The sequence below is a fragment of the Mesoplodon mirus genome, assembly GCF_964341445.2.
Source record: "Mesoplodon mirus genome assembly, chromosome: 2".
Taxonomy (NCBI): Eukaryota; Metazoa; Chordata; class Mammalia; order Artiodactyla; family Ziphiidae; genus Mesoplodon; species Mesoplodon mirus.
The window spans coordinates 176,072,162-176,216,340 of record NC_138977.1 but is presented as its reverse complement, the minus strand read 5'-3'; the positions used below and the strand labels follow the sequence as shown (position 1 = coordinate 176,216,340).

Genomic DNA, 144,179 nt, shown 5'->3' with positions numbered 1-144,179 from the left:
ATGTTAAAGTCTGTTACATGGTTCATGGTCTGGTGACCTATTGCTGTATAACAAACCATTGAGAGGCTTAAAATTGTAACTCTTTTATTTGTTCAGGACTCTGAGGGTCACCAGTTTGTGCTGGGCTCAATGAGGAGGTCATCTGGAGTCCCTGAGGCAGCTTCCGTCACCCGGCAGCACGACTGCGTTCAGGCTGCTGTAACAAAAATGTCATAGACTTTGTGGCTTAAACAACAGAAGTGTGTTCCTCACCATTCTGAAGTCTAGGAAGTCCAAGATTAAGGTACCAGATGATTCAGTTCCTGGTGAGGACTCTCTAACTGGTTTGCAGGGGATGTCATCTCCCTGTGTCCTCTCATGTTAGAGACAGAGACCATCTCTCTCATGTATCTTCTTATACGGTTATTAATCCCATTCATGAGGGCTCCACCCTCATGACCTAATTACCTTCCAAAGGTCACACCTTCAAATACCATCACATTGGGGATTATGGCTTCAACATGTGAATTTGGAGGGACACAACTCCATAGCACTGGGACTAGATGGTCCAAGATGACCTCACTCACACGTCTGACAATTGGTACTGGCTGTTGGCTGTACAATCGAAGTTCTCATCTTCAAGATGGCTAGCTGGGTCTTCCTTACCTGGTGGTCCTGGGCTCTAAGAAGGTGAGAGCAGAAGCTGCAAAGCCCTTTAAGGCCTAGGCTCAGGAGTCACCAAAACATCATTTCCATCGTATTCCTTTGGTCAAAGCAAGTTACAAAGCCTTCCTACGTTCAGGGCAAGGAGGAATAGACCCCACCATTCAATAGGAGATGGTTCAAAGTGACATTGCAAAGGGATGTGCATGCACTGATGTGAGGATTTATTGCAACCAATTTTGCAAACAATCTACAATGTTCACTGAGCAAATTAAGCTAGTGAATGTAAAGGGCAAGTTCTTTCTGGAGGTGACAGCATGATACTGATCAGAGCCAGGGATCAGAGGGCCATCTCGGACATGCGAGGGCATGGCTGTTTATTATGCCATTTGATTGAGAACCCGGCAGGGAAGGTTTCTGGACTCTGCCTGATTCAAAGTCTAGTCTATAAATTTTTTTCCTGTGAAATTAGATATTTGCCTCATCTCTGTTACAGCACAGCCAGAGGCATCTGGTTGGGTCAGCTAATGTATGTTCTTAGATTTTCCTTGGCAGAAATTAATTTTTTTTCTTAAGAATTTTTTTTTCTTTCTCCAAGGCTGAGTCTTTGGGTTAATACCAGGGAGCCACAAATTTGCTCCTCGTGGTTCATTGTTTCAAAATGAGACTTTTAATAGATTCCAAAGACTTAATAAGAGTGCTGCCTAGTCACATAATGAAGTTATGGTGCACATGGCTGACAGGTAGTAATTTATTATTATCCTTGTCCCTGATAAGAGTCGTGCCATGCACAGTGAGTACCTAATAAATATTAGCTATAACAACGTAAGCAATGAAAAAAGTTTGTCCCTTTGTGTTTCAACCAACCATTCACAATGCATTCTTCCATTACCATGGTGTCTATTTTCCGTTAATTTTATCAGTTATATGTAGAGAGGAACCAGAGCTGTGCGTCTTTATTACTGTTAGCTTAAATGTCCTAATTTACCCTGTCGCCGTGTTTCACTTAGCATAACAAGTCACAATATTTTTCTGTCCCTGCAGTGAAAGACTGCAGTAAGTTGATCTTGCTAACAAGAGATAATTATTAGCTTCCTCAGGAATGTTACTGTATATGCATTGCTAAGCATTCCAAGACGATTAATATTTCTGTGCATTTTGGACAAGACGAGGTGGCAGCACAGAGCACTAGGGCTGTCTGAATATTCTTCCTTTCTCCATTTGCCTCTCCATCACTGGTAATTTGTTAATGCTGCTTGTGTTTCGTCTGCGGTCATGCCGAGAATTAATGCACCCCTACTGACTAATACACCCAGTTCCAAAGAGAGAATGAGGCACGTCAGAACCTTGGACAATCCTGGCAGTCACAAGGTTTGCATTCAAGAGCAACTTCTTCGCAGGGTGTTGCTTTTCTGAAAAGTCGGCCGTGAAATGGCAGTTTAAAATCATGGTTCATTGATGTTCAAGGGTTTCTTCCTCAGATGAGCAGAGCTATTCTGGCACTTGGAATTGCACACTTTTTTGGCTTTCTTTTCTTATTTGTTTGTTTTTGTTGTTGTTGGGGGCAGACAGGGAAGGCAAGAGGATTTAAAATTCAGCAGAAGACCACTGAGAGTTAGAGACCGGTGGGACTGGGAAATCTTTGATTGTCAAGCTCAGGGTCCAAAAGAAATGGAAACCTTCTGAAATATCTGGGCCTAGTCATCCCTTGATTATATTAGACACCCTAACCAGACTGCATATGTGTGTGTGCATTGAAGACATTGCATCCTTTTAATACATTTCCAGTGAATTCTTCTATCTAGGAAAACTTTAGGTAAACCACAAGTAGGCAATGTTGACATATCAACTTGAAATGGGAATTTGGCTCTCACTAGTAAACTTTTATGAACTATCTAGTTCAATCATGCATCGGTTCATTTAGTCAATCAACAAATAGTTATTGAAAGTCTCATGTGGGCCAGATGCATGGTGGGCTCTGGGAATACTGGAGGGGTTTGCGTTCTAGAGGAGGAGAAAGACAAGCAGGCAAGCAGTTCCAGTATGAGGGGATTTATGGGAGGGGTCAGCCCAGAGGGCTGTGTAGACACACACAGATGTCTCAGGCCCGATAGAGGTGGGTCTGGGTGGGTCCATCTGGAGGAAGTGACCTCTCAGGTGAGGCAGAAGGTGTGATGAGAAGTGAGGCAGGAGGGATCAACAGCACCAGGTCTGTGGGATTTAGACCCAAGCAACGGAGTTTGGCCAATGGGAGGCATGGACAGTTTTTTTTTGTTGTTGTTGTTGGGTTTTTTTTTTTTTTTGCGGTACGCGGGCCTCTCACTGTTGTGGCCTCTCCCGTTGTGGAGCACAGGCTCCGGACGCGCAGGCTCAGTGGCCATGGCTCACGGGCCCAGCCACTCCGCGGCATGTGGGATCTTCCTGGACCGGGGCACGAACCCGTGTCCCCTGCATCGGTAGGCAGACTCTCAACCACTGCGCCACCAGGGAAGCCCGGCATGGACAGTTCTAAGAAAAGAAGTGACGAGATCAGGCTGAGGTTCTGAAGACTAGTCTGCTTGCAGTGGGGAGGGTGGCATAGAGAGATGTCCTAGGTTGGGATGCCAAAGAGCTGAGCCTGACACTGGCTTTCTGGGCAAGCAGCTTCTTGGGGGGAGTGCTTTCAGGTGAAACACGACAAGATGTGCGGGAAGCACGAATAGGGCAGGTGGAGATGTGGTCTAGCCCCAGCCTGATCCCATGGGGAGCTCTGGGACGTTAAGGCCTTGTGCTCCGTTATCAGGCCGTCCTGGCTGTGGGCTGTCCCCAGAGGGGAGACAAAACCTCCCAGGCATTTCCAGGTGAAAATGCCTGGTGCTTTTCTCCCAGGGCAAGTCTCAGGAGAAGGGAGCAGCTGTGAGCTATTAGCAGCTCCCGGTCGGGGGACAGGGGTCGGGTACCAAGAGCATCTACTCCAGAGGGAAGGAAGAGCCAGAGAGGGGGTCTTGACTTCTTCCAAGGGGGTAGATTTCAGCTTGTCGTTGCTGGAAAGGAAAGGGCAAATTGGTTCCTCTAATGGAAAATGCATTAGGCTTTCTAGAAGGAGCTGCTAAGCGAGGGGTGAGAACAGTGAGAGATTACCAGTGTTTTGTCTAAGAGCAAGACCAAAGAAGTGTATCATCAACCAGGAAGAAAAGAGACCCACAGTCCAGAATTAATCAGAGGTAAGTGGAGTGGGATTTGAGTAGCATTGCAGTACGTGTAGGGCAAGGCAGTGATGGGGCTATGCCAACATTCTAAAAATAATTAATTCTCTCCCGTTTCTATCCGAGGTGCTCAAGGTAATTTGCAAACATTTACAGGCAAGTTTTCAACAGGCTGAACCTAAAGCAAAGCTCCCGTTGACTTCACAGGGAGCTCCCGGGGGGGACAGGCAGCAAGGTGAGGCTTCGGTTCTGGGTAATTAAGACTTACAGCACCCTTGTTAACGATGAAATCCCTGTGCGCGTCATTGAAATGCAGTAGGCTCCGAAGCCCTATGACCCCTCGCCGGCTGTGGCCATCAGAAGCCCACTGGAGCCATCATTAATTTTGCTCTCCTTCACTTTCTGAAATCAAAGGAGGACATCACTTTGATTAAGAGGAACAGTCACGTTACAGACAATCAGTGGAGTCAGCCTGCGTTGGTCAGTGTCCTTAGAGCCACTTACTGATGGTGGGGTTGGTGCTCCCAAGGGGAGTGTGAGTTCTGTGAGATAAGCTGAGAGCCCACTGTCACCTTCTGAGCAGGCAAAATTCTCCCCAGACCCCATCTGCACTCCTTCCTTAGTTTATTATTTTCTGTTTCCCTTCCTATCGCCATCTCTGAGACACAAAGGTGCTCATTGGTGGTCAAGCCTGGATAAGAGGAAATGTCTCTAGAACACTTCAGCACCCTCCTCTGGATCAGGGTGGAGGAGGGATGGGTAAATGAATGAGCAGGTGTCTATGGAGCTTCACCTCATGCAGGGTGCTGTGCTGGTAGCTAGGAAAGATACAAAGAATTCTGGAACACAATCCTGACCCTCAAAGAGCCTACAGTTTTGCAGAAGGTGTACATCTCTACCAGCCAGGGTTAGCAGCACAGCTTTGGAGGCACACAACTTGGTTTTGAATCCTGGCTCTGCCACATGGGCTGTGTGACCTTAGGCAAGTTATACAACCTCTAAAGCCTCAGTTTTCTCATCTGTAAGATGGGGATAACAATAATACCTACCTCGCAGGGTCCTTGTGAGGAATAAACATATTAACAAAAGGACTTAAACCATGATCATTACTCAATAAATGTGAGCAAAGCAACAGACATTTGTAGAGTATTCAGTGTGCTGAGCTTTTTATGCTCTATCTCATCTAATCTGCAAACAGCATGTGAGATGAGTACCATTGTTATCCCCGTTTTACCAACAAGGAAGTGGAGGCTCAGAGAAGTTAAGTGACTTGTACAAAGCTACAAAGCTAGGAAGTGATGGAGGTGGGATTTGTACCCAGAGCCAAGGGTCCCTATAAGAAAATCCATGAGGGCTTTAGGTATGCAGAGAACGAAGAGCTCCCTGGGAACTGGGGCAGTCAAGGAAGGTTTCTACTGAGTCCCGCATTTGCATGGAAGAGGTTCATTTATTTATTCAGCCAATATTTGTTGAACACATAATATGACTGGGCCCAGAGCTGGGGATCTCTTGAGTAATGCATGGTTTCTATTCACAGTTTAAATAGGAGGAAGTACACCATCAAGTGCTACAACGGCAAGGAGGGGGATCTGTAAAGGGTGCCTCTGAGCAGGACCTTGACGGGGGAGAGGGATGGAAAGACATGGAAGCAGGGAGAGGAACAGGAAAGGATTCCTAAGGAGGTGAAGGCTTATGGCACAGTATGAGCAAAGGCTCAGAGGGATGAAACAGCTCAAGGAACCCCAAGTATTTACATGGCTGAAGCCAAGGGTGAATGTGGATAGGAAGATAAGAAGTAATTACAATAGCCGACATCCTTTGAATACTCATAGTGTGTTAAGTACTTTGCACTATCTCTTATTCTTTCCCTGAAGTATTTAGAACTATGGGCCAAATCTAGTCCACCACCTGTTTTTTTTTTTAGCCCACGAGCTAAGCATGCGTTTTCACAGATGAACATTTGCAAAAGATTTTGATGACAGGGAACCCTAACTCTGAACCTAATTAAGCAAAATACTATCTTTCCCCCCCAATAGAATTCCATTGTTCTCCGTATTATTAAAATAGCAGATCTATATTATTTTAAAAAGTCCTCAATTATTATTATATTTTGAATTTTGTCAGTAGAATATGTTGTGGAAATTTATTCTCTCTCTAGTTATATAAGTACCTATATTGTAGCCTTAATTTTGCATCTTCACCTACAAAACCGGAAATACTACCTGAGCCCTTTATGGGAAAAGCCTGCCAACCCCTGTCTTTCCAAATGCCCACGGGGCATCATTCTAACTTAAGGAGGTCTGGGGAAGAAGCAAAGGACCCGAGCCAGAGCAAGGGGAGAAGGAATGGAGAGGCTAAAACTGCCTGGATGCGGAGACAAGCAGGAAGGAGGAGACTCCCCTGGCTATCCTGATGCATATGGACCTGGGCTCAGGGCTGGGACACAATAGGAGTAAGGCTTGTTTACCAGAAAAGAATTCCTGGCCAGGGGCATCGCATTTCCTGCTTGGATGACTGGGCATACTCCCAACGCTGCAGGAAATGCCAGAGGAAGTGCAGGTCTGGTGGGCTGATGGTGGGACACACAGGTGGAGCTGGAGATGGCTGGGGATAAATATGTGGAGATGTCCAGGAGGAGGGTGGGTCTCAGGAGCCAAAGGTAGAGTTGGGAGTCACTAGCAATGGAGGCTGAAGCCTCGGAGAGTCAGAATCCGTGCATTAAGGGAAGAAATTATTTCTTCTGTCAAAAGGAGTTAAAAGGTTCTCAGAATGGGAGCGGGGAGAGAGCATTTACGCATCTTTGAAGCTCTGGGGTGGAGGGGGGTGTGGCCAAGTTCCTGGGTTCAGGGGATCTGGGAAAAGGAATCAAGGCTTTTTTTTTTTTTTTTTTTTTTAAAGAAGATGTTGTGGGTAGGAGTTTATTAATTTATTTATTTACTTTTGCTGTGTTGGGTCTTCGTTTCTGTGCGAAGGCTTTCTCTAGTTGTGGCAAGCGGGGGCCACTCTTCATCGAGGTGCGCGGGCCTCTGACTATCGCGGCCTCTCTTGCTGCAGAGCACAGGCTCCAGAAGCGCAGGCTCAGTAGTTGTGGCTCACGGGCCTAGTTGCTCCGTGCCATGTGGGATCCTCCCAGACCAGGGCTCGAACCCGTGTCCCCTGCATTAGCAGGCAGATTCTCAACCACTGCACCACCAGGGAAGTCCAAGGCTATTTTTGAAATGGGTTATCCATGTCGGTATATGATATCTCTTCTCTCTCTCTCTCTCTCTCACACACACACACACACACACACACTCCAAAGGATCATAAAGGATATATTTTTAAAACTCCAGTATGTGCATTAATTTACACAGAATTATCTGATTGCTTCAGAGGCTGTTGACTTGAAGATGTCCAAGTAAAAGCAGAGGGGAAATGCCCAGTGTGATTGAGAACGCAAGGGGAATTTCCTTCCAGTGAAGTTTCAGAAAAACAAAAAGAGTAGCAGCCTCTGATTACATAATTCCAACTTGGGAAAGTAAAAATTTTGATCATCTATTTATGCTCTGCCAAACTCAGGGCCCAGAGGAAATCAGGCAAGCCGAAAAGAAACTGATTTCCACCACTTTTCCTTTTCCTCTCTCTCGTTTCGTGGCCTCTCTAACCTTGCAGAGCTCGCCTGCGCGGGCTTCAGGCTGCCGTGGCGCTCCAGGCAGGGTGGATTCTTCACTGCAGCCAGAGCGGCTGGTGAGGGAGAGACTGGGATGAAGGGAGAGAGGTGAGGATGCCATCGCCTAACTGGGGGCAGGACCAAGTCAACCTGGTCAGGTGCGGGGATTCTCATAGACCTACTGTTTCCCTAAGAATTTTTGGGGCAAATAAGGGGAAAAATGTGAGGCTGTCTGAAGTTTTACAGGAAGTGAGGGTTTATTGAGGTGTGGGGTGTGCTCAGTCTTCCGAATTTTTGCCTTGGTTTTCCTTGGGGCCAGTCCTGGTCCATAAGGTGCCTGTGTGTAAGTTATGAAAAGATGACCCCCTGCCCCTGGCCCCCCACCCTGGGCAGCCCAAGGCTAGGACTAATGTCAGGGCAGCGTGAATAGCCTCCCACTTGCCCTCTTGGATGAGCCTGGGGGCAGAACACACCTGTACAACTGCCCTACCTGCACCCCCAGTCCTGTGTGCCCTATTCATTAATTTGCAGAAAAAGCAGCATCTGGAAAGTGGGTGCTGCAGAAAACCTGATGACATGGCAGGGTTCAACTAAGTACTTAATGCGTGTCCATCTCAAATACCGATTTGTCTTTCCCTTGGAAAAATAATGTAACAGTAGGCCTGGGGACACCTGGCATTTTATGGGCTCTCTTCTCCCCTGGATTTAACCCTATGAGGGATCATCCAGGAGGCACTTTGAGAAATTGCAGCCACACTTTGAGCTGCTAGGATTCCCCTGAATAAATGATCATTTTAGTGTTCTAAATGGAACTGGAGAGCAAATCAACAAGATCTAGCAAATCAACAAGATAAACAAATCAACAAAATCCATTAAAAGAAGAAAAAATGGGGGCTTCCCTGGTGGCGCAGTGGTTGAGAGTCCGCCTGCCGATGTAAGGGACACGGGTTCGTGCCCCGGTCCGGGAGGATCCCACATGCCGCGGAGCGTCTGGGCCCGTGAGCTGTGGCCGCTGAGCCTGCGCGTCCGGAGCCTGTGCTCCGCGACGGGAGAGGCCACAACAGTGAGAGCCCCGCGTACCGCAAAAAAATAAATAAATAAAAATTAAAAAAAGAAGAAAAAATGCAACATGGTCCCATATCTAATACGAGAATGAGATTTTCATGAGATGTCTTTCAAAGAGAAAAATGCCTGTGCAGAAACACACAACAGCTGTATAAACTCAAACAATCATCTTTCCTGATTTGAAGGGAGTGTATAATGTAGGTGGAGGAGAGATTCGTATATTTACCTCCGAACCTGACTTGATTTTCATGTCATTCTGTCATTTATGAACAGTTCCCAAGTGCCTTGTCAAAAAGAGTTGCTTATTAAGCCACTGAAAGTATAAAAATACAGACAATCTAAACTGTGAATCATTTCACGAACCCCTGGTGGGCCAGACTGGATTCTGCACTGAGTTAAACAGTTGTGCAAACATGAACTCATCCTTTGCATGGCAGATCCACTCCTAACTCCAGGTGAAGGAAGTTTCACAAGGCAACACCGTGTCTGAAAGTGTTCACAACCGAGTGGGGAAGAAGCAAACAGATTTTAAAAATACTATACAAGACAGGGTTAAACCATTAGAAATCAATTAGAAGGGATCACTCTGAAGTTGCACTGAAGAATAGATTATGTATAGAGTGTGCTGGGAACATAGAAGTGGTGGAAATTAACCCAACCTAGGGGAACTGGGGAAATGTCAAGACAGAGACATTTGAACGGTGTCTTGAAGGATGAATAAGAGTTTGCAAATGGCACGGGGAGTCTTCTCCGCAGAGTAACAGCATGGGCAAAGGTTGGGGGATGTGACTCTGCCCAGCTAATGAGGGATCAGGAAAAAGGTCTGCATGGCTGGACAGTGTGGTGTATGTGAAAATGATGAAGGATGAAGCTGGAAAAGAAGGCAGGGTGGCTGGGCCAGGCTCCATGTGAATATGAGCCCTGAAGATTTTCAGGCTGAGAAAGGCACAGATGGGTGTTTTAGATGGTTTCTTCTGATGGCCTTTGATCTGCAGAGCAGAGCCTCTCAGTGAGATCCGCCTTAAGGTGATATACGGTGTTGTTTTATTCACTGATTCAGAAAATTAATCCACTTCCTAAAGTTCTTTGTTTATTCCCAGGGGGGTGTTTATACCCTAGAACAGGGGTCTACAAACTATGGCCCACCAGCCATATCTGGCCCACCACCTGTTTTTGTAAATAAAGTTTTATTAGAACACAGCCTCGTCATTTCATTCAGTGCTCTCTATGGCTGTTTTCCCACTATGGTTGATTTCAAAGCAGAGTTGAGTAGTTGCAACAGAGACTGTATGATTTGCAAGGTCTGAAATATTCATGATTTGGTGCTTTACAGAAAAAGTGTGCTGACCCCTGTCCTTTGGTTCTCCAAAGACTTTGCCAAATTTCCCATCAGACCAGAAACTTCAGAGATCACCATGAAGGTTTGCCTCATTACCTTGTGTACTGCTTACCTCCGCCTTTATCAAGTGGCCAAGTTTGACTGTGCTCTTCAAGTCAGTAGCAGGAAACAGAGTGGAGAGTCACATACAAAAGAGGCAGCAAAACACTGAGCACCAGGAGCCAGGCAAGTCTGGTCAAACCACTCCATGTCTTCTCATCAGGAGTCCCTGAGTATGAGTCAGCAGCCTGCTAAGTATATTGTTTGAATCAGAGTTCAAAAACCTCCCACCACGTCCTTATAGATAGGGCAGAACTGATTAGGTGGTTATGTTGATGGTCAAACAATGGCCCAAAACACACAGATGAAAAGGCTAACATCAATCGTGGAGATCTCTAACAAGTACACACAAGACTTCGGACCCAACTCCTGTCCTGCTTAGCATTTTTACTGGCACGAATAAATCAGAAGCCATGTTATCAATGTGAAGCTTGCCCATAGCTGGGGGATGGGGAACAGCTAATAACTGGCATCGATATGTTGGCATCACTGTTCCAAAAAATTCTTGATAAGCTAGAGCAGTGACCAAAATGTGCTTCCCTAAGGGAGAAATGTGAGGCTCCTAAGGGTCCACCCCTAACATTCCAGGGCCCTGGGGTGAGAGTACAAATGAAGACCAGCATACCATATATCCAAATATTTAGAAGTTATAAATCAGTCTAACAAGCTTCTAGACAAAATATGTTCTATCTTCCTACCTTAACACCACCTAGAAGCCTAGATTCAAATTCAGATTCTCTGAGTCCTCAGAGTCTTAATGCTGGAATCATGGCAGCATGGGAGAGCCAGCCCTAGTCCCCCAGGTCCCAGCTCTTAACCCACCTTTCTATTTTCTGATCTCACTTAAACTCCTCAGCAACTTCTCTCCAGTTGTTTCCTCTTTACTGTCTCGTTTGTTATAGCTGTCATTTGGTGCCATTTATCTGGCTCTACCCTCTGACTTCTATACTTAAACCCAATTCTTCTTGCGTTGTGGATTAATCTGTTTCCAGTCTCTTCAGGTAACCCTGGTCTAGTGCTTACATTTGGCAGTCCCCAGGTGACAGTGTCCCTGATGGACTTCCCCCTAAGTCTAGGAAACAGAACTGGCCAACTCCCACCTACCTTCCAGCTCCCAGGTCTTCTACGATAACCCCTCTCCCTTGCCAATACCTCTTGAACTTAATCACAAAGGATGAACACATACTTCAGCAAATTGGAGGCCCTGGGGATGGGAGGTAGTCCCACCCACAAGCAATATATTTCTCTGAAAGCTAGTGTTTTTATTTTCAAAGGGTCACATGTTTTAAGAAAAAAGTCTTAATCGTGGGAATATGATTAAATTAAATATGTATAACATACATTTCAGAAAGTACACAAAACATAAATAGACAGCTTAATGAGTTATCACAAGGGGTATGACCACCAGGTAAACAAATGCCCCCAGAAGACCCCCTACCCCTTTGTGCCTCACTATCTTCACCCTAAAGGAAACCAACTACTATTGTTGGTTTTGCCTATTTGGGGATTTTATGTAAATGGAATCGAACACTATTTATTCCTTTGTATGTGGCTTTTTCACTCAACGTGAGATTCATCTACGATGCTTTGTGTAGTTCTAGTTCACGCACTTTCATTGCCATGTGTACATTATGTGGGTATTCCACAATGTATTTGTATATGTCATCATTGATAGGTTGGTTATTATGACTAATATTTCCGTGAATATTCTTGTAAATATCTGTTGGTGCACCTGAGCACGAATTTGGGATTGCATATATCTAGAAATGGACTTCTGGATGGTGAGTTTTGCATATTTCAACTTAGTCAATACTCCCAAACAGTTTTCCAGAGTGACTGAACCCATCTGTACGCCCACCTTCAGTCTGTGAGAGTTCTTGTGACTCCACATTTTCATAGGTTTTTAAAAAAAAATTATTCCTCATGATATAGCCATGTTTGTTTCCATGTTGAAAAATGTTATACCTTTTTTGCCAAAAAGGGAAGATGACCCTTCCGGAAGATGTACCAAGTTAATTCTGTGGCTTCACCTGTCCCAAAGTGAAGAAGCTCAACCAAACTGACCTCTTGGAGATTCTTTATCCAGAGTCATGATCTTCTAGCCTTTCACCAAACTGTTTCATATTCAGGGACGAGCTTCCCTCCTTTGTCAGTGAAGAGGATCCACTGCTGATCTTTAGTTTATTTTTCCAAGACAGTACTTATCTGAATAATCTTATTTTGATCACACGTTCATCTATTTGTCACTTAGATTCGCCTCTAAGTCCTTTCAAGGAAACGGACCATATACTTCCTTAATATATACCTCCATTACCTGCAAGAATTCTTGGGACCCCATGGGGAGCAGTCAGGATTTGCTAATGGACTGCCTGGCTCAGTGTAGCTTAAATAAGGTAGTTTAAGTGATTTAATGAGTGGCTGTCACTGACAAGGCATTTGGGGACTGTGCATAAAATGACACAATAATTTAAAAATAAAGCTTTGCTCAGAGACTAATACACAGAACTGCCTTCCACGTACACCTCACTCTTTATCCTAGAGGAAACAATTCTTTCTTTGGTCAAGTGCCGTTTGTTTTCATTGATAAAAATAAGTAAATCCACATTCCCTTCTCCTGCCTTGTTTGAATGCTTACAAAATCAGGAATCATATATAATATTCATTTCAGCAATGAATATGCAGAAAGTTCTGCATCTCTTTATTTAGGGATTTTAAACATTGCAGTCATGTTCATCATGGTGACTGTAGGCTTTTATATCTAAGACAGGCTCATTTCTCAAAGTTGTATTTAAATATCTCACATGGTACTGTTGGCCTCTTGGGTATTGCACAACATACAACTGAAGAAGGAAGGTTAACAAAGCAAAAAAAAAAAGAAAAAAGTAAAGGAATGGTGCAGCTATGGATATTTCACTTTTAGGAAGCAGCAGGATCAGGGAAGAGAAGAGGAGAATTCTAGGGGAGCCAACTTTGCAATGAGAATCTGGATGTTGGCTTCATTTTAAAGCACAGTGTGGGAGTTGTTCTCTAACTCAATGACGCTCTAAGTGAGGTATACAATTTTTTCTCAGTTGTTTTGTAGGCAAGTTTTCTCTTCTGCTCCTTGCAATAATCTAAATACCAAATACTGACAATCCAGATGGTTACCTGGACCTAAGCACACACACAGTTTCACACCTATGGCTTTGCTGCTGATTGTACATTTTAGGATAGTTTCATTCATTCATTCATTTGTTGTTTCATTCATTTGTCCATTTGTTTAATTAAATAGTCAAGCAACAAATACTTCCCCAGTATCTATGATATGCCAAGTGTTGTGCTTGGTGCTCAGAGTACAATGATGTGTCCTAGCCAGACATTAGTCAAATAATTACACAAAGAGCTGTAAAACTGCAACAGTGAGCGCTCTGAAGGAAGAGCAAGGTACAGTGGAAATGTGTGTTAGAGGGATTTGACTTACGGAGGTCTGGGAAGAGTTCTTACAGAAGTGATAGGTTGAGCTGATGTTGGTTAAATGAGCAAGTAAATTAACTAAGTAAAGAGGGGGGAGTGGAGGGGAGCTTGAGGAAATGAGAACACCTTGTGCAAAGGCCCTGTGGTGGGACAGTATGCCTTACGTGAGGATTAGAATGAAGGCCAGTGTGGCAGGAGTGGAGAGAGCAAACGGAGTGGGTAGGACCTTGTGGGCTCTAAAGGAGTTTTGTCCTTATCTTTTAAAAAAAATTAGTTAATTAATTAATTAATTAATTTTTGTCTGCGTTGGGTCTTCGTTGCTGTGCGCGGGCTTTCTCTAGTTGCGGCAAGCAGGGGCTATTCTTTGTTGCGGTGCACAGAGTTCTCATGGCGGTGGTTTCTCTTGTTGCGGAGCACCGGCTCTAGGCGCATGGGCTTCAGTAGTTGTGCCATGCGGGCTCAGTAGTTGTGGCTCGCGGGCTTTGTTGCTCCACAGCATGTGGGATCTTCCCGGACCAGGGCTCGAACCCATGTCCCCTGCATTGGCAGGAGGATTCTTAACCACTGCGCTAACAGGGAAGTCCCCTTTGTCCTTATCTTAAGAGCAAAGTTGACACATGGAGAAGAATAGGCGGAAGACAGGAAGAGATTCGATTTCACAGTGTGAGTTGTGGGACTCAGAGGCATGTGAGGAAGAGGGTTTTTGAACTTCTTGTTCTTGCCTTACACAGTCCTTGGGCATCAACTTGACTCAATTGCAGGTGTCCCCTGACAGCTGTTAGCTGTCAGGCAGCCTGGTCTCCCAGGTCTGAGCGGATAATAGGGAGGATGATCAGGGGTGGTGGAGGGACATGCTCCAGTGGTCCGGATCTGCTCCCTCTACACACAAGGAGCCATTTGGGCAGGAAGCGTGTGCTTACTGCTGGAAGATCGGAACCCGTTGAGCTGTAACAGTCTGACAGGGAAGCCCAGTTTCAACTTGAATAGAACACAAGGCACCCAACCAACTGACATAATCTCTCCCCTGAAAGGTAATGTGTGGCCTTTGTGTGCTGAAGCTTCCATTTACAACTGAGATTAAATGTAGACAAATTCAAAATATAACCGTTCTTGACCCCATTTATAATGCTAATCATAATTTACATCATAAATGGCATTTTCAGACTCCAGTATTCAACATTTGGAGATGCAAAGGATCTGGAAAAGTATTCTAAAGCAGAGCATGCTAAGACACAATAATAACAATAAGAATTCAGGCAGAATTCTGGGCGGGGGAAGAAAGGGGAGGGGCACCTACTTCCTGAGTGTTGACTGTGATTGTCAAAAAGCAGAGTTTCTCAACCTCGGCGCTGTTGACATTTGGGGCTGGATCACACTTTGCTGTGGGGCTGTCCTGTGCACTGTCACATGTTTGCTAGCATCCCTGGCCTCCACCCACTAGATGCCAACAGCAAAACATCCCCCGTTCCGGGTTGTGATAAGCTAAGCTGTCTCCAGACACTGCCATATGTCCCCTGGGGGGTAAAGTCCACCCACCGTCCCCACTTTTTTTTTTTTTTTTTTGCGGTACGCGGGCCTCTCACTGTTGTGGCCTCTCCCGTTGCGGAGCACAGGCTCCGGACGCGCAGGCCCAGCGGCCATGGCTCACGGACCCAGCCACTCCACGGCATGTGGGATCTTCCCAGACCGGGGCACGAACCCGTGTCCCCTGCATCGGCAGGAGGACTCTCAACCACTGCGCCACCAGGGAAGCCCCGTCCCCACTTCTGAACCACTCTACTAGAGGACCCATAATTAATACATTGGTATAGAGGCTTTTGTGAGATAAGAATACTCATTGCCAATAATCTGAAGATTTTTTCATCTAACAATGTTTACACTTTTCTATAGACTGTGCCCAAAAGATTTTCAATGTGAAATCAGTTTTACTTCTCAAACAATTTAGACATATAGCATGTATATGAAAATGACTGTACTTGAAACTCCCAGCTAAGGGGCAAACGCCTTTCCATTCATTGAGGGAAGTTGAGCTTTTGATTCTGTAAGTCCACTTTTTAATTTTAAGTCGGGAGTACAAAAACACCTGTGCCATTTCTTCCTTTGTAGAGGAAAAACAGCAACAAAAAAGAACCAGTTGTTCACTTTCTGTGCTCTTGAAACTTTAAATATTTCTCCCCATCTCAGTTTTGGTGGGAGATGGGAGAATATTAAAAGCTGTGATACCATCATTTGGATGCTTACCCATAGTCTGGAGGAACTGGAAAAGCGTTGTAAAATTTCCCAAGAGAGTGAAGTGCCCTGACAGGGGTCCAGTGCTCCCTGTCCTTTGCTGGAACAGACATCACTGTCCAGATGGGACTGCCTCAACCAGGAAGATTGAAGATGTTTGGCTTTCAGCCTCTTTACTGTGCTGTACGTGAGTGACCTTGAAAATTGGTTAAATCTCCTTGGATCTCCACTGTCCTTTTTCCGAGAATAAAAATAAAAGCAGTGACTGAATTTCTCATCCCAGTGTTGTGAGCTTTAATATTACAGTTGGGGGATCTGGCATTATCATTTAAGGAATGTTACTTCCCACCTTGATGCTGCCGGGGCTTTCCCCTTATTTTGCCTATTTTTGTTAAATTGGTTAGGTAGGCAGATGTTTCTTTTATATAACTGGAGATGCAGGATTTAGAAATGTCATGGAAGTACCTGTCAACCACCCTAAATTTAAATCTGGTGAGTTGAGATTAGATATAGACAAATATAAACTTGTTTCATGTATTTATAAAATACATAGATTATATAAACATATATACAAAAGAAGTTTAAATTTGTCTCTAATATATAGTTGTTTGCTTTCTATATGTAATATACAAAATAGATTCAAACTGTATTATGTATATAGCAAATATCCTTGAATAGATTCTTAGTGTAAATGATAATAAAATATTACCTAAAATATTAATAATGCCTTAATAATACCTTAATGGCTTACATGATTTGAAAAGGCTTTTGGTACTTTAGATTAGAAGTTATAAGCTATATCTACTGAAAATGTGACTAGAGTTAGTAAAATTTAGCTGGTCTGAATATCAGAAAGCCCTAGACAAAAGTCACCCCAGGCAGGCTTCATGTTTATCTTGGGGAAGAAGAATTTATCTACAGCTCCTGAAAGAATACAGAGACAGGGCTTGTTTGGTTTGGTTCTGTGGTCTGTGCTTCTGGAAGGAGGAGGGTTAGGCAGGAAGATGTTGGTCCATTTATGTAAAGGCTGAAGACTGCTCCCTGAGGTTGAAATTCACCACATAAACTAGGGTGAGTCCAGGGGGAAAGCAAGTAATAAAAGTGAGACCAACATTGGGACTTCTCTGGTGGCACAGTGGTTAAGAATCCGCCTGCCAACGCAGGGCACACGGGTTCGAGCCCTGGTCCGGGAAGATCCCACATACCGTGGAGCAACTAAGCCCGTGCTCCACAGCTACTGAGCCTGCGCTCTAAAGCCCGCGAGCCACAACTATTGAGCCCATGTGCCACAACCACTGAAGCCCGTGTGCCTAGGGCTGGTGCTCCACAACAAGAGAAGCCACTGCAGTGAGAAGGCCGCGTACCGCAACAAAGAGTAGCCCCTGCTCGCCGCAACTAGAGAAAGCCCATGCGCAGCAATGAAGTCCCAACGTAGCCAAAAATAAGTAAATAAATAATAAAATAAAATTCTTAAAAACAAAAACAGTGAGACCAACATCTTTGCAACCGGAGCATGATGTTGGAACATGCCAGGGGCAGCAGCATGGGATGTTTGTCTAAGGAAGAGGGTGGGAGGGAGAGACCTGTGAGGTGTTTATTCCTGACGCTCAGAAGTGTGTGCCCTGAACAGTAGACTTCATCTCTGTCCAAAATGATACAAATGACCCCACATTTGTGTAGTTTGCAAAGCACTTCTCAGCCACCATTTCATTTACCCCTCAGAACAATCCTGAGAGCGCCTGGCATCATTTTCAATGGATAAAGCCTGCTCAGAAGGGCGAAGGGACTTGCTCAAATGTCCTTGACCGGGAATTGGTGGAGAACAAATTCTATCCCACACACCAAGGAAAACAAATCCCCTTTTTAAAAAAGGTAAAATAAAATAAAAATTGAAAGCAGTCAGGATTCCAGGTGGGGTTGGGGATCAAGAGGATGGTTGTCCTTGTTGTTGTTGTTTTTTTTTTTTTTTGCAGTACACGGGCCTCTCACTGTTGTGGTCTCTCCCGTTGCGGAGCACAGGCTCCAGACACGCAGGCTCAGCAGCCATGGCTCACTGGGCCCAGCCGCTCCACGGCATGTGGGATCTTCCCGGACCGGGGCACGAACCCGTGTCCCCTGCATCGGCAGGAGGACTCTCAACCACTGCACCACCAGGGAAGCCCTAGAGGTATATTTTTTAATGTGTGTCCAGTCAACAGTAGAGTGAGGATACAATTTTAGGAACTCAAACTATGCTTAAACACAACCTAGTAAATGTTATGGCTCATCATTTGGTGTTTGGCCTTTGCAGTTTCATTTTATTTAATGCCATATTCGATGTTCTTGATTTGAAATATTTACTTTTATTTTCGTTTTGAAAGCAGTATTTTTTTTAATGTTCTCCATTTGACTTTCTTCTAATAACAGCCTCTCCCCAAATATACAGGATTTCTATAGTAATTTATGTCTATTTATGTGTCTGCCTGTCTGTCTGCCCTTCTAGCATCATTGATCTACATAAACAAAAACTGCTTAATCTGGAAGGTGCTAGGACAGACCACCGGAGTATCAGCCCCCAGAAGAAGTCTTGTGCTCTGTGGCCTCTGCTGAGTACCACGTGGATTTGCCTTTTCAAAGCGAGACATCTGGCCATCACTCACCAACCCGCTTGGCCTTTCCTGGAGTAATTTTATTGTCTCTCCACTTCACTCAGATTTGAGAGAGTTAATTATTTAATGTGTTTGCAAAGCACTTTGGGTTCCCTAGAGAAAGTGTGCCACATAAATATATATAAATGAATAATTAACTAAAGTTTAAGCAGATTACTTGGTGAGTTCTTCCTTACCTGCCCCATTTTTCTAATGAGGTATTTTGAATTTCCAGTCTGGGTTTGGTTTCTTGACCCTCCTCCTTCACGGCACCTTCTCTTTCTCCTCTTCTTAATTTCCTTCTGTTTAATTCTTTTTCCCTTCTGCCAGTTCTATCAGTGCCTACCAGATTTTGCGGCCACTCAGTCAATCACAATGATTTAGCGCCTGATCTATAGGTAAAAGCCTTCATTAACTTCAACGGGAGTCATAAGCTCCTCAGAACTCTAGGGTGAGATTAATAATTAGATAATGATTCTAAGGCACTGTGAAAATGAGAAACCAGCCTCCTGAGGTGCTGTGCACGGCGTGGCGATCAGTAGTCGAGAAAACCTTGTTTACTGACCCCCTTTCCCTGATCCGTTTCAAGTAAAACGAGATCCCTGATACTCTAAAAATTAATAGAAATCAAATCAAATCCCTCCTACAGCCTCTGCTCCTCTCAGGGACTAAAACAAAACGAGGAGATTGCAATTTAAGAGCACAGTTTGGCGGTTCGTTGGATTCTCTTTGAGGGAACAATGGACTAATTTAGATGGGGTCTGAAGGGGCGACATCATTGCTTATTGAATGTTGACGTCTAAATCCTAGTTATTCTTTTACCAGAGATTAAAAGGAATTAGGGAAGAGTTCACGTGCATTCTGCTAAACCTGACCCAGTTTATTTACACTGTAATCTTACTTCAGAGCACGAGAGGTAAAATGAGATCTCTTATCAATTAATAGCTGAAGAAAAATTTAGATTTCAAGTTCAATGTAAGAGCTATTTATTCCAAAGCACTACAGAAATGAAGAGGCACTCTCTGTTATGCTGCGGGGAGGTGGGAGAGGAAGTGCTGAAGAGAATTTTTTTCTATCCCTCTCGACAGTTTGAATTACTGTGCAATCTTGGATTTTCTAGTAACCTGTGTTAAAGCCCTGGGGCTAAAACAGACCCATAATGGATCTATTTCTGAATTGTTCAGCAGTACTGGAGTTTAAAACAGCAGTCTTGGTACATGCGTGTAATGAGGCCGGTGCTTCCTTCTGCATCCAGGAGGGCACTGGTCACAGCGCTGCACGACCTCTCAAAGTACGGAGGAGACCCAGCTCTTCCTCAGCCCACTTCCAGAACTCTCCAAGGCAGCCAGCCTTATCCTGAGCAGACACAGAAGTTGCTTTAGGGATATAAGATAAAGGATCGGGAAAAGATTGTCCTTGGACTCTGCCCTTGCCTTCAGATCTCCCTGCCCTGCTTGGCCTACACCGCCCCCATCCCACATTTCACGCTCAGAAATTCCCTTCTCTGGGTGAAGGCATTGCTCCACATTCAAATACCTCTGGGAAGTATAATGCATTCTCTTTACCAGTCATTAATAATTTAGTGTTCATTCGACAAACAGTTGTTTGTTGAAGTTATTCATAACATGAATTAGTCAGAGTCAGGGAGTGCAAAGATGCGGTGGAGTCCAAGGCTGCCTTTCTGCTGGTGGCAAGACCCCTCTGAACCTTAGTGGGCACAGCTGGAAAACCAGGAAGATGGATCAGGAGATCTCCCAAGTCACTTCCAGTGCCAGCACTGTCTACCTCTCAGCCAGCTGTGGGAACAGGCACACACCAGGTGGGTGGGGGGTGGCTGAGAGAGCATGAGACACATGGGAACGCGCATGGGAATTCATCAGACGTCTTGAGGGCTCTGATTGGCTCTGTATTAACCTATAGCCTTGTGTCTGGGTTCCAGAGCTCAGCACAGAGCCTGGTACACAGTAGGGACCCAATGACATTGGATTAAAAAAATAAGAAAAATGATAACACCTGTATGTTAGTTTTCTAGGGCTGCTGGAACGTGTCACAAACTGGGTGGCTTGAAACAACAGATATTTATTTATTTATTTATTTATTTTTAAATTTAATTTTATTTTTTTGCTTTATAACAAATATAATCAGTTATACATATACATATGTTTCCATATCCCCTCCCTTTTGCGTCTCCCTCCCACCCTCCCTATCCCACCCCTCCAGGCGGTCACAAAGCACCGAGCTGATCTCCCTGTGCTATGCGGCTGCTTCCCACTAGCTATCTACCTCACGTTTGGTAGTGTATATATGTCCATGCCGCTCTTTCACTTTGTCACAGCTTACCCTTCCCCCTCCCCACATCCTCAAGTCCATTCTCTAGTAGGTCTGTGTCTTTATTCCTGTCTTACCCCTATGTTCTTCATGACATTTTTTTTTCTTAAATTCCATATATATGTGTTAGCATACAGTATTTGTCTTTCTCTTTCTGACTTACTTCACTCTGTATGACAGACTCTAGGTCTATCCACCTCATTACAAATAGCTCAATTTCATTTCTTTTTATGGCTGAGTAATATTCCATTGTATATATGTGCCACATCTTCTTTATCCATTCATCCGATGATGGACACTTAGGTTGTTTCCATCTCCGGGCTATTGTAAATAGGGCTGCTATGAACATTTTGGTACATGTCTCTTTTTGAATTATGGTTTTCTCAGGGTATATGCCCAGTAGTGGGATTGCTGGGTCATATGGTAGGTCTATTTGTAGTTTTTTAAGGAACCTCCATACCGTTCTCCATAGCGGCTGTACCAATTCACATTCCCACCAGCAGTGCAAGAGTGTTCCCTTTTTTCCACACCCTCTCCAGCATTTATTGTTTCTAGATTTTTTGATGATGGCCATTCTGACTGGTGTGAGATGATATCTCATTGTAGTTTTGATTTGCATTTCTCTAATGTGTAAAGATGTTGAGCATCCTTTCATGTGTTTGTTGGCAGTCTGTATATCTTCTGTGGAGAAATGTCTATTTAGGTCTTCTGCCCATTTTTGGATTGGGTTGTTTGTTTTTTTGTTATTGAGCTGCATGAGCTGCTTATAAATTTTGGAGATTAATCCTTTGTCAGTTGCTTCATTTGCAAATATTTTCTCCCATTCTGAGGGTTGTCTTTTGGTCTTGTTTATGGTTTCCTTTGCTGTGCAAAAGCTTTGAAGTTTCATTAGGTCCCATGTGTTTATTTTTGTCTTTATTTCCATTTCTCTAGGAGGTGGGTCAAAAAGGATCTTGCTGTGATTTATGTCATAGAGTGTTCTGCCTATGTTTTCCTCTAAGAGTTTGATAGTGTCTGGCCTTACATTTAGGTCTTTAATCCATTTTGAGCTTATTTTTGTGTATGGTGTTAGGGAATGATCTAATCTCATACTTTTACATGTCCCTATCCAGTTTTCCCAGCACCACTTATTGAAGAGACTGTCCTTTCTCCACTGTACATTCCTGCCTCCTTTATCAAAGATAAGCTGACCATATGTCCGTGGGTTTAACTCTGGGCTTTCAACAACAGATATTTATTGTCTTACTGTTCCAGAAGGTAGAAGTCCAAAATCAGCGTACTGGCAAAGCCATGCTCCCTCTGAAGCCTCTAGACAAGGGTCTTTCCTTGCCTCTTCCAGTTTCTGGTAGTCCCAGTCCTTCCTTGGCTCATGGCAGAAAAACTCCAATCTCTACCTCTGTCTTCACATGGCCATCTTCCCTCTGTGTCTTCACGTTGCCATCCCTCTGTGCATGCCTACGTCCAAATTTCCATCTTCTTATAAAGACAGCTGTCATGTTGGATTAGGGCCCATCCTATGATCTCACCTTAACTTGATTATATCTGCAAAGACCTTATTTTCAAATAAAGTCATATCGGCAAGTACCAGGGATTAGGACTCCAGCCTATCTTTTCAGAGGACACAGTTCAACCCATAACCACTTACTCCACAGGACTGTTGACACAATGAACTGAAACACATGTATGAAATGTATTAATGATTAGAAAGTGTTTATGCAAATGTAGGATAAGGAACTCAGCTGTGATTTGAGTCTGGCGCCTTCTCCCAACCATTAGGCTATCCACAAAGAGTTTCAGCATAAGGACACTGAAATCCAACTGTGAAGACAAACGAAGGGGAAGAGTATAGAAGACGAGGTCAAGGGCCCAAAAGACAAGATTCGCTACCTTACAGGGCTGCCTGGGCCTAGTTCAGGTCCCAAGTGAGTGAGGTCACTTCAAATACCCCACCTGCTAACCCAGACTTCCCAGAATGTTCCGGGCGTTGATTGCCTGCTGGTCCCATTTGTCAAGTCCACACTGGAGAGAATGGAAATCACTGATTCACACTCATCTCAAGTCTTTTATTATCATAGACTTGGAAGGTCACTTAATGAAGAAAAGCTTTAATAAGCACGAGTAAGGCATTAAACATTGCACTATTCAGAAGATAGATATGGTTCCTGACCTTCCAGAGCACAGGTTCTAAAGGACACAAGGCACAAGCACATGTATATATTTTACGGTTTTTTTTTTCCTTCCCTTTTTGGAGGGTTAGCACCAGGGAAGCACTGCATTCTAGCTGATTAGGAACCACAAGTCTAAATTTCAATTCTGGGCTGAATAGTAATTTTTCCTGAAGGTCTGAATAAATCATCTAATCTTCTTCAGTTTCAACTATTTTCAGCATTTCTATTTTAATCATTAATTTTGGCTGCTTAGGACCCCGGAGTCACCGAGCCCGTTTGTGACTGAATTTGGGATGGGGATGAGGCAGGAGGCAGTAGATGAACTGAGAATCAAACAGGAGAAAATGGGTTTGAGTTCCATTCTGAAAGATTTGGGCCAGATGCAAGGGACATTTTTTCGTTAATGACAACTGCAATTCTTCTGTCTGCTCTAGCAAGGCAGATCATAGAATTTGCGCAACTGTAATTTTGGTACAGGTAGGAGAGATTCTCATGTAAGGAAGATAGTTTAATTTTCATTATGATTTGACTGCAAGGAGATGGGTCAGATGAACTATCCATTCAAGTAAATCATAGTACCTCAAGACAATAAGAAGTGCGTATAATCCACCCTGCTCCCTTTTTGCTTTGAATGCCAGGAAGCTCAAAGCCAACTATACTGTTCAGTTAAAACATTAAAATTAGCCTAGGGCACTGTTTTAGTTATCTATTGCTGTGAACAAACAACCCCCAAACTTAGTGACTCAAAACTATTTTTATCTTTCATGGTTCAGTGAGTTGACAGGACTCAGCTGGGCAGCTCTTGCTTGGAGATGCTTATGCAGTTTCAGCCTGATGGTGGCTGGAGTTGGAGTTATCTAAAAGCTCAACTGGGGTAAGCATGCAAGACAGTTTGCTCATTCACAGGTGTGTCACTTGGGCTGAGGGGGCCGGAATGACTGGAGGCTGGCTGTCTCTCTCCCTCCAGATGGCTAGCTTGGGCTTTCTCACATCATGCCAGTGGTCGCAGTTCACACATGGCCACTGGCTTCCCCCAGAGGTCATACTGGGGGGATTTATTCCTCCCCTGCAAGGTTATAATGGGAGATGTGGTCCCTGGGTGGGGTCATCTTTGGAGACATGTTACCACAGCTATTTATTAACCTTTTATTATTTTTCATGGTCTTATCAGGGATGTACCTTTCTTTGTGAGCTTTTTTTTTTTTTTTTTGAAGTAGGCAAGCATGAATAATATCTATATGATGCTTTACTCTGGTCTAGGGCTTGATAATTGACAATGCACCCACCTGTGCTACATTACCTGGCCTTCATGACACCATGTAAATGGGCAGATCCAGTGACTTTATCCTTATTTTTACAGACGTGGAGATGGTTTCAAAAAGGATTAGTGATTTGCCCAACATCACACAGCTGGAAGTGGTGGGACAGCACAGTTGGACAGTGGTGTCTGAGATGTCAATCTATGTCCTCAAGCACTGGGTGAAGCCAAGACAGAGCCCTAAGCCTAAAACTCAGGTGTGACTCCCCAACACGCTGCACAACACCTGCTTGCCTCTCTGTCACCCATTCCCAGCAGGAATTTAGTGCAGTGGTGCGAGCATGAGTCCCTGAGCAAAACTGAATCCAAACTGGCTCTGCTGCTTCCTAGCTGTGGAGCTGGGATCTTTCAGACGACTCAGCTTCTTCATCTGTAAAATGAGGTTGTTGATGATGCTGGTGCTTATTCCCTCTCAGGGCTGTCATGAGGATTAAATGAATTAATGCATCAAAGTCATACTTGATAAGAACTTTAAAAAGAAATCTCTCAGTGAAAAACTGTAGAGATAAGTAGCTATTAAGAAGACTCTGGTCTAGTTTTCTCTTCTTTATGCTTTTCTTGATTTTATATGGACCATACTAAGCGCCCCAGCTGATATTGACATTTTACTTTGCTGGATATCGCATATTATCAGATAGACTAAAAGCCCTAAGTCAATGTTATTGCCTGACTGAGTGTCACGATTTCAGCTGCAAGATGTAGTTATAAAATATTGTCAGGACTTGTCGACACAAGCTGTTTTCCCCAAGCATTAGTGTGCACTCACTTTCCCTCTGCAGTTATTTACACTGACATTCTCTCCTTTGGTGCCCAGTGGCTCTCTCCTCTCACTCTCCACCCCAAGCAGATCTGCACATTCACACCCAGCTTCTCTCCACTCTGCTGCTTTCCACACACATGTTCTTCTCAACACACTCAGCCAAAGACATCCTTGCACCTATGGACCTTCTGCATCCCAGGGCACCTTCCTTCCTCAGACCCCCAGTGTACAAATATTTCTGTGCTCACTGAGCCTGAAATGTCCCCTCCATCCCAGGTCCCCCCAGGGATATGCTGGAGAGGATTTGCAGCCATGCCACGCAGGGCAGGATGCAGACCTATGTATGAGCGAGGAAGCTCTGGACACTTGGCTGCACCTGTCCAGGGATGTTTGGCCCACACAGCTCTTCATCAGTGGCCAGAGAGTGGATTTCCCTACTGCCCACCTGGACACTGCACAGACATCCTGGGCGCAGTCCAGCGAGTAGACGACAGCTGCTGCTTAAGGGGACAAGTGTTCCCGACCCAGGAGGGAGGAGGCTTGGCTAAGGGAAGCTGCCTGTTTTTCCTAGCTCAGGGTTGGGGGAACATTGAGCTGAATATGCACCTATTCAGAAGGGCAAAGAGCCAAAAATAACTAGGAGCAACAGCATTTCATCTGACAGGCCCAGAAATAGAGCTCATTTCAGAGCTACAGACCGAGTGATTCCAAGACCTTCACCATCCCCATAGAAATACACCTTCAAATTCCCACAGAAAAATTCTGAGGTGACACACAAAATACCATCCCCTCTTCACTACAGCTTCTCAGAGTGAGGGCTCCGGGGCCCATAGGAAGAGAATCTGCGGAGTCAAAGACCTGAGGCTCGAAAGACAAGGTCTGGAGACCAAGACGTGAGGATGCTATCTGGTGGAATGTTCTAAGGTAGGAAGTAATTGATCAATATGGAGATTGCAAAACAGGAAGAACAGAGATAGAAAAGGGATGTAGGGAAGGTAAAGAATAGGTGTTATGAGAAAAACAGTAGTACTGAACATTAAGAACAGTGTGCAGTGGACTTCCCCGGCAGTCCAGTGGTTAAGACTCCACCTTCCAATGCAGGGGGTGCGGGTTCAACTCCTGGTTGAGGAATTAAGATCCCACGTGTCTTGCGGTGAGTATGTCGCCTTCTATTTTCTTCTCTTCTATCTTGATGTAAAAGGCAAATGTCACAGTTCAGTCTATATTCTGAATATCAGAAATTGCAGGAAGGAAGTTGGGGATGGAAGAGAGGAGAGGCTGCAGGATTCCAGAGACCCCTGATTGTGGGGAAAAACTGTGTTCTATTGGAAGAAGATCGGGGGAAGAGTAATGAATAAGAAAGGAAAAGGAGGAAGGAAGATAAAAAGGGACAGGAGAGGGAGGATGGAAGAAAAATTGAAAAAGGAAGATGAGGGGTTCAATTTTATTTAGCGAATTTGTCTAGGAACTTTCTATACAAGGCATGAAGGCATTACACAGAGCTGACTAAGAAACAATCCCTGTTTGTAAGGAGCTTATAGTCTATCTGAGGAGGAGAACTGGCCAGCAAACCAGCTACAAAATAAATAAAGCAGGATTAGATGGCTACAGGCAATGCTTGGTGGGGCAGAGAGAAATGACCAATTGAGTTTTTCTTTTTCATATGTATATAGTTTTATTTAGTGGCTTTTTAAAATTGAAGTATAGTTGATTTACAGTATTGTGTTCGTTTCAGGTATACAGCAAAGTGATTCCATTGTATATATATATATTTTTTCAGATTATTTTTCATTAAAGATTATTACAAGATATTGAAGTTTGTAATTGAGGTCATGAGGGGAGCTCCCTGGAGCTGGGGGCCCTAGGTTTGTGCAAGGCCTCCTGCAGGGCCTCTCCGCCAGCTCTGTAACCCCTAGGTCAGCTCTCTCTGTAAGAGCAGATCTCTTGACCCGACACATCCTTAATATTTAGAAATGTGGTTTCCAAGTGCCCAGCAACGGGCAGCACTGATCTGAAGGTAAGTTGCTACTCGTCCACAGCAAAATAAGACCAAGACAAGTTAGGAGTTTTTCACAAGCAAATGATATTCAATTTAAAGGACTGTCTTTTATTATGATGTTAGGTCTTTCCTAACTTTTTGCTGGTAAAAATGCCCTTTTTAATGAAATAATGTTGATAGAAGATTGTGTATTGGGGGGTTGTTTTTTGTTGGTTGGTTTGGCTTAAATATTTTTACTTGGCAAGTTAATAGTTGGCCAACTGCATTGGTCCCTGAGATTTTTCTCATCTCCAACCATTTCAGAGTCTGAGAACTCCTGGCCTCGGATGTTATTCAGTGCCCAGCCAGGCAAGCAGCTTCTCCTCAGCCCCTTTCCCTCCAGGTCCCTGGGTGCTCCTCCACGGAGCTTAGATAAGCGAGGCTGCCATCCTCCTTCCAGACTCCATTGCCTTTGTCCTTTCCCGTGTTCAGGTGTGGCATCATTTACCTTTCACTGTCTCTTTAGAGGGGACGTGATGAACTGACTTATACTTCAGCAGTAATGAGCAATATACTCTCCCCAGGGGCCTTCACATTTCAGTGGAGTATTAAAGCTTAATTCAAACCAATGAATTGTAACAGTGGAATTTTAAGCCCTTCCACAGGACAATGGAAAAGGGGGCTGTTTTTAAATAAAGGCCCTCTGAAATCAGACCACACCCTTCAAATTACCGACACAAACATCTAGAGAGAAGGCAAGGGCGATAACGGATTCTGTCTTCTGGATCAAAATTTCACACTCCACTGTGAGTAGAAATTCTGACCTTCTTTTCCTCTACCCTTCTGCAATACAGAATTAGTCAATCCCATCACCCCCTGCCCTGGGCCACAGAGCAAGGTGAAAGTAACTTTTAAAGGATGGAATTGTGTTTTGGTGAGTTTTCTGCATGACTGATGCTCCTCAGGATTCTCAGGGTCTGGGGTGGTGCCAGATGCACAGTAGGAACACAGTAGAAGACGAATAAGTGAGACATTGGCTATACCAGGTTAAAAATAGCCCAAGCCCCTAGTGGGTACCTCCACATTGACTATAGTTAGGTGAATTCAAACCCTTAAAGCTCACAGGCTTGAAAACTCCAATTCCGTAAATCCTGAATACAAACAACCTGAGGGACTCAGTTCTCTGAAGACCAGCCCAAACCGGGTGCAGTGAAGGAGGAGAGAAAATCCAGAGGAAGGCCCAGGAAGACAGGTGGAAACCCCAGAAACACTGTGAAGTCCTGTTCTCTCTGGAACAGTTTTCCTTCCACACACATTAAAAAGTATAGTCTACCATACTGATAGAAAAAATATGGACATGATCTAGGACAAAGCCACCAAATCTTTTATCCCCTTGGACACTCAGTAAAATAAATGGAATGGTTTTCTACATCACACAGGAGAATTTTAAGAGCTTTGGGTCTGTGGAAGTGGGACAAGGCATTGTCAAAGAAACCCTCAAATTCTTTAATGTGGTGGCCTGTGGATGAGAGAGGAGCAGAGTGACCCTTTCTTATCAGCCAGTGGTTCTGGAAATGGGGTCTCTGGACTGGCAGCAGCATCACCTCCCAGCTTGTTAGCAAGGCAGATTCTCAAGCCCCACCCAGGACCAACTGAAGCTGCAATTCTAGCCCAGCAATGTGTGTTTTAACAAGCCCTCCTGGTGACTGGGATGCACGCTGAAGTTTGAGAACAGTTGACATAAGTCATGAATTTGCAGCCAGGAGCCTGACCCAGGGCCACAGTCCTTAGGTGACCTAGAAAAAGTAAGGGATGACTCAGCTGAGGTGCTGAGTGTAGCCAGGGCTGTACTGAGATGGCTGAGGGCATATCCAGGCACAGGCGATTCCAAAGCTGTTCTAACCCCACCCTGGGCATCCTATCTTCACCACCAGCCTCTCCTGACGCCTGTCGGGACTTGACCTGCTATGGTGGCACCTCCACTGGGAAAGGGCTGTATCCTCTCAGACTCCCAATCTTTTATTAGTTCCAATCCGCACAAATCCACCAGTGCCAAAGGGAAGCTTCTGAGAACTTTCGAAGGTGGGTTAACTGTTTCAGAGCAGCCGCGGGCCCAAGCAATTATCTGAGTCGCTAGACACAGCTACTCTCTTTCCAGAGTGCCAGGGCTGGCACGAGCTGGGAATCCCTCTGTCCAGCCGGGCCACTCGGCCTGGCGGCAGAATCCGGGTCGCCGAGCAGCCAGTCCCAACCTGTGCCTGAATTTTCTTTTCTTTCTTTCTTTTTTTTTTTAAAGCTGTTTGTACACTTCAAGAGCCTCGCCCCTTTCACTTGGGGCTTGAGCACAACTGGATTGGCCTAATTAATTCATTTTCTTTTCGGTCCAAAGTGGAAGCCAGGACACAGGGATGCAAATCAAATACAAACGCGATTTGGGCGCCGATACTCTGGACAATTAAAACAAAGAGCTCGGCGGCAGTGGCGCCGGCCCGGCACAAAACCCTTGGGAAGCATCCAGAACGTGCCGCGAACCAGCCGGCAGGGTGCAGCGCACCTCGGGCTAAAACGGTGCCCGCAGGAAGGAGGCCCCGCGCCTGCAGGTGGACAGGTGGAGGTCGGTAGGGGTCAAAATCCACCCTTAAAGACTGGAAGCTGGGCCACTGCGTAGCGCGACTCCACGGGGGCACACTCGCACTGCGCCCGACGGGAATGGCGCCCTCGCCAAAAAAGCAACCAAACAAAAACCCATTGCACGGGCGGGAACTAGGCTGTAGGACCCGCCAAAGGAGTGGGTGGGAGAGAGAGGATGCGCAAGAGAGGAATAGAATGAGAAGAGGAGGGAGTGGAGAGAGGAAACGGATTGAGAGAGAAGGAAGCAAGTGAAAAAAGAAAAAAGAGGGGGTTAGGAAGAGAGAGGTGAGAGTGAGAATTGTAGAGAAGGAAAAAAGGGAAGCGGAGGGCGGGGAGAGGGATCGCGGAGAGAAAGAGCGCGGAAGGGGGGTGGGGAAGGAAGAGGAAAGGAAAGAAAGGGAAAAGGGGTCTGTCCGGGAGCGGGGGTGGGGGGCGGCGGCCAGGGGGCGGGGCCCGGGTCAGTCCCCACCTGCGTGGGCGCCTGCTGCCCGCCGGGGTGGAAGCCTGGAGGCCGGAGGGAGCGGCCGGGAGGCGGGCTGGGCCGGGAGCGGAGGGGAGGGAGGGGACGGGGACTGGGAGGCTGGGAGGAGCTGGCGCTCGGCTGGGGCTGCGGGGGCGGCGACGGCGGGAGCGGCAGTGGAGGCGGCGGCGGCTGCAGGTGGCCCCGCGCGCAGCGGCCGGCCCGGCCGGGGGCGGGCGGGAAGGTGGCGCCTTGGGCGGGGGCCGGTCTCTGCACCAGGTGACCTGTTCCGGCCCGGATCCGGGCGGCCTCGCCATGCAGCGGCGAGGCGCCGGGCTCGGGTGTCCACGGCGGCAGCAGCAGCAACAACCCCTGCCGCTCGCGGCCGGCCCCCGGGCCGCAGCCATGGCCCCCCCGAGCGGCGGCGTCCCCCCGGGCCTCGGCGGGCGCCCTGCCTGCGCGCTGCTCCTGCTCTGCTACCTGGTGAGCGCCGGACCCTGCCCGGGTCCTCCCCTCCGCGCGGGGCCCCGGGGACGCGGGTGGGGGCGGCCGGGGACCTCCACCTTGCGGGCAGGTGCGGCACGGCTAGTTTTGTCTCTTCCTCGCCGCCGCACCCTGGGCGCTCCCGGCACCTGGGACGGGTACCCGGGGCGCGGAGAGCGGTGCGTGGACCGGAGTTGCGGCGCTGCGCTCTCGCCGGGGTCCCTTCCTCTCCCTCCGAGACCCGCTCCAGACCCGGGTCAGGTTCCCCTCGACACCCAGTCCTGTTCCCCACTCCACCTGGGAGCCTCGCCACCCCGCGTTTTCTCCCTCCCCGCTGCGCACAGCTCTCCAGCTCCCTCCCTGCCGGTCCTGGGCGTCCCTCACAATCTTCTCGAGGTTCCTTTCCTTCCCGTGCCCAACTTCGCCTCTTTCTCTCTGCGAATGCCACCCGCCTCGCCCCTCCTCTTAGTTTCCACCCGGTCCTCATGGCCCGGACCGTTTTGTGCGGACGCACCCGGCGATGAACCTCGTATTTGCAGCGCTCTTCAACTCCTCCATGGTCCCTCCAGCCAAGTTGCGGCTGCCAGAAAGAAATCTAGTTCTTTGTAACACGCTTACCGCCGGAGTGGGGACTTTAGCTGCGTCTTGAACATTGTCATTTCAGAGAACGCGTTTGGCTCATGCGTGTCCGTTTACAATTTGCACACTTCCTGGCTTTTGTTTTAGTCATCAACTAAATGGCAGTAACCTATTTTTCAAAACCAACTCATTTAAAATACCAGACTAATTTAGACCCTCGGAACAAGGTGGGGGAATATTCCCCAGTTCCTTTGCTGGCTTGCTCTCTTCTGCTTTGAATTCTCCTAAACAACAGTAAATTTACAGGAGTTGACACCCTTTCTGTCCAGCCTACCTTATGTTCCAGGATCCTGAAGAAACCTTGGGTTATCTCGCCATATATTACTGTAAATAAATGAAATGGAAAATGCTGAATCATGAAACTGATGTAATAGGAAATTCACAGAATGCTGAAAAAAAGAAAAGAAAAAAATTGAGTAGTGTCATTGTCCAGAATTCTTTTCATTTATGTGGCATTGCCATTATTTGGAGACTTTCTTCTTGGAGGCAAATAACTGCTTAGGAGACACTGGCAGGATTTAGAATTTGATTCCAAAGAAAGTTGCCACTCAGCCCAAGTTTCTTTTGATACCCTTTACTTGTTGAATGTTTCATTTCTTGAAGCAAGAGGATGTAAAAATGCAAATTGTAATTCTGCCTTTTCATCTACCTGTTGAGCAATCCGTGCTTTTCCTCATATTGTAAAATAAGCCAGTATCAGATTTTGTGGTTGGCTTTAGTTCATATTTTTGTAAGAAGTTGTCAGTTAACATGAATGGTTTTTTTCACCCAGGAGATATTATTATTTAATATTTATGCCACAGGGTTACAGCACACAGGCTCATAAATAAAACTGCCATAACAGATGACAGGGTTGCAGTTTAAACAGATGATTCCCATCCACAAGGCACTGGTTACCCACAGAGGCAGAAATGATGTAGTAGAGCAGTGTATGAAACATTAATGTGCAAGTGGTCAGGAAAGTTCCACGTGGAAATACCAAGACCTGGCAAGCAGAGACTGCTTCTTGACAGTTACAAGAAATCAGAGAAACAAGAGCAATAAAGGCCTAAGTGGTCCACAGGAGCAAAGACAGATGATGGAGAAAGTATGAAAGTGCTGTATGGGGTTTCCCTGGTGGTGCAGTGGTTAAGAATCCGCCTGCCATTTGAGCCCTAGTCTGGGAGGATCCCACATGCCGCGGAGCAACTGGGCCGGTGAGCCACAGCTGCTGAGCCTGCGCTCTAGAGCCCACGTGCCACAACTACTGAAGCCCGCGCACCTAGAGCCCATGCTCCGCAACAAGAGAAGCCACCGCAATGAGAAGCCCGTGCACTGCAGCGAAAAGTAGCTCCCGCTCACCGCAACTGGAGAGAGCCTGCGTGCAGCAATGAGGACCCAACACAGTCAAAAGTAAAATAAATAAAATTTAAAAAAAATAAATTTATAAAATTTCTGTATGGACCAAGGGGGATTTGAGACAACAGATCACAGAGAGGAGAAAAATGATGCTATGGACAGACTACGGTGAGTTAGTGGTGAGGTAGGGCTCCAAAAAGAAAGATTATAGAAAATACTGTAATGTGGAAAATAACTAGAGCATGGATGAATGTCTTGGCAGACAAGGAAGGGGTGGATTTTGGAACTACCATGGAGAGGGAAATGTCAGTGCTTCCTGAGTATGTGTGTTTCCTTCAGATGGGCTTCGGATATGTTACTGTTAAAAAAACAAAAAACAAAAAACAACAATTTGAATAAACAAGAAAACCATTTTTCAACTGAATGAGAAAGTTTTGCAAAACCGAGGGAAGCAAAACTGTGACTTGGAAGGTGGGCTTCACCTTTTGTTCTAAAGGTCTAGCCATTGGTAGGGATTTTGCTTGAGAGGTATGTGCTACCAGAGAAACTGCTGAAAGGTAAGCCTTCTTGACCTTGGAGAAATTCAGTTGCAAATTGGGGAAAATGTAAAACAGCTGCATGAACACATGAAAAACATAAACTACTGAGAAAAATGCATAAGTGTGTGTCTTGTACATCAAGGAATACTTCCTAGAGAAAGTGCTTGGTCAGGGCAGGGGGGTGGACAGATGGAGGGTAGAAGTCGAGCAGAATAGCTAAGCAGGACCTCAGGAACAGGTAGACACTAGAGGAAGAAAGCTATCCCATAATTTGGAAACCTAAATAATAGTAGTAGTAGTAATAATACTTTGCATTGTGCTAGGTTATTTATATGCATTATCCTATATATATATATATATATATATATATTTTTTTTTTTTTTTTTTTTTTTTTTTTTGCGGTAGGCGGGCCTCTCACTGTTGCGGCTCCTCCTGCTGCGGAGCACAGGCTCCGGACGCGCAGGCTCAGCGACCATGGCTCACGGGCCCAGCCGCTCCACGGCATGTGGGATCTTCCCGGACCGGGGCACGAGCCCGTGTCCCCTGCATCGGCAGGCGGACTCTCAACCACTGCGCCACCAGGGAAGCCCCCAATATTAATCTTAACCATAACCTTGTGAGGTAGGAGCTAGTATGATCCCCATTCACATGAATTAACTGAGGCTCAGAGAGGTTAAGTTAGTTGTACTAGGCCACACAGGTAGTCCAGGTTTGAAACCCAATTCTGTCTCCTTCCAGAGCCCCAGTTCTAGCCATTCATTGCCTTCTGGATTTTGCTGCTTGTAACCCATTCCCCTTATTCATAGATGTATGGGCCATTAGCAAAGTTCTCAAAATTAGCAGCTTCTGTGAAATTGACCAGGATGTGAGGTCATGTCTAAAGTAGCCTAAAATATACAGAGCAGGAAGCCCAGGCCACAGAGTAGAAGCAGGATGTTAAAGAGGGGGAAAAAAAAAATAAGTAAAGCCAGAAGATATTTGCCATCACAATGGAGAGGTAAAGGATGGGGTCCTTGTATAATCCAGAGGCAGCTGGCAGAGTTTAGCACTTGAGTTTGTGTGAGCATGTGTCCAAGAGTATAGCCAAGTGTGCCTTGGAATGTATTACAAAGACAAATTGTCTGTGATTTGGGGATTGACTCCTGTTTTGTGTTATCCCTACCTATTTGCTGGTTCACAAGGGCTGGAGGTTGAGAGAGGCCTTCTAGACAGACGCCTTTAAGCCCCTGCCACCCTGATGGAGAACAGGGTCCTTAGGTGATGGCACATTCCTGCTCCATTGGCTGGGACAGAATAACCTTCAGTAGCAGCCCAAGAACAGCTCTGTGACTGTAGCTAGGATACTGCCAAAGCATGAATAATTGTGACGAGGCCTGAAAGATAAGTCACGGAACGATGCCAAGCAGATTTCTGAAAAGATGATCCCTGGTTCCAGCAGCTGCCCCCCAAATTCTGAAGTCACCAAAGGTCAAGATGCAGAGAGCCTCCTCAGAGAGGATGGGGCCTTGAAAGCAAAAGGTCACGGAAACCGCTTCCACTGAAGTTATGGGTGCTGAGTGGTGGGGTCCATGCTGGTCTTTCTCTGCTTCAGAGACCCCCTAGCCATTCTCGTCCATCGTTAACTCTTACCTTCCACCAGACTTGGCTAGAACAGCCTGAGACTGCCCAGCCCCATTTGTGACAATGGCACTTGGAGAAGGCAATTCTGTCTCTTCCGAACTCTGGTCTTGAAGTATAATTTTTTCCTAAAATGAGAAAATAAATCTCACAATGGCTGGTATTGGTGTCAGCTGTAGAGCTGAAATATTCCGAGTGGACATTTGCACTTGTGAGACAACCAGAAGACAAAGAAACAAGAGGGCATTAGCGGCACAGATGTGTGTGGGGCTCATTGGCAGACAGTGGCTGTGACAGAGTTGTACAGAATTCTCTGTAAGCGACCACAGACCATCAGTTATCCGTCCAGAAGTGTTCATTAACTCCTTGCTTTGTGTAACACAGGACCTAGGAACTTCAAAACGAGGTATAGAGATATTCAATTATCCAGTTTGTGCAAGAATGATTATGGATATTTGAAATACAGAGACCCAACCTCTAACTTCACATCAGCCAATAGCTTCCACATTCATTCCAACCAGAGTCCCTAAAATCTCCCAACTGGCGGTGTTTGCCTCTTGCCTTCTCTTCCTTCCAGCTGCCTGTTGGCAAAAGTGTGGGAGCCATCAATTGGCTGAACGGGGCAGCTGGAAGGCAGGTAGAAGAGAAGGCGTAAAGAGGCCAGGCAATTCACGGAGAAGTTGGATAGACTGGAGTAGACCATAAATAGCCTGAAGTGAATTCAGTTACCCTGTTTATTGGCTCATCCCATTCCCCGGAGAAAGGAAGGGAGGGGCACGAGGGCGTGCGGGATGTGAGGAATTGCTGAGGAGCTTCTGCTTTGGTGGCTTGTCATTTGCCCCCCAGCCTCACCCGAAGAAGGGCTGAACCAAGCTGGGGAGCCGGCTCAGTGCAGCGTGTGTGTTTGTAAGATAACATCTACCCTCCCGAGACGTAATGCATGGTGATCTGATGTGATTTTAGCCCCTCACCCCACACTTTCAAGACGGGAGTGAACAAAGTCCCAAGATTTCCCCACCTGTAACCAGAAGGTAGTGACGGGTGTAGAAGTGGATGAGTTGAGGGCATCATTTTGGGTGTTTCTGGAAGGCAGCAGGCACACCATCACCAGCTGTGGAGTCAGCAGCTATGGATTTGAATTTTGGTTCTGCTTTTTTAGTAGCTGGTTGATCTTGCGCAAGTTACTCACCCTCTCTGAATCCATTTCATTTCCTCAGCTGTTAACTGGAATGCTGTGTCCCTCAGAGAGCTGTTGTGTGGTTAGAGGGGAGAAGTTCTATGAAATTCAGTGTGAGAGGATGAGGTTAGAAGTGAATGAGAAGACTTACTGCGTTTGTCCCCGTGCCTAGCACATAGTAGGTACTCAATGAAATTAAACTGCACCAAACTTGGTTACCCTCTCATAATTTGTGTTAGCAAGAAATAGCATATCAAACAGTATTAAAAGGGGGAGAGGATCCAACACAGCAAAGAGTGTTGATCATTATTGCAATGGTGTTTCTCTAGACAGCTCTCAGGTTTGGGAAGGCACACGGGTCGGCTGGGAAATGTTTCCCAAGGCTCATCTTGACCTCGAAGTCCATATTGATGTCATCACTCATTCTGCTTAATTGCATGCTTTGTTGACATAAACAGAATTTTTACTTATTTCTAGTTGGCAGAAATCGGAAACGTAGGCCTCTTAAGCCAGTACAATTACCTTTTGACCTATGGAAAGTTTGATCCAGCCAGTTTGGAGAGAGGGTGCTCAAAAGCCAAGGTTTTCTTAGGTGACTGTGGCATGGCAGAATGGACAAGGATGAGAAAAATAGTCAATTATTGTTTGCAATCAGACATACCCACATGCACATGTAAGTGTAAATGGACTTCCCATAGACAAGTGACGTGAGTTAAGATTTTCTGATGTCTCTGTTTCCTTAAATAAGTGGATCATATAGAGAAAAGAGCCAAGTTTTCTCACATCTTTGGAACAAGGGAAGGTTATTTGAAAAGCGTTTCCTCTTACTGATTTTTAAAGGAATGAGATGGTCTCATCCTAAAAAAAGTTCAGGTGGTTTTGATAGATTATTTTTTCCATCCAGAAGATACATTAAGTTCATCTGTTTCTTGATTCCCAGGCTGAACGGAATGCATTTAGAGTTCCAATTTTGGGTCTTTTATCAGGAACACACACGAAATGACCCATTTCTGTCTTGTTTTTTTAAAAAAATGACAAAACATACACAATTACACAAAGGCAAAGGAATCTATGTTTTGTGACTGTGTGGGATGTTGTCAAATTTGACTTTGATTAGGGCTTCATTCTGGTATAAACAGATGTTTGAGGGCTCAGGCATCTTTCAGAGCCCAGCTCCACTGTGTGCAGAGTGGACCAGCAGCTTCCGAGGTGAAACATCTATGTGGTTGCCTAAATGGCATAATTTGAGGGGCACAGAGGTGCCCTTTACACTGCAACTATCTTGCTTACAGCTGCAGTACATTTGGCCTTTTTTTTTAAGGCATTATCTCCATCAGGCTGGCCTAGAAATGCAGATATGTGACATTACCACAGTGTTTTTCATTATCACATTAACATGGGTGAACTCGCCAGATGAGCACGAGTCCAGCGGGGTGGAGGAGCAGGAAATTTAAATTTTTTATTTTATATTTTTTGGTGTGGGGAAATGGAAAAGTTCTAGAATGTAGGGCTGTTGTCTGAAAGGGAGAAGTCCACCCTAAAGGGACAAGGTGGGTGCGAGTGCCACCTTCTCTGACCTCACAGTCCCCTGGGTCAACTCTGACCCCCATGGGCCCAGTGAAATGTTCTTTGGAAGGAGATTAATGAGGCTGGATGAAAAACAGAGGAGTGCCAACCCCCATCCCCCCACCCGCCCCAAAGAACTTGTGAATGTCAGGAAAGTTTGGTGGGGACTTAAGATTGGATCGAGGGCTTTGGTTTATATGCAGGTGCCCCCAGCGCTGTGGGGCAGTTGATCTGAGTTGGACCACCGAGGCACCTGGTAGAAATGTCCACACCTGGTACTTATTTCAGCAAAAAACCCTTAGCCAAACTCTACAATGTGCCAAGCTCTATCTTATAAGCCGGGGACATAACAGTGAACAAGACATGGACTCTGACTTTATAATTTCTAAACAAAGGAACGTTTGGGAAATTTTTAGCTTATGTTAATGCAACCTGGCATGTGAAAATGCCTATGAAGGTTGGACACGTGTCATGCCCGTAGCTGAAACTCTTCAAGTTAATTGCCTTATTTTCCTGGCAGGAAATAGCTCATAACACACACATAACTTGAGCCAGGAAATCAGCTTCAGCTTAATCAATATTTAGAATGTGATGTGTCTCTAATCGGTGTTGGTTCTGTACATAACAGAGGTAGCCACGATTCATGGTGTAGCAGCTGCCCGCTGGGTCTGTTCCAATCAACGAGATGCCAGCTTCCTATGTTACATAGGTGCCCACGAGAAGGAAGATTGCAAAACCTTCCTGAGGGATTTAGACCAGGATCCTCAAATCACATACAGTAACTCTGAGGTCCTCTTTGGGGCTGGCATACCCCCATCATATAAGAACATCACCCTATCCCTGAAGTTGCTCTTCTCTTGTTCCCCAGCTGTCACTAATGTTTCTCTCACTTCTTTAAACATCTATTTCAGTCCATGAAATTCTCGTTGTTGTTGCTGTTGTTTTTGTCTGCGCCAAGTGGCTTGCAGGATCTTAGTTCCCCCACCAGGGATGGAATCTGTGCTCCCTGCAGTGGAAGCGCAGAGTCTTAACCACTGGACCACCAGGGAAGACCCGTCAGACCATGAAATTCTACCTCTTTTCCTAGCCTAGCTCCAACTTCTCATCCTACTTAGATCTTTATTGAAAGAAACATTAGCAAGGTGTCAACATACCCATGAGGGACCCTTGGCAAAATAGAAAATCAAGCCCCATCAACCACATGTATAGGAAATGATGCCTGATTGGGTTATTCATCTTATTTCTCCTATGTGATTATTCCTTTAAAAAGTATATCTTTTGTCACTCTGTGTTCTTTAAAACTCTATAGCACTTTAAGTGGTCTTCTAATTCAGCTGATTATTGTATGATCTTGTCATCTTTCCAAATGGCTGTAATCCAAAATAATGACGAGAACACATTTTCATAAAAATGACAAAATAAATAATATCTAATAATACAATAACTCTATCTAGAATAAAAGCTTGATAGTCTGTAACAGTGATCTGCAAACTATGGCCCCCGGGCCAATCCAGCCAGCTACATTTTTCTGTAAACAAGGTTGCACTGGACCACAGCCATGCTCACTGGCTTGTGTGTTGTCAATGTCTGCTTTCTTGATACCACAGTAGATGGACATCAAGCAGCTGAAAAACCCAAAATAATTACCATATGGCCCTTTCTTACAGGAAAAGTATCTGACCTCAGATCTAGAATAGCACCATTGGATAGAAATATGTGAGCCACAAATTCGAGCCACATATGTAATTTCACATTTTCTAGTAGCCACACTAAACAAGTAAACAGAAACAGGTAAAATTAATTTTAGTAATGCATTTTATTGAACTCACTGTATCTTAATCTTATCATTTCAACATGTAATCAGTATAAAAATTATTAGAGATTTTTTTTATCCTTTTTTGTGTTCAGTCTTTGAAATCCATTGTATCTTTTACACTCAGAGCACATCTCGGTTCAAGTGCTTAGTATGACTTGTGGCCACCATATCAGATAGCATACATCTAGGACCTGTCAACCTGGAATTTACTTTTACTTCACTTGAGACTCTGAAGCCCGTGAAAACAAAATGATCTTCATATGAGTATATGGAGATTTCCTTAAAAACAGAATTTCAAGAGAAGGTCCTGGAGAGAATACACTGTCAGGTGTCCCATACCTTCTTCATTCTCATCTGTCACCACCCATCTCCACAATGATGAGCCTGGAGTCTGGAAATCTGTGGGTCACCAAGCAAAAGTGAGACTATATTTAGCATGATGCTGTGCTTATTAACGTGGAAAAGTGGGCTGGGCCATTTTTAGCAATAAGATGTAAATGAATTAACTGCACTTTCCAATGAAATTTAAGGAAATCAAACAGCTCTGTTTAAGAGAGGTTTTCACTGGAGTTCCTAGCATCAGCAAAAAAAAACGTGATTTAAAAAAATTGAAGTAGGAGAACAGGGCCTGGGTGAGGTATTAAGGTATACATGAAAAGAACGAGGAAGAGGTTTTAAGTCATTCTTTGAGAAGGGACACAATGTGATATTTAATATACCACAGCACATCCTGGACCCTGTTCCCTATTGTCTCACTAAATAAGCAAATGTCTCCTTCCGGGGAGCTGAGAAAGGGAAGCCTTGGGGGCTTTTGGACTGAGGAGCGCAGGTCACCCATGGGCACCACTCTGGTCCAGCTCCCATCAGCACCAGCAGTCTCTGGCTTCGGCTAAACGCTGCTATGGGCTTAATAGCTCGATTTGAATCTTGAGGAGGCGGCCACGTCTCGGCACATCTGGCCAAATGAATAAACCATTGCTTGTGGACAAATGCTGGCTGTATCTCTCTTCATATGAAAGCAGAATCAGCCTGGAGTTCCCAGGCAGCCATGGAACGGCAAATCTTTGGTTTCATGGTGTGTGCTGTGGGGTGGAGAATGTCAGAGTGGGCATGAGGAAAAGGAGCCAGGCTTCCGGGCCGGCCTCTGCTAAACCTGCAGCTGCGGGATGTCGGAGAACACACCCTCGGGGTTGCCATGTCCTCATCTGAAAACCGGGGTGGGCTGGCTTATCACCAAGGGCTTGTGACCCTCATATTCCCATGTCCTTTTGTGTCTTTATTTACCCCCCTTCTGTCCCCTGGCCAAACCCGGCTGCTTGCTAGACCCCCAGGACAGCCACCTGTCCCTCCTTTCATGTCTCTACTTAAGCTGTTCACACCACTTGCAGTGACCTCCCTTTGCCTCACTACCTAAAGAGCTTCTCTTCATCCATTGAAGCCCAACTGAAATGCCATTTCCTCCATAAAGCCTCTCCCAGAGCCCCCAGTCAGAATTACTGTCATTTGGTGCTGTGTTCCCTTAGGGTTTGCATTTAGTTTGACTGGAGTTCAGGCCATGTTCTGCCATGTGTCTGCTATCTGTAAACATGATTCTCTGATTCCAGACTTCGCATGTTACTCACCTTTGCCCCTCCTACAGCCCTAAGCCAGAATTGAAGAAAGAGGTCCCTATTTCTTCCTTCTTTGGAGAAGACCACAGTGACCGTTTTCTTTAAACTTGTGGTTAAAATATTCATAGCATAACATTTACCACTTTAGCTATTTTTAAATTTATAGTTCGGTGCAGGTAAGTACTTTCACAGGGTTGTGCCTCCATCACCAGAACTCTTTTCACCTTGTGGAACTGAAACTGTTCTCATTAAACCACAGCTCCCCATTCCCCACCCCCCCCAAGCCCTGGTAACCACCATTCTACTTTCTGTCTATGAATCTGACTACTCTTGGAACCTCATATACGTGGAATCAGACAGTATTCTTTCTTTTGTGACTTTCATTTCACTTAGCATAATGTCCTCAAAGTTCATTCATATTATAGCATGTGTCAGAATTTCCTTCCTTTTTAAGGCTGAATAATATTCCATTGTGTGTATATACCACATTTTGTTTATCTATTCATCCATCAGTGAACAGTTGTGTTGTTTCCACCTTTTAACTATTATGAATAATGCTGCTGTGAACCTGGTGTATGTCTATGAACATATCTCTTCCAAGCCCTGCTTTCAACTTAGATATAGACCCAGAAGTGGAATTGCTGGGTCATATGACAATTTTGTGCTTAATTTTTTAGGAACTGCAGTACTGCCTTCCACAGTGGCTGCACCGTTTTACATTCCCACCAGCGATACACAAGGGTTCCAAATTTCTCTGCATCCTCTCGAACACTTGTGGTTTTCTTTTTTTAAAAAAATAGTAGCCATTCTAATGGGTGTAAATTGGTCCAAAGTAACATTTTTGCTATTGTGTTATGGATGTCTAAATCTCAAAGTCACATTTAGAACAGCTCTTAGCATCCATCCATCCATGCCTCATGATCAAAACATTGCCTTAATTTCAGGACCAAACTTTCCAGATTTCTTCTGGAAGGAAAGTCCACACTTGAGAGCGCTTCATCATCTAAAGAACTAGATAACTAACACAACATTGTAAATCAACTATACTTCAATATAAAATAAAAATTAAAAAATGAAGAACTAGATAAATAAACCTGCAGCTAAAATCTCTCTTGGCACCTGTGGCGCCATCCATGGTGAAAGAATCAGACAGCACAGTTTGTGGTCCAAGCCTGCCTGTGTGTGATTTGGAGCAATAGAAACCTCTTGCTGGCCCATTCATCATGCATGCTTGTCCTAGCTCAGAACTTATGGAGAAAAAGCGCCCCAGCTGGCATCCCTGATATGTGTTCTCTCCGGTGCACTTTGAACTCTTCTCCCATCCTTTGATTTGGGTGCATTTGACCACCATTTGAAGTCAGGACAATAGTTTGGAAATGTCTGGAGCTGGATTGCCTCTTTTTCACTTTAAGGCACGTTCACTGCTCCTGGATTTGTTGTGAACTAGCTCCATCATTTGGAAACCAACTCTGGAATGTTTGCCACGTAGATTTGAAAGTCCCATCTTGATGAGCAGATGCTACTGAGTCTGGAGAGAGAGTTTAATGTGGCCTAATCTTCATTTGTGTGTATGTTGGTTTTTCTCCAATTATTCGGTAGTACTTTCGACATCTTTTATCTTCCACTTTCAGTGCATTATGTAAATGGATATTTTTTTCTTCCAGGAAAATAATGATTCACCTATCTGTTAATATGATCATTTTTAAGCTTTCTCTATTTTTTTTTTCTTTTCAGAATTTTGTACCATCTTTGGGTAGGCAGACTTCCCTGACGACGTCAGTGATACCCAGAGCTGAGCAGAGCGTGGCTTACAAAGACTTTATTTATTTCACTGTCTTTGAAGGAAATGTTCGCAACGTTTCTGAAGTCTCGGTGGAGTATTTATGCTCTCAGCCTTGTGTTGTCAATTTGGAAGCAGTGGTTTCATCTGAGTTCAGAAGTAGCATTCCCGTGTACAAAAAAAGGTGGAAGAATGAGAAACATCTTCACACCAGCAGGACACAAATAGTACATGTGAAATTTCCAAGCATCATGGTTTATAGAGATGATTATTTCATCAGACACTCCATTTCGGTATCTGTGGTGATACTACGCGCCTGGATTACTCACCGATATAGCGGTGGAGACTTGAATGTTAAATGGGAGGAAAACTTGCTACATGCTGTAGCAAAGAATTATACCCTGCTGAAGACCATCCCACCTTTTGAACGCCCTTTCAAAGATCATCAGGTGTGCCTTGAGTGGAACATGGGTTATATTTGGAACCTTCGAGCAAACAAGATTCCCCAGTGTCCTCTCGAGAATGGTAGGTCGTTTGCCTTGCTAGGAACCTAATTCTCATTTTTTTTCAGACGGCTTGGATCATAAGAGGAGGGCAGGGGAAAATTCTTGTATTAGTGGTGGGGGACAAAGCAAATGGAATCTATAATTTTGGACTTTGGGGACAAAAGAGGAAAAGTGAAAAGGTGTTGAGACAGAGTAGCAGAGAATAGGATTGAACAGGGAGTTGAGAGAGGGACAAAGAACCATGGAAAGGGGAACCTGGAGAGGCTTGGATCTGCTTTACATTGGAAAGGAGCTTTAGTGCCACTGAAATGAGGATCAGGAGAATCTTCCTCCCCGTCTCCCTCAAAAATCCCACATGTGTCAGTTTTTGTGCAGCATTGGCTTTTCAGCCAAGCCTACCTGGGTTCAACTCCTGGCTTTGCCACTTTCTGCCAGTGTAACTTACAGAGTCTCAGTTTTCTCATCTGTAAAATGGGGGTAATAAATAACAATTCCCTCAGGGCAGTGTTGTGAGAATTAAATGAAATGTGCTCAGCACAATAATCAGCACTCAGTAAAAAATAGTAGCCATAGTGATGATAGAATGCAAACTCTGTATTTTATCCTAAATGTCACAGGGTCACAGCCACTGAAGGATCAATAGAAGAGGCTCCTGTGCCCTTTCTCAGCCTCTTTTAAGCACTGGGGTTGGAGCTCTCTGGCTGCGTGCATTTAGAAGAAGGGGGCTGAAGTTCTCTCCATTGTTGCACAGGCACCTTGCTGTATGGATGCTGAGCGCCTGCCAGCTCCTCTCCATATCCTGCAACGGAAAGCCTATCCCGGCATGCTCCCAGGCACCCGCCTGGAGTCGGGCAGTGTTTCCTAAAGTGGGAGCCTAAGACCACCTGCAACAGAATCACCAGGGCTCTTGTTGCAAATGCAGATTTCCAGTCCTCATCTATTTCCTGCTCAGCCAGGATCTGTGGGGCGCAGGGCCCTAGAATCCACATTTTAAATACATTCCCATGACTGATGCACCTTAAAGCTTGAGAACCTCTAGAGCAGGGATAGAGCTGGTGGGACTTTGAGTTGCAGTGGCTGGACCCCCAGGCAGGCTTGGTGGGTGGAGGAAATCCACAGGCCTGGGACAGCAGACCCAGGGACGTGCCTGACACCTCTTAGTCTCCAAGAGGACTGGTTTGGAGCAAGGCGACTTAAGGACACAGTGAGAACACTGGCAGTGAGTATTTCCTGGGGCTGCCCCCAAACACCCCTGCATCTAATGAAAACTGAAAGGGCCAGAGCCCCCTTGCTGTAGAACCAACACATTTGGCATTAAAAACAACAAAACAAAACAACAACAACCAAAAAAAAACCTCTTTATTTTGAAATAATTCGAGATTTGTAAGAAGTTGTAAAAATGGGAGAGAGTCTCCTGTATCCTTCCGCCAGCTTCCCCTAATTGTGACATCTTCCATAACTATAGTACAATGTCAAAACCAGGAAACGGACGTTGATCTAATACTCTTAACTAGACTGCAGACCTTATTCAGCTTACACTGGTTTTTACGTGCATTTTTGTGTGTGCGTAGTTCTAGACAATTTCATCCTACATTTTATTTTAATAGCTCTCTTCTGTGTCTGGCTTATGTTTGTGCAGTGCTTTAAATACAGAAATATCTAGAAGAAGAAGACAAATTCCCTTTCTGTGTGTGTGTCTGCACATTGCGGGTAGGGTGGGGTGGGCAGTTAAGCCTCTGAAATCGTCGAGCTGCATGCGTTTTGAAGATCAGTGTGCATCCCTCTTCCAGGCAGAACCCCACGCTAGTATCCATCTGGAATGCCTTCCGCAGGGATATCTAATTTGTTAAGGAGAAGGAAGCATGGGGCACACGCAGCCACAGTTTTGCTTTGCCTCCGATTGATTTTGTCAGGGCTTAATGATTCCATTTCATGTTTGGCAAATCACATATTTCTCATTGAAGAATGACTGAATTATAAACTGGAAGTTTTCAAATGAAGTCATTTATGAACCGGTTGAGTACTTAGGGCTCCTGAACATACCCTTAAACTGTGAAACGTCTTTTCTTTTCTTTTGATGTTCCTTCCCCTATTCACAGGGCTCAGGAACAGCACAGAGGGATTTTTTTCTCCCAGCCTCCTTCAGACCATTACTTTTGGGGTGAGAACCAGTCTAATAATGCAGAGGAGAACCTTTTCTAAGAGTCAAAGTCACTGGAAATAGGCGTGGGGAGCTTCATCCACCCTCAAAACCAACTGTTTGTATGGCTAAGAAAAGGGGAGCACTTCCCCTCCCTCTCTTAAAAAGACAAATCAAAGAGTGTCTGCAGCAGCCCTGTCAAAGTGTCCACGACCTTTGCTCTTGATATTGTCTGCACGATGGAAGGGGGCCAGGCCTCTGTCTTGTTCCCAGCAGGGGCTTCTTTATTCGGCTCTTGAAGAACAAGAGTCTAGTGGGAACAACAAGGTGGCATCAGGGCGCCACGGGGGAGCTTTCAGGCCTGGCCTCGTCACAGTCTGCAGCCAGCCCTGGTGTGGGGTGGAGGGAGACATTTTCTGTGTCAAGTGCCTGATGTCATACAAGAGGTCTCCGTCTGAACTAAGTACCCCCTGACTCGCTTGCCTTTTCTTTTTTTCTTTATAAAGAGAGAGCCCAGTCCCCACGCACCGATGTTCTGTGAGTGTGTTTGCAGTGCCCCTCCATCAAAGCCTTAGCTTCGGCTCCCAGGGCCTGAGCTGTGTGTGCCCAGACACTCTGCCGCTTACCTCCTGGGCTGGGACTGTGCCAGGCCGGGCCCGTGGGCTGATTGTTGGTGGAGGTGCAGCGGCTTCTGTCCCGCCCCGCTGAGTAAGCCTACCCCAGATCAGAAGCCGGCAGCCTTTCAGGACACGTTCGTGCCAAGGCTCGGCCACGTGCCCTTCTGACGCACCTGTTCCTGCTGCATCCTGGGCGTGTGGGCCATTGGCGGCGAGGTCCACCCTGCCTGCGGCCACTTATTGTCCGTTCCCTTGGGGGAGGGCACCGGCCATTAGCTGCTGCCCCTCACCAGCCCCACGTGTGCCTGACTCACGCAGAGAAAGAAATCAGCCACACAGGCCGGTAGCTCTAGGGGCGCACCTGCACTTGACGTCCTAGTCTGACAGGTCAGCTAGCCCTGCTGCCTTTATCTTCGGCCCGTCACTGCAGATTCAGTAGCTTCTCACCAGTGTTTGCTGTCATCCTAGTCTAAGCCACCACTGTCCCTGTCTGGACTCCGTCCATAAGCTGCAAATGGCCTCCCCACTTGCCCTCGGTCCTCACAGGGCAGCCGGTGCAAGCAGCGCACCGCACCCCCTGCAGGCGGCTCCTCCCATCACATCAGGAAGGGTCAGCCATGTCCCTTAGCGTGGCCTGTGGAATCTGTCCCTGTCCCCTTGCTGGCCTCATCTCCTGCCACGCTCACCCTTGCCCACCCGTCCCAGCCACGCAGACCTGCTTGCTTCTCCCTTGATGTACCAAGTTCGCTCCCATTTTCGGACATCTGCATTACTGTCCCCTCCGCCTAAGATGCTGCTTCCCCGGATCACTACGTGGCTTGCTCTCTTATCTCATTCCTACCTCTGCACAAATGTCATCTCATCCGGGACAGCTTCCTTGACCACCTTATCTAAGGCGGCAGCCCCACCCCTGCTACTCCCGTCCCATCGATATCCACCTTTTATTTCCTTCACAGCCTTGGCACCGCCGGACCTTGTAATTAAATATATGTAATGGCTTATTTGCCTGTTGAGTGTCTCCATACTAGAACACAGGCTCCATAAGTCCCGCTTTGTCTGGTTCCAGTGCCCAGCGCGACGCCCTGCACACAGCAGGCTCGCGGTGACTGTTTGTTGATTGAGTGATGAATGCTGTCAGCCAAGGGGCAAGGACCCTTTCTCTCTGAGCGGATGTGTGACCATCACGCTGTGACAGCACCCTCACACGGCTATCGTAGGGAGCATGTGGCGATGGACGGCAGCCCCGAGCCTTCCCTAGGGCCAGCACGCTCTGAGGCTTCCCGGGTGGAGCCCATTTGGGCTGAGCTGGTTAAAGCTGCAGTGATTCTCCTTTGCAACCACACATGAGCTCACCTGCACCCTGCACACGCCCTCTAGTTTGAGTCTGTGATCTCCCACCCCTATGCCTAGGCTAAAGAAGCTTCTTTTACAGGCAGCTGCCGTCCCTGGCTGCCCCCCAACACTCTCCCACCCCCAGTGCCATCTTTCATGTCTTCCTGGCAAAATTATACTCATATTTCAGTAGCCAGCTCAAATTTCCCCTCCTTCCCCCAAAGCACTTTTCTTTTCTTTTGATTCCTACATCAGAAATTAACTTTCTACCCTCCAGCCTCCCCTAGTTCTCTGTGGGTACCCACCACCTCCTTATGATGTGTATCATGTTCAGTTCAATAAAGATTGAACACCTATCACGTACCAATTTCTTTACTAAGTCTGGAGCCTCAAAGATGCAGACACAGTCCCTCTCTTCAAGGTGGTTTTACAGGAAGTAAACACAGCTACCAATCATAACAGCTACTTTCCCTTACTGAGCACTCGCTATGTGCCAGGAACTGGGCTAAGTGCTTTGTGCGAGTGTCTAATTTAATCCACCCAGTGCTCTACTGTCGTTATTTACAGAGGAGGAAACTGACTCAGAGAGGTAGAGTAATTTGTCTAAGGTCACACAGCTAATAATGGAGCTAGGACTTGAACCCAGGTCGTTTGGTTCCCAAACACCATGCTTAACCATTAAGCTACACTGCTAGATGACATCATGAAGCTATTTACTTATTTAAGTCACTTATTCATTGAAAAAAGTTACTGAGCAGTCTGCGTGTTAGGCACTTTGCTAGGGTTCTTCACAGAGGAAGTGCCATTTGAACAGAAACTTGAAGGAGGAATAGAGTTTTCACTGTCAGAAAAGGGATAAAGGAAAGGCATCCAGGCAGAAGAGAAAAAAAGAGGAGGCAACGCAGACTGATGGGGGAGTGGGGACGAGCCTACATCCCTTGGTGTGAGGGATGGCAAATGAGTTTCATCTTGCACGCCAGCTCAGAGCGATGGGGTGGCTACCTAGAGCACAGTGCTGAGAGGGATTCTGAGGCCGAGTCTGTGCTTAGTGAGAAAGAGTGCCATGTGGATTGATTACCGATGTCTGCCACAGGTGAAGTGTGGAGTAGCAGCCCTTGAGCTATTATTTGTTCAGGTAAGAGTCTCAAGTGTGAGATAAGCAATTCAGGAAATAAGACTGGGAAGGCAGGTTGGGGCCACACTTTGGAAGTGCTGAAATGCCAGGGTCAGGTGCAGTAAGCATTCTGTCCTACTTATATGAACATTTTCTGACCTTCCCTCTTGAGTCAGAAACTGGGGAACCTGGAAGTTTCCTTCTTCTCCACTCTCTTTTCACTAACAATTCATTCTCATTTTCAGGTCCAATAGATTGGAAGTGGAATTTCTTATAACAAGATTCCTTTACAACAAAATCATAGAAGACCAAGTCAAATTTTGGAGACAGACTTTACATGTCTCTGTGAAAATATCAGCTTATTCAGTGAGACAATTCAAGTTAATGACATGATAATACTTTCTGTAACTATAAGAACTACCCATTTGATACTTCTGGAAAAAAAAGACACAGTTCTTTACTTCCCCCAGTTAATCACTGTAGACTGGATTTTTCAGTAATAGTGCTTATGAGTACCTAGCATCTGCATTGCCCTTTATGATTTTTGAACCACTTTTCCTATGCAGAATGTCTCATTTAACCCTTAGTAGCCCCAGGGAAGGACAGTATTCTCATTCTCTCCTTACAGAGGGGAACACTGAGGCTCAGGGAATTTGTTAATGGAGTCCCAGTTCTTGATTCTTTCAACTTTGCTAAGCCACCTCTCTGAAATATGCTAATACAGTCCTAACCCAGCTTCTAAATGGGAAGGAATACACTTTTTTATAAGTTGAATTTTCACTGACATGGATCACCCTGTATTCCTCACCCACTGGACTTTGCCTCTTTGAAGTGGATTGAACCACCACAGCGCCCAGCGCGGGGAGACCTCTGCATGTGGCTGGCTCCTACCCGCTTGCACGGAAATGCTCAGAGATGTTGTTCTCTTCCCTTGTAGCCAAAAAAGTAATACATGTACCTGGAGGAAAGTTCAGAGAGCATAAAAGGGTTTTGGGGAAGAGTAAATTCCCACCCACCCTATTCTTTTGGTCCTATTTCTAGAAGCAAACTCAATAACACTAGTTTCTGTGTCTCCTTCCAGAAATGTTCTCTGCCCATATAAGCATTAGGTTGATAGCCCCTTCTCTTCATACACACGTTGGAGGATACTATAGACTCGGCCCTGCGCTCGTTAACAATACGGCAGAGATTTTTCTGTGTCAGTACTTGCTACACGACCCCATTCTTTTCAATAGCTTCTTAGCATTGTGTTGCCTGACGCTTCATAATTTATTTACCCTGTCCCCTGCTGATGGTCATGCAGGTCATTTCTAGTCTTTTACCATTAACAACAAGGTTTCTCCAAGCATCCTTGTACATGCATCTTTGTACACACAAATAAATATTTTTGGAGGATAAATTACTGGGAGTGGAATTTATTTATTCTTAAGACTCCTAGTATTGAGTATGTTACAGACTTCCTTAGTCACTCACTTCACTGCGCAGTATCCTTTGGGGTGGAAGTTCTGACCTAAATCATACCTGCTAGAAGGTAGAGTTTTTGCTCTCAGGCTTTGGCTTTGAGGAAAATAAAACTCCAGATCGCCGCTGCCTGTTAAGTGTCCTGCATTTGGAAAGCAGATTGAGTTATCGACATTCTAACTTTACTTCTCTGGGTGGGAAAATCTTAGCTTCTTTTCCTCCAGGTTCCCCTTACAAACTTTTAGCCACAGTTATTCCTTGCCTCAAGACTATCTCTAACTTCCCCACAAAGGGACTGAGGGTCTCAGCTGCATCATTGTGATGTCTTTGAAGCTCATCCTGAATAGGGCTTTGTTATGTAGAAACGGGCCCTTCCCCAGAGCAGGTGTCCTGTCAGGGCTCTGATCACTATGCTGAACTGGAGAATGGGCTATGTAAGCACACCCCACCAACCACTCCACTCAGGATGATACTCAAAATACTTAACAAATAGTATGAGCTGGGGGCCCCAGTCAGGCTCCCCCGGGCGCTGGCCCTGGTGCTGAAACAGGATGGTGCTGGAGACCCTTGCTGAGCCAGGTTCTACTCTGAAGGAGAAGCCAGCGTGGGTGGGTAGTGGGTGGGGGCTTTGGAGGTTCAAGGCAACACCAATCATCTAACCGATACACTGACATGTTTCAGTGCTTTAACAACTAGTACAGCCGCTCAGGGGCATGCCAGCTGAACACCAGTCCTAGCTCTCCCTGTGAGGACTTGCGAGATGTGATGTGGTTTAATAAAAAGCTCATTGTTTTGCAGTGGCAGACCAGGTTTGAGTCGTACCTGGGTCTCTTATTAGTTATACAACCTTCAACAAGACACTAACCCTTTTCTTGTCGCCAAATGAAGGAGTTTGCACCATGTTATATCTAATGCCTCTTTTTGCTCTAGAATCTGAGGAAATAAAAGAAGCAAAATGACCAAGGGGGTAGGTTTCAAACCTGAACTGTTTTCCTGACATGTTGTGTTTATGTCATAATGATGCCTTTTCCCTACTTAACTTCCTCGTTCAAGATTAGCCAGAGAAATGGATCTGGGGGAAGGACCTGAAAAAAGAGAGACTTAATTTTTGGCTTGGGCAGCATGGGGCACATTATAAAATTATGGAACGTGTTGGGTGAAAGACAGGTTCAAACTCTGACTTGGCCGCAACTATGTTCATTGGATCATTCATCCATTCATTCATTCACTCCCTAAATATTTATGGAGCCTCTATCAAGTGTTGGCCACTATTCTGGCGGAGGATGGAATAATGAATGAAGTAAAGTGCATGCTCTCTTGGAGCTTACATTCTATGTAAGTGAGCCATTTAACCTGTTTGGGCCCAAGTTCTGGACTTAAGTGTTCCTACCTGTAAATTCTTTAAGTTTTTTTTTTTTTTTTTTTGCGGTACGCGGGCCTCTCACTGTTGTGGCCTCTCCCATTGCGGAACACAGGCTTCGGACGTGCAGGCTCAGCGGCCATAGCTCACGGGCCCAGCCGCTCCACGGCACGTGGGATCTTCCCGGACCGGGGCACGAACCTGTGTCCCCTGCATCGACAGGCGGGCTCTCAACCACTGCGCCACCAGGGAAGCCCCTACCTGTAAGTTCTTTAATGGGGCATGGCACTGGTACTGTTACTTCCCATTCTGGTGCCTATGACAGCCATCACTAATCAGTTATAGCACTCCAAGCAGCCAATCAGTTACTAGAAATTGTTATCCTGGGCTAGATGAATTCTGAAGTCCTTCCCTGCACCAAAATTTCATTCCTATTAGTTATTTCTAATGAAAAGGAAAGACAGTATTATACTGAGGGAAAATTGTAATGGAACTCCAAATCAAAGAACTATTAAAGCTACTGATTTTACAAGAGAACCACCATCACTTTGGTTTGGTTAGATACAAAAGATATGTGTTTATAAAAATTATTTTAGATCTTTGTGTCTTAGATTTTCCCTCCACAGTCTTTTGCTGCAAGTTCTCCTATTCAGCTAGCTTTTCTTTGATCACTGGATAAAGGAATGGCTCATCAACGTTCACTTTTAACTCCCTTCACTTTGGAAAACTCCTTTATGAAGCCTCCTTTTACTGGAGTCAGGTTGGACAGAATCAAATCCTGTTCATTTTGATAAATGTTTCTACTATACACTAGATAACTCAACAGCAATCACTAGCAGAAGGCTTCCCAGGGGGCTAACATGACCGTCTGGTCTCTTACGTTCCACTCAACATGGTGGAAGCCAACCAAGGTTGGCTGATATCAACCTCTTGGTGAATTTTTTTCCTTGGATTCTGAAGACACCCTTGTAGTATTTCCATTTCTAATCCCCTCTCTCCACTCCCGTAACTAACCAGCAAGTCCAGTGTGCGCAAATTGCAAAGAAATAAGGTTTGAAGTATTTTTGTTGGAATTGATAACTCCACCCTTTTGGGTTTCCAAATGCACCTCTGAGACTTTGAAAACATTGCTCTTATGATTTCCAAGTTGTAATGAACCAGAGGTACCTCTTTATATAATAAAACATTTTTCCCCATTGAGGAATGAGAGCTGGGGTGTCCAGTATCCCAGGCTGAGGCTCCTGTAATTTCTTCCAATATTGGCATTCGGTAATTTGCGCAGAAGTCAACTCTAGGAAGCCCAGGAAAATAGATTATTTCCACCATTTAATTATGGATAATTAAACCAAGGAACATTTTAAGAAAGAGAAAGGTGATCTTTATTTCTAGGTTGTATTGTTGAATTTTTTTCTTTGAAGGGGGGTGGGGTATTGGAAATAAAAAAATCCGTATTAGCCTTGTAGGCATTAAATATAGATGAAATAACTCAGTTTTCCCTTTCAGATTTGTTACGGATGCTCCTCTTTTCTAGAACCACAGAATTCTCACACATTTGCAAAATAAAGTGGAAGCCTCCCTAGTTTTAAGGAGTATGGTTAGTAATATTTGCATAGGGTAACATGTTGAGGTTATGTGGAAAGTCTGCACGGACGAAAAAAAAAAACTGTAATTTTAAGTGCATAGATTCTGAAACCAGACTGCTCGAGTTTGAATCCGAGCTCCACCTCTTATTATTCAACCTTCTCTAAGGCTCAGTTTAAAGGGGGACAATAATAGAATCTATCTCATAAATTGTGAAATTAAGCAAGATTATTGCTGAAATGTGCTTAGCATGTTGCCTGGCATATTCTAAGTGTTAAATAGATGTTAGTATTTTAGCAGCTGTGCATCTATTTCCTCATCTATAGACGGGGGATAATAATGAGGATTAAATGAATTTATATATAAATATATATACATATATTTTTATACAGTAGTGTGGACCATAGTGATTGCTACTGAAGTGTTAACTGTTATTATTATTACATAAATTCAAAATGCTTTTCTTTGCATTAGAAGGGCAGGATGTAAAATGGTTAAGCACATAGACCCTGAGCTGGAAACTTGAAATTTCGCTCTACTACTTATTAGGTCTGTTACCTTAGGCAAGTTATTTTACCTCTCTATACCTCGGGCTTTTCATCTGTAGAATGGGACTAAGAAAGAATCTCCTTTATAGCGTTGCTATGAACACAAATTGAGATAGCTCTGTAAAGTGCTTCTCAGCTGGCTGGCATATATTCAGTGTGCAATAAATGTTTGCTAATATTTTCAGACTCTTCATTTAAATGTTTGATGGGAGCTAGGCAGTGGGTTCCAGGAAGAATGTGATGTTGGAAGCAGTGTTTTTCTGGAAATAATTAAAAGGCAGCCATCTTGCTGTTTACAGATGTGGTCACCCTCCTGGGCTTTCTCTTTGCCTCCAGTGGAGAAAACACAGGCATTGTGAAGAAGTTCCCGAGATTTCGGAATCGAGAGCTAGAGGCCACCCGACGCCAGCGGATAGATTACCCAGTGTAAGAAGAGGCCGGTGATGGGGGCCGGTGGGGCGGTAGTGCTCTTTTTATCTGAGGACCAGAGCAGGCTAGTGGAGCCAGTTAGGTAGACCTACCTTTGTAATATGCTTTGGAAAAATGGTGAGATCTACATAGCTTAGGTAGAATTTGTGGACCTGAGAACCTCAAAGAATTCTGAAATTATTCTTGCATTTAGCAATCAATCCTCGCTTGACCTTGTATGTTGGTCCTGGGAATGACCCAAGTAGGTGAGTCAGGTGTTGGAGCCTGAGGCTTTGCAAGGTGTCAGGTGCAGCCAGCCACAGCCCTGCCAGATTGCAGCCTTCACTTTGCCTTTTCTGTCTTGGAAGATTGGATGAGCTGCTTGAAATCTCACAACTTCTGATCTCCTCCACTGATTTCAGCAAAACCCAGATATATTTTTTTCCTTCTGCTGAATTGAAGATGCTGAAAATTGTTCGTGGTTTACCTCAGACTGGATGGATTTAGCAGAGTGATTTAATTCTTCCCATGCTGCTGGCTGTAGAAAGATCTTGAGTCACTTTACTAAGCGTATGTTCTTGCTAAGCTTCCTTGTAATAACTTATCTTCATGAGCTTGCTCAGCTGGGTGGGTCAGGAGGGAGCTGTGTGGTACCATCTGTTTGCATATCTTACCACCGATTTGAAGGCCAGTTTATAAAGCCCAGAATATTCTAAAGGTCTTGTTGGGTTGAGTCCCCAAAGAACCTGGGGCCGCTGCCACTTTAACCCAAACTGTGAATTGGTTACTGGGGTAATGGAGAACATTCTCTGTACAGGTTTTGACCTTGATTCATGTTTCACATGCAAAATGCACGACTCCCAGCTTATCTTTGAACTACTGGTCACTAGCCCAATGTGTGGCATCAAGCAAATGTTCTAACAGCAAATATTTGCTGAATGATTGGTGGATCACATAGCTTGGCTAAATGTGTCCTAGTTAAGTTGACCATTGTTATTTTATCCTCACTCCACAAATCACAGATGGATAATATTTTTTCAACTAAAATAACCCTAGCCCAGAAATGGAACAATTAGAGTAGTTGTTCCACATTGGTCAGCCAGAACTGTGATACTGAATAACCTAATATGGGCATTAAAATTGTATCTGTGTGTCCTGATTAGCATATAGTGATGCCATTTGCAAATTATGGCATTTTTTTCTGCCTTAGGGCTTTTATCTTTGAAAGAAACAAAATTGCTCAAAAAGCCCTAATTATGTGTTTTTTTTTTTAAATCATTGAAATTAGAACAGCTTCTTATCAAGTCACCTCTTATTAAAATCCAGATTTTTATTCTGTGTCTGGCTTTATAAGCCTTAATCAAGGATTCAAATGGTGGGCCTGTGTGAAGCTCAGAAAAGGCACAGGAAGAGTTTTTGGTGCAAGGTACAATGTCTGCTAGTTTTGTACAGCGACGCTTAGTTAACTCCCGTCTTTTGCAGTTACTATAACTACCTCCTTTGTCTCAAAAATCAAGCTTTGCAAGCTGATCTCCCATGATGAACACGAAGGCAAATTCATCCCTTCATTGGAAAGAAAGCAATTTACTCCGTCATTGTTAACTGTAATTACCTGCTCTTGGATGATATCAATCTGCAGAATTTTTTTTCTCCTCACTCTTATAGGTTTACTGTTTCACTGTGGCTTTATTTACTCCATTATTGCAAGGCCAATCTCTGTGGGATTCTGTATTTTGTTGATTCTAATGAGATGTACGGCACGCCTTCTGTATTTCTTACTGAAGAGGGTGAGTATGAAACAGAACCTTTAGAATGATAGTGTAGTTTTCTTATGCTCTGTCTACTGGCAGATACGTCTGTCTAGAATAAGGAATGTTGTCAACGTGGCAATTCAATGAGAATGATGGTTTCCAAATATGGGATTCAAGTTAAACTTTTTTCTGGAAGCTTAAAACAAACATATACAGATGAATGCACATATGTGTTTTGTTTGTTTTGCTTTGCTTTGCTTTTATTTAAAGGAAGAAGGAATGTGATCTAGTCTTATAGCTGTTTAGGACAGTCGCCGAAAAGATATAGCCACTTCATTCACTCCTGAGGATTTTCTGTCATTTTCACAAGCTTTCATTTTCCTTTTAGGCCACTTGCATATTCAAATGCATCTTGTCAAAGGAGAAGACCTTGCTGTAAAAACGAAATTCACCATACCCTTGAAGGAGTGGTTTCGCCTGGATATCTCTTTTAATGGTGGCCAGGTACTGAAAGCTCGCTCCACCGTGATTCATATCAGCATCATCACTTAGCTTTAAACATTGCTGTAAAGTCAGGGAGCTAGGAAATCTGCAAAAACAAATTTGTGGTATCTGATAAACTTTTACAACCATAACACTTTTTTAATCAAATTTTTATAGTTGGAAATTTAAATCATAAGAATTCTATCCCATTTAATTAACTTTTAAAGTGCTTCTTTCAACTCTATTGTGAATGAGTAAATAATATAGCCAGCTACATAACCACAATTATCTGAGCAATTGAAGCCTTTTCTCCTAGCGAGATAGGCTTTGGGGAGATAAATGTTAAGACAGCCTTGGCCATATTTATATAGTGTTATCAAATCTACAACTTTTTACAGGAAATTTATTTGTTAGTTCAGCCAAGAAATGGTTTGACTATTTTGGGCAGTTAAAACAATTGCTTATGCTTGGCATTAAACCGACAAATAACCAACAAACCTAAGTGATAATTCTGGTGAGATGGAGGTTCTTTAACTACTTCGTACTATAAAACACTGCACATAATAGTTTCAAGCTTTCATAACACAGATTTTATGGATTATGGCACCAGCAGTGTGGATGTTTGTCAGCTTGCCTTCTGACGGTAAATCTTGGAGGAAGATTCCTGCAGCCACTAATGCATTGTGTATGATAAAAAAACTCTCTGGTATGACACATGTTCTGTGATCATTGTTAATTAGTGACATAGTGACATTGCTATAATTGAAGATAATTTCCATTTCTTCAAATATACGATGTCAGTATGCTACTCCTTTCTGGTTACTTTATTTTCTCATCAGCTTTTCTTATTGATTTGTAACTTTCTGATAATAAAACTGGAAAAGACATTTTGCTTGTCTTGTGTATTAGATAATACACAGACTTCCCTTGGCGGTTAGGTCTATCACATTTCCTTTTTCTGAAGAGAAAAGAAATCAAGTCAGTTCTTGTAGCTTTCCTGAGGAGAGTCTGTAAGATGTTAGCTGGCAGTTTTTGTATGTTTGTTTCCTTAATTCTGTTAGGTGACGTTGCTGTGGTCCATGTTTTAGCTTCTCATTTGCATGAGGATATTGGTGGCATAGCTTGGTTGCTGCTTTCTCTTAAGGTCAGCTCAGTACCATGTGTCACTTAGGTATCAAATCATGAGAGCAAACAACAGATCTTATTTTGCACTAGCTGTATGCAAGGCACTATGCTCAAGGAGCTTACAGACTATTTATAGAAGTCACATTAAGCAGGTGAAGGGGTGTCATAAGGCGAGCTTAATTGCCAAATGATTCGTATTGATTCACAGAAGAGAGACAGCACTTCACCACTCAGGGGAGGTTTCGTAAAGAGGGTTCCTACGAATGGGCAGAGTTTAAATGGAGAAGCAAGGAGGAGTTACTTTAGCACATCATTGGAGGTTGGCAGTTAAACCAGTTTGGAGTAGAAATTCGCTGCCTATAGAATGCTAATAGAAAAAAAAATGTCTTTAGGGCTAGAATGTGCGAATCTTGAATATCATGGAATTTAAATTTCTAGTTGCAAGGCAGCACAACGTCATCGAAGCTTTCAGAGCAGAAGAGTAAATCAAAGTAGTTCTTTAATTAAAGAGACGAATTTAATGGCAGAGTACATGATCAAGTACAACAGGAGAGAAGAATTAGGAAGACCAGATGCAGTGGAAAGAAAAAAGAAGTAGATCTTTTTTAGTAAACTTTTGCCATTTGCCCTTTCGTCTTTCCATCCCATCTGGTCTCTCTGATCACATAGGTTCCAAAATAGTACTTATTGTTTTTCTACACAAAATCTAGCTCTGTGGTGAGACTACTATATTCATTGCTTTGACTAAATGGACACATTGGCTTAAAGTAAATGGTTGGTTTAGAGAAACAACTGGTCTGAGTCATTTTCTTCGCTGAACCAACATGTTCTATATGGCTGAATTGGGTTGGATTTTATGGGTTAGCTTTTCTTTCATAGACATGGTGTTGGAGCCACATCTTTGACAATCTAGTTAAGCCAGAATGTGTTTTCTGAACACTGGTTCTGCGCTAGCACTGGAGGGAATAAAGGGAGTAGTCCCTTAACCCCAGAGGCTTATGTTGTAGTCCCAGACACGAGAAGAATACACGACAGCTAACAACATTTGTGATGAAGACATTGTCACCATTGAAATGACAGCGACAATTCTCAGTGCTGAGGGAGAGAGGTTGGGAAGCCACAGTGCGTGAAGAACATTCATCCCCTGTCTTGTTTTTCCCCCAAGGCTCTCCTGGAATCAAAGACAAATTCCAAGAACTCCTTGTAATATCTTACACATTTCCTTGTCTTTTTATGCAACAAGTTTTCAAGCACGAATACACCAAATGAACCTTTGGCTGGTAGTGTGGAAGTGTCTACAACCCACTGGGGGAAACTGCACTATAGACGTTTTTATCACATTAAGTCATTTGGAGGGACTTTCCTGGCAGTCCAGTGGTTAAGACTCAGAGCTTCCACTGCAGGGGGCATGGGTTCGATCCCTGGTCGGGAGCTAAGATTCCACATGCTGTACAGTGTGGCCAAAAAAATTTTTTTTAATAAATAAATAAAAATAAAATGACCGAAATACTTCTTTAAAAAAAAGTCAGGACTTCCCTTGTGATGCAGTGGTTAAGAATCCTCCTGCCAATGCTGGAGACACGGGTTCGAGCCCTGGTCCGGGAAGATCCCACAAGCCGCAGAGCAACTAAGCCCGTGTGCCACAACTACTGAGCCTGCGTTCTAGAGCCCACGTGCCACAACTACTGAGTCCCCGTGCCACAACTATTGAAGCCCGCACGCCTAGAGCCCGTGCTCCACAACAAGAGAAACCACTGTTCGCCGTGACTAGATAAAGCCTACTCAGCAATGAAGACCCAATTCAGCCCAAAATAAATAAATAAATTTATTTTTTAAAAAGTCATTTGGAGAAATTAAGTGTCTTAAGTCTCAAAATATACACAGGGCTAGTAAACCGCTCCTTTTATTATTTGCAGAAACTGATCAGGTGAAAGACTATGAAGCCTATTTTACGAATAACTCATATCCAGGACTGTATTTATGATGTGGGGTCTTGAGGCATAACTGATCCTTGTGTATCTCTCCCAACATAGATAGTAGTAACCACCAGCACTGGACAGGATTTGAAAGACTACCATAATCAGACCATTAGGTAAGTGTGATTTTTCTTTTGATTCAAAATTTGCTGGATGAGGGTTAAGGAACCTTCATATGTTAGCCCTCAACCCTGAAGTTATTCCCACCCTATCTGATTCAGTTTTTTCAAGCATGGACTGTGGCTAGTCTGCCCTGTAGCTAATCTTTGTACTATTTTTTTTCTTTTTTAAATGTACAAAAACTCTCCATGTTTTCCCCACAACCTTTTTTTTTTTTTCCAAGCAAGAGAAACTAGTTCTTTCTCCAGATCTCACTGTAAATTCTTCCTTTCATGACACTTTATAATTTGTTTTCTTTGAAAATTGTCTTCTACAAAGGATTCGGAAAAATAAAAGTATTAATGTTGCTTATTGAGAGGGTTTGGTAAGTTTGGCCTAGTATAAAACATAAAAGCAGACAGCCTTCATATTTATGTTTATAATGTAAATTTGAAACGTATGCAACTATTGATATTGGGATAACTTTTCAATCTTATATAACGATTCTCTACAAGAGTTACAGAAACTGAGAATTGGGTCTTTTTCCTCATTTGTCATATATTTTTAATTTGCTTCTACATCCCTGTTTAAGAGTGGGTCATATAGAGTCAGAAACGTGGGGCATGAGCTCTTCTTTAGGAACTCGGGATATCTCATCACAGCTAGATTTTATATATATATATATCAATATATATAATGTATATGTATATGTGTAAATTCAAATGCTTAAGAATAAGTAAAGAACAGAAACAAAAATTAGCAGCTTCATATGTATAATTAAAAAAATATATATCAGGGAACTTCCCTGGCAGTCCAGTGGTTAGGACTCCACACATCCAGTGCAGAGGGCACGGGGTCAATTCCTGGTCGGGGAACTAAGACCCCGCATGCTGCACGGTGCGGCCAAAAACAAAAAAGTATAAAAAAAAAAATGTATCAGGACTGTTGGGGACTTTGGCTGGGGGATGGGGGGAGGTTCATTCCTTCATCCTTTAGTCATTTCACTACGCTCAGCCAAAAACCATCTCTCCAAACAGGCTACATTCACTCAGTCTCCACACAATCCAAATTTTCTTGGAAACCAATTATTAAAGAAAAGAAAGCAAAGAGGGGTGATGACAGCAGAGTAGGGGACATACACTCTACTTTTTTTTCCCCCACCATTTCTGTTTACATTTAAGTCAAACAATTTCTTTTAGGCTCTGGGCACGTAGAACAATTCTTATTTTCATGACTGGATTAAAGGATTAGAGTTATAGCGAAAGGCTAAAGCAGTGTTATTCCTTAGCCTGCAAAGAGAAAGTCAGGGAGTGACTTGATAGCTATATTGAAGCATAGAGACTGAGGCCTTAGAACAGAGCAGAAGCCTTAAGTGCACCAGGTGGATTTAGACCAGTGAGGAAGAATTCAACAGATATGTGTTTTGCTATATAACCAGCGGCCATGGGATCTGCTATGAAGAGTTTGAGAATAGGAAAGGCCTGAGAGTTTGCTTTGGAGAAACAGCTGATGTGTGGCCCCTTTAGAAATCTCTTCGAGTGCCCTGTTCTGCCCCAGAAATTAAGGGTTTGCATTTCAGGATGTGAGGTCTAAAATAATACCTGCCCTTTCTCCCCTGACACCCACATGCAACCTCAGACACTTTTGACAACCGATTGAATTTCATAAGCTTTTTTTCATTTTCTATGTCAGGGTTTCCTTTCCTCTTAAATCCCAGAAATGTAGGTGCTGACACAAGCGGAGTGAATCACAGTAAGATCCAGGGCATATAGGTGAGGCAAGGGAGGCATCTTCCACATAAAATGTAAGGAGACACCAACAAAACTTAGTAATTATATTAGTTTGCCAAGGCTGCTGGAACACAGTACCACAAACTGAGCGACTTAAACAACAGAAATGTATTGCCTCGCAGTTCTAGAGGCTAGAGGTCCTAGAGCAAGGTGTCAGCAGAGCTATGCTCCCTCTGACGGCTCTAGGGAAAGATCTGTTCTAAGCTTCTCTCCAGCTTCTAATAGTTCCTTGGCTTGTGGCAGCATAATGCCAAACTTCACGTGGCATTTTCCCTGTGTGAGTGTCTGTCTTTGTCCAAATTTCCCTTTTTTATAAGGATACTAGTCATATTGGATTAAGGGCCCACCCTATTCCAGTATGATCTCATCTTAACTAATTATATCTGCAATGACCCTATATCCAAATAAGGTCACATTCTGCTGTACTGGGGGCTCAGACTTAAACATATGAATTTTGTGGGGGACACAATTCAGCTCATAATGATAGTCATGATAAATAACATTTAATACAGTATTTTTAAAAATCAAGATTAATGTAAAGAATCCATGATGAACAAAATTACAAAATTTTAAGTAAAGACGGAGTCAGTATGATCATATAAGATTCCAGAATTCAGGACTGATTTTCAGGTACATACCAATTCAACATCCTGGTGAAAGCTTTGAAATGATTCCTTACCTGGTAATACGAGCAGTCCCCAGGCCCAAGACGTCCCCTTACCACTGTCTCAGCTGCCCTTCCCCTACTCCTGGGACCCCCTCCATCAATAGAACAACTAAAGAATTAATGTTGGGCCCACCTGGGATTCCAGTGGTTAGGTATTAGGAATCTCATTCACCAGAGAGATTTCAGAATGGTCCAGGTAGTAAACTAAACATCAATTTTTTTTTTTTTTTTTTTTTTTTTTTTTTGCGGTACGCGGGCCTCTCACTGTTGTGGCCTCTCCCGCTCTCCCGTTGCGGAGCACAGGCTCCGGACGCGCAGGCTCAGCAACCATGGCTCACGGGCCCAGCCACTCCGCGGCATGTGGGATCCTCCTGGACTGGGGCACGAACCCGTATCCCCTGCATCGGCAGGTGGACTCGCAACCACTGCGCCACCAGGGAAGCCCTAAACATCAAATATTGTAGATGGTTATAGGTGTTCCAAGGAAAGCCTCTTAATCCTCCTTTTTATTTGTTCTTGTAAAGTAAACATAATGATAGCTGTTATCCCGCAAAAGTGGTGTACGAAGATCAGTGATTAAGTGCTCAGAAGTTCAGTGCTGCACCGCATGAAAGCCTGCAGTAACAACTGCAGACTTGTCTAGTGTCGAATTCATTCATCTGTCCATCCATCCATCCATCCATCCAGTATATATATATTCATTCACCCTACACATTTACCACATGCTTGACAACGTGCTGGACTCTGGGAATAAAACGATGAAAAACAAGAATACAGTCCATCCCTGCCTTCATGGAACTAAAAAGTCTAGTGGGGGGAAGACAGATCTTAAACAAATACATTCACAAATAAATTTAAAATTACGGATTGTGATGAATGCAGGGAAGGAAATAAATAGGTTGGCTTGAGAGGATCCCAAAGGAGCCAGAATTTAGACCAGGCCCTGAGGAAGTGACACTTAAGATGATAATTACTTTAAGGGGTGGGAGGGACAGCTATTTTGAGGCTTTAAATTCCCCTGCTAAAGAACCCATGAGCAGGGACTTTGCTGGCCGTCCAGGGGTTAAGACTCCGCGCTTCCACTGCAGGGGGCCCGGGTTTGGCTCCTGGTCAGGGAACTAAGATCCCACATGTCCCTGCCATGTGTTGTGGCCAAAAAAAAAGAACCCATGAGCCAAAACTGTTCCCCAATTCTGAGTGAGGCCTAGTTAAAGACAGAGGCAGGCAATCCTTCCCCGCTGCTGGGTCCTCCACAGTAATAAACCGGGGCACTCTCCCACATCCAGATAAGAATAAAGATAGTTTGCCAGCTTGTCTGAGGCTTGCGGGAAGGACCAGCTTGGGCTTTTGAACTGTCTAGCTCAGCTTTTATGTCAGCAAAATTGATGACCATCAAACAACGCACAGTGCAAGGAATCTCTTGCAGTCTTGGTGCAGCCACTGTGAATTTTAGAGGAGAAAAATGTGGAGGCACCGACGTGGAGGGAGACTGAGCTGGAGAGATCTGTTAGTTGTATTATAATGACGGTAAAAAATTGCAATCTAGTACCATAGGGACCAAGTAATTTATTGATTAGTTGAGAATTCAGTTAAAGCAAAGATCCATAAAAAGAAGTGTGTAAATATTTTAATTTAAAATATGGAAATGTACATTAATTTGCCAGTCTTTCTAGCTAGAGCCTTGCCTTTGAGTATGGGTCTACTGATTGGAGTTCCCTGTGATCTTTCTTGCATAAATGGTACCCAATTTCTGTTTCTCCCAAATGAAAAGAAAACAAAGACACTTGTGAAACTATCAGAGCCCAAAATCCATCTAGATTTCTTCAGTTTCTTTTTCCAGCTGTCCTAATTCCACAACAATTTTTTTAGTAACCATTCTTTACTGAGTCTACCGAAAATATTCAACTTAATTTTTAAAGAATGAACATCTCTTTCTTCTCCATCCCTATTTTATTGGATCACATAAGATTGAATTACATTGTATGGTTACAATGACCATACAGTTGGCAATTGACAGGTTTGGGAGCAAACACATCTTCCGTCAGCATGCAACTCAAAACATGGCAGCAGGGACTTCTCTGGTGGCGCAGTGGTTAAGAATCCGCCTGCCAATACAGGGGACACAGGTTCGATCCCTGGTCCAGGAAGATCCCACATGCCACACAGCAACTAAGCCCTTGTGCCACAACTACTGAAGCCCACGTGCCTAGAGCCCATGCTCAGCAACAAGAGAAGCCACCACAATGAGAAGCCCACATGCTGCAACGAATACCCAATGCAGCCAAAAATAAATAAATAAATTTAATTTTAAAAAGTGGCAGCAAAAGTCCAAGTTGGACTAGGTCAATAATAATAACTGTAGTTAACTGCTATGGTGCCTACCATGTGCCAGGCACTGTTCTAAATGCTTTGTTTAAATATTAAATAAATTTTCCCAACAACCCTGTAGATAGGTACTATTTTTATCTCCATTTAAAAATGAGAAGACAGGGAATTCCCTGTTGGTCCAGTGGTTAAGACTGTGTGCTGCCACTGCAAGGGGCCCGGGTTCGATCCCTGGTCGAGGAACTAAGATCCCACAAGCCATATGGTGCAGCCAAAAAATAAAAAAACATTTTTTTCAAATTAAAAAAAAAAATAAGAAGAAGCCTCCAGAGAGGAACCTCCAGCTGGCAAGCATCCAGCGTGTTGTAGGGATGAGCCGTGAGGTGAGCTGGTGAGTTGATTGAGCAGAGTTCTATTATGAGAGCTTCTATGGCAGAAGCATTGCATTGTGTCCCCTGAGTGCTGGGTAATACCTCATGAGAGTAGTTGGAATGTTCACATCTTTCGAAGGTCTTGAAAAATTTAATCAATTCACAGCTCTCAGAGATAATAACTTTGTGGTCCCACGTTAAAAAAAAAGAGAAGAGACCATCAACTTCTTAGTGCCCTTCAAGCCTGAGATTCCAGAGAAAGAAATAGCAGGAAATAAAGCATTTATTTTCCATGTTAGTTGCCTTTGTAGAAAGCTGATTTCTAAGTGTTCCCTCTTGCCACCATCGGTTAATGTTGTCAGAGTGCCCATTTCTTCACCTTTTTGTCTTCCTTCCAGCTGGGAGCACCTGCCCAGGGTTGGGTTTCTGCCTAACAGCCCATCCTCTCTCCTGGGATGACCCCCGGTTGCCTGGCTTCTCTGACCCAACCACTGGTGGCTGCTCTGTCCCGTCCGTGTCACCCTGGTCCATGGCTCTTGAGGCTGCCGGGCTCCTGGTGGCCTGCCTGACATGCTGTGTTCTTCCCTTCTGCTGCCATCTGCCCCCTGTGCTCCCTGGCTCTTTTTGTCTTTGCCTGACTTCTCACTCGATGCCTATCTTGATCCCTCCTTGCTGTTCACATATGCTCTGATGGCACCTTGTCCACCCATTCCTATTTTACTTTCTAAATAGGTAATAAATGCACATGGTATAAACAACCAAAACAATGTGAAAAGGTCTACAGTTAGATGTCTTGCTTCCAGCTCTGCCTCCATCCACTCAATCCCCTAACCTCCATGCCACGTGGAAAGACTTTTATTAGTTTCTTATATATACCTCCAGAGTCTTTTTTTTTTTTTTTTTTTTTTTCCTTTTTGCGGTATGCAGGCCTCTCACTGTTGTGGCCTCTCCCGTTGCGGAGCACAGGCTCCGGATGCGCAGGCCCAGCGGCCATGGCTCACGGGCCCAGCCGCTCCGCGGCATATGGGATCCTCCCAGACCGGGGCACGAACCCGTATCCCCTGCATCGGCAGGCGGACTCTCAACCACTGCGCCACCAGGGAGGCCCCCAGAGTCTTTTTTAATGCAAATACAAAAAAAAAATCCATTCTCCTCTCTCTTGGATAAAAATATATTTATTGTTCTGCTCGTTCATTTTTATTTTTTCACTGAACAATGTATTTTAGAGATTATTCCAGGTCAGTACACAGAGCCCTTTGTCCTTTTTTAAGCTGTGTAGATGTCCAGGGCCCATTGGATGGATGTGGGTACCAGTCCTCACTGACAGACACCTAAACTTTTTCAGTCTTTGGTGGATGTAAATAATGCTGCCAGGAGCAACTTGTGCATTTTATTCATGCTGACCCATTTTTTTCCCTCCATTTTCCTTCCTGATCCTTTAAGTCTTTCAGGACAAAGTGGACTTCCAACAAATCACCTGTGCTGACCGCTTATCTTTGGCCAAGCCCTTTGACCTTGCTGTGGCCTCCTTCTCCTAACTCTGAATTTGACCTCAGTTCTTATCTAATAGGGTATGTTTTTATTTTCCTCCACATCCACCTTCTATCTACTCAACAAGTTTTCTTTTTTTCCTTTTAGAGCAAAATACTTCCAATTAAGATCAGCAATTCCAAATAATTCCAATGATGCTAAACAATTTCACCAATATCAATAGGCGGCACGTATTAAGTACTTATGGTGGAATTTAGGATTACCAGAGGGGAAGGGTAGGAAGGTAGTTAGGGAGTTTGGGATTGACATGTACACACTGCTATCTTTAAAATGGATAACCAACAAGGACCTACTATGTAACACAGGGACCTCTGCTCAATATTCTGTAACAACCAGGAGAAGAATTTGAAAAAGAATAGATACATGTATATGTATAACTGAATCACTTTGTTGTACACCTGAAACGAACACAATATTGTTAATCAACTATACTCCAATATAAAATAAAAAGTCAAATAAAAAATAAATAAAAAGGAAAAAAAGGTACTTATGGTGGGCCAGGTGCTGCTAGATGCTGTACTTCTTTACTTAATCCTCTTATCAATCCAGTAAGAGAGGAATTCTCATTTTACTAATAAGAAGACTCAGTCTCAGAGAGGTTAAGCAACTGGTCCAAGGTTACACAGCTGGTAAATAGCAGGGTTGGGATCCTAGCCCAAGTCTGCCTGACCCCACCATGGTCTCATCTTCTAGAACTAGAGTGAAGGGTTTGCGGAAATTTGGAGTTCTAAGTCAAGGAGAAAGAGTCTTTAAAAAAAAAATCTGTTCAAACCCAGAACTCTTTTAACCCTTTGTTCTTCTCTAGCTTCCGAGAGGATTTCCATTATAATGACACTGCTGGGTACTTCATTATTGGAGGGAGCAGGTATGTGGCCGGCATTGAAGGGTTTTTTGGACCCCTGAAGTACTATCGCCTCCATGCTCTGCACCCTGCACAGGTGAGCCCAGGGGACCAAGGAGTTTTCGAATGCTTATGGGTAATGGGCATGTGGGTCAGGACTGTGGAACCACTCCAGTGTAAACAAAAGATTTATCTAAGCCGGACCTCGCATCGGCTCTGTCACCAAAGATAAGTAATATTGAGGCTTCCCCCTCCACCCTGCAAACGTGATAATAGATTTTTGTTAAGGTTTGGTTCATTTAGTACTCATAAAATGGAAACCGTTTACTTCCTCCGTTTTAATAACTAGTAGCTTAATTATAGAGTCGATTTTTATCAGGCTGTTGCCTATCCAGTGATTAAGCTAATGAAAGGAGAGAGTCTTAGCTATTTGGTAAAGCTTCTTTTATATGCTATTATTTAAAGTATCAGAGAGGAGACAGTCCAGCAAATAGGACTCTTGGTTCTGCTTACTGCTCTCTCCAGAAACGTGGGCCTTTGGCTCACACTGGGTGGGTGGGCTGCAGTGGTGGAGATCATAGAGGGCTTTGTAGTCAGCACTGAATTCTCAAGTCCAAAATCCACCCACAAATGAATGGAATTGTCGGAGTCTCCAGGCCAGCTCCAGCAGAGCTGGCGGGTATTAGAGGGGGGCTGCCCCATGAGGGAACCTTCACCCTGGTTGCTGTTCGTGCCTTGGTAAGGAGATCACCGGACACCTAAAAAAGGAACGTTCTTTCATTCCTGTGACCTTGTGGGATTTGTTCTGGGAAAAGCAGGAGTCACTAGGCAAAGTCAATTCGGAAAAATGGGGCACCTTGTCACCCATAGGTCATCTTAGAACCCCTGTTGAGATACCTCTATAAGAGGAAAAAAATGAAATTCTTTTATTCATGTGTGCAGCCAATACTTATTAAGCACCTACGATGTGCCAGGCTCTGTGCAAGATGCTGAGGTGTCCAAGATGAATTAAGGTGGTGGCTTTCAAACTTTTTTTTGAAGGTGGTCCACAGTAAGAACTCTATTTAATAGCATGGGCAGTACGTACATAAGCATATATAATACACATGTACATACATATACACATAATATATACATATATATATATATATATATATATATATAAAACACAAAACTGAAATAAGAATTTTACTAACGATATAGATTCTTGCTATGTTCAGTGTACTCTGATGTTCTGTGTTCTGCTCTATAAAAAACAAAATCACTGCTGGTTACAAACCACTGAAATAATTTCACAACCCTCCAATGGGTCATAACCCGTATTTTGAAAACCACTGAATCGAGATCAGGTCTCTGATCTTGAGGAGCTCCTTGCCTGGGTCTTAAACAGATAAGTCATGAAAGAATGGGGTACATGCTTTAATAAAGATGTGAGCACTGTGTCTGGCAGTGCCGAGGTGCGGTCCTCTGCATCGGTACATGTATGAGGGTGGGATAGGCTGTTAGGGAGGCTGCCCTGAAGGGATGACCTTGGATCTGGCTCTTGGAGGTTGAGTAGGAGCCTTCTAAACAGAAGAAAAGGAGAGGAGGCTTCCAGGCAGCAGGTGCAGCACTGGTAGACTTGGGGTCCTTTGGGAACTCAGGGGAGATAAATGTCATTTTCTGGGGATAGCACATAGCGGCGGGGAAGGGAAGAGGATGAAGGCCTGGTCTCTGGGAAATCCTAACACTTAAGAAGCTCTGCAGTGGAGAAGATGCCACAAAAAGAAGCTAGAGGGAAGCAGTCAGAGCTGGCGTGTCCTTGAATTACTAGTAACACCCTTCCTTTGAGAATCCAAAGCAGATGATCTGTGTACAGACAAGCCACCTGGTGCTATCAGTGGGAGAAGGAAATCCACCTGAACGTAGCCTCATGGGTACCCATGGGTGTTTGATGACAATTGTTGTTCATTCCGTTTTCTTGCCCTCTTGTAGATTTTCAATCCCCTACTTGAGAAGCAACTTGCTGAACATATCAAGTTATATTATGAAAGGTGTGCAGAGGTTCAAGAAATAGTATCTGTGTACACATCCACGGTACAGCAGGGGGACAGGAGACAAGAAGCATGTAAGTATTGAACTTCAGGAGAGTGATTTTTAGCTCCAGGCATTTGTAGCAGCATGCTTGGCTTCTTTCACTAAGGGGTTGGAATAGAACATATGTGACTTGACCAATGGGGGCAAGTATGGCCTCCCCAGATGGATGCAAATGATAGTGTGCCTTCCACCTAGATCCCACCAAGACCAATAGCCAGCAAAACCCAAACCTGCCTCGTGGCTTCAACTAGCTGTAATTTAGTTTAAGAACATAAATGAGAGTGTTTTGAGCCTCAAATTGCATTATTCCCATCCATAATGGGATCTTAGGCCAGTCTAAGAAAATAAAAATGAATTGGAAGATAAATTAATCATTAAAAATGTTTCCCTGTCGGTGCACTTTTGTCTTGGACCATTAATATCTGAATATTAGCCTTCGGAAATGTTGAACAATGGCTTTGTTGTTTGGGGCTGGGTTTTATTTTTCAAATCTTTGAAATTGACTCATTCTGGAAGACATTGGTAACTTTTCAACAGAAGGAATGAATTTCAAATAGACTGCTTCCGTGCCTGCCCGTATTTGCAGACATCCTTTCATTCATACGGAGTGTGTATCTGTTATAAAACTCATCCCGTCTTGTCTTCCAATGTTCCAGCACTTATAAATTTCTCTAGCTATAGATCTTCTTGCATGATATGGTGGCACTAGAGTTAGTCACATATGTTCTTTCTGGAAGAGAAATTCCTGTGGGGCCTTTGCCATCAGCAAAAGTAAATTGAGTATTTCAGTCCTGCCTAAGTAATCTCAACATCTCCAGAGATGAGCTTCCCATTTCAGACCATGGAGGAATGGATGCATGTTGAACATACCCCATTCTGATAGGGTTCACATAAAATGGTCATAGGAAGTGATTAGAGATGGTGATAGGTATGTGTAGAAAGGCAGCACTTCCGCAATTTAATTTAAGAATAGGCTATACTAGTCTCCCAGCTGCTGCTCTCATCACTGAATCATCCAGAAAATATGATGCAGTCAGAAGAGGGGAAGATATATAGGAATAGTAATGTCCCAAACAGGAAAGAAACTGATTTTGAAAGCTGATGTAATTTCAGGAGAGATACCCAGAGTCAGAAGGCTGGTCTTGCATGCTGATCTGTTTGGGGGCATTGGGAAGATTCTCCTAACATCTTCTACTGCCTTTCCTCCCTGGGGAGGTCCCTGTGCTTTGTTGACTCACACTGCCAACAAAATGGCCTAGATATTGTCCTCCTGGGGACCAGTCCGAGGCCATCTGCTCATTCTGTAGAATTATTCAACAGCCTTCAGCAACTTTGGCACATTTCCCTTGGACTTGGCTTTGAATTTGTGACCTCGAGGCAGAGGCATTGTAGCCAATTTCAAATCCCGGATGCACCCAAACCAACATCCAGTAATGCTAAGTCTGACCTCTTATTTCTAGTTCCCCATAGAGGAAGGGAGTTAGAGAGGCAAGGCTTCCCTCTAATGGTATCCTGTGCTTCCCTTTCCTGTAGGCGACCTCCAGAATTCCTACCTGGACTTGAAGCTCAGGTACGGGCGGCCCTCGATGTGCAGAGCCCTCCTCTGGGAGAAGGAGCTGAAAGCCAAGCACCAAAGCTTGTTCCAGGCCTTGCTGGAGATGGGTCTGGTGACAGGTAATTGAGTCTGTGCCTCGCTCGCCTTTGGACGCTGGTTAGGAAGGTCCCTGTTTTTCTGCTTTCCCTCACCCTCTTTAGTGATTTATGCCTTGAAGTTATTTTTAACCCTAGTGTTCTAGCTTAATTTCAAATTTAAATTCTGCCCTTAATGTGTCCACCACTCAATGTATCTGTGCACATTTTCAACCCTAAATACAAAAACTTAAATTTAGGAATCACTTGAGCAATTCTTTATTTAAAGCCAAGGCCACAAACAAGCAGCTGACAACCAGAGCTGACCCCCAAATGTGATTGCTTTGGCATACACATTGTTGTCAATTAAAAAAAAATTAGTTACAGGGATCTAAAAACTTCCATGAAAATGCAAATTTCTAGCTTTTCTCAGAAGATCCAAAGATCTGGCGATGCCAGGCCTCCGTTCCTGAGTGGCAGCAATCCCAGAGGTGTGTGGTTGGGACAGGCAGGCTCTGTCCATCCACAGCCCTTCCTGCCTCTGGTTGAGCACCTCCTGCTGACTTCAGTCATGGATCTTACCTGCTCGGGCCCTCGGGCCCTTGAACTTGAGACCTTTGATTTGAAGTACATTTTAAGCAGCATCTCAGGAATCTGTGTATATTTTGCAAATGTGTCCAGCTTAAGTCCATTGTGATTTACGTTTGCGTAGTAATGAAGTACATACTGTAAGACTACAAGGAATCTTGAAACAGTGTCTGTTAGGAAGAGAAGAGAAGCTGGAGGTGTTCAGCCTGGGGAAGGGAATGAGAAGGAGGGTAATGAGAACTATCTTAGCGGTCAGCAGCAGCCCATGGTATTCCTGGGCATATGACCAAACCCTTGGGTCAAGGCAATGCAGAAACTGACTGCTGCTGCATATAAGAACTTCCTAAAAATGGCAGTGTCCAGTGGGATAGACTCTCTTTGCAGATAGTGATTCACCCTCACCCCATCTTGAAAGAATTCAAACCATACAAGATATTTCCTCTTTGGTTCATTTGATATTTGCTGAGTGACTGCTCAGTTACTTGGCTGGACTTCAGAGGTAAGTAAAATAGTACAAGGTCTCTCTCTGCCCTTGAGGGACCGACTTGAAAGCAAAGAAAAATGGTAATGTATTTTTAAAAATAAAAGCTATGGGAGTAATTGGCAAAGGCACAAAGAAGGGAGTGGTCAGTTCTACTTGGAAGTCTAGGGTGCTCCAGGAAGGCTTCCTGGAGGAGGTGACACTGGGATTGATTCTTGAAGGGTCAATTGATGTTTGCCAGATAAGCAAGGTGGGGATAGGTATTGCAGGCAGAGTAGAGGCAGAGAGATGGGAACAGCATGTCACTTTTAATGACGTGCAAGGAATTTGGGAAGCAGGAGAAGGCCTGGAGAGTGATTATTCTTTTTTTAAAAATTATTTGTTTATTGGAGTAAAATTGATCTACAATGTTGTGTTAGTTTCAGGTATACAGCACAGTGATTCAGTTATATATATATATATATATATATATATATATATATATATATATATATATATATATTTCAGATTCTTTTCTGTTATAGGTTATTTCAAGATATTGAATATAGTTTCCTGTGCTATATAGTAGGTCCTTGTTGGTTATCTATTTTACTTATAGTAGTGTGTATATGTTAATCCCAAACTCCTAATTTATCCCACCCCTTTCTTTCCCCTTTGATAACCCTAAGTTTATTTTCTGTGTCTGTGGGTCTATTTCTGTTTTGTAAATAAGTTCATTTCTATCTTTTTTTTAAAGATTCCACATATAAGTGATATCATATATTTGTCTTTCTCTGTCTGGCTTACTTCACTTAGTATGAGAATCTCTAGGTCCATCCATGTTGCTGCAAACGGCATTATTTTTTTTCTTTTTTTATGGCTGAGTAGTATTCCAGTGTGTATAGATACCACATCTTCTTTATCCATTCATCTGTCGATGGACATTTAGGTTGCTTCCATGTCTTGGCTATTGTAAATAGTGCTGCAGTGAACATTGGGGTGCATGTATCTTTTTGAATTATGGTTTTCTCCAGATATATGCCCAGGAGTGGGGTTGCAGGACCATATGGTAGTTCTATTTTTAGTTCTTAAGGACCCTCCATACTGTTCTCATAGTGGCTGCACCAATTTACATTCCCACCAACAACATGGGAGGGCTCCTTACTAGAGCTTAGACTCCATCCTAACAAGTTGGAGCTTTACCTTGTAGGTGACGGGGACCTGTTGAAGGGTTTCAAGCAGGGGCTAGAGGCGTGATCAGATCTGGGTTTTTGAGGTCACTCTTGTCAGCAGTGGGAGACTGAGGGAGGTAAACTAGAGTGCTGTGGAGCTGGAAGCAGGGGGGCCACTGCATGGCCCGGGGAGGAGAGGATGGAGGCCTGAATGGGGCAGAGTGATGTAGATGGAGCCAAAGGATATAAGGGGTTGGCTCTGAGGGACTTCATCACTGCCTGGATCTGGGAAAGGGAGGCCATGTGGAGTCAGGTGTCAGCATAGCCTCTGCAGCCAAGTGACCTGATTCTGATATTAACTTAGCACTTACTAGCTGTGTGATCTTGGGCAAGCCACTTCATTTCACTGAGCCTCAGTTTCCTCATCTGCAAAATGGGGATGACAATAGTCCCTCTCTTCTAGTGTTGGGTTAAGGAATTGACACTTAGAAGAGTATGGGCACTTAGTAAACTCTATGTAAACAGCGTTTCTCAATCTTAGCACTACTGACATTTTGTATAATTCGTTGCTGTGAAGGATCTGTCCTGTGTATCATAGGATGTTTAGCTGCATTTCTGGTCTCTACCCACTAGATACCAGCAGGACTCTGTCCCCTCCCATAAACCTCCACCCAAGGGTGACAACTAAAAATGTCTCCAGATATTGTCAAGTGTCCCCAGGGAGGTCAAATCGCCCCCGGTGGAGGATCACTGCTGTGTAAGTGTTACACTATTACTACCAGGCAGAGACAATTGCTGGGTTTTCGTGGGCCTTCTGGGAGGTGGTTGAACTGCCCCCTGAGACAGGTGAATGGAAGAGGGTGATGCATGTTGGAAAGTGTAGGCTAAACGGGCAAAGACCACATCACCTCAAAACTGGCTTTATGAGATTCAGGTATATTTAAATATAGTTTTACTGATTAGGAACAGGAGTGAATCATTTTCACAAAACATTCTTTTTCAAGCAAATACTCTCAGTAAAGAATGTTTTTGTGTTATTTTTACTGCTCAGGAGTTTCTTTTAAAGAATGCAGAATGGGGCTTCCCTGGTGGCGCAGTGGTTGGGAGTCCGCCTGCCGATGCAGGGGACACGGGTTTGTGCCCCGGTCCGGCAGGATCCCGCATGCCGCGGAGCACCTGGGCCTGTGGGCCATGGCCGCTGGGCCTGCGCGTCCGGAGCCTGTGCTCCGCGGCGGGGGGGGCGGGCAGTGAGAGGCCCACGTACCGCAAAAAAAAAATGCAGAATGATTTTATTCTCTGTGGAGGCCTAGAAAGGGAGCTAATTAACCCAGATCATGAACCCCCAAACCTTGAGACTTGATGGGCTGCAGTGCTGGGGAGTTGTCACACTGCAGCATAGACACGCGTCCAGCTGCCCTCGGTCAGGCTTCCGGGGCCCCATGCCTGGGGGGAGGGGGACACAAAGCCGGATTTGCCACTTTAGGGCCCACTGCTGGTGCCCAAGGAGCCGGTCAGGTCCTTCTGGTGCCAAGTCGGCTTAGATCAGCGCCAGGGAGCATACATGGAGGGGCCCCTATCTGCCTGGGAATGCAGCCACCTGCATCCCGCCTCTCCCTGCCATTTCCTGGGGCCCAGAAACAGGTGGGGAGGGAGGGTAGTCAGGGTAGGCAAATCTCCAGAACCAACCTCAGGCTCCCATTCTGCCTTCACCCCCTATTTTTCTAGTTCACGTTGTCCCATCCATAGGGACTGGGGGCCTCCTGCAGGGGTAGGGCTTACACCCATTTAAATTCATCTCTACCTGGCACACTGCCCTTGCTTGGGGCCATCATAGTTAACTAGATAATCTCTGTGGTTAACCCTGGAGAGAGATTGGTGTCAGACATTGTGCCCAGTTTCTAACAATCCTGAGGGAAGTGCAGAAAATTTGATTTTGTAAATTGAGGGGAAAAAAATTACATTATTTACATAACTTTACTCTGGTCTCCTATAAAAAGAAGAGTAGTCTGACTGGTGTGACTATGTATCTATTCCTGGTTCCTCACATAACTTTTGATCCAAGTTTATCCTGCTGTGAGTGTCTAGCTGGCTTTGCAGTGCTTTGGACAACTCTAGTCAATAGGAACTATGTTTGCATCATGTTTTCTGCTGCTGGCCTGAGCTGTTTGGTCCTGTTGACCAGTAGACTTTACTAGAACATCCTCATCATGTTACATTTCTTGTATCTGAGATAAGCTACAAGAACAGACTCAAGGATCAGATGTTGGCTGCTTAGAATTCTTGCTGTAGGAACTGAGTAGGTGCAGTAACAAAGATAAGGAATGAAACCGTGTGAGTAGCTTAAGTCACTCGTATCACAACCTTCCATTCATTCATTCACTAGACAAGTATTGACCAAGTGGCCCAGGATAGGACAAAGATGAGGCCATGTTTTGAATGAGAGTGACTTAGGTTAAATGCAAAGCATTAGGAAAAATGCTCCCATAGCTCCCACAAAGGGAATTAATTGGTGGAATTATTTTTTTCCTGGCATTAAAAAAATATATACGACAGCATGAGACAATGGCCTGTAATTTCGGGTTCTTTGCGACAGACTCACCCTTTTCTTGGCAGCCTCTCCTCACATATACAGCCAACTCTACTGCCAGGCTGCTGCACGTGCACGCTTCAGACGGCAGCGTTTTCCCCCGACACTGTGTGATTTTAGATGGATCATCTGCTCTCCCTCTGAGCCAACGATGTACTTCAAAGGAGCCATGAGAACGGTGCAGGGAGTGCAGAGTCGGAAGCTTTCAACCAGTAGGAGTGTCCTCTGCATTCCGCCCAGTGAGGTCAGGAGTGGTCACCACCTTCTAGTTGTTGCCAAAAGACTGAGCTCTATTTTTCTACTGCAAAAGAGAATCCCCAAATATTTACACCCTCCCTCTTTAAGGACTGTAATTTTTTTAAAAATTTGTGGTAAAATACACATAATTTAAAATTCTCCATCATCACCATTTTTAGATGTACCCTTCAGTAGCATTAAGTACGTTCACATTGTTGCACAACAGATTCTAGAACTTTCTTATCGTGCAAAACTGAAACTCTGTACTCATTAAACCACAACTCCCCGCCCTGCCCCTGCCCCCACCCCCAGTCCCTAGTGACCACCATTCTACTTTCTGTGTCTATGAACTTGACTCTTCTAGATACCTGATATGAGTGCAATCATACAGTATTTGTCTTTGCATGACTGGCTTATCTCGCTTAGCATAAGGTCCTCAAGGTTCATCCATGTTATAGCATCTGTCAGAATCTCCTTCTGCTTTAAGGCTGAATAATATTCCATTGTGTGTCCATACCACATTTTGTTTATTCATTCATCTGTTGATGGACACTTGGATTGCTTCCCCCTCTTGGCTACTGTGAATAGTGCTGGTTTGAACGTGGTGTACAAGTATCTCTTTAGGACTCGGCTTTCAGTTCTTTTGGCTGTATACTCAGAGGTGGGCTTGCTGGATCATACAGTAATTCTATGTTTAATCTTTTGAGGAACCATTATCCTGTTTTCCATAGGGGCTGCGCCATCTTACATTCCCGTCAACAGCATACAAGTGTTCCAATTTCTCCACATTCTCACCAACACTTGTGATTTTCTGGGTTTTTGATAATAGCTATCCTTATGGGTATGACAGGTAATTTATGTTTGTAACTTATATACCGGGGAAAGTCTGGTTTCATAGGAATGAAGAATGTAATGCTCTCATAAAGTGACAGTGTCTACGAAAGAGCTTCACAGACAGAAAGGTACCCTATGGATATGAGAGATAGAGTCGCCCGGATAGGGCTCATCTCATCTGCCTTGACTTACAGTGCTTTGATCCTATGGGTGTGTCCATTACTCGCTTGACTGCAAGCTTGTTGAGGGTAATGCGAGAGGTATAAGTATCCCACTATGCTTCCTATTCCTTCACAGTGTCTGCAACGGTGCTGGGCATACGTTAGCTGCTTAGTTATCAATCCTTCTTCCATATGACCCTATACAGTGCATTTATGCCCCCCTCCCCTCAAAGAACACACCTCAGCCACCCATGCTCTTCAATTTGCCTGCCTTGCAAGCAGCCTTCAAGTCCCAGCTCAAACACTGCCTGCTCACATCGTCTTTCCTGTCCCCCCAGGCAGTCAGTTCCATCTCCCCTGCCCCCCTTGCCATTTTGTAGGTGTCCCCTTATCAGTACCTATCTTACCACATTACAATATTGATTTGCCTGTCTGATTCCACAGTGGAGCTCAGACGTCTTCAAAGACAGCAACAGAATCTAGGTTTTCTTTGAAGACCTGAAATAAGTATTTGTTGAGCCACTGAACACACTCCAGATGAATAAGTTATCTCATTGGAAATACTCAAAACATCTTTTTGGGTCTGTGAATCAGTGAAGGAACAAGGAGTTTAACTTCCAGGAGATACAAATTCAAGGTCTGCACTAGCTAAGCCATAGCACCAATCCAGACCGATGGAGTCTGTGGGCTTATTTTCCTTTCCTCCACATTTTTTTTCACTTCTCTCACGCTTCCTTAGCCTGCTTCTCCCTCAGAAGCTGCTGTCCTGGCTCTGAAGACGCCTTTGCAAGTACAGTCCTGTTTGCCAGGTCAGCCAGGATGCTGTCTCTCAACTCTCCCCTGACAACAAAAGTGGGCCAGGGGCTTCCCTGGTGGCACAGTGGTTAAGAATCTGCCTGCCAATGCAAGGGACAAGGGTTCGAGCCCTGGCCTGGGAAGATCCCACATGCCGCGGAGCAACTAAGCCCGTGCGCCACAACTACTGAGCCTGAGCTCTAGAGCCGTGAGCCACAACTACTGAGCCCGCGTGCCTAGAGCCCGTGCTCCGCAACAAGAGAAGCCACCACAGTGAGAAGCCCACGCGCCGTAACGGCAACGAAGAGTAGCCCCCGCTCGCCGCAACTAGAGAAAGCCCGCGTGCACCAACAAAGACCCAAACTCAGCCAAAAATAAATAAATAAGATAAATAAATTTATAAAAATAAATAAATAAGTAAAGACATCAGTGCTCTTGGGGCACCCAACTGCAGCGCACACAGATGTAGCAGCCAACCCTTCCTGCCACGGCTCTGCATCCTGATTTCCTCGAGTGGCCCAGGAATGCTCCTGTGATGCTCTGTCCTGAAGTTCACCGCTGTCCAGGCTCTGGGGGGCATCTGACACAAGACCCCATGTTCAAGACTTCGGGGGGGGGAGGGTGGGAGGGAGATGCAAGAGGGAGGGGATATGGAAACATATGTATATGTATAACTGATTCATTATGTTATAAAGCAGAAACTAACACACCATTGTTAAGCAATTATACTCCAATAAATACGTAAAAAAAAAAAAAAAGACTTCAGGGGGACCATTCTGCTTGGTCAACCTCTGTGTTGTTTCCTGGGGAAACTCTAGTTCTTTAGGAAAATGGCTCTTGTCAGAGCATAGAAATTGCCCTATTTGCATTGGGGCTTTTTCTAATGCTAGGCTGGTAGTATTTTAGTATTCACGCCTTTTCATCCTTTAAGAAGTATACTGGCTGTTTCTTTTTACTCTCCTCTCACACCTTTCTTGACAAAATGGAATGCTTTGAATTCAAAAACCCTCTGAATGGGGCTCTGGCATCAGGGAAGAGAAACGGTGAGAACCAGCTGGTAAGAGGTGGCAGGAATGGCAGAGCTAGGTGGGGCTCCAGGCCAGAGAGCTGGTATGGCAGGAAGGAGCAAGGAAGGACACAATGGCCCACGTGCAGGGGGTCTCGAAGGCAGGGAGCCCCAGGGAAGCGTGACAGGTGGGTGGACCAGCACACCCTCCAGACATTTGCCCTGAGGCCAGAACTGTTTATTTCCTTTCTTCCTTTCATGCTGGACTGGGCACCTCTGAGCCCATGGTAGCTGATGACTGTGGCTACAGAAAGTCCAAGGTCTGCCAGCAAATGGTTCTCGGGAGGAAGCCAGGTCTGAGGCTGGGCTCCCCTCCCAGGGCTGACACCATCTGCATTGTTCCTTCAGGGCCACAGCCTGACTCCTGCCCCAGGCTTCAGAGAGCAGAGTGCAGGGGACGAGGTTCCTCTACACAATATGCAGACAGGTGCTGGCTGCACTATCGTCCCTCTAGCTTGTTTCTAACTCTTCTTATTTTTGCCAACAATTGCAGTGTTTATTTGGAGACTAAAACTCAGAGCATGGAAATGGTAGAAACACAATGGGGTTATTTAGTAACGCCAGGATCCTGTGTCCTTTAAGAGCTATGTTCACTGTTGTTCATTAAAGGACCTTTATCTTATTTTTTTTTAATTTAAGAAAGCATCTTTATAGTTTAAAAAAAAATCCACGGAGAGAGAGAAAGAGGGAAAGGGAAGGAGGGAGGGGGCGAGGAGGAGGGAGGGAGAGAAGTTACATGTATAAAACCAGACAATGTGCACAGGACAGAAAAGTACAAGTAGTTTACTTTTGAGAGAGAAATAGGCCACTTCTTTGAGTCTCGGGAGCCCAGTGGAGCTCATCAAATGAGAATGCAAATGAAGGATGTGCTGTGTTTTTTTAAATCAGTAAACTTGGTGAAGATCTTTCCTTTTCTGGGTAAATGATATTTTCTCCTTTCACATTTTTTTCCCTTTTCAAACTTCTTCCCTGGATGCATTACACCTTTTGGAAGCTTGAAACTAAAAATAACTTTCCTGTTGTTGTCTCGTTCCCCTCATAAGGAATAAGTCTGCCTTTCTTCTCCCAAATTCTCCATCAGAGGCAGCTCTGGTTCCTTCAGTAGGTGACTACCTTCTCATTTTCTGCTTTTTGCCTCTTTTAATGATGAGTGTGGGCTTCCCTGGTGGCGCAGTGGTTAAGAATCCGCCTGCCAATGCAGGGGACACAGGTTTGAGCCCTGGTCCGGGAAGATCCCACATGCGGCAGAGCAACTAAGCCCGTGCACCACAACTACTGAGCCTGCATGCCACGACTACTGAAGCCAGTGTGCCTAGCGCCTGTGCTCCGCAACAAAAGAAGCCACCACAATGAGAAGTTCGCACACCACAACCAAGAGTAGCCACTGCTCGCCGCAACTAGAGAAAGCCCGCTCTCAGCGACGAAAACCCAATGCAGCCAAAAATTAAACAAAACAAAACAAAACAAACCAATGATGAGCGCACAAATGGTGACCTTGTGATATTGCTGGAAAAAGGAAAAAAGAGCAAAATAAACGACGCTGTGCTACTCGGGGATTAAGAGTTAATGGTGGTGGTGCCTTTGTTTCCTTAGCTTCTGGTGTAGGAAGAAAGAAAAATGGGAAAATGGCTCCTACTTCTATTTTGTTTGTTTGTTTTTCATTACTCCATTAATCTCCATAAATAAGGCATGTTTTTTAGTTATAGATCTACTAGAAAAAATGCATATGCTAAACCTGTTGGGCGAAATTAACAGTTTCATTACATGGATTTTTCAATTGCCAGTTTTACAATACCACCAGTGACATCAGAGCTTTGATTTTGTGCCACATTTGGAATTCAAACTTTAAAGAATGTGCAAAACGAGTGGTTTTCCTTTAGAAGTATTATTATTTTATTATTATACTCACTAGTGCAGAAAATTGTCTAGATTCTTTTGCAGAGAAAATACTGATTGGTAATGTCTGGGGGGAGTTAAGAATTTTAATAGGTAAAAGAAATAATGAAGGTTTTTCAACCTGCCTCCGTTTCAGTCTGCAAAGTTTTTTTGTGTGTTTGCTAAGGATTTGAACTTTGTGAAGGATCGCCCTCCTGATCCTTATTCTCCTGCAGTCCCAGCTATCTGGGCGATCACAGTAATAATTGCTTGGATTCTGTGCCAGAGGTCAGCAGGGCAAGTGTTTCATTTGGACGTGCATTTGGCTTGGAGTCTCTTTTCTCCTCTGAGCCCCCAAAGCCCATGTCTTTGGGTACTCAGGCAAAACTCATCATATTAGATATTTTTTAATGCCTATTTTATTTTATTTTTTGTGTGAAATGGCTTTTTTTTAAATTAATTTTTATTGTAGTATAGTTGCTTTACAATGTTGTGTTAGCTTCTACTGCACAGCAAGATGAATCTGGCAGAGCAGGTAAGGCTGGAATGAATCGTTAACAAATTGTTAATGTTGCTTTGCTCAGAGTGTGCACAGAGGGGTATCGGAGATGAGTATATATTTAAAAGTAAATATATGAATAAGTAGGAGTAGGATTTACTTTGCAACTCCATCTGAGTACTGCAGTACATACCAAATCTAGCGGAGAAAGTTCTTATCCTGTCTAATGGTTGGGTAGGATGGAATTTTCCTCTCAGCTATGCAAAGGGAGAATCCAAAAGGAGATCCCCGGCCTCCTGGTGGAAAAGAGGGTTATTATTCAGATACATCCCAACAGATGAGCAGAGGGAAATGCTCGAGGATGTTCATTGCTGTGTTGCTGGTTATAGCAAAAGCAGTGGAAGAAACCCAAGAGTCTAAAAATAGAGAACCGGTTGGAAGAACGGCACTGCTATAGAATGCAATACTATTGAAACTTTAGGAAGAATGAGCTTCTGACTGCTGTGGACAGGTATTCATGGTATGTGGTTAATTTAAAAAAGAAAGTTGACAGATAAACAACGATTTATTGTCTAGCATAGGGAACTATACTCAATATCTTGTAATAACCTATAACGGAAAAGAATCTGAAAAAGAATCTGTATATATGAGTCATTTTGCTCTACACCTGAAACTAACACAGTATTGTAAATCAAATATAGTTTGATAAAAAATTACACTCATAAGGGAAAAAAAGTTGAGAGTCCAAACCTATAGGGGCTTTTTAGAAAGAAAATGTATATGTATATAAGCAGAGAGATGTGTAATGAATTATTGTCTATGCCAAGGAAAAGTCTGGAAGTATATACACCAAGCTTTCAACAGTTTATCTTCACTATTAAAGAAGATTTGGGAGAGAGAGGACTTCTGTTTTTGTTTTATACAAATCTATATTATTTGATTTTTTTTTTTTTTAACAACAGGCAGCTATTTCTTTAGGGATTAAAAACAAAACAGAGGAGCAAACTCCATGTGTTTAGTTAAGGTGTTGTTTTTAGCACCTACCTCTTGGGATGGAGAGTAAGTAAAAGCAGATCCAAGCTGCTGCCTCTCAGAAACCTGGAGAGGGCGGAGGTGAGGGGTTCCAGGAGCCAGGAGATGGGACTGCCTTAGCGCTGGGTGAGGGGGTAGGTGGGCTCCTTTTCCACAGCTCAGCAAGTGAAGGCATGTGCCCCCCTACCAGGGGCAGCCAGCCTGCCTGTGTGCCCAAAGGGATAGGCATTAGCTCATAATCCATGGTTTGGGTTTCACAGTTTCATCCGTGGATCCTACTGGCTTCTGTGTTGATGCCTTGGAAGAGGTATCAACCTCTGCCGAGGAATTGCCCTTAAATCCAATCTCAAATCCTCTCATTGAGAGTTTTCCCGCATTGGAAACTCATCTCTGTTCATTCCTTGATGGAGCGCTGATAGAGTGAGTCTCTTGTTGCCTCCTGGAAGTTGTTAGTTAACAACATTTTAATTTGGGATGGAATGAAGAAAATCAAAGAAAAATGTTGGGTATAATTCTTAGGGGGAGAAAATTTTAGTTTTAAATAAATTGACCACATCTCTTTAAATGGAAATTGTACCTACGCAATCCTATATAGCTGTTTGTAACATAGCATCTAGTAGATGCACAGAATAGAATTGTAAACGTTCATTGGCTGAATTAATAAAACGAGAGATGAATAATGTAGATGGACTTTAAAAGACTGTAGCAGATTATAGGGCCGTATAACTTGCCCATTTGGACTTAAGAGTTTAACAATTTATGGGAGAACTAGGTAAAAGGAAGTATCATAGCTTAAAGCAGTTGCGTAAAGTGGTCTCTACTCATGGTGGCAACTGGCTGCCCATTAGTCAGGAGGTAGGTGAAGCAGAGTGAGTAGGAATCTTGCTTTTGTGACCTACCAAGCTGGATTCTAAGCTTGGCTCAGCCATTTGCCAGCTTTGGTAACTTTGGACAAGTTAGTCGACTTCTCCAGGCTTCAGTCTCCTCATCTGAAAAATGAGGACGCTAATAATAGTACTTACCTCTTAAAATATGTTTGGATTACGTGACATAATTTGCATAAGACACTCAACCCAGTATTTGGCATTTTATAGGCCCTCAATAAAAGTTGACTCATTCTTTTTATTGTATTTAGAAACCCACAAGGAAAACTGGAAGCAAAAGATGATAAGAAAGCATCTCAGAATAAGGTTCTTGTGCTCAACTTTTTACAGCAGCACCTAGGAACTATTTCTGAGATAAAACACACCCTCCTTCAGAGTCTTAGAGGGAAAAAAAAAATCTCTCTGGCAGTTTTAGTGGTCCTGACTTGGTGGTGAGTTACACTGAGTAAATTACTCTCTTGAGGCGCTCTCTCAGCTATAGAAGGCACATCCTTTTCTCCAGGATACTAGGCTGTCATTTAGTGCCAAAGGAAAAGCTGTTTACAGAATGACACCCCCAACGGGTTTGATTTACCTCCCCAGAAGCTGGTATATATCAAGTCACTGCAGGACCAACCATATTAATAACTCAGGTGATTTAGTTGGCTGTTCCCACTTATTTTGTCGACCCCATGGTAGTTAATTGTGTGTTCTGTGAATTGTGTTATTTACAGTGCTGAGGAACCAAAGTGAATCCATATTAGAAATTGGTGGGCGGATATTCGAGAAGGCTGTAAAGAGACTTTCCTTTGTTGATGGTCTTCACCAAATTAGCTCTGTCGTCCCCTTTCTGATGGATGCCAGCTGCTGTGGATACCATAAAGCATCCTACTACCTCGCAGTCTTTTATGAAACTGGATTAAATGTACCTCGGGATCAGCTGCAGGTAGAGTATATCACAGGCTCCAGGAACATCAGTTACCTGCCTTATATTTGCAGAGTAAGGCTCTCATGCCCCGGGTGGAACTGGACATGTTCATTTTCCCTGGAGTCCTTTAAAAACTTTACACTCGCGCTTCCCTGGTGGCGCAGTGGTTGAGAGTCCGCCTGCCGATGCAGGAGACACGGGTTCGTGCCCCGGTCCGGGAAGATCCCACATGCCGCGGAGCGGCTGGGCCCGTAACTATTCTGGCTGTGGGTCCAGCATCCCATATGACATTTTAGCTAAGTGAAATCATTTGGATCTCTAAGCAAAGTATTGTCACATCCAGCCTCCTGTCATTAAAATAAATGTCATACTAGATGGTTTTGTGGTATTGAATCCAAATTTATTATGCAACTTGCCTAACATTTGGAATCGCATTTTTATAAGTGCTGCTAAATGGTCCCTGATCACCTTTAGTTTTTGTTTGTGTACATGGGATTGTTCATCCTGGATTTGAAGAGGCTCAGACTGTTAGACCTTCCCAGGTGGCTCTGTGTTCCTTTCACTTGACTTCTTTGTGTGTGTCTCTGGCTGTAGAAGCTCATGACTGATGGCATGCTTTCCCAAGTCCCTGAGGCAGTCCCCACCAAGGTGGAATAGGGTAGAAGATTCTAGCCCCGTCTCTGTCACAAAATGGCTGGTTGACCAAGGACATAGGACTTCAACTTTCTGAGCCTCTATTTCCTCGACTCTGAAATGAGATGGTTGGACCAGTTGATCTCTAAAGACCCTTCCCAACACTAACGTTCTGAGAGTGTGAGGTTGGGACGTGGCCCACTATTCAGATCATCTGACCGTAGGTGACATAGCTGAAGTGGACCGAGATCCTTAGAACAGTCGTCAGATACACAAAGAGATGCTATGAGGTAAGTCAGGGGAGGACTCCCAATCTTCACTGAGAAAAGGACAAAGGAATTTTCAGCTGTTAGACATTGAGAAGGACAGATAGCCATTAGAAAGCTCTTGTGTCTTCTTTTCTAACGTTTTTAAAAAAGGCATGTTAACTTGTTTCTGGAATGACTAGGCTCATATGTAGAGGTGAGGCCAGATGACCTTTCTATGTTTAGGATTTTATGACCCTTTTCTATAATCTTGTGAACACTGTCCATTTCTTCTTAACAGGGCATGTTGTATAGTTTGGTTGGAGGCCAGGGCAGTGAGAGGCTGTCTTCGATGAACCTTGGGTACAAACACTACCAGGGTATTGATCACTACCCCCTGGACTGGGAGTTGTCCTACGCCTACTACAGCAACATTGCCACCAAGACACCTCTTGACCAGCACACACTACAAGGAGATCAGGTACGAGACAGAAGTGGGTGGAAACGGTTATGGCCCTGCTTACTAGAGCTTCCTGAATGGTTTTATTAAGCGTCTGCACCTATGGCTGGTTTATTTGCTGGCCTTTAGAGTACAGGCATAATCCAATGGAGAGAAAAGCTTTCTTGCATTCTCCAATTCATATTTTCTCAGTGTGTTCTCAGGCTGAATGCAAGGACCATCCTACATCTATGTGTGAAAAGCTTTTCATGAGTGAGAGGACCGGTATGGGGAGGGTAGATAACGGCCCTGGACAGATTTTGATTTTGAAAAAAAAATGTGTACCAGAAACATAGGCATTTTGTCTTTGTTCCAAAACCATGTGAAAGTGGTGGGGTCTGGCGATATTAGTCAAATTAAGCGAGGGCAGTAAGCCAAGGGCTCCTCAATACGTCACAAGCAAGCGAGGTCTACATAACGAAGAAGCTCCATCCCTAGCTGTGTTCCCGCTGCCGGACACCTTGAGAAGTGTCTGCCCGTCGCATGAGCCTCAGTGCTCACAAGTGATGGACAACAGGCGATGTTTGAAGACCCTACCCCATCCTGGATTAAGGACTGGATGAAGGGCACTAACTCCAGCCCCTAATTTTGCAGGTTCCCATGTCTTATTGACTCATTAGGCAAAGAAATCAGTGGTTCACATCTGCCCTAAAAACAACATGTTACATTGGACCAACTGATGGTTTGTTTGGGGGACCATGAATAAAAGCGTGTATAAAGGTGATAGTGTAAGAATAAAAAGAAAGCTACCTTTAGATGATGTAGATTTGCATCGAGCAGGAGTAGATTATGACGTGGTTGGCTTCTTGGCATGTATTTTTCTGTATCTCTTTCTTCAGAATGGTTTTAAGATGTTTCGATGGTCACAGCACTTGAGGTAGTTGAGTTAAGTGCAAGTAGTCTGTACCAGGAGATGGCAATTTTTTTTCTGCAAAAGACCAGATAGTAAATATTTTAGGCTCTGCTTTTACAGTCACTATTGCAACTACTCAACTCTGCCAAAGACAATATATAAACCAATGGGGTGCCTGGGTTTGTGCAGCCATAGACAGGAGGTTACTGCATGGTCAGATTTGGCCCTGGTTTAGGCCATAAATCCTTAATTTTCCCCCTTATGCTTGGTGAGTCTGGATTGATAGCAGGATTGTGGAATCTTAGGCAGAGCAGCTAACTGGGAACCAGACCATTCACTCTTCCTTGTGCTGCTCCTGTATTGCACTCAGAAAACCCCAGTGGAGGAAACTTGTGCTTTGATCATTGGAAATGAATGGTTTCTGGAAAAGAAATCTACAGTGGCCACTGTACAGTTATGATACATGTTGTCAGTGAACATTAAACATGAATCAAGCTATAAAATGCCCAAAGGCTGTCTGTATAGACATTCTAATTCTTTTAGAAAATAATGATTTCTTCTGAATAAACTTACACACTCTTATCATGGTCATCTGTATTCTCTCAGAGTATATAGGCTATGTGCAAAATCTGACCTCAGTTTGACAGGAATTTATTTATTAATTGTTAAAGTTTTTTTTTAAAGAATTCTTCTGAAAACACATTCAAACAAAATCAAGCCACAAAATAATATTTCCATTGTTCTGCTAAGCCTGAATGTGTTAATAAAGCCCTGTATGTATATATTATACTTTTAGGAATTCTAATTCAGCATAATTTAGCAAGGGGAGACGGTTTGTTGCTAACAAGCTCCTTTTCTTTTGAAGATTTGGCCCATGAAGTGTTATGATTATGAAAGAAAATGTTTAATTGGTCAGAACCAGAGAAGATGAATAGAGAAGATCCATCTTGCAGCTGGAAAGTCGTGTGATTAAGAGTCATAGATAGGAATTATACAGTTAGAAGAGTTGTATCATAGCTCATTTTCTTAAGAATGTGTAATTAATGGTTTCTTGAGAATTTAAGCAGGTGCCATACATTGATTTAAATGTCCTTTTGTTGAGAGATCTATTAATTCACCAGCAGCCCATAACAAATGAGGAGATATGGAAAGCCAGACCCCTAATTAACAAACCAAGGATCCATCAGTAACTTCTTTCTTGATTCTTGTTTCATTTTCTCTTTTATGTAACTCGTGGTTCCCATCAACTTCATCTTCTTTATTCATAATCTTGCTTCATGTCACTTCTTTATGATTCAGGGGGACTCTGCTTCAGGTTAAAGAGAAAGAAGATGGTAGGGTTTTTTTTGATTTTTGGTTTGTTTTTGTGGCTTAATCACAAATGGATTCCTTTCATTCTCTTCACACCTCAGAATTTGCTCTTCTGAAAGGTTTGGTCCTCAGCCTTCTCTGTCTACACCTTCTAGAGGGCAGGTGGTCTCATCAACATCCCTGGTTTCAACTGCCCTCCACATACGGATGACATGCACATCTTATTCTCAGGCTGAGGTCTTTCTTAAAACCCCCGTCTGCAATCGTAACATACCACAAAGGGAACACACCACCTCCTCCTCTCTATTCCCCACAGACACCTCAACCAATGGCACCATTGTCCATGCCAGCAACGGGGGAGTCACCTTTGATCCCCCCATCAGCCTACCAGCTCTAATCCCCAACAGCGTTACATGCAGCTCTCCTTCATCATCTCTCCCCTGAGTGACTCTGACAGCCTCCTGTTCTACTCTGAGTTATGGAATGAATTGACCCTAAATTCATATGTTGAAGCCCTCACCCCCAGTACCTCAGAATGGGACACTGCATTTGGAGCTAGGACCTTTGAAGAGAGGATTAAGTTAAATGGAGTCATTAGTGGCCCTACTCCAGTATGACTGGTGTTCTTACAAGAAGAGGAGATTGGGACGTAGATGAAACAGGGGGACAGCCATGTGAGGACACAGCTAAGGAGAGGGGCCTCAGAAGAAACTAAACCTGCCACCATCTTGATCTTGGACTCCCAGCCTCCAGAAGCGTGAGAAAATTAATTTCTGTGGTTTAAGCCACGCAGTCTGTGGCGTTTTGTTATGGCAGTCCTGGCAAATGAATTCACCTCCTAACTGGCCTTTCTGTTGCCAGTCTTGTCCCTTCCCATTTTCTTCCCACGGAGGCCAAAGAGGGCAGTCAACAGTGGAGGTTCTCAACCTGACTGCACATCAGAATCACGTGGGGACTCAAAGAATACCTCTGCACAGGCTCCACCCCACAGTCTTATTGAAGTGACAGAGGGAGGGTCCAGGCATGTAATAGGCGTATATATGTCTATGTGCATATGTGTATTTAAATAGCTCTTCAGATGGGCGTAATGTGCAGTCAGCGTTGAGAAGTACTGAGCCGGAAGCACTAAGTCCAGCTCATCACTTGGCATAGGAGATGTTCCTTGATCTGGTTTCTCTCTGCTTCCCCAACCTCAGCTCTCAGTGATTCCATGTTTGGCCTGCCCACCCTGGTAATGCCAAGCTTTTGGTCACACCATGCTGTCCACAATTCCTGGCCCTGCTCAGTCTCCTCTGCCTGGTTTGCTTTCTCCACTCCCACCCCCTTTTCCTGCCTCCTGACCCCCGCTCCTACTAGGATGCTGGGCTCAGACACCACCACCTCCTTGGATCTTCCCTTTGCTGCACCGCCATGGCACCCGGGCACATCCCCGCCATTGCTCTATGATGGGTGCTGTGTACAGGTCTCGGAGCCAGCTCTCCCAGTAGACTGTGAGCTCCCTGAGACAGGCACCTTGTCTGTTCACGTCGGTGACCCCAGTGCCCAGCCCTGTGTTTGACATGTAGTTGGCACTCACTGTTTACTGATGGGATGGTGGACAGCATGAGAGTACTGAGTATCCAGTGATGAACACAAAGCGATCACGTCTCCTTGATTCTCTGGTGCTTTTTGATGCAACCAGTGTTCATTGTTGAGGGCAAGCTCCCAGGCACTTGGCTTTCAACTCTGCCCCTCTTGCATTCAGCACCGCCTTTGTATGAGGAACACCCCGTTTGGGGAATCTTGGGTACTTGCTTCCCTGTCTCTCCATCATTACACCTGATATTCCTCCATTCTTACTTTAAAATCCCTAAAATGTTAAATTTCAACAAAGAAAACTTACCCCCCCCATTGGAAGCCCAACATTATAGCTGATTTTTGTTGTTGTTGTTGCGGTACGTGGGCCTCTCACTGTTGTGGTCTCTCCCATTGCGGAGCACAGGCTCCGGACGTGCAAGCTCAGTGGCCACGGCTCACGGGCCCAGCCACTCTGTGGCATGTGGGATCTTCCCGGACCGGGGCACGAACCCGTGTCCCCTGCATCGGCAGGTGGACTCTCAACCACTGCGCCACCAGGGAAGCCCTATAGCTGATTTTAAACACCCTAAGAGGCAGGTTCCTCATGGTGGTGTCTACAGGCCCTGAAGGAAGGAGTGGTTTAAGTGTAGGCTCTGAAATTGCCCTGCTCCTGAGTTCCCAGGAGCACTGGCTGGAGCGTTATAGTTCACGACTTGAGAGAATGCAGATGCTACAGAAAATGGGGGGCCGCTGAGAGATTTTTCTCTCCAGGTCCAAATTCCACCACATCCTTCGCCCTCCCTACTCCCTCCCGGCTCTGCGCTCCGTCCTGCCTTTCCTGTGATTCATTGCAGACAGCTGATATGATGTGAACACTGCCCTTGAAGCCTATAGGCTGAGCAGAGAGAAAGGAAGTAAAGCGTATGAAGAGTCAGTGTCTGTGGGACAGTGTGATGCCTTCTCTGACACTGGGTCCAGGGGCATCTGAGGACTGTAGAGTCTCTGGACATTGGACCTCCTCTAACCTGGTCAGCCGGTTTTAACCCTACGGTATAGGCTATGAACTGCTCATTCTGGAGACGTTGATTTTACAACACAGCAACAAAAGCAATCCACCTCCCCGGGAAGGCACAGAAGATTCCAGAACTGGTCAGTCTGGGAATCTGGGTCCCTGTCAGCTTCTCCCCAGCTCTGCCCCCCACCATGGTCCCCACCGTTCCTTCTCCACACTAAAGCTTCTTCTGGGATTGGTCACATTCCCATCTGAGGCATCATTCCCTGGTCTCAAAATGTTTGATGATGAGCAACCCAACACCGCTCCCTTTTAGGGGTTGTTCCTTCATCAGATGTCTTCGTAGATGGTTGGCTTTCATGGAAGGCCTTGGACATGTGGCTCTGACTGGTGCTGGATGCCACTCTGGGGACCCCAGAGCTATGAAGACACAACCACCGGCCCAGGTGTGGCAGGCAGCTGTGGTGTGGCTCCAGGGCCAGTTTGCCTGGCTCAGGTCCTAGATCTGCATTCACCGGGTGTAAAATCTTGGATAATCGCACTCACTTTTCTGTCTCTGCACAGCTTTTTCACCTGTAAACACTGCCATGACTGTCTGCACCTCACATAGCTTATAGCATGTATAAATTAATCGTATGATGTGTGTTGAGTGGACCTCGGCACACAATGTGGATGCTCTCAAATGTTTCCAGCCCCAGCACTCCCTCCTCAAATCTGTCCCTTCCATCTTCAAAAGCACCGAATTCTCTTAGATAGATCTTCATCCCCCCAGTGTAAGGCTTTGAGCTGTACAAAACTGCAAATACCAATGAGAGGGCTAACATTCTAAACTGCTTTCAGCTCTTTACATGATAGAATGAACTAAAGACCTAAAAAATGATGAGTTACCATTCCTGAGAGCTTCCCATATGCCAGATGCTCTGCTAAGATCTTCACAAACAATCTCATTTAATGCTCATGCAACTCTGTGAGGTCAGTACAAGTATTGTTCCCATTGTACAGATGGGGCAACTGAGACTCAGGGTAGCCAAAGAACTTGCCCAAAGTCGCACAGCAAATGAGTAATGCAGCCTAGATTTGAACCTGGATGTTACTAACTCTTCACACTATAAAAAATAATGGCTAATAGGTGGAGTAATTTTGATGTAGCAGATACCATTCTAAGCTTCATTTTTATGGATATAGAAACTAAGGCTCAAATAAATAAAGTCAGTGGCCCAAGGCCCACAGGTAGTTAGTGGTGAGTTAGAATTCATGTCCACTGGGTCTGATGCAAAAAGTTGTGCTCTTAATGGCCCTGCCCTACTGCAAAGCTCAATGGTACTACCCAGGGAAGCAGAAAGGGGCTAGGTCAGGAGACAGTGAGATAAAAGACAAAAGAGTTCCTTCTTCAGAGTGATGCATGGTTGCCCAGGTGCCCTGCAAACGTGGCCTTTGCCAAGACCCCTCTCACGACACTGTTAGATGGAGTTCATTATGTATAAGGGGAGACAATGAAACAGCCCCCATCTGCTTCTCCCAGATGTATGAGTCATTCACAGGGTGGTGCAGCTAGGTGAGGACTATGGACCCCACAGCCAGCCAGCCTGGGTTTGATTCCAAAGTTTGAAGAACATAGGTAAGTTACTTAACCTTTCTGGGCCTCAGTTTCCACATCTGTGAAATGGGGATATTGATGGTGAATGTCTTGTAAGGTTGCAAAGATTCAGTGAGTCATTCTGGGCCAAGCAGTTGGTCGCCGCACACAGTTCTCGCTGGTGATTATGATCTTACCACTGCCAGAGAGTAGCAGAAACACCTAAGAGTATAAATCCTTGCAGGATAGAAACTCTGGTTTCACGTGTTCTGTGTTTCATTCAAGTCCCATGACAAAGTTAAGGAAGAAGAAACAAAATAAGGAAAAGAAGGAAATTAACCCCAAATCAAAACACCCAAACTCTCCAGTTGAACGAAAAACTTCTAGCTGAGAATTCTATTGTTCTAGCAGCCTGAGCTTCAGCCCAGGATTCCAGAGCCTTCCCGCTAGAGGGCGACATCATGGGGGAGCCCGTCAGAGCCTGTCTTTGTAGTCAGACCAACCTGGCTTCCAGGGCTAGCTCTACAGTGTGACCTTGAGTTCATGGTTTCACCTTCTGAGCTTCAGTTTCTTTACATATAAATTGAGGACACTGATATTTGGGCCACAGCCCTGCTGTGAGGATTAAATGAGAAAAACATTTGTTAAACACCCCGCACATACTTGGTTTCAGTCAAAGGTGGTGGGCATCATTATTCCAATTGTTGCTGTTTGCTGGGGGGCGTCTCAAGGTTAGACATCCAGCAGGAATTGATACCACTGGGTTCCTAGCTCTGTCCCCAAGTCTGTCCGCTACTGCCCCTGAGAGGGACCTTTGGCTCCACATGGCCACAGCTGGGTGACCCTCTCAGGAATGGGCTACAGGCTAGTGCTTGTGAATCCAAGTCATTTTCTTCACTGACAAACAGAAAGGGTCAGAAGGGAAATCAGGCCTGGCTCCTTGTTCTCTAAGGCTTCTTCCCAAATGCATGCAGATTCAATTTTTTCACCATCTGCTTGTGGCCTTGAAGCCCTTCCCAGGCGCTCCTGGTACTGTTAGATACCGTTCATCATGTATAAGGGGAGACTGTCAAACAACAAGGCCATTTTTTGGATAAACAGCCAAAATTTATACATAAAAATGAGTCTTGGGGCTTCCCTGGTGGCGCAGTGGTTGAGAGTCCGCCTGCCGATGCAGGGTACACGGACGGGTTCGTGCCCCGTTCCGGGAGGATCCCACATGCCGCGGAGCAGCTGGGCCCATGAACCATGGCCGCTGGGCCTGCGTGTCTGGAGGCTGTGCTCCACAACGGGAGAGGCCACAACAGTGAGAGGCCTGCGTAGCGCAAAAAAAAAAAAAAAAAAAAATGAGTCTTATTTTCTTCAAAGGAGGCAGATACCTGGGAGGCTGTGTGCAAATTCAAAACATTTTGTGAACTTTCCCTTGGATTCCTCTTTAGAGCCTCTGGCACATTTTTGCTCACATCCTCAGAGTTAATATGCCCTCCTCTTTTCAGTGTAGATTTCATTTTGAAATAGCCGAAAGATATCGGAGGCCGAGCCTGCTAAATAAAAAGGGTTGAGTCATGCAGGATACTGACACTTTGGGATAAAAAAATAATAAGGTTATACTTAGAAAATATTGATTTACTTTTTTTTGATGCCGTGTAATCTGACTCTGCAATCAGCAGCACAGAGGTGGACTTCTGAACCAGCTTGAGAGATGGAAGAGGAAGTGGAATAAATTCTGTCCTCCGAAGGAAAACACTTTGATAGGAACAAAAATACCCATTTAGATATAGGACATGTGATCCATTCATTTAAAAAAGAATTTGATCTCGTGGCTCTGTGGACACACCTCATATTTCAATTATTCATATGGTTTTTACTTGAGCAGTTGCTGCTTTAAGAACAATGTCATGCCTTTTGCATGCCCATATCATTTAGATATTTTCATTCTCCCTTCTCCTCCCCTCCTTCCCTCCCTCCCTTCCTTCCCTCCTTCTTTTCTTCCTTCCTTCCCTTTTAGGCATACGTTGAGACAATTAGACTAAAAGATGATGAAGTTCTCAAGGTACAAACCAAAGAAGATGGAGACGTCTTCATGTGGCTGAAGCATGAAGCTACTCGAGGCAATGCGGCGGCTCAGGTAAAAATGCGTTCCACAGTTTTGGAAAGTCTCTCAGCCACGACAGACCAGGTTACACCATGATAGTAAAGTATCCCAAACCTAGTGGCTTAACACAACACCAATGTACTGTTGTTCTCTGCTGTTCTCACTACATGTCCAATGGGGGTGGCATGGGCTGTGCCCTCATAGTCCCCTAGGAGCCCAAGCTAACAGAGGCTTCACCAAAACATGCTTCCAAAGCCATTGCCGCAGGATGACGCTGCGACACATCACAGGCTGAGTCTTAACGCTTCTGCTCAGAAGGGGCACGAGTCATTTCTCACATTTCATTGGCCAAAGGAAGTCAGCTGGTCACTCTTGACTTGAGTGAGCCGGAAATGTAGTCCAACCGGACCCAGAGGAGAGAGAGCCATGATATTTATGATCAGTCCTAAGACTACCATCAGACATTTTAATGCATCAGATAGAAATAAAAAGAAGCATCTTGGAGTGCAGGAGAGATTAGGTGGGCATCGAGAAGGCCACAGAATCAGCTCGGAGAATAATAGAAACTCTGTGTTGCATGTAAGACCAAAAGGATCGACCTTGTCTCTTGAACATGTTTTGTCTTTTCGATAGACCTGTAAGAGGTACAAGAAAGGGCAGAGGGCTGGGAGGACCCCCCACCTCCGACCCCATCTGACTTCTTGCCCTGATTTCACTATGAAGAAAAGTCCTTGTGGGAGCCAGCTAAGTCTGATTGCACTGGAGGAAGGAAACCTCCTTCCCTAAGGATGGATTTAGCTTTTGCTTTGTGTTCCCAGTGAGCACAGTGTCAGGAAGAGCCTCTGCTCTGGGTCTGCCAAGCAGGCAGAAGACCAGAGGTGGGAAAGAGAAAGAAAACCAAAGAACGCATTGACAAACAAACACTTCAGAGACCCTGTAGTAACGGGTCTCCCATCCCTCCTTAGAGGTCTTCCTAGCATCTCAGAAGATGCTTTCCTGGAAGTTATAAGGTTTTCTTTTGGGGGGTGGAGGATGGAAGAGAAGGAGATGAGAGGAGAAGTAGAAAGAAGGAAAGAAAATCAAGGCCCACAAGGGGCCAGAATGATAGCAATGTTGCCTGTGCCTCCGTCTTGGGCTCTGTCCCTGCCTGCAGTCTTTCTAGTTCAGGAAGGAATTCCAGTGCATAGTTCAGGAAATGCTGCTGCCAGATTTCATGGGTGCTCCAGAGCTTGTGTGAACATTCCTAACAAAGACACTTCTTCCCTCCTTCATTCAGCAAATCTTTGTTGCGTTGCTTCTATGAGTTTCTGTTGAGTTCTGCTGGGTGGGAGCTGGGGGCACAAGGGCAGACAAATAACGTCTTGAGATTCCTACCACCAAAGACCCCCAGCTTCGATTGAGTCTAATGGTGGAGCCAGCCATGTAGACAGATGCTGGGATAGTGCTGTAGCGAGATGCCCTGATATGGATTTGCACAGGCCTCCATGCTGTTCACTGGGCCAAGAGGACGCACAGTACCTCCCAAGGAGAGGGCATTTCACGAGAGGAAACAGTGTGGTTGTTGATCCATCAGCTCTGGCCTGGGCGCAATAGATTCCTTCACATACACACACACACACACCCCCCACACACACATGCACACACCACCCCCCACACACGTACATGCCACACACATACACACCCCACAAAGATACACCCCCCCACCCACATAAACACACACACACACCACACACATACATACGCACCCCACACACACTACCCACCCCTACCCCCACACCCCCCCCACATACACGCCCCCCCCCCCACACACATACCCCACACACATACACACATGCACACACCACCCACATACACAGACACCACCCACACCCCCCCACACACATACCCCACACACATACACACACACATACACACACACGCCCCCCCCACACCCCACACACACCCCACACACATACACATACACAAACACACCCCACATACACACACATACACACACACTCCACACACATACACACACACCACACACACATATACCACACACACCACACACATACACACCCACCCCCACCCCCCCACACACACACCCTGTCCACATACACACACACAATTTCCAACTTGTGTTAATGACTTGTATTTACACCAGTTCATCTTTAGTGCTCTTGTACCCAGGAGGAAGATAACATGTCTACTTAAATCTTGGTTCTCAATATAAAAACATTTTAAACTAGGTTTGCCTTCCCCCCTTTTTTTTTTTTTTTTTTTTTTTTTTGCAGTATGCGGGCCTCTCACTGCTGTGGCCTCTCCCGTTGCGGAGCACAGGCTCCGGACGCGCAGGCTCAGCAGCCATGGCTCACGGGCCCAGCCGCTCCGCGGCATGTGGGATCTTCCCGGACCGGGGCGCGAACCCGGGTGCCCTGCATCGGCAGGCGGACTCTCAACCACTGCGCCACCAGGGAAGCCCCCCCCTTTTTAAAGTCTTGTTTATTAAGCATAACACAGGAAAGTCATTATTCTAAATTGCTATTGTCTTGAAGCAACGGTTGGCCCAGATGCTGTTCTGGGGCCAGCAAGGCGTGGCCAAGAACCCGGAAGCGGCTATTGAGTGGTACGCCAAGGGTGCCCTGGAGACTGAGGACCCCGCGTTAATATACGACTACGCCATCGTGTTATTTAAGGTAAGAATCACTCAATTTGTGCCGAAATTGCACAGTTTCTATCAGACTTCCCAAGTGGTTTCCTGTAGGCATGCAGTGAATCAGGGAGCCTGTAACTGAAGAACCTTAGGACATGCTTCTGTCAGTCTGGATGGAAAGGGGTATTTGCTGAAAAGGCAAAGTCAGAAGCAGTTCCCTGGTCTCGTTTTTAATCATTTGTCTTAGGTTTGACACCTGGATTCTCTCTGCTTTTGCAAGAACTGACATTCTGGAGCAGGCACCCATATTTTACAGATTGGTACACGGCCAGCAGCCCCAAAGGTGCTGCAAGTTCTCTATCAGGCAGAGTTATCATTGAATTATAGCTAAGACCAAGTGCATGTTTGGGCTGGATCCCAACAGTCCCATTGATCGATACAAAGATCTTGGTTTTAAGCCAACAGGAGAGCAGTGGGACGGATGGGAAGTGCATTAGCCCAGGAGATAGAGGATGGAGTTCAAATCTCTCCTCTGCAACGATTAGCTGCATCCTTGGACTTATCCGATCTCATGAGACACTGGTAATGACTACAGATGGAGTGAAATAACCTAAGGAAGGGGCTCCAAGAACTGTAAAATGCTTTACAAAATAATAATATTTCACATTGATTGATGCAGTGCTTATTACCTGATGTACATGTATTAACACATTCAATCCTCGAGACAACTTTGCAAGGTAGGTATCATGGTGTATTATGATAGCTGTTTATATGTGTGGAGACAGAGGCTCAGAAAGGGTTTGTAACTTGCCCAAGGTTGAACAACTGGTGTGTTTCAGACCTGGGACTGGGATGCTCTTCATCCCTGAATGCAGAGACATCAATTCACCAATCTTGGGAAAGCTGTTGGCTCTAGTAAGGAAACCCTTGGTCCTTATGTCCAGACCCAATGGAGGCAGCTGCCCACAAAGAGCGAGTGTCTTCAAACAAGGACGTGGATACACGTGGCTGGGCTCATCTCCAGAACCACAGCTGTGGCCGCTCACTAATTAACAACCATGACTCTTGCTACCTTTCTGGCCCTCCAAGTCTTAAAAACCTATTGGTTGTTACGGTTTCCAAGTTTAGAGCCCAGACTTTTTCTTTGTAGTCGTTAAATCAACATAGAAATGGTTTGACTCTTAGCTATATGCCAATGCATTCGTATATTTATATAATAAACACCCATTCTGGGTTGACAAAATGCCAGACTCTGTGCTAGATGGAGGGACATATGGATGCATGAGCCTCATCCTTGACCTCAGGGGTCTCAGATACTCGTGGGCAAGACAGAGGACTGAGACAGGCACAGAGGAGAGGCGCCAGTCCACCAGAGTTGGGGCTGGCCACTGCCCAAAGTACAGAGAAGAAAAGGCATGACTCAGACATTACTTCTGCCCACCAGGAGCTTGAAATCTAGAGGGAAAGCAAAAGATATAAATAAATGATACGGGAGGTGACAGGATGTTTCTTCAGGGTCTGATTTCCCAAACCTTAAAGGTTTTTTGGTTTTCCTGCATTCTAAGTTATCTCTGAGAGGGAGGAAGGAAGCCCTTTATCTACATCTCAAGGCAGATTTTTACCTCTGGCCAAAGGTGTCTTTAAGTATTTTCAATGTAAAAAAAAAACCCATACAAAAAAATGAACTTTCCAAACATGAAGAATGGCAACATGCTCTCGGCTTGTTGTCTTGTGTGGATATTCGGCTTATTGTATTCAAAGATAGCGCCATGATGACAGCTATAGTTTGTCCAAGATGGTCAGATACATCCCATTTCACATCCACATGAGGATGGAGCTTGGACTTTTACTGCAGCAACTGTCCTCCATGGATTCATTCAGTGGATGAAGTTATTGAGCACTTGCTATGCATCACGACTTTATACTTCTCTCACTTTACAACTTCCAGTACTACTCAGACTTGTGCATAGTGTGTAGTCTTTGTGCAAGAACTCACCCCACTTCTGATTATATAATTACACTGGAAAATCCCTGGCCTAGAACTCAGAGTATCTGAGTTCTGGTTGCAGATCTAACTGTGAGGTTTTGGGTAAGTCAACCCCTCTGGGCCCCAGTTTTATTCCTTGAAAACAAAGAAGTTGGAGAAAAACTTTGAGTGCAACCAGGTTCTAACATTTCGTCATCCTGGTCGTTCCATTGCTTTCCCCGAAATCCAAAAAGCTTGTCTCATTGCTTCCATCCAGTTACTGCAAACAGCCTTCATGTCCTTTTGTCTTTCCTCTCTCTCTGTAATTAAACGAAGTAATGGTGCACTTCTGAAAAATATTTTCATCTTCCACTTTGCTTCAGCTCATCGGTTTTGTGAAATAGGTAAGTTAAAATCGAGTAGAAACTCATTGTATGTAATTTAACCTTTATTTGGATTCACAGTTTTATTTTGGGTCCTGGAAAACTACAAAGACAGATTCTGCAGCATGTTTTCTGTATCCTGTAAGGAGGTTACGGATCATTATACTTTCTCAGCATGGGAATTAAAATACATAGGAGAAAATACAGCATGGCAGTTATAAACTTGGACTCTGGAGCCTGGGTTCACATCCTGCCTCTACTCCTTGCTCACTGTGTGATTCTGGGCAAGTTTCTCTGATGAGAAAGATAGCAGCACCCCGGCTGGGGTTGGGAGGATTTGATATGGCAGGAGAGTTCTTGGCCCACGTTAATTAACACCGGAATGTTTGCTAATGCTCTCTTCATTTACTGTAGAGCTAAGAATTTAAATAGAGTTAATAGCTGTATTCATTGCAAAGCCCTCTAACATTATATCACATGTGACCCTGTCAAGCGCTGAGTCTGAGACCAGGAGGACTCCATGGGCTGTGTCGGTCAATAACAGACTCTAAGTGAGCTTGGAAGCATCAGGGTTTTCATCCGGCTCTTCTCACTTGCCATGTGCATGGTCAGCGCTATGTTGACAGAGCCCTCAGGGTCACAACCCCCACCCCGCTCCACCCTCACACCCACCATTTTCCCACGTGGTCCTGCAGACACCCCAGCATGTTTCCACGGAGTTCTGCTCTTGTAACAAGAACTCCAAGGCCACATCTCTCTCTGTGATGCACAAACCACCTCTGCTGGAAAAACTTGATTTTGCTAGAGGAAGCTTGTCAGTTTGGTAGCGTCTGAGGGAACAGATTCTAAGGGGTCCTGTCTCCCTCACCACTGGCTCTCGAGCTGTTTCTGAAGCCACAGTGCTCCACCATGGGGACTCCCACGAGGACGCTGGAAGGTTGCAAATGACAGGCTAATAACTCTTGACTGTCTGATGCAGATAAAGTTGTCTGTCTGCTCGCATATTAGGCAATCCCCAGAGAAACACAACCAGGATGACCAGACTCATTTAACCTTATTCATGGCTTCTCCCAACAGCACCTGCGGATTGACGGGAATGTGATTCCCTGACCATCAATGGGGGATTTTTATGGATGCTAAGCTGGGAGGGTGAGGTTTATTGCCTCTCTTCTACAAATCTATGCAAAATAATGATGATGATGATGATGATGTAACAGCTCTGTATATAGAAATCTTCAAGATTAGATTTTTAATTGAGAAGGCTTGGGCTTTAGTATCTTCTATTGAACACTGACAGATGGGTGTGATGGTTTTGCGTGCAACTCTGCGTTTATTTTCTTCGTGATCATTGCTGTTTATCATTGTTTAGGGTCAAGGAGTAAAAAAGAACAGACGGCTTGCCTTACAGCTGATGAAGAAAGCAGCTTCCAAGGTAACACTTGTGCATATTGTCAGAGGGAAACATTTCCGTCACACACACCCATACTCTTAAGTCGAGGAGAGTGAATGGCCAGCCTTCTGAAGAAGGTAGAAATGCAGTGGGGAGGGAGGGGTCGCTGGCATTGCAGTGACTAGTCATTTTTGAGCTACAACATATACAGAAACCTGCACAGTGAGGACGGCAAAATTCGAAAGCCAAACTCACTTTCCAGTCAATAGAATTCAGACCGATTTTATTTGAAGGCTAAAATTATAATCAAGGGCTGCCCTAATAACAAGCAGCAGCAGGGGGGCTCTTTGAAACTGAATGGGTATAAATGCCATTGAATTAGGAAAACCTAAAGCCTGAATCCTCTAAGTTTAACCCTGTTGTGTCCAATGCTCATTTGCTTCTCCGTGCTTTAACAAAGGGGCTGTTTATCAAGTTTATTGCCGAGTTTAGGAATTATTTTCCTTTTGTCACTATTTACTCTTCAAAGTTGTCTTCAAGCCAACTAGTTTAAATATTGCACTACAGAATGGAGGTTATAATATCACCTATGAGGGGACACACGCACACACACGCACACGCATGCACACAGGCATGCATGCATACATATCCCTGCGTGCAAACCCCCAATGCATGCACATCCACACGTGCACACTCACATGTGCTTGCATACAGATTTGCAAATAAACGGATTGGTAGAAACCGTAATTTTACAACCTTGACAGGGCCCTTTATAGCCCTTCAGGCTCTTGAATGTGCCTCCCTCCCCAAGGCTGATAATATTTGCCCTATCAACAAAGACTCCTGAAGTAACCATGCCGTTTTTTCTTCCTCAATTCCCTTTCTTTAGGGAGCTCAGAGTGTCTTTTTTTCTGTAGAACAGGAAGTTGGAGCATGGAGTAAGAATGCCAAGAGGCTTTTTCCTCCACCTGTGTGGTTTCTAGAGGACATGTGACCCAGGAGAAGGGAACCACTGAAGCTCATGCCAGCTCCTGACCCTGACACAGACTATAGAGCAGAAATAGAAAAGCAGCTTAATGGTGGTCATTGAGGGCATGGTTCCAGAGCATCCTAAAATGGGGAAGTAATGGGGATTCCTGGCAGGTGTGAAATTTGCATCTCTTTAGCATGCTAGTGGTGAATTGTTTTCTAAGGTGCTTTATTCTGAATGTAGTTTTGGCAGAGCTGAGATGAATATTGGAGGAAATGCAGTTTTATGGCCTGGAATACTCGCATTCTTAAAAGCATTATATGATTCTCACCCATTCATTCTGCAGGGAGTTATTAAGCCCTTCCTCTTTGTCAGGCACTTGGTGAAGCACAGAGTTTGATTTTTGGAATTAGCTAAAAGTCACTTGGACACAGGTGGAAATGTCCGGAATAAGGTGTAAGCGTTAAGAAATAAAACAAGATTTCTTGTGGTGCTCCTGATCTGGGTCCAAATACAATTTCTAAAGGACATTCTGGGAATGTTTTGAGTGATGACAGGTACCTTTGAATAAACCAGTGTGTCTGGAGGTGAGCATTGCACAAGCCATTTTGATATGTATTCCGTACACTTATTCCAAAGCTGGTTATTGCCACTATATATGATGTGGTCTATTCCTTCACGGAAATGCATTCATCCTGCAAATTCTCAGGAGGCCGCCTTGCATCTGGTACCGTGCAAGGCTCAAGAAGAATGCCTCTATGACTGATCCTCGGCCCTGACACCATCCCAAGTGTTGACTATCTTGAGGGCCTACGAATCTGAACCCTACTCTTGATCCTCAGGGTGTAGGATTTGGATTCTGTTTTGTGTGTCATAGGCATTCAAAAGATGGCTTTCATTCATTGGTCAAGTATTTATTGAGCACTTACTGTATGCCAAGTACTAACATAGGTGCTTGGAATACAAAACAAAGATCCCTGCCCTCGTGGAGCATCTGTTCTAATGGGCCTTGTCAGTTTCTTTCTCCTGGTCTTCCTGGCACCTGGAGTCCAACGTGAAAAGTAGGAGGTAGAGCATTTTAGGAGTCGTTGCAGATTGAAAAGGCTGCAGGCTGGTATCTTGGCATCCATTATTGAGGGATACCTGTCCTTCACTTCTGAAAGGGGAGGCAAAAGAGATGTGGTTCCACACTTGGACCCTAACTTAACCTGTCTCACAGATGCAAGGGCACTCACTGTTTGCTTCTCCAGTCCTTTTCTCCCCTGCTTGTCCATGGTCTTGTGGATCTGGCAGGAAAGGGGGAATGAGAGCACCGAATGCCCAGGTTTGCACACTTACACCCCTGCAGGGCTCCTGAGCCTTCGTCAACCAGACTGGAGCAGGTGGGAGCATCTGGGGAGAGCAGAGGCAGGCCCCTGAGAGCATGAATCAGCAAGAACAAGGAGGCTTAAGACTAGACTCACATGAACCAGGCCTTCTGTGGTACAGTCCCAATTTAGACACAGTTCTGAGACCACCCCCCTCCCCTCTGCCTCAGCCCCAACCAGACCCTACCTGTCGGGGCTGGGATGCCAAGCAGTCCCACGGCACCTGTGCTTTACAAGTAGGCCATTGCGGCTGCTTCCCACAGAGGGTTTGTTGGTGTTCAGGGCAGAGTAATCAAAAGATAGGCAGGCAGGTCACCTAGAAATCATCCCAGCCAGGGCAGGTTTCCAGCCTCCTGTCACAGTTGAGCGGTCATGAATTTCAAGGGCATTGTTGATACTGCAGGGCAGTAAGAGGCCTTCTGTAGATGAGGGCATTGCATAAGAGCCCATAGGGGCTGAGAGATGATTTGGGGGCCAGCATCACTGCTGAGCTGGAAGGCAGAAATCCCAGCAGCAGCTCGGTGAAATCCTCCTGGGAAGACGCTAAGGCAGCCTCATGTTTTCCAGCACTTAACTTTTCTTTAATGCCATCTGCCCCCAAAAAAGAGACAGGAAAGGTTTTTTTCAGACTCAGGCAGAATACTTTCACAACAGTTGATTCTCTCTGGGTTTGTTTTTGTTTTTGTTTTTGTTTTTTTTTTTTAAAAAGGAATTCCTTTCTTGTTCTAAAATCCAGGGATTGCATCAGGCAGTCAACGGCCTGGGATGGTATTACCACAAGTTCAAGAAAAATTATGCCAAAGCGGCTAAGTACTGGTTAAAAGCAGAAGAAATGGGGAACCCAGATGCATCATACAATCTTGGAGTCCTGTACTTGGATGGCATTTTCCCAGGAGTTCCTGGAAGGAATCAAGTGAGTAAGACTTGAGACCAGCTGTGCAGCTGGTCAGTCACTTAGTCATGAAGCAGGTGTACTGTATGCCCAGCCCAGACAAGGCCCCATGGGTGGTGCAGACACCACCCAAGACGCAGACCGTGATCTTGAGGAACTCAAGTGCACAGTTAGGAAGACAAGATGGTGAAGAGCAAAGGCTGGCATTAGCCAAACGCCAAGTGTGTGCTAATTGCTGTGACCCAAACAGTTCTGGAAAGGGGAAAGAGTGAAGGCCAAAGCAGTCAGAAAGGCTTCATGGAGGAGGAAGCCTAAGCTGGGGAGAGGAGAGGGAGATGATGCAAGGTGACAATGAGAGAGAGATGGTGCAGAGACTGATGACTGATCTTACTGGAAGCAAAGAAAACTGGGTCCAAATAGGGTTGCCTGGTATGAGACCAGATTTAATGGTAATGTAAATAACAGTAACAATCTTCAGTGTTTGCCGAACACTTCCTCTAGGCCAGACACTCACAGACACTTTCTGTGTGCCATCCCATGTCATCCTAACTACCCTCTGGGATAGTTACTGTTATTACAACCATTTAACAGAGTAAGCAACTGAGGCTCTGAAAGGTTTCATAACTTAGAGTCATACACTTAAGTGGAGTCAAGACCTGGTCCCCATGTGAAATGGAAACCCCTTGTTATTATTAATAATAATATTGATGATAGTAATAATAATCTGAGCACCATTACATTCAACACATTAATTGAATGCCCACCCTATGCCAGGCACTCTTCCCAGGCAGTGGGGATACAGCAGCAGACAAAACAGTCTCTGCTTTGGGGAAGTTTACATTCCAGTGGAGCAGAAAGATAATAAACAAACAAATATATAGTATGAGGGCAGGTGGGATAAGTGTTATAGGGAGAAATAAAGCAGGATAAGGAGGACCGAGAGGGTAGAGATTGGGGGATGCTATTTTATAAGGGAGATCAGAGAAGGTCTCTCTGATAATGTGACACTGTACAAACTCCTAAAGGAGTCTTGTGAATGTCTGGGAGAACAGCCCAGAAAGAGGGAACAGCCAGGGCAAAAGCCCAGAGAGGAAAGCAGGTTTGGTGTGCTTGAGGGATAGCAGGGAGGCTAAACTGGCAGGATCAGAGAGCAAGGAAGGCGCGAGGAGGTGGAAAATCAGGTCAAGGAGGCAGCTACGCTGAGCAAGATGGGACGGCTCTGAACAGGGCGGGGAGACACTGTGTTTTCACAGATTCCTCCTGGATCCTGGTGGAGACTGGGCTTGAAGGAGACCAGAGCAAGAGCAAGGGGGTTAATGCATTGAATCCAAGTGAGAAAGGATGGGCAATATCAGAAGAGGTGCTGAGATGTGACTAGATTCTGGGTATATTTTGAAGGTCAAGGCATCAGGATTTGACGATGATTGGATGTGAGGTGTGAGTCAGGGAGAGGAGTCAGGATGACTCCTGAGTGTTTGGCATTTATTGAGATTGGAAGAAAAGGTAGCATTTAATGGGATGGGCTAGCTCTAGCAGCAGAGTTGGGGGTCGGGAATCAGAAAAAAAATATGTTCTGTGAAGCGCCATGCCAAGCCTCCAATACATGTTATCTCATTTAATCCTCACACCATACTTTCATGCTAGCTACTATCAGAAGCCACATTTTTCAGTTGCAGAAATTGAGTCATTCTCTTAGCTGGAGAGATTAACTAACATGCCCAAGGTCACGCAGCTAGTAAGGAGCAGAGTTGGGATTTGAACCCAGGCCTGTCTGACTCCAAAGCCCATACTTAAAAATGGCAGTTAACTGCCTGGGAAAAATAATAGGAATCAGTGGAATGTATACCCGTCTAAGCGTTTGTTTTCTTTTTTCCCTCCACCTCTCTCTGACTACTAGGAAGCTGTATATTTTTATGCATTGCAAATGTCTTTTAGCCCTCCCACACATCTGCCAGAATGGATTTTTTTATTGTCATATTCTAATTCTCACCTTCCTACTGGAAATGAAGTTTTTGTGTCTGAGTTTGAAAAAAGGTATTAAGCAAGGTTAGGGAAGCAAATGCCTGAAGTTTCACCTGGTGTGACTTTCGATGCTGTCTTCTGTCTGGCTGGCAGGGGTTATGTGAGGATCTGATAAGGTGATAATGATATTCGTAGTGTCTTGTTATCTTATTTATTGGGTAAACTTAACAGAATAGCTGTGGTCAAGGTTATCATGTAGTGGGGCCAGCTTCTGTGATTGGCTGTCTTCCTGGAACTTGACTTGGTTTTCTTAAAGATGTTAGAAGTTATAAACCTGTGATGATATCAGACGTTAAGTGCCTCAGGACCTTGGCTCTGATGAAACCAGCCCAGAAGGACTTCTCACTAATGAGACTGACGTTTGCTCATCTCTTTACAGACGTTAGCTGGTGAATATTTCCATAAGGCTGCACAAGGCGGACACATAGAAGGAACCTTGTGGTGTTCTCTCTACTATATCACAGGCAACCTGGAGACATTCCCTCGAGATCCCGAGAAGGCTGTTGTGTAAGAACCCGCCAGATATTGCGTATGAAGGGAAAGCCATATATTCAATACTATATTCACCATGCCTGAGAAAATAAAGTTTTCTTTTATTCTTTTTTTCCACATTAAAAAAACATTTTTTTTATTTTAGGCTGCGCTGTTTTCATTGCTGCGCACGGGCTTTCTCTATTTGCAGCAAGCGAGGGCTACTCTTCGTTGCGGTGCGCAGGCTTCTCATTGCGGTGGCTTCTCTTGTTGCGGAGCACGAGCTCTAGGCGCGCGGGCTTCAGTAGTTGCGGCACGCGGGCTCAGTAGTTGTGGCATGCGGGCTCAGTAGTTGCAGCATGCAGGCCCTAGAGTGGGTGGGCTTCAGTAGTTGTGGCACGTGGGCTCAGCAGTTGTGGCGCACAGGCTTAGTTGCTCCACGGCATGTGGGATCTTCCTTGACCAGGGCTCGAACCCGTGTCCCCTGCATTGGCAGGCGGATTCTTAACCACTGCACCAGCAGGGAAGCCCTTTCTTGCATTTTAAAAAATTCATCTTTATTTTAATCAGTTACACATGCACATAAAAAGCCAAGTCATTTGAAAAGACAAAAATTAAAAACAAAAATTTAGGGGCTTCCCTAGTGGTGCAGTGGTTGAGAGTCCGCCTGCCGATGCAGGGGACACTGGTTCGTGCCCCGGTCCGGGAAGATCCCACATGCCATGGAGCGGCTGGGCCCATGAGCCATGGCCGCTGAGCCTGCGCGTCCGGAGCCTGTGCTCCACAACAGGAGAGGCCACAACAGTGAGAGGCCCGTGTACTGAGAAAAAAAAAAAAAAAAAAAAAAATTTAATTAATTAAATTATTAAATCAAATTATTACTTTGACAAGAAAAAACAGGAAATCTCTGCCTCCCTCCCACACACTCCATTTCCTGCTCCCTGGAATAAATCACTTTTCATCTTTTAATTATTTCTTTTTTATTTGCCTCTATGTCTAAATAACATGCTTAAACCACTATTTCTTGTTATACTCATTATAGGCATTGTCTAATGAAGTCTCACTGGGAAAGATAAAGAGATATAGTTTTTTCACTCTGCCACCTCTTGCTACCCTGCATGTTCATGCTTCCTGCCCTCTCCCATCTTCCCCATAAATATATCGCTGGTTTGGTTGGATTGGTATCAGGGTTTACATTATTATGACAATTTAACGCTATTCACAGCTGATCCATGTAGTATACTGTGACTACTCTTTCTTTCTTGCATAACTTTTTGTTTTCTATGGAATAATAATTATTTTTTATTGTTATTTATCTGCTTAGCTCTCTCTGTGTATTTATCATTTCTATGTACTCAATCTCCACATTCTCCTTCCATCGTCTAAATCTCCTCTTGGTATGTCTACACCCATCAGGTACTCTACTGATTTAATCTTTTTGGCAATGTCTCTGTTGGAGTCTTTGTTTAGGAAGAGCTGTCCTTCTGAAATCAACTTGCTAGAACTCTTAATAAAGATTATCTTTTTCCATGTTCGTAGACATTTTTCATTAGGTACTTTTCACATCTTTTTTCCCCCAAAATGACAACTCCTAAGCATTCATTAGAAAGGGCATTGAATGCAAGGCTCTCAAAGTGTATCTTTCTTTATCTTCTTAACATTCAGTTCTGGTTTGTTGCTCCATAAAAATTCTAAGAAGCAAAATATTCCCCAAGTGGGATTTATTGAAATCATATGAAGTAAAAAGCAATTATTTAATTTGCCATAGTTTGTATATTTTCTCTTCTGTTTCCTTTTCAGATGGACAAAGCATGTAGCCGAGAAAAATGGCTACTTGGGCCACGTCATTCGCAAAGGCCTCAACGCCTACCTGGAGGGCTCGTGGTAAGTTAGATTAAACTTTCTTAGTCCTTACCTTTCAATCTGTCAGTGTAGTCTTATGAGATGGAGTCTTAAAATGAAACCGAAAAAGCAATTTTCAGGGAAATCACAGCCTCCCGGTAATGATATTCAGAGTATCACCGAATGATTGGCTGTTGATTAGAAAACACAGCATTTCCATGTTTAATTATACACAAAAATTAGTTCTCTAGAGGGAGCATCCGCATTCATCAAATTGAGAGACACATGAATACGTTGACTTCTCTTCCCTTCAAGCTTGCTCTTCTTGCTCTCAGAGTCTGGAGACAGCACAGGGGATCCTAGCTGACCCTCTGCCTCTCACTGGCAGGCCACAGAAAGTCCAGGATTTCCACCTTGTTTGTGGGAAAGAGCGAAAGCAGTGTGTTTAGGGCTCAGGCTACATCTTCCGGTAGATATTTTATCGCATCTTCCCTAGGATTTCTGGAAGTCACTCACCAGACCTCCAGTGTCACAGCCAAACAGACTCACTCTTTCTAAGCTTCTTCTGATGGAGTTAGCAAATTTCATCCTGTGCTGAATGGGATGAGACCCCGCACATGAGGACTTGTAAATGCCCCCTATTTGCAGTTACTTGATTTTACAAATAAGGACACACTTCTCCAAGCTCTACCTGAGTCCATCTTTCTGTTTTCTTCTGTCAGCCCTCGAATTCTGTCTTACTTTTCCTTGGGCCATATTTTCTTGGCCCATTTATTGCCTAAATGATCTGGGTATTTCCATAATAACTAAAAAGGCTATGCAAATCAGCACATAGCCCATCAGACCACTGCCTCAAAGACATTAGAGCAGATCTACCACTGATCATACTCGGATCTGAACCTTAATTAAAAATTAAAATATAAGTCCAAGAGAATGCCATTTTCTTCTTTGGTCCATGGGTGTCCACGTAATCAACAGATAGCACCTCAGTGAATGAGAATCTCAAATTAGGGAATTCAGGGAAAATGAGCCCAGGGAAAACAGCACTGAATAACAATGTTTATTATTATCATCCTTTAAAAGTTTATCATCTGTAGCCTTACTTTGCATAATCAGAAAGAAATTTTTTAATGAAATGATCATTTTCCAGTTGATACAGCTTACAATTTGTGGACTGTTTTATTTGTTTCCCAAGGAAGCTTCAGTTCATGAAACTCCCAAATTTGACTTTTGCCTGTTTCTACTTTTCACCCTCCAAATTTCCCACCCTTTACTCCCCACAACTTCTTAGGGGAAACTAAGCATTCAAATATCAAAATGTTTATATGTGGGGTTTTCCCAAAGGGAGAGCATATCTGTAAACACCCCCCAACATACACACACACACACACACACACACACACACCCCAAGATGTCTGACACTTTCCCACAAAGAGAGTATCTGCTAATAGCTTATCTTTCTTGCCGACTTTTGAATTTAACATCACAAAGCACTTCAGGGAGTGCATTTAAACATTTGCTGTGAAGGTCAAGAGGAGTTAAGATTTCATGGCCTGCTATCTTTCTTAGAATATTCAGCCACATCACATGACTGATTTTGGGGGAGGGGAGCTAGGGATTACATGTGTTCTACACTGCTGGTGAGTCTGGGTTGAGTTCGGCAGATTTTAGTGGGTCCATTTACATGCAAGGTGCCTTGCCAGAGCTGCAGGGGACGCCACAAGCAGGGCTGGGGAAGCCTGCTGCCTCATCCCTTCCTGGTACTAAACTACCTGCAGTTTCTCAGATGGCTGATAGTCTCTCTGACCTCTGGGCCTTTGCACTTGCTGTTCCCTCTGCCCAGAAATCCTGCTTAACTCCTTACTCCCTTTTGTCCTTGGATGGGTCATGATGGCTGTTTACTTGTTGATTGCCCTGTGATGTGTATCCCAGTGCCCAGCACTTAATGGCAACTGGGAAGTACTCAAAAACTACTGAGAGAATGAATTAAGGCAAATAGATGGAACAACTGTAACTCAAGAGCCATGAGCAGTATGTAAAGAGCATCAGGGATTTGGAGGAAGGAAAGATGCTACCTGGTTTGGGGAACTTAGGTCAGCCTTTACAATGGAGGTAATAGATGATATGGCCTTGGGGGATGGGTGGAATTTCCACTCAGTCATGCAGAGAACAACACTTCTAGTGAAGGGAATCGCAGGAACAAAAACAAAGAAATAGGAAAATTCAGGGTATGTCTAGAAATTTTTAAGCCACCAGTTTACCTGGAGGGTAAAATTTGTAAAAGGGAGTGCTATATGACAAGACCAAAGAAGTGCTGCATTATGGAAATTTAAATAGCAGGTCATATACTTTTTACTCAGCTTGTGGAGCAGTGGGGAGCCCTTGATGGTTTTGGGAGAGGGTAGTGACATGACAGAGCTGGGTTCTGAGATTCCTAACCAAACATCTGTGAATGATGGTGAAGAGAAGGGAGAACCTGAAAGGGGGAGCTAGTTCAGAATCCAGGTTAAAGGAGCTGAGCTTTTGAGCTGGAGCTGTGACCTGAGCCAGGTAAGTTGTTTTCGCTTCTTTTATCACACAGTAATTGATACATACCAAATAGTAGGTGATATGTATGTAAGTTCCAGAGCATAAATGAACAATAAAATGAACACCTATAGCCCTACCACCCTATTTAAGAAAATGAACTGTTGAAGCCCCCTGCATGTTCCTCCCATATTAAACCCACCCGTGGCCCCAATATCCAGAACTAACCACTGTCCTGAATCTTATCTTTGCTCTGCCCCTTGCTTTCTTTATAGTTTTGCTACATATGGATATATTCCTAAGCAATAGATTTGACTTGTTTCTGAGCTTCATATCATTAGAATCATATTATACATAATTCCTCACTGCTTTTTTTGTTATTGTTTACTTCACCTGATGTTTCTGAGATTCATATCTTTTGATACATATACCTGTAGGTCATTCATTTTCACTGCTGTCATATACCACAATTTATTTACCAATTCTCATATTAACTTGCATTTGGGTTGTTTCCCATCTTTTTTAAGAACAATGTGGCCATGAACATTTTTTATGCATATCCTGCCACAAATAGGAAAAGTTTCTATAAAATATGAACTTAGGAGTGGGGTCACAGGCTAACCATATGTTCAACTTTACAAGATAATGCCAACTGTTTTCCAAAATGTTTTACCAAATTACGGTCCTATCAACCACATATAAATATCTGTTTCTTCATATCCTTGCCAATTTTGATGCTGATGCTAAGTATTGTTAAAGATATGTCTTAATCTGGAATTGAGACCATTTCCTATCAACAGGAAGAAACACTTAGTATCCATTATAGTGGGACTATCTTTGTCAAAATATATTTGAGACAAAGTGCTTTTCTCTCTGCCTTCTCTCGGTGCCTCCAAATGCCTCAGGGGTTAAATTGGAAATATATGAGCGTTGGCTTCCCCACACCGCTACGTGGAATTTTTTGGGCCCCATCTATTTTGTTATAATAGAACTAAGTCATCCATCAATGTCCCAAGTCCATCCCCTTTTTTCATTTTCTGTGAGTGAATTTATTCTGGACGTTATTTTCAAATTACATGTGTCAGTTTGATGAGCTTGTGTTTTTCTGTGTTGTCCCAAGATTTATATGGGATAGTTTGAAAGAGGAGCCTGAATGAAAAAAAGGGCATTTTGCTGTTTAGGCAAAATACTGAAGACAATGTTGTCATGCCCGAGGCTATCCTCGGACACCAGGAGAAGTCCGATAAGGAGAGGTGCCTGTCGTGTTTCATTTCTGTCTGTCTTACCCCTCTGTGTGTTTCATCTGTGAGCTAAGTGTTTTACTGTCCTTTGTCTTAGATATACCCCAAATACTTAATTAACCCAGGAGGTTAGCCAGATTCTAGTAAGTTTGAGGCAAGACAAGCAGGCATGCAAGATTCCACTTGAAAGAGATTCATCTTTTTGCCTTAGAGCAGGGTCCTAAATTCCACTGAGACCCCAGGATTCTTTTTTTATCCTTCCAGTTTGGGCTGCTTTAGACATTGGCAGAAAAGAACCCAGAGAAAACAATAGAATTGTTTGAGAAACTGCTCAGAGTTACTCAAATTCACAATTCACAGAAAGTAGCCAAAGGATTGATTATTAAGAAGTATCATTATAAAAGTTCTATAAATGGGTGTGCTGAGTCTGAAGTGGGAGAGTAGCAAGTGTGCCCCTACACACATCCTTTACTCTAAATCCCCTCCTCTCTGCATCCCTGCCCAGCCCCCCACCCCCCATCAGAATGACTGACTGGGGACTATTTCACTTCAGTGCATCAGAAATAAAGCTAACCTCCGGTCGCTTCCTAAACCTTGAGGAAATTCACAGAAGGACAGTACAGCTTTGTGGCTTTGGTCCTCCTGCGCAGAGAACATACTGAGCAAATGTTTATTCCATGAATATAAGGATAGAAATATCTGTAATTAATATTTTCAGGCAGACTCAGTTGAGACACAAGTAAGAGCAAAGTGCTAGGAGGCTAAGTGCAGATAGGGTTTCTGCAGAAGTGTCATGTCTCCGAAGTCTTAAGGTGAGAAAGTCTGTTCTTCAGTGTTCTGACCCTTGCCTAGAGTTCACACTTAAATATATGAAAACAGATGGTGGTGGTTTTGGAGTCTACGGCCTTTGCTGATGGCTTCTGCAAGATGGAAGACAGAGGTGGATTTCTGTTCAGTGCTTCTATTGACATCAATATTTTTAGACATCTCTTTGGTGATTTCAGTGCTTCCTCAAAGGAAATACTTGAGAATTCTGTGAAATTTCCTCCCAGGTTATACAATAATTGGTCAATTGAAGTCTTCCTATAAAATGTGTTCCTCCCTTCCCTCCCCCATCTTCCAAGTAACTTTAGAGGCAAGGTATTGCCTTTATAAAGTTTATCGTAGTGACTGTTCTTACAGGAAGTGTCAACCTTGTGTCCTCCACTCCAAAATTCTAAGTCTGCCCAGCTGCTATCTAAGAAAACCTCATTTTATTACATTGCACTTATATGAACCCCATTTCATCCAGTTATGGCAGCAGAGAGAGCTGACCTGATATTTGACCTTGGGCCGGCAAGTCTTCACCATCTCCTTCCCTCATCCATCCAGTGGGGGAAACTGAGGCACTGGGGCAAACCTGAGTGTTTGAGATTATAAGACCTTTGGAACGGGACCTAATTGTAGAATGATGGTGTCTTTCTGCTGAACTTCCCTCAAATTTAGTTCCCCCATTTGGGGTCCGCTCCGAGGATTCTTGTCACCAAACATGACACTATGTAAGAAAATGCCTGGGGGTCTTTTGTGTTGTTGCAGTTACAGTTGTGGTTCTCTCATGTGGCTTGTCCTCGCAGGGGAAGCTGCTTAGCCAGCCTTGTCTCTTTAGCATGAGTCATGCCTAATTGGTCGGCTGCCTTGGGTATCTCGGAGGCCAGGAAGCAGCACGCTCAGCAGCCACATGGCCGTGACCTGCAGTATGTCTGATGGAAGGTCTGCCTGTCCTAATTTGACCCCCCAGTCACCTCCCTCTGTCCCCACGGGATGGCCTGCCAGGAGATGCTTCAGCCATGTAGAAAAGATGACTTCTGGGTCTGCTTACTTATTCCCCCGACCCAACCTCCCCCCACCCTTTCTTAAACCATTTCCTAGATGGAGCTAAAATTAAGAAATAGCTCTTAATATTAGCTACGGAAAATGAAAATAAGCTTTAGAAACAACAATTTATGGTTTAAATGGAGGAAATCAGATAAGTAAAAAGAAAATAAAAATCACTTGCATTCTCACCACCTAGAGATAAGTACCGTTAGCATTTTGGTAGATCTTTTTTTTTTCTCCTGCATATATGTATTCGCGTGTGTGTGTACATGAGTGGATTCAGTTTTATTTTTGTTTTACGAAAATGAAATTGCACTGTTTTTTATCCTTTTTTGTGTGTGCACAGTGGAAACTTTGGCATAGACAAAGTTTTTCTACGTCTTTGAATACTCTTCTTCAACATCATTTTTAATGGCCTCATCTGAAAGTGGCTGTACCATGGGTTAATTGAACTAGTCACTGATTTTCAGATATTTGTTTCTTTTTTTTCCCCAATTCATAGAAACAGCTCTGCCATGACCTCTGTTGCCACAAAATCTTTGCACATGTTTCTAATTGTTTCTTAGAATAAACCCTCATGAGGCAGAACTGTTGGGCCAGGTGGTATGTACATTTGTAAGAGTCCTCACATTTAACTATCACATTAATTGGCTTCCCACTAACAGTGGTTGTAGGAATAGGTCCATTTTTCCCCAAGCTCTTGCCGTTATCTGTATTATGAAGCAGGTGCCAGTCTCAACAAATGACAAGTGGTCTCATTGTTTCGCAGTTATTCAATTACCAGGGGTGTTGAATATTTACTTTTTTCAGATGTGTTTTTGGCCATTGGTATCAAGCCCCTTGCAAACTGCCTCTCCTTTGCCAAACTTCTAATGTACCACAGAAGCTCAGCTTTAATTAAGCTTGTTCAGAGTCATAAGCCCCATAAAGCCCTTCACAAAACAAGACCCAAAAGTGCAGAGCTTTTTCTTAATACCGCTTATCTCCTCTAAGCAAGGATGGAGGATGGAAGGATTTCAAGGACCCAAAGCTAATAGACAGCTCCCCAGCCAGCACGCGACGTACCATTTGGCCAGTAGAGGTAGCTGTTGTATCAACTAGCTCCCCAACCTTATCTGTGAGTTCAGCCTTTTAAGAGAGAAAATAAATCAGTGCATGCAGTATTTTTAACAACAGTATTTATTTAAAAAAAAAAACCTCATGATTTTGTGGTTTTAAAAAAACTGCTTATTTTGTGCCCTCTTACGTGTGAATATAAAGCTCTCTGTGAGTATTAGTAAGAGCCACTCTATGAAATTTATTATTAATCATCTATTTTTAGGCACGAAGCTTTGCTGTATTATGTTTTAGCAGCAGAAACTGGAATTGAAGTGTCACAGACAAATTTAGCTCACATCTGTGAGGAGAGGCCAGTAAGTAAATGTATTCTCCTCAGACTAGAAGCTCTAAGGTTAAGGATAATGAATTGGGTTTTATGGAGGCAAAATTAATCACTTGGCGGAAATAGTAATGAGTTAACTTTCTCCCCCTTCATCCCCTTAGGACCTGGCCAAGAGGTACTTGGATGTTAATTGTGTTTGGAGATACTATAATTTCTCTGTTTTCCAAATCGATGCTCCTTCATTTGGTATGTATAGAGAAATGGGTGCTAACTTGAAGCATTGGAGGCTTTTAATCTTTAGTAACAGGGAACATCTAACAGCTTTGTGTGAAGTGTAGCATGTCTAAACAATTAAGAAACAGAGTGAAAAATCTCGGCTATTAAGATCTTCCCTAAACTCTGCTCTCAATCTCAAGCAATACATTTCTCTTCATCCATTGTCTATCAAATGCTTGGACCCACCATTTCTAAGGAATCAGAGAGAATTCAAAAGAAGCTATTCGGGAGAGATTCTCTGGGCCAGCCTTTTGCCTTTTTGCCCTCAGATGGATTCCCTGTCTTCCTGGCTCTGCCCTGTGTGATAGAGGGCTGACCCTCAGTAACTACAGTTCCCAGACCCCTTTGCCCAGTGACATCTGATTATTTTCAGCCAATGGGAGGCGCTGGCAGGAAATTGCAGGGTGGGAGGAGGTGAGAAGCGCAAGTACTTCTCCCCTTCTCTTTCTGCTTTGGGCTGTGTCTCTGGCAATGGCTGCATTTCCATGGTTCCAACTCCTGCCTGGCCGTCCATCCTCTGTGGTCTCAGCTGGCCCCCAGGCCTAGGAAGGTAGTGGCTTCCTGCATTGCTAATCTCTGGGTTGCCTACTGTTCCCCATTTTCCCTTTCAACTCTTCCAACACCCTGGTAACCAGTTCCCAGTGTTAAAATCCCTTTTTTGAACTACCTGAAGAGGATTCTATTCTTCTGATTGGACATTGAGTGATACATACACTCAAACAAAACATTTTCCTCAGAGGAAAGATAACATATATGGCTTAAACAGAGTAAAGAAATACGCATCAGTCATCAAACCCGGGCAGCAAAATCTCGGTGCCCCAAACAACCTTGGCTGTTGGGGCTGTGATGTTGCAGACTATGATTCTCACAAACAGACCCATTTAGGAGAACTACCCAGCGAAGCAAGAAAATGTGTCTAGAAATGGGAGTGCTCAGTGCAAAAATATTTTTTTCCCTCCCCACGTCAAGGATGCCTAAAGATGTATCCGTATCCAGATTCTGGTGGGAAAAACTCGCAGTCATGCAAATGAGCCAATCATTTAAAAGGTCCGTCTGAAATAAAATTACTTGTCCTTCTTGTCCTGCAGCGTATTTGAAAATGGGAGACCTTTACTACTATGGCCACCAAAACCAATCACAAGACCTTGAGTTGTCTGTGCAGATGTATGCCCAAGCAGCGCTGGATGGAGACTCACAGGTAAACGGCAACAGAAATGAGCCCCTGGTGATGCTTCTTTGTGAGGTTGCAAAGTCACTTCTCACCCGTGTTCACGAGCCCCTCACAAAACCTCTCTGAAGACACTAACCAGAATGGCGAACCTTTATTGAGCACTTACTACGTTTCCCCTGCCATTCTCACAGCAATCTCGTGGGAGTGGGGATAATTAGACCTATTTTATAGTAAAGAATATCAAGATTGTGACAAGGTGATAAGTTGCTCAAGGCCAAACAAGCAAGTAGTAGGTGAAGCAGCCAGAGCCTAAACCCAGGTCTCCTGGCTTCAAACCCAGGAGTCTTTCTACCAGATTCCATCAAACTAGCTCACCAGGTAGGCACTCAAGAAATTGGAAGTGGTCAAAATGGGAAGTAGTTTGCTTGCATAGCAGAGCCAATACTTTAGTGATAGGACTTCGCTCTCAGTGACCTTTTTTTGGGGGGGGTGGGGGAGACTTCTTATTTTGGAATATTTGTAGAGTTATAGAAAAGTTGCATAGCCACAGTATCATTATCAAACTAAGAAATCAGTGTTGGTTCAGTACCATTAACTACGTTTCAGACTTTATTTGGATTTCACTAGTTTTTCCACTAACATTATTTTTCTGTTCCAGGATCCCACATTGCATTTAGTTGTCGTATTTCTTTAGTCCTCTTCAATCTGGGACAGTTTCTGTCTTTGCTTGTCTTTCATGACGTTGATACCTTTGAAGAATACTGGTCAGATATTTTGTAGAATGTCCCTCGATTTCGGTCTGTCTTCTGTTTTCTCGTGAATAGACTGAGATTATGCATTTGGGGCAAGGATAGCCCAGATGTTATATGTCCTTCTCAGTGTATCATATGTGGCATACATAGTGTCAGTATGTCTTATTACTGGTGAGGCTGATCTCAATCACTCGGTGAAGGAGGTTTCTACTAGGTTTCTCCCATGTAAGGTTAATATTTTTCTCTTTCTAATTTATAGATATCTTGGGGAGATAATTTACAATGATGCAAATATTTGATTTCTCCTCCAACTTCTGCCCACTGATTTCAGTATCCTTCAGTAAATCTTGCCTGCAACAACTAACTGTAGTGTGCCAATAATGATTTTCTGTTTCTCTCCTTCCTTCTACATTTGCTAATTGGACTTCTCTTGTGAGGATCGCAGGGCTATTTCATGATGGAAGCTGGAATAGTTGTTACCCTCTTATGCCACAGGTTTCTTGTGTGATTTGTGATCTGATCACAAAGCAAAAGTTGGAAACTCATCCCTATCTTAGTCTTTTTTTTAAAGGAGGTACTACTTTTACTTTTACCCCACGTCTTTGTGCCTTCACAGCTATTTGTATATGGCAAGTCACTCAATCACTGACTCTTTGTTTTCTCATTTGTGAACTGGGGATAATAATAACATCCACCTCATAGGTTACAAGGATTCAATGAGATGCTGGACGTAAACCACCAAGCCCAGGACTGAGTATGCTTAGTGGATATGATCTATCCTTTTATTATTATTTCTCCTGGAATGAAATAGAAGTTGGTACTAAAAGGATTTGCTGGTGAGCCAAACTCCCCTAGATGATATATGTTGTTACTCAAAATTAGGCCTGGACCTAATTTTTTTTTTTTCAGTTCTGATTTTTTATTTTTTCACAAGACGATGTTATAAAAACGTTAAAGAATAATTTTTTTAAATAAACTTATTTATTTTATTTATTTATTTTTGACTGTGTTGGGTCTTTGTTGCTGTGCATGGGCTTTCTCTAATTGCGACAAGCGGGGGCTACTCTTCATTGTGGTGTGCGGGCTTCTCATTGTGGTGGCTTCTCTTGTTGCGGAGCACAGGCTCTAGGCACGCAGGCTTCAGTAGTTGCAGCACGCGGGCTCAGTAGTTGTGCCTCGCGGGCTCTAGAGCACAGGCTCAGTAGTTGTGACACACGGGCTTAGTTGCTCTGCGGCATGTGGGATCTTCCCAGACCAGGGCTCGAACCCATGTCCCCTGCATGGACAGGTGGATTCTTAACCACTGCACCACCAGGGAAGCCCAAGAATAATTTTTCAAGAGAAAACAAATCAAAGAATGCCCCCACAATTCCATGTCAGGGGCTTTATTCCTTTGTGTTTTCTTTTTTTTTTTTTTTAATTCCTTCAGTCTTCATGTCCCTTTCTAGTCCCAGCCACAGGCCAGTGGGTCTCTTTAATGGTAACTAGAGCACACGGGCCACTTGAAAAATCTGCTTCTCACGCATTGTAGGAATGGGTGCATTCTATTGCATGGTCTCTGTAATTATTACTCTTAACTGCTGCCCCATATCCTGCTGAGCTGATAGACTGTAATTTATTAAGTTTTATCTTTTGATGGACATTTATTGTCTTGTTTGCTAATGTATTGATTGATTTGACACATGTTTATGTAGTCCTGCCATGTCTTAGACACTGCTTAATGGTGGGGACACAAGATTAAAAGATAGACAATATTTTTGCCTTCATGGGATTTATAGTCCGTTAAGGAAGACGTGAAGGTCATTTCCCATTGTGTTGCAATTATAGCAAGTGCTACAATGAACATTCTCATATTTCCATCTTTTACCTCCGTTTGAATAATCTCTTTATAATCTGAGGGATGGCATTGCTAAGTCAAACAGTCTAAATGGTTTCATGGTTACATAATAATAGTATATTGCTGATTTGCTTTCTGAAACTGTTTCCCAATTAATGTATCACCAAGCAGTGCTTAGTATAAAAGGATCACTGAAATCTTGTCAGCACTGGATGTTTTCGTGACTTAATTTTGCTAATTGAATGATTATAAGTTGATCCTTATTGTTTCAAATTGTATGTATTTGACTACTACTGGGGATGGACACTTTTACATATACTCATCTATGATAATTTACCCTTTATATTTTCTTACGTGAATTCTCTATTCTTACTCTTTGTCTGCTTATCTATTGGAGTTTTGATATTTTAAAATTTAGATTATAATTAGTTCTTTATACATTTGCCCAGTAGATAATGAACCTTAAGCTATTACATTGCATACAAATATTCCCCTAGTCCATTTTCGCATTTATTTTAATCTTGTTATTTTTCCATTGTTCAGAGACTTTAAAATTTTATAAAGTCATTTTCTTCTTTTCTTCTAATACCTCGAATTTTAAGAGAACCTTTCTTTCAAAAAGTGGAGAAACAGTCTATTTTCTGCTTGTGTGCGTGTGTGAAATTTTAAGACAACTAATACTTGTATCTATTTAGAGGTTATTTAGCAGCAAGGTGGAACTTAAGATTTGAGGCTCTGAATCCTGTCTGCTTACATTTGAATCCCCTTTCCAACTGTATGACCTAGGGCAAATTCCTTACCTTCTCTGTGCCTCAACTTCCTAGCAATAATAGTATAGAGGATAACAGAATCTATCTCAATTTGTTGTTGTGAGGATTAAGTGAATATATATATAAAACAGAACAAAGCCTCATATATAGCATCACTCAGAAAATGCCAGCTGCTGTTATTTTTATCACGATCATCACATAGCCTGCTTGTGAGACTCCTGCAATTTTACAACCTGGGGGATGGTGATTTTTATTTAGAATCAACTAAATGAAAGGAAAGGGAGGATATAAGTCATTAAAGCATGACTATGAATTCTTTGAAGGGCAACAATTCAGTGGAATTTGTAAAGCCGTAATAAGAAGTGACACATCATGTTTTGTTTATTTCTTGGTCTGGCCACATGCTCAGCTCATGATGCCCAGTACATCTCCTCCAGGTCCTATAATAGTTTCCATTCTCTATGAAGCACTTCAACCATCAGCCTCTTAACTGTGTTATTTTACTGGACCTGCACAGCCCAGTAAGGCAGCTCCTACCTCTGTGGGTCAAGAACAAGATATATAATGAGCAGGAGGTGGGGAAGCATACCAGAGTGGAGGGTCTGTACCAAGAGGAATCAGGTGAGGATGTTTTCCTCGCTGCCCTAGGAAAGACCGGACACACACCTGCACGTTACTGTGCACATCAGAGGCCCTCTCCTCTTAGAATGTCAGCCCCGAGCACACCCACAGCCACATTTGTTAGAATTCTGACATACCGATGGTGACCCAGGGTATAGTCTGTAAGTGACAGACACTGCCTTTGAGTTGATATTCTGGGTTTGTTGATGATACAAGGGCACGTTTTCCAGTGAGTTCTGTTTTGAGAGAATGAGCAGGAAAGGACAGATTCCCCCGGTTGACTGGCTTCAGAGCAGATGGGACACAGCATCCTCTGAAAGCCTCCTGGTTCTCCTGCAAATAAGTTTCTCAGATGCATATATTTAGGGAAACAATTCATCAGTGAAGATGACAAAACCATCTGGCTCTAGGGACTGAAAAAAAGAAATCTAGAGGTTGTAAAAGTTTACATTCTGATGAAGGGTGTCCATCTAGGCTTTATTATAAGGAGTGAATGAGCTTGGCTTGTGGCTTGTTTTCAGGGATTTTTTAACCTGGCCCTGCTAATTGAGGAAGGTGCTATAATTCCACATCATATTTTGGATTTCTTGGAAATTGACCCAACTATCCATTCTAATCACATCTCCATCCTCCAAGAACTGTACGAAAGGTGAGTTCAGAGCCTCTTTAATACTGTAGCAGCTGGAGGAACCCAAGTGGGTGGTGTTTGCTTCTTGGTTAAAGTTAGCCTTGGTCTTATTTTCTAATGTCAGTGGTTATAAAGGGCTCAGGATTTGTTTTGATTAGAGAACACTCAGCTGGACCCAAACTTAATTCCCTTTTCTAGTATCTGAGGATTAAGATATAGGATGTGCTTGATTTGAAGTTAAAATGCTGACTAAGTTTTTCCACGAGAGTGGAAAAAATAAAGTGTCCAATAAGATGATGCTTTTCTGCAAGATAGGGAGGCATCCCAGTGTCTGGACTTTGGACACAGACACTCAGATAAAACTGTTACTTGGCAGCTCCTATGCTACAAGGTCCTCCTCGACCTGTCTTTTTATGAAGGACAAGACTGACCTTTTTCTGAGATTTTTGCCAGGATCCCAGAATTTCAGCGCAGGCTCACACCCCTCAGAACTGTTTTTTTTTTTCTTTTTTCTGTCATTTTACATTTGACCCAAAGCAGAAGGATGTGGGTTTGAGGATCTGCAAATATCGGTCGTAAGTAGTGCTACCAAAGTTTGGCAACACTGTGCTTTTTGTCTGCAGGTGCTGGAGCCACAGCAGCGAGGAGTCCTTCAGCCCCTGCTCCCTGGCCTGGCTTTACCTTAACCTCCGGCTTATCTGGGGTGCTGCCCTGCACTCTGCCCTGGTAGGAACTGTCTCCCCTCAGCCCTGATCTCATGGTCCCTACCCTTTGTCAGTCATCTGACACGTGCTTTGGATGTTTGCAGATCTACTTTCTGGGAACCTTCCTGCTGTCTGCATTGATCGCCTGGACCGTGCAGTATTGCCAGTCTATCTCAGGTAAAGATTTATAAAAAGCCAGGGCAATATAAAAAACTGTAGGAGGGACTTCCCTGGTGGCGTAGTGGTTAAGAATCCGCCTGCCAATGCAGGGGATACGGGTTCGAGCCCTGGTCTGGGAAGATCCTACATGCTACGTAGCAACTAAGCCCGTGCACCACAACTACTGAGTCCGCATGCTGCAACTGCTGAAGCCCGTGCGCCTAGAGCCCGTGCTCTGCAGCAAGAGAAGCCACTGCAGTGAGAAGCCCACACACCACAAAAAAGAGTAGCCCCTGCTCTTCATAACTAGAGAAAGCCCGCGTGCAGCAACGAACACCCAATGCAGCCAAAAATAAATAAATAAATAAATAAATTTTTAAAAATCTTAAAAAAAAAATATAGGGATTCTTTTTCCTTACTAGAAAAATGACACTCTCCCTCCTTAGCCATTCTACTTCCTTTCGTTAGGAGGATCATTCACATGGTGTTTACCCCTAGGGCTGTCTCATAATCTCTGGCTGATGGAAGGATCCAATTATTGTTACATTTTTCAAAGTAAGCAAGGATTTTTAAAAATAAGGTGCTTAAGAAATTGAACAAAAATGTCCTCTCCAATTCAAAATACATCTGCTATCTAAACTATACCTTGTGTGTCTTAAAACCCAGTTCTGAGACCCCCTCCAGCACGAAGTCTTCCTATTTATCCCAGTGGAGGAATCAAATGTGTAGGATGATAAACAAGCACTTGTGATGAGTAAAAATACCCAACCAATTAGATTCAGAGGGAGGGTCCGAGGGCGACAATAGAGCCAGCAGTTAGTCTAGTGAGGATTCCACTAGTCACTATTTCTTTTCTGAGCTAGTGTAGGGCAGTAGTTAAGGAGATAGGCACCCCAGTCCTTTCTAGCTAGGTTTAGAGTCCAGGCTTAGCTCTTCATTAGCTGTGTGACTTATGGCCAGTTACTTCACTTTCCTGATCCCCCAATTTCTCATCAGTAAAATAAAGTTATAATAGTAGCTACTTCTCAGGGCTGTTAGGAGGGTTCAGTGAAAAAAATACACATGACAGCAAAATGACTACTGTAGTTCAGTGTTAGCTGTTGTATTTATTTGGCATATATAACCCTCTCAATAATGTTAACTGTCATGTTTATCTTCCCTATGAGACCATAAGCTGAGTGAGAGGAAGGCCTTGGTCCCATCATTTATGATCTCACACTTAGTAGGTACTCAAATTTGCAAACATCTCTCAGGGGAGAATTCCAATTCCCAACCATCTTGGAAGCTACAAAAGGACAGAATCACTCACGAAGACCAACAGGGACATTTACAAATGGATACATTAGGGCTGGACATGGCATTTGAGCATTGGCACAGCCGTTATTTGTGTAGCAGATAATGAAAAGCAAAAGAAGTGCATTTCAGCACAGATTTGATGGTGAGACAGAAGCCACTGTTCTGAGAGGCTAATACGGAGTCATTTTCCTCCACTTACCTGAGGAGGTTAACAAGGACCCATCAAAAACCGTTCCAGGGCTTCCCTGGTGGCGCAGTGGTTGAGAGTCCGCCTGCCGATGCAGGGGATGCGGGTTCGTGCCCCGGTCCGGGAAGATCCCACATGCCGCGGAGCGGCTGGGCCCGTGAGCCATGGCCGCTGAGCCTGGGCGTCCGGAGCCTGTGCTCCGCAATGGGAGAGGCCACAACAGTGAGAGGCCCACGTACCGCAAAAAAAAAAAAAGCCCTTCCTGGGTTGATGCCCTGTAGCACGCTGGCTGATCAGTTTTCCTCATTGCAAATTCTGTCCCATTCCTAAATTTGTTCCCAGGTATAGCGTATTTATTTTGCATCTTGTCAGTGTTTTCCATTTCAAATTATCTTTGTCTTCTTTCCTCTTTAGAAATATTGTTATGATTATTACAAATGCATTAGAGGAGCTGAAAATTGTCTTTATGATTTTATGCCAGCTGGTAACCATGAAAATTCATGGGCTGGTGGAATGGCTTTTATCAGAAGTCGTCTTTTTTTCCTTTTTCCATAGCTTCATTATCAGTCCTTCCACATTCCCATCTCCCTGTCCCTCCTGCCTTTTTTTTTTTTTTTTTTACGGTACACAGGCCTCTCACTGTTGTGGCCTCTCCCATTGTGGAGTGCAGGCTCCGGACGCGCAGGCTCAGCGGCCATGGCTCACGGGCCCAGCAGCTCCACACCATGTGGGATCCTCCCGGACCGGGGCACGAACCCGTGTCCCCTGCATCGGCAGGCGGACTCTTCAACCACTGCGCCACCAGGGAAGCCCCCCTCCTGCCTTTTGATATACTTTCCCTTCCTATGTATCCTTTGCTCTTTCACTCATTTGTTTTTCATTTTTTTCAAACCCTTTCACTTGCTTCTTCCTGTACATACCTCTTCCCTTCAGTGGAAGGAGAAGTCTGGATAGGATCTTAAAAATAATTTAATTCTACGCCCTTCATTTTACAGATGAAGAAATGGGGCTAAAGGAATGCTGTGGTCTGCCCCAAATCACAAAATAGAGTCCGTGAAAGGATGTAGGGCAGCAGACTTCTGAACTTTTTCACACTTCTGATGCTCTAAAACAGTGGCTACCATCTGCCTCTGTCCCCTTACATAAGATGTATTTTTTAACACATTTTTTGGTACCTTGAAATGAATGACAAGTAATCTGCCTACACACTTAGTTTTAAAAATAATGCCCTAAACAGCAATATAAAGGAGAAATAAAAAGAAAGTAATTATAATAAAATAATATGTATTTCAATATGTAAATTCTAGCCCCGCACTTCTTAATTTCAGTGTGCACAGGAATCACACAGGGATCTGGTTAAATGCAGATTCTAAGTCAGTCAGTCTGTGGGCAGCCTCTGAGACCCTGCATTTCTCACAAGGTTTCAGGTTACATTCACGATGCTTTTCCACACACTTAGAGTCTTAAGGGCATAGAAGTTAAAAAAAAAAAAAGGAGTCTCCACATATTTCCAAAACGTGCCCCTACAGTGGTACATACCAGCCCTGTTAGGACTAGTGTTGAATTAAAATATGTAGTAAATTATTTTCGCATTTTTAAAGTCCTCCATATAAGTGCAAATTTGTCAATGACTTTGAAATAAGAGGGTACTCCATCAGTGATTGGACAATGGGGCAAGGGGGATGGAAGCATAGAAAAGCAGGAGAGAAGCACTGCAGGGGTCCCTCAGCAGGCAGAGTTTCTACCACGGGCGGGCGTCTCTCCGAGGAGCTGGTGCCCGAGGTCCATGAGCCACCCCGTGGGAAGGTGACGGATGTCGTAGATGTTGGTGGCATCCCTGGCCTCAGTTAAGCCAGCACAGGAACGCAGCCTAGGTGCTGACTGCCAGAGTAGAGAGGGACAGGATTTGAGAGTTAAGAGCCTCCCTTAAGGTGCTGGGTAGGAGGAGTGTGCTCTAAGCTAGGGATCTCTGTCATTTTGTGATTTGCAATTTTTCCAGTCAGTTGTTTTTAAAAACTAATGATTTATGGCCAAACCTTTAAATTGAGCTGTCCATCCATTTTGCGTTCAGCTCCAACTACCTTCATTTTCCTCCTGAGTTTATATGCTTTGTGATATATAGTCAACACTTCACCACACTTGCCACAGTAAACTGTCCTGCGTTCAGAAGGCTAGCGGTGTGGGACAGTAGCTAACAGCACAGACCGCTAAGATGCTGGCCTGTCACTAGCTGTGTGACCTTGGGCGAGGGAGAGACCTTCTCTGTGCCTTAGTTTCCTGTTCTCTAAAACAGCAGAATTAGTAGAATAATGTTGTATTGTAGTTGAGAGAACCCAATGAGAGAACACTGAGTAAAGTATTTAGAACTCAAGAAACGTTAGCCCGGTAGCTCCTAAGGAGTAATGCCCTCTAGGGCATTTTACTTGCAATTAAAGCACGCTGACACCAGGTAGCGCCTACGCTTAAAGAGCTTGGTTTACCTCAGTAAGTAGCAGACACCACTACCAGAGCCTAGCATGCTTTGCTATGCTATTAGACTCTTTCTAAAACATAAAACTCTTTTTTAAAAAACAGCTAAACAAAAATACTGACTAGTGTAGCCAGCGTCCCAAAACAAGTCCACAAAAAATGTTACGTACGCAAAAAAATCTCTTTTATTTCCTTTGAGGGAACTTGTTTTTGATTCCTAGCTTGCATACTACCAAGCAGCTCAGTCTTTCTTGAAGCTGATGCCTCCCAGGGACGTGCAAAGGTCCCTGGGTTTCTGGTAGCACTAACCACTCAGATGGTCACCAGTCTGATAGCAGAATACACATTGCCCTGGGCCTACGCCATCCTTTCAGGTCCATTGGCTTCACAGCTTCTGGGTCACCTACAAGTCCCATTGTCTTTGCCAAAGCTGAGCACCTTAGCCTTTTTTTTTCTGCCAAGTCTTCCTTTCTCAGATTGCTGAAGGGCAAGGTGAGGGCTCCGCTGGGGTACACCCACAGCCAGGCTCAGCCACTTTCCCACACTCCAGAAACCTCCTTTCCCTGCCTCATTGCATCTCTAAAGCACCCTCCTCTCCCCCTCCCTGTCAAGGATGCCAAGCATAATTGCTTTAATGGACCCAGGCTTTTGGAAAAACAAAAAATCCCAAAGTAAAGTATGTCTAGAACCATCTCCATTTCTGTCCCCGCCATAAATCTCCCCTGAGACTGAAAAGGCATGGAGCCTGGCTGGCTGGCGGAAGGTAAAGGGAAGAATAGAGAGAGAAAATGTAAAAGACCGCTTCAGAGAGAGAGTCCTGCCTTCCTCGTGTTAGTGTAAACTTTATGTCTAAATAGAATACAGAGTATAGAGCAAGATCTGCAGAGGTACCAGCTCTGGGCATGACGTGTCACCTTTTAAACCAATGTCAGCCTATTCAAAACATTCATAATTTAAGCCAACTCATCCTTTTTGCCTAAGTGGTTAGCCAAGTGGTCTTTTAAAAAGAGTAAGATGATATGAACAAGATCAATTAAACCTTTTCCTACTCTTTTCCTGTCCTCTACATTTCCAGTTAATGAGGTACTAAAATTACAGTAAAATGTCACAAAGTGGTACTCATGCAAAAAGCAGCAGCCTTAAAGTCAGAGTGATTTAATGGTGAGATTTTACTTTTCTCCTATCTCATTACCCTTGCTGCCCTCCCGGTATCTTTACTCATAAGAAATGTTTAAATGACATGGATCTTATACATGGACTGGTCCCTGCTGGATCCAGAGGCCCAAATGAAGTAGATTAGATCTTATTCATAGTATATGATTTCCAGAGCTTCCCTCCTTACCCACCCCGCCCCTCATCTTTGTAAATAGTCTATTATCTCTGGATTCACCCAATATATTCTCTCCTATTCGCCTTTGCTTTATGCTCCCATCTGGTCAACTGACAAGCAGATATTTCTCCTGCAGTGGTCCACAACAGAGGTTGGCCAATTTTTTCTGTAAAGGGCCAGATAATAGACATTTGGGGCTTTGAGGGCCATCTCTGTCACAACTACTTTCACTATAGTGCAAAAGCAGCCATTGACAATACAGGAAAACAAATGATATGGCTGGTCTCCAATAAAACGTTACCATGGACATGAAGATTTGAATCTCATATGTTTCTCACATGTCACGAAATAGTACTCTTCTCTTGATTTTTATTCAACCATTTCAAAATGCAAAAACCATGCTTAGATTGCAAGCCATACAGAAACAGGCAGCGAGCCACCTGAGGCCCATGGGCTGCAGTCTGCCAGCTCAGGGCCAGCTCTTTATTATTCTCACTAATGTACAGAAAATGGTCCCTCAAGCAGCAAATAATCCAAAAATCGCTTTTGACTCAGGAATAGACTCTGTAATTTTTTAAGCAGCACACTGATTTTCCTCATTACCTTGATTCTAATCCGGTAATCAGATTAGGACAGATTCCAGGTGATCGGAGACAAAGAGGCCACTTTAAAATTATGACGGGCTGTTGGGGGGTTTGTCCAGTGATTGCAAACTGCTGCTGGAAATGGGAGAGTTCTCACATGGATAATAACAAACTTACTGCCAAAACATCGAGCATTTTTGTTATGCTCTGACAAGAAGATTTCAGTGGTGGAGATGCTAATTATGCATTCCTTCTACATTTACACAGTGGCACTTTTTTTGTTTTAATCAGAAAACTGATTGCTGATTTATCTTGTTACCATGGTGATTTAAACATTTCCCTGAGCTTGAAAAGGAAAAATATGTGCCTTAGTACTTCATTAACTTCCTCAGAGAATCATCAGAAAGATAACTGTTAGGGCCCAAGAAGTCTTGGACACCATTTAATCCAAGCCCCTCAATTCACAGATGAGGAAGCCAAAGCATATGAGATTCAAGCATTTTAGGACTGAAATGTCTGCCATTCTGTATCTACCCCAAAGTCACCTATTAGTGGTAGATAAATGAGACTTGCCCAGAACAGGTCTCCTGACTCCAGCAAATGGTCTTTGTACCGCGTCACTGGGTCTCATGGTCCCTGCCACGGTTAGATCACCTGCCAGAGTGATGGCTTTGACCTAGAAGCGTCACATCATTATGCAACACCTGGGTCCCCTCTGCACCGCTACCACTGTCCTGTTCTTTCAGAACAGTCTCTGGATTCACAAGGTTTTCTGTAGCTATTGGAAGGGGTTCTTTGGAGAATTCCTTTACATATTCAAAAAGGTCAGAGGCTTTGGAGCCCATTCCGGAATTTCCTACTATAGCCTCTTGCAGGTGGAAATCTTGAAGAGCTTATCTAGAAGTCAGATGGTCAACAAGTGATGACATCTTCTATAAGTCGATACATTTCAGGATGGACATTTGGGAACCTTTAAAAATAGTCCCATCTACTGAAAATTGTATGAGACTCAAGGACTGCTGAGCTTAAGAGCACTGCTTAAAGGCAAAGTGGCAATTGTTCGCACAAACCATGGCCACTGTGCTAGCTGTGTGTCACACACCCCTGCAAACTGGTACCGCCATTTTACAGCTAGAGAAACTGAAGCTCAGAGAGGTTAAGTAACTTGCTCAAGATCACTCAGCTGGTAACTGTAAGGACCATGTGACTCTGGGCTTTCTGGCTTCGAAGTTTTGGCTATTTTCATAGGCTACTGGGGTCTAAAAGTGGACTATAAGCATCCCAGAAACAAACGCCCCCACTCTTTCATCAGTCCTGCAAGCGAGGGCCCAGAAATTGATAAATCAACACATTTCCATGGTAAACCAGGTCACTAGTAGTAAGAGCTAACATCTGTTGAGTACCTAGGCAAGCCAGACACTGTTCTAAGAACCATATATACATTAACTCATCTAATCCTTATAAGAGCAAAATAAGGTACAGATATTCTTATTTTCTCCATTTTTTAGAGGCAGAAGGAGATTAGGTAACTTGTCCAAGGTCACATAACTGATAAAGGGCAGAGCAGCCGGATCCCAGAGCCCACAATCTTATGGACAGGATACTTCGCAGCCTTAGTACATAAAGCAGGTGTGTGGGCCTCAGCACTAGTGATATTTGGAGCTGGATCATTCTTTGTTCGGGAGGGGGGCTGGCCCAGGCATTTTAGGATGCTTAGTAGCATCCCTGGCTTCTACCCACTAAATTCCAGTAGCACCCCATCTTCCAGCTGTGACAACCAAAAATGTCTACCGACATTGCCAACTGTCCCCTGGGAGTCAAAATTATCCCCACTTGAAAACTATTGACATAAAGTATAAAACTTTATAAGCTTCCCTAACCTTTACTGTGGTTCAACCTCCTTACTAAAGGTAGGTTGGAAAACAATTAAACCTAGTAATTATGTTTTCCAACATGTATACACATTTACTTAAATAATTCAGTTTAAATCAAATTTGGCATATCATCCAAATGGAATCAGAATGTGAATAAAACCAACACTCTGGTTGATTGGTGTAATCCAGAGCTTGCATTGCATCAATACTAGGTGAAAAAAAAGAGATATGACCATAGGAAACATAGACCAAGGAGTTCCTTCTTCTTTCCTTCCTTCCTTCCTCACTCCCTCCCTCCCTCCCTTCCTCTCCCCTGCCTTTCTTTTCTCTTTCTTTCTTTCTTTCTTTCTTTCTTTCTTTCTTTCTTTCTTTCTTAATATTTACACACCCCTGTAAAGTTACAGAATAAATGCAGGACTTAGAATCCCAGAGATCTTTGCACATCTGTTTCAACCTGCCATTTTATTGGAGGGGACACCAAAGTCCGAAGAACCTAGATAATGGGTCCAAAGTTGCTCATCCAGTTAGTGCCAGGACCACTAGTCTAGAAGCATCTCTCCTGGCTTGCAAGGGTCTAGGTGTGGTTGTGTGTCCTGCACATACTGTTTTGAATATTCAGCACTTGTTGTACATGTGTCTCTGCAGCCAGTGGTTCCCATCCGACACCAGCCCGGGCCCCCCCAGACCCTACTGCCCCCACTGCAAGTCCAGCTGTGACTCCAGCTGCAGACGCCTCTGCTCAGGACCAGCCCACCGTCACCAATAACCCGGAGCCACGTGGGTGAACTGTGCACTCCATGTCTCTCCAGCTGAGAGAGAATCCTTTCAACAGCTGGTATTGGATAGCTGGCGCTGGGGCTTTATACACCTTAAATGTCTTGTCAACTGGATGTGAATTTTGCACTTGGTGTCTTTTTTTTTTTTAAATCAAAGAAATACCCAGAGCAGACAGTGGTTATACCAAAGGTTATCAAATAAATACAAGGAGCATCCTGATCACAGGGACATGTGGGTCATTGCAGATGTCCATTTCTAATGACTGTGTATGGGGGAGTCAGTGTGCCTTGTGGCGTATCCGAATCCTTATACACTGAGATGTATTTTAAGAATCTTAGCCCCTTGTTCATTCCCTTTTATTAAAAAACAGAAAATTGTGACTTCTCTACCAGTTAGGTAATATTTGGTGTGTGTGTTTGCCACTGCCCTACCCCTCGCAGTCCCATGGACAGATTTCCATGTGACATCCAAGACCCAGCAATTCTAAGGCACCTTGAAATAAATGGGTTAAGGCTGGAAATACAGGGAAGGCGATGGCTTTGTAAATTGGGTTTACATTTTTCTCCTTGAATTTTTCTAGGGTTGTAGTGCTTCCAAATCATTTAATGACACTGTTGGATATCATTTACCTTTCAATTGCAATCCATAAAATAACATTTAGAAAATTCTTAGTATTTAGGTCTAGTCTTTTCCATGAATTACCCATTAGAATAGACTGGCAGCAGTGGAATATGCAGGAAACAAGCCTTTAGCTCATAGTCTCATTCCCCACCCTTTATGCCTGCCTGCGTCTGCATAGGGGCGTGTGTGTGTGTGTGTGTGTGTGTGTGTCTCGGGGGGGACGGATAGAGAGGGAGGAAGGGGAAGAGCAGACTGTCTATGCTGTATGCTGCTAAGGTAGTAAATAAATTGCAATACTGTGGGTCCAAACTACTCTTTGCACTACTTTATTTACAGTAGCAAATAAAAATTATTTTTATACCATTGTCTCCTGGGAAGTGTCTTTATTTCCTTTTTCATAGTTACTGTTTCCTTTTTCATAGTTACTGTTGTCATCACACAAAGTCCTAAGGTCCATGCATTTTCCTCAAGGAGGCAAAAAAAGTCCCCTCATCAGAGGGATTAATTCTGGTAACCATTAACGTTTTGGGATAGAGAGGTGGCAGGAGGCCTCTCTCCAGGAAGCCCGAGCTCAGGGTCTGGCCCCTGAAATGTTTGCACAGTATCAGTCATTGTTTCAGGGTTCTGGCTGTTGTAAGGCTGGATTTCTATCAGTTCTGGGTTAAGTCTGTGGCCCATCCTCTTTCTCCTATGTATGCTATGTGTACCGCTCTTGTTTTAGGAAAGGTTGCCCTTCCTGCTTGCGAAAGAGCCAGACTTTGGAGTCGGACAGCCCCGGATTCAAATTCTGGTTCGGTCGCTTACTAGCTCAGTAATCTTGGGTGAGTGATTAACCTCTCTGAGTCTTGGATTACTGTTTTACAAAATAGGGGCCATAAAGTCCACCTCTTGGGCTTTTCGTGAGGCTTAAGAGGATAACATATATAAAAGTCACAGGACAGTGCCCTGATCGTGGTTGGTTGTTATTGTTATTAGAAAGAGAAGTCTGAGGGGCCAGATCAAGTGCTCTATGGTCTGCCTAGATCCTCTTCATGGCAAACACAGCCATTCCCCAGCTGCTGGGAGCAGAGGCTGCTGAAAGTTCACAGCTGCACCCCTCACTGGGAACTGCCATCAGCAGCAGGAGTCTGCCCAAGGTTAAATCCTGGCCAGAGCAGCTCAGCGCTTGCTGATGTCAGGAGGCTTTTTCAACCTCAGCACTATTGACATTCAGGGCCAGGTGGCTCTTTGTTGCGGGGTGACGGGGTGGGGTGGGGGGGCGCTGTCTTGGGCATTAGGATGTATGGCAGCAGCATCACTGGCCTCTACCCACTCGATGCCAGTAGTGCAAGCACCCGCTCCCCCAGTGTACATGCACACACCCAATCCCCTGGTGTGATGGCCAAAAATGTCTCCAGACATTACCCAATGTTCTTTGCGGGGGCAAAATAACCACCCCTCCTTCACCTTGACAATGACTGATGCAGGATAACAAAGGCCCCTTTCCTCGATTTGGAACAGTCCTTGAAGGGCCATCCCAGCTCCAGAACACCACCTTGGCGGCACACTCATTATAGCTCAATTTCTCCCTCTGCCCAATTCTGCCTTCCTTGTTTTCGCACGGGATTTCCTGACATTGCTCCTGTAAACCTTCACACACAGCCCTGCACTCAGAATCTGTTTACAAGAACACAACTATATTAGTCTGCTAGAGCTGCCATATCAAAATAGCACAGACTGGGTGGCTTAAACAACAGAATTCATTTCCACGCAGTATGGAGAATGGAAGTCCAAGATCAAGGTGTCAGCAGGGCTGGTTTCTTCTGAGGCCTCTCCCTTGGCTTGTAGATGGCTGTCTTCTTCCAGTATCTTTATACAATCTTTCCTTGTGTGTGTGTCTGGGTCCTAATCTCCTCCTCTTATGACACCGGTCCTATTGGATCAGGGCCCATCCTAGTGACCTCATTTTACCTTAATGATCTCTTTAAAGGCCCTGCCTCCAAATACAGTCACATTCTGCATTCTGTGGTACTGGGGGTTAGGACTTAAATATATGCCTTTTGGGAGGACACAATTCAGCCCATAATACCAACCTAAAACACCAGGGAAGGTTGGTTCATGTCCAGAATGTGGACTTGTGGGAGCCATCTTGATCTGAGACAATTGCCCAAACATGCTCACCCCAGCTGATGCTGGAAAGAGCTGTGTGGTTCCAGTGCCAAACCACTTCAGGTGAAGCTGGTAGGTCACCTATCGAGTCCTGTTCCAGCTTAGGCTCCTGTTCTCTTGGGAGTTCTCAGGCAGTATGATGTGGGTCCAGCCACAACCTCCATCTTCTCTCCTCAAGTTCTAAACTCAGTTCCCACAAGGCTGATGTCCAAGCTAGCTGGAATAGAACCCTGCACAGTGAAGACAATGGGGAAGGGGTGAGGGAGGAAAAAGGGAATGGGAGGATGGGGTCCAGAGATGATATTCAGTTACTTCCCTATTGTCCCCTCCCCTTGGGACATTCTTAGACCAGAGGGTGCAGCCCTGTAAATGTGAAACAGAGCTAGCACACAGATGTGATCTCTTTGGTCCAGCCAATATTTTTAAAAATTTGATTAAGTTGTTATCTTAAAATCAATGATTTGAGGCTTTTCCTAGAAAAATATACAGATGTGAAAAAACTGGGCTTTCATTGCTGCATGGTAAGAATTAGCTGAAGCTGAGTAGGTCTGCTCCGTTTAGACAGAGCTTGTGCTTTCTGCTTTGCCCCAGTCTCCACTATTCCCTGCTGTTTAAACTTAGCCCACGTAGGTAATTGAATTTATTATCCATGCTTTGGACTTGCTTGTCTTCATTCATAATGACTTTATTTTGGCAAGTTTGAGAGAGACCCCCAAATTCATCTACTGCTTAGTCACTGTAAAGCCCCTGGGAACTAGGGAAATGGTAGTCTTTCTTTCCACTCTCTGATAGAGGGAAGTGCCAAGTTGTGAGTCATTTGAAGTCCCAATAAAGTGCCCCAAAATGTTGCAGGATAAAATGTCAATTAAAAAATAGTATTTTCAGGAATTCCCTGGTGGTTCAGTGGTTAGGACTCCGTGCTTTCACTGCCAAGGGCACGGGATTGATCCCTGTTCAGGGAACTAGGATCCTGCAAGCCACGTGGCACAGCCAAAAAAAAAAAGGGAAAAAATAGTATTTTCCTACACCAACAAGTAACTAAAAGATAAAATATTAAGGAATTATATTTGTTAAAAACAAATATTTAATAAAATAGTAAATATTGTAAACTAAATTATTTCATTTACAATAGTAATACAGTTATAAAAAGTCTAGTAATTAACCTAACAATGAATTCACTTGATTTTACCAAGAAAATTTTTTAATTTGAAGTATGTAGAGGACTTCCCTGGTGGCGCAATGGTTAAGAATCCTCCTGCCAATGCAGGGGACACGGGTTCGAGCCCTGGTCTGGGAAGATTCCACATGTCATGGAGCAACTAAGCCCGTGTGCCACAACTACTGAGCCTGTGTGCCACAACTACTGAAGCCCGCGCACTTAGAGCCCACTCTCCACAGCCAGAGAAGCCACCACAATGAGAAGCCCATGCACTGCAATGAAGACTAGCCCCCATTCTCCTCAACTAGAGAAAGCCTGTGTGCAGCAACAAAGACCCAATGCAGCCAAAAATAAATAAGTAAATTAAAAAATAAGTAGAGTTAGGAAATTGGCCAATCATATGCAGAAAAATAAGACTGAAACTGTACCTCATGTCCTTTATTTTTAAAATCCCAAAGAAATTAAAGATTTAACTGTGAAAAGTAGACCTGCAAGGCTGGTAGGGGAAATAGTAGGAGAATATTTTACACATTTTGAATGAGAAAAGATTTTTTAAAACAATATATAGATTTCCTCTCTTCAAAAATGAAGGATTTTTATTCAAAAAAAGTCTACCACAGTCAAATTTGGTGGATTGGTGACAGACTGGAAGAAGGCATTTGCAACATCCAACACCACAAAGGGTCAATATCCAAAATGTACTAGGAATGCATGCTAATCAACCATGACAGCAAACAGAATACCCAGCAGAAAAAATATTAGAGACCTATGATCAGGTAATTCATGAATGGAGAAAATTTAATGACTTACAAATAGATAAAGAGCTGCTCAACCTGGCTTGAAGTCAAAGAAATATGAATTAAAATCAAAAGTTATAACTTCATATCCATCATTTTTGCAAAAATGAGAAAGACACATAATACCTTGAGGATATGGGGAAATAGTTACTCCCATGCCTAGCCACTGGCAGGGCAAACTGGTGAGTAATATGACAGTAATGGTGAAATTAAGTATCTATGACTCAGCAAGCCATCCTGAGTATGGGTTCCACAAACTGCACAGGTCCAATATGAGGGAGGATATTTCTCACAGCATTATTTGAGAGAGCAAGGAGATGGAGCAGCCTGGATGTCCATCAGTTGGAGAATGGATACGGTGGATGGATGGAGTGAAAAACAACACACAGTCTCAGATAATATAAAATACCCAGGGGTGAATTTAACAAAAAATTCATGAGATCTGTATTCTGAAAACTAAGAGCATTACTGAGAAAAATTAAACAAAGCCTAAATAAAATGGAGATATATACCATGTTCATGGATCAAAAGACAATATTTTCAAAATGTTGATCCTCTTCAAATTGACTTACAGATTTAATGCTATAACAATCAAAATCTCAGCAGGATATTTTGGTAGAAATTGCCAAGCTGATTCTAAAATTTATATGGAAATGCAAAGGACCTAAAATAGCTAAAGCAGGGTTTTAAAAAAAGGAACAAAACTGGAGGAATTACACTACTTGATTTTAAGGCTTATTACAAAGCTACAGTTATTAAGACAGTGAGTGTGGTATTGCCATAAAAATAGACAAATAAATGGGAAAGAATAGAGATTCCAGAAATTCTCACATATATACAGTCAATTGATTTTCAACAAATTTGCCAAAAACTGTATCTGCCTTAGAGAAAAAAAGATCTTTTCATAAAACAACTTGATAGACAAAAGCAAAAAAATAAAAAATTAAAAAACCTAATCCTTCCCTCACACCATATATAAAAATTAGCTCAAAATGGGTCCTAGATCCAAATGTACAGACTAAAATTATAAGACTTGTAGACGAAAATACCGATATCCTTGAATTTGGCAAAGATTTTTTTATGTAGGACACAAAATCATGAATTATAAATTAAAAATATCAGTAAATTGGACTTGATCAAAATGAGAAATTCTTGCTCTTCAAAAGGTACTGTTACAAAAATGAAAAGGCAAGCCACAAACTGGGAGACTATATCTGCAACAGAGGACTTGAATATAGCATATGTAATGAACTCTTGTAACTCAATAATAGAAGACCAGAAACGCAATACAAAAAAAGGGGAAACAAACTGAACAAAATAACCTCCTGGGCTTCCCTGGTGGCGCAGTGGTTGAGAGTCCGCCTGCCGAGGCAGGGGACGCGGGTTTGTGCCCCGGTCTGGGAAGATCCCACATGCCGCGGAGCGGCTGGGCCCGTGAGCCATGGCCACTGAGCCTGCGCGTCCGGAGCCTGTGCTCCGCAAGGGGAGAGACCACAACAGTGAGAGGCCCGCATACCACCAAAACAAAAACAAAAACAAAAACCTCCTCATCAAGCAGGCTATAGGGATGCCAAATAAGCACACTGAAAATATACTCAACATCATTAGTCATTATAGAAAGGCAAATTAAAACCACATTGTAATATGACTGCATATTCACTAGAATGGCTAAAATTCAAAAGGCTGATTATCCTAAGTGTTGACAAGGACATGAAGCAAATGAAACTCTCATTTACTGCTCATGGGAATGTAAAATGATACAATCACTTCAGAAACAAAGTTTGGGAGCTCCTTAAAAAGTTAGTAGTACACTTCCTAATTTAGTGTTGCCAGATAAAATAAAAGACACCAAGTTAAATTTGAATTTCACGTAAATGGTGAAAAAATTTTAATATAGGTATGTCCTAAATATCACATGGGACATATGTATACTCAAAAAATTACTTGTTGTTCATCTCTGTTTTAAGTTATATACTTATATGGCTTTAAATTTTTTTTTTACTTATTTATTTTATTTTTGACAGTATTAGGTCTTTGTTGCTGCGCACAGGTTTTCTCTAGTTGCAGCGAGTGGGGGCTACTCTTCCTTGCGGTGTGCAGGCTTCTCATTGCGGTGTCTTCTCTTGTTGCAGAAAACAGGCTCTACGCACTCGGACTTCAGTAGTTGTGGTGCGCAGCCTCAGTAGTTGTGACACACGGGCTTAGTTGCTCCGCAGCATGTGGGATCTTCCTGGAGCAGGGCTTGAACCCATGTCCCCTGAATTGGCAGGTGGATCCTTAATCACTGCGTCACCAGGGAAGCCCACTTGTTGTTTATCTAAAATTCAATTTTAATTGGGTGTTGTGTATTTTTGTTTACTAAATCTGGCAGCTCCACTTCCCATACAACCCAGCCATTCCATTCCTAGGTATTTACCCAAGATAAAATGAAAATATATGTCCACTTGTACACAAACATTCATAATAGCTTTCTTTGTAATAGCCCTAAACCGGAAACAACCCAAATGTCCATGAGCAAAAGAATAGATAAACAAATTATGGTATTTCTATAAAATGGATTACTGCCCAGTAATAGAAAGGAATGAACTATTGGTACAAAAAAACATGGATGAATATCAAAGTAATTATGCTTAGTGAAAGAAGCCAGACCCCCCCAAAAAAGAGTACATATCAAATTATTTAAAAATTATCCATTTAAATAAAATTCTAGACAATGCCAACTAATCTATAGTGATGGAAAGCTGAGCATTGACTGCCTAGGGCATGTAAGGATTGGAATGAAAGTAGGGGGAAGGATGCTTTTTGAACTTCTCAGAGTGATAGATATATTCCTTATCTTGATTGTGATGATGGTTTCACTTGTGTATATATATTTCAAAACTCATCAAGTTGTATTCTTTAAGTGTGTGCAGTATATTGTATGTCAACTATATCTCAGTGAAGCTGTAAAATTTTATTTCTAATTTTCTTTTACTCTATATATAACAGTGTGTGAAACTCTGGTGGATAAAACAAGCATTTAACTTACTTGTAGAGACAAGACCAACAAATATAAAAAGTTAAATAAAAGCACAAGTGTTAAACAAGATGAGATTTGAGTTAATATTTGCAAATATTGAACCAGTATATTTTAATTTCCCCTACAACTCATGTTCCTTTGCAGCCTTCTCCCTCAGAGAGAGCCCTGAAGCTTACAACTAGAGGGTAGAATAAAGCAGATGTTTGATTTCAGATTAACAGGATAATTGACTAGCAAACTAAGCCTGCTAGAGATCAGTTTCCTCCAATCTTTAGTATATCAAGGGATAGGTTTGGAGGACTAGTTCATAGATTTTTCTATCAATAGTGTAGAGACAGTATCCCTTCCATTTGTGACGACTAGATACTATGGTTAAAAGAATATAATAAAGGAAGTAAGAGAAAGATCCACTCCTTCCAGCCTGAAGGGTGGTGGGGAAAAGAAAGAAGAGAAAAACAGAGTCTAGAGGAGGAAGACAGATGCCATAGTCCTCCTTTTTTATATCCTCTCAAGCCCCCAGGAGGACTGACCCTCAAACTTAAACCCAGGGGAATCCTGGGGCATAGAGAGATCTGTCCTGCTTCCATTGGAAGGCGCCATGACCCCTGACCATACCTGGGGCTCAACCAGTGCCTCTGTTTGCTGTAGCCAAGGGGAAGAGCCTGAGTTTGGCTTCCCTGAGTCTTGCCAGCTTTCTGTGTGGTTAGAAAGTGTCCAGACAAACACCTTATACCACAGTGAGAAACGAAATTATGCAATGAGAAAATGTGTATTTGTAGAGGTTGTGGAATATGTTTATAAGCTTGCCAATCAGGAAATGCTAATATGACAAACAGTTCACCGTTACTTCCTTCCTGGTTTTTGCTAGAGATTAAGGTTTCTAAGGGTTAAAAATTATTATGTGGATGTAATTAAACTACTAGAAATAATAAGGGAAACATTTCAGTATAGAAGAAAACTAAGATGCGTGTTTCTAGTAAACAAAGTTATGAAGAAAGGAAATGGATTTTATTAAGGGAAAATGAAGTGATATTGTCCTGAAACATCTCAAAGAGAGATACTTAATGATGCATATTTGGTATATTATATTACACAGGAAGCATTTTCAAATAAAAGGTAACATTAAAAAAAAAAAAAAAAGGTGTCCAGAAAGTTTTATGTGCCCCAGGGGGAAGATGTGGAAAGTCGCTGAGGGTGCTGGCTGTCAGGACTCTAGCAGGGACTGCAGCTATGGGAATTTTTTTTTTTTTTTTTTTTTTTTTTTTTGCGGTACGCGGGCCTCTCACTGTTGTGGCCTCTCCCGTTGCGGAGCACAGGCTCCGGACGCGCAGGCTCAGCGGCCATGGCTCACGAGTCCAGCCGCTCCGCAGCATGTGGGATCTTCCCGGACTGGGGCACGAACCCGTGTCCCCTGCATCGGCAGGCGGACTCTCAACCATTGTGCCACCAGGGAAGCCCTACAAACTTTTTTGGGGCGGGGGGGGGAATCTTTAAATACCAATGAAAGCTGGAAGTGGAGCCCATCAGTAAGAGGAAGCTGGAGGGGATGTCTGGAAGCAATGCCTAAGATGAGGGAAACGACCACAAGTTTCCTGAAGCAGGTATTAGCTTCAGAGGCTGGCCCTATGACTAGACAGTATGAAGACATTGTACACATCACCACAAGCATCCCACTGTGAAAGGAAAATCAAAACGGAGTCAGTATTGCTAAGGAGCTCTCTAAAATGGAGCTGGGAGGTCATTAAGGAAGTGTGACTTAGGCACATCAGCCTGGATGGAATCTGACCTTTTGACCTGATGAAGTGACCCAGAAAAACTGCCAGAAACTCAAGATGCTTATTGAATCTTTACCCTAAAATAACTCGTGACAGTCTATATATGTTTCTTACCCCTACCCTAAATCAATTTTGTGATTCCTTAAGGACAAATATTTTCTGACTCAGCGTCAGAGTCAGTCACAATTCTTACCAGGCAACTTCTAAAAACTTCGTGGCTTTTTGTTTTTATAAGTGCTTCTTTCTCTTCCTCAAAACACTGTTTCAGGTTACCCAAATCTGTGCCTCCTGAATTGTAATTCTTAAGACCCTAAATAAACTCTTCTTATTTGCAGCCTCCTGAGTTATTTTTTTGACACCACAAATTCCAACATTGATACCATCTTACAGAGGAATAGAGTGTCTATGTGTAGGGGGAGGGGGCTTCTGAGAGAGCAGGCATTTTACCTAAAGAAACTAAACTACCCAATGGCACAACATTAGTTTATTACATTGGAATAAATAGTTTCCTGATTCTACTCCTCTACCCTGCCACCCACCAATACCCAGAGGACACACACTCAGAAGGAAGGCTAGATTATAGACAAAATAAAAAAATATATTTCCAACACACATGAGCGTAATAAATTTGTAAACCATTACCAAGATAAGACAAGGGATGTTTCAAGGCATTCGATGCTCAAGGGCAATAGTGGTAGCCAGTAAATGCCAGATAGTCTCAGAGGTGGGGTTGACTCTTGCGGGATGGGCAGAATTGGGGCCAAGCAGATGGAAGGGGACATGTCAGGTGAGGAGAACCTCGTGAGCAAGGGCCTGGAAGTGAGGGTGGGCACATGGAACAGAGAGCTCCTGCTGGGCTGTGGTGCCCCTGTTGGTGAATGCAACCTGGGAATTCAGCAATGAGTAAGCTCAGAAAAGGCAGGCTCTGAACAGACCTGGACATGCCTTCTAGAGACTTTTCAAAAAGAAAGCCAGAGAATGTTAGCTGGCCCCTCAATAGACCAAGAAGCTGCAGGGTAGCAGACATCTTCGACATGTCACTGAGACAGATTGAGATGATTCTTTAGAGGGTATGTCTAAGGCACTAGAAACACCAAGGGTCGTTCTCCTAGTAGGTCATCTTAAAGAAACCGGGGACTCGGAACAAAGGCTAGCTGGTACACTGCAAGGAGAGCTCTTATTTTCTAGTTTCTATTCACTCCAGGAAGAAAATGTACTGGGTCAGTCTGTTCGAAATGACCTGGCTCACCTTTCTTGCCACCTCCTGTGGCCAAGCCATTCAGCCAGGCAGAACTCCTTGCCGAGAGGTCACGGAACAGGAAAGGGTGCTGGTTCTATGGGAGAAGCAGTCACTCTCATTCATTGCTGGTGGGAATGCAAAAGGGTTCACCACTTTGGAAGACAGTGTGGCGGTTTCTTACAAAATGGAACATACTCTTAACTTATAATACAGCAATGGCACTCCTTGGTATCCACCCAAATGAACTGAAAACTTTGGTCCATACAAAAACTTGCATACAGATATTTATAGCAACTTTTTTCATAACTGCCCAAACTGGGAAACAACCAAGATGCCCCTCAGCAGGTGAATGTATAAATAAACTGTGGTCCATCCAGATAATAGAATATTATTCAGAGCTAAAAATAAACAAGCTAGAAAGCCAAAAACAGATGTGGAAGAAACTTAAATGCATATTACTAAGTGAAAGAAGCCAATCTGAAAAGGCTACGTATTGTATGATTCCAACTATATGGCATTCTGGAGAAGGCAAAACTATGGAGACAGTAAAAAAGATCAGAGAGGGGTGGGGAGGGATGAATAGGAGGAGCACAGAGGCTTTTAGGGTAGTGAAAATCCTCTGTATGATACCATAATGATGGACACATGTCATTATACATTTGCCCAAACTCGTCAAATGTACAACACTAGGATTAAACTGTAATGTAGGGCTTCCCTAGTGGCACAGTGTTTGAGAGTCCGCCTGCCGATACAGGGGACATGGGCTCGTGCCCCGGTCCGGGAAGATCCCACATGCCGCAGAGTGGCTGGGCTCATGAGCCATGGCCACTGAGGCTGCGCGTCTGGAGCCTGTGCTCCGCAACGGGAGAGGCCACAGCAGTGAGAGGCCCGCATACCTCAAAAAAAAAAAAAAAAAAAAACTGTAATGTAAACTCTGGACTTTGGGTGATTATGATGTGTCAATGTAGGTTCGTCAATTATAACAAATATACCGCTCTGGTGTGGGATGTTGATGATAGGAAAATCTGTGCATGTGTGGGGTGCTGGGAGTTATGGGAAATCTCTGTATCTTCCCTACAATTTTGCCATGAAACTGAAACTGATCTAAAAAAATAGTCTCAATAATTTTTTTTAAAGCTAACAGAGATCAGTAATAGTTTTAAATGAATAATGTTAACATTTGAAGAAGAGTCACAAATGTAAGAAAAGTAGTACTCATTAGGACTTTAGGAAATTTGGGGATTCTGGGAGACCTTAAAATAGTTTCATCCCCAAAAGGATGTCTTCTGGGTCCACAGGTCTGCAATCGCCCAGAGCAGGGACAACTGGCTTGAACTACTTGCTATGTAGCCCTGAGCAAACAGCAGGCCATTTGGGTCCACTTTACTGGTCTAGCTGTCATCTCTGAGCTATCTTCAGGGTCTGATATACAATGATTGGACTTTTTTCCTCACAGTGGGCGTGGAGACTTCTGGCCCCTCTCTTTTTTATTCCAGCTGCTCCATAATCCAGCTCGAATTTCCTCTCTTCCAGGAAGTAGAAGAGAACCAACACTTCTTGTCTACCTACCATTCACCTAGTATTTTCCAGACATTATTTCTATAAGCAGAGGTCCAAGTAGGATCCCATCTATCCACTGGGAGTAGTCACAGGATATCCACTCTCTCAAGAAACCATTTGCAAACTCAGATTTGCATGGAGCCTGGAATGTCTTCTGGGAATATGTCTTGATTTGTGGTTCATGTCTGGGGCTCAGACATGCCTAACAGAATTGAGGGCCATGGCTTGGAAAGTCCTTATAGAAGCCAGGGAGGAAATTGACCCTAGGGATCCAGACTAGGCAACAGGCCCTCAGGGCTACTGGGGAGAACTAGATTGGGTTTACAAATAATCTCTTCTCAACTCTGCCATTCTGGAAATATTTCACATTTGAAAGAGCTGTTTCAGTTCTGACTCTCTGGGGCCCTAGCAGGCTGTGGAGTCCACTAATGGACTTATACTAAGTGAGGGAGAGAGTATTTTCTCTTCTTTTTTTTTTTTAATTAAATTTTTTTGGAATCTAGTTGATTTACAATGTTGTGTTAGTTTCTACTGTACAGCAAAATGAATCAGCTATACATATACATATATCCCCTCTTTTTTAGATTTCCTTCCCATTTAGGTCACCACAGAGCATTCAGTAGACTTCCCTGAGCTATACCGTAGGTTCTCATGAGTTATCTATTTTATGCATAGTATCAATAGTGTATATATGTCAATCCCAGTATGAGGGAGAGAGTATTTTCTATCCTCATTCTTCTCATCAGCACCATTACCCTAAGTCATGAATCCGGCTTACTGTGCTGATGAAATATGTCGCTCAGTACTCTATAGACGTTTGTTAAGTAAATAAATGAACAAAGCCGTCCTGCATCATGAAGTTCAAATCCTCTGTTGGTGAGTCTCCACGGCAGTTCCACCAAATGACCAGCCCGAACCAATAAATAATGAAGAACCCGAGCTTAGAGTGGTACCCTGGTAGAATTTTGGGGACCAGGGGCTGGTGAGTGAAGGGGCACACCCCAACATTGAGAAACATAAGATCTACTTATGGACCCACTTCCAGGAAGGGAATGTCCTCATGAGCAGGTCAGGTATCAATATTAACATGACCTCATTTGTATCCTCAGGGTGAGATATTAGGTTCGTATTTCACTTAATTCTCATGATACCACTGCAAATAAGATACACATTTCCCCCATTTTACAGATGAATAAACTACTGTTGCAATCATACTGAGGAACAAGTAACTGTAAAATCTCAGTGGCACATAGCCATAAGCATTTATTTCTCGTTCAGACACCTGTAGGTTGGCTGTGGTTCAGCTGATCTAGTCTGGGCTTGGTTCCAGGCTGTAGGGTGGGTCCAACCATGCTCCATGTGTCTCTTATTCATCTGGGGTAAGTAGGTAACTGGGCATGTTGAATGAGATCAGGATATGCAACCCCAAAATATACCACTTTGGCATAAGTGTTATTGAGAATCAGAAGATGCAGGAAGAGTTCTCTGCCCTTTTGTTTTCTGCCCAAAATTAGGGCATAAATTTCCCTTTGTGAAGGTGTCCTCTCCTCTCTCATACCAGGAAGAGGAGAGCAACTCTTTTCACTGGAGATGGAGAATCAGCACTGAGATGAATCTGCATTAAAAAATCTTTCTAAAATAACTCTTATGTTCCATTAGTTTCCCCATATATTTCTTAGTTACTTCCCACAAAACATCATCCCTCAAATCTCAAACCCCCTTTCCTTTGTTAAAATGGTATATGATTGAGCTTCTGAGTCTAACCACTTCTTTGTGTTTCTCTTTTTCTGTAAATTCTCAAATGTGTAAAATATTAATAAAAAAGTGTGTGCCTTTTCTCTTTTTGTCTTTTATTGTTTTAATCTGCAGGCCCCCATACACAGAACTGAAGAGGGTAGAGGAGAAGTTTATCCTCCCCAACAATCTCATGACAAGAGGCTCAAAACCCAACTGGGCAAGCATTTTGAAGCCTTCATTCACATCACCTCCGCTAACATCCCATTAGCTAATGCAAGTCATATGGGTAACCATGAAGGTAAGGAAGAGTACGCCTCCTGTGGAGGTGGGAGGGGACTTGCTTTCAACTTCCATTTGTCTGACACCAAAGCTGGAGCTGTTTCTTGCAGCCTTCATCCACTGCCCCCTTCTGTGAATTCCCCAGGCTTGTTGTGCTTACCACTCAATGAAGCAATCAATCACATACTTTTGTCGCATTGTTCAGGCGTTTGTGCTTTGGTATTTGCTTTGTTTCCCCCGTAAGATGATTCAGTTATTAAAGCAGGGGCACTTCAGGGTCACTCCTAGCCCCTGTACAATGATGGTACTGAGAAGGAGCACAGTGAATAATCATAGAAGGACTGCTC

The 144,179-nt window shown here is 43.9% G+C and overlaps 1 protein-coding gene across 1 annotated transcript; it reads left to right on the top strand.

Annotated features, from left to right (window-relative positions):
- The first annotated feature begins 30,089 nt into the window (after positions 1-30,089).
- SEL1L3 (SEL1L family member 3) lies at positions 30,090-130,478 on the top strand. The gene is made up of 24 exons (XM_082606914.1): positions 30,090-30,414; positions 42,451-43,021; positions 53,455-53,581; positions 55,229-55,350; positions 55,703-55,818; positions 58,956-59,014; positions 66,507-66,639; positions 68,517-68,649; positions 70,152-70,292; positions 83,151-83,362; positions 84,524-84,703; positions 93,039-93,158; positions 95,660-95,800; positions 99,476-99,538; positions 102,570-102,746; positions 105,127-105,254; positions 107,019-107,102; positions 114,003-114,093; positions 114,224-114,308; positions 115,427-115,536; positions 120,011-120,138; positions 120,741-120,843; positions 120,926-120,998; positions 129,366-130,478. The coding sequence occupies exons 1-24, from the start codon at positions 30,247-30,249 to the stop codon at positions 129,503-129,505; spliced, it is 3,405 nt and encodes a 1,134-aa protein (XP_082463040.1). The 5' UTR covers positions 30,090-30,246; the 3' UTR covers positions 129,506-130,478.
- Positions 130,479-144,179: the final 13,701 nt, after the last annotated feature.

What these genes read in the sequence shown, in the direction of transcription:
- SEL1L3 (XM_082606914.1), top strand. Translation starts at nt 30,247, where the DNA reads ATGCAGCGGCGAGGCGCCGGGCTCGGGTGTCCACGGCGGCAGCAGCAG. An exon ending in GATCCCGAGAAGGCTGTTGT is followed by an intron (nt 105,255 to 107,018) that starts GTAAGAACCCGC and finishes TTTCCTTTTCAG; the next exon opens with ATGGACAAAGCATGTAGCCG. An exon ending in AATCGATGCTCCTTCATTTG is followed by an intron (nt 114,309 to 115,426) that starts GTATGTATAGAG and finishes CTTGTCCTGCAG; the next exon opens with CGTATTTGAAAATGGGAGAC.